Source organism: Anolis sagrei, chromosome 5, assembly GCF_037176765.1.
Source record: "Anolis sagrei isolate rAnoSag1 chromosome 5, rAnoSag1.mat, whole genome shotgun sequence".
Taxonomy (NCBI): Eukaryota; Metazoa; Chordata; class Lepidosauria; order Squamata; family Dactyloidae; genus Anolis; species Anolis sagrei.
In genome coordinates this window covers 20,920,310-21,064,488 of record NC_090025.1, presented here as the reverse complement: position 1 = coordinate 21,064,488, position 144,179 = coordinate 20,920,310, and the positions used below count along the sequence as shown (strand labels likewise).

The following is a 144,179-nucleotide window of genomic DNA, read 5'->3' as shown; positions in this document are numbered from 1 at the left end:
TGTCAGCCAGAGAGTTCTAGTCCCTCTTCAGACTACAGGTTCCAGGATTTCATATGATGCTACCATGTGAGTAGAAGTGGGATGGAAATGACCTCTCATTGAACATTGCTTTAATGATAAAGCACCATAACAATGAAGAGCAGCAGAGTCCTTGAAGTTACCCTTAACAATTGAACAGCAGACTGTTTATTATCACCACCACTATACTGAGAGGTAAAAACATTTTATTTAAAATGTAATTATTTCCAAAGGTGTTGACAAAGGCATCCAGAGAACTGGCAATATGGGGATAGTGAATCCACCGTTGATCTACCATCACTCCTCATGCATCTCATCTGAGTTAAATAGGAGCTCTCCCAGTACTGAAGCTTCTTCTAACATATGTTCAGCACTTGGAAAGATCCCTTTCAGAAAGAGCCACAGTGGGATGCATAGACTCACCATCTTCACAGCTATAGATTAATTGGCCATTCTTGTTAATATGTCCAGATTTTATGCAGGTTTATGTCCCCATGTCTTCTTTTGGCACTTATTTATCTTGCACATTCTATGGGCTGAGCCTTTTGCTTCCCTGGGATCTGGGATCTGTGTTGGGAGAACTACCCAAGAGGAAAAAAGACCTGCAATCACAGAAGCAATGCACTTGCATTTCCTTTGTAAGGAGAATTGGTTATCTCCTCCAGTTCCTTCTTCATTGTCAAATCCTGTTACCTGAACAACTCAAACATAATTGTAGTCTGATTTTTTAATCCAATACAATGGTACTTTCTTACAGGCTTTTAATACCTGTATTTCTGTGCATTTTTTGTTTTGCTTTTCTGAAAGCTGAAAAAAAACCATCCCTCAAGCTCGAATTCAGTACTTTTCCTCCTGACATGTAATGTATTTATTGATCTCTACAGGAATCCTGATGGGAAGCAAATGAAAAATGCAAATAGAGCCACCCAAAGCATAATAGTCAAAAGTATTTTCAGGGGAGGGAAGGACATGGGGTCATCAGTATTAGGTTTTACTTTTTGTGAGCTTGCTGTCACCTTGAAGCAGGGGGCTTTTGGCTATAATTGTCTCTTGAATTATCTTTTCCTTTAATAACTTTGCTTTTTAAGCAGCTTTTCTACAAATTCCTCATTCTGACCATGGGCAAGCAATTCCACCTTTTGGCATTGTTCTCTATTTTATTTATTTACAGAATATTCTGTCTATACCTAGCACGTCATTCACACACATAATTGAGGGAGCAATAGCATTTCAATTATGGCTTTCCATATATATGTTCATCATCTCAATTCAAGATGAGCAAAATAGGAGAATACAGATGCTGCAGCCCTCTTCCTATAGATATCCACGTGCATTGGTATCCAAATCTATAAGTATTGGAATATGGTGGCAATTTGAGTACAGCAAGCATCACAATCAAAATTGTTAATTTGGTTTGGGGCTCAAATCCCAGTGGATGAACAAGCTAATTTTGTACAAATTAATTTTACTTAAGGTGGCTGCAGAAAGCTACCCCCCACTAAGGAAAACTTGATATGTCGTTTCAGTCTAAGATTGTGAGTTATTACGGCGAAAGGAAGATATGAACCTGGGGAAAAACACCAATGGTGTCTTCCAGGCCATGTGCCCTAGCAAACTGCCTCAGACACTAAAGGTTATATTTAACCATCATTCATTTTATTTCAGCCCATTTTATTTCATTCTTATCTCATTTTTACACTAAGTGAAAATCAGATTGGATTAAAATGTTATCTGGTCAAGGTCCCATGGGGTTTCAAACCCTGATTTTTCCTCAAACTCAGTGCAAAAGAAACATTAACTGTTCCTATTATTTGTAGAGAATACCAAATGCTCAATCTCAGAACAAATTTTCTTAAAGAAAATGCTTCTTAGTTAAACAATAGCCAAGGTCTTTACCAAAATTGTATTTCCTCTAGAATTTATTTATTTGATTTTTATCCTGCTTTATTCCCAAAATAAGGGCCCCTTGGTGGCACAGCTGGTTAAACCGCTGAGCTGCTGAACTTGCTGGATGAAAGGTTGGTGGTTTGAAGCCAGGGAATGAGGTGAGCCCCCGCTGTTAGGCCCAGCTTCTGCCAACCTACCAGTTCGAAAACATGCAAGTGTGAGTAGTTCAATAAGTATTGCTTCTGTGGGAAGGTAACGATGCTCCAGGCATCATGCTGGCCACATGACCTTAGAGGCATCTACGGACAATGCTGGCTCTTTAGCTTAGAAATGGAGATGAGCACAAACCCCCAGAGTTAGACACAACTAGACTTAATGTCAAGAGAAACCTTTACCTTTACTTTACTTATTCCCAAAACAAATCTCAAAAGCAACAATGTAAACTAAAACAGAATAGTTATATTTAATAGCAATAAATAATCAATCTGAGAAAAGCAATAGTTTTTCATCATTACCATATAAATATCTCACTATATGATATGAAAGTCAATGTTTCTCCTTTCAAGATGCATAAAACTGAAAAGTACTAGCAGAAGTGCTATGGAGACTGTTCATTTATTGAAATTATAATATACATGAAGTTTACTTATACATGAGTATATACAGTAGGTTCTTCGGGTTCCTGCGATGGAACGGCTATTGATGCTGGCCTTTATGCTCCAGGAAGAAACCCATTTTATCCCTCTATTCCAGGGGTCTTCAAACTAAAGCCCGAGGGCCAAATACAGCCCTCCAAGGTCATTTACCCGGCCCTCGCTCAGGGTCAACCTAAGTCTGAAATGACTTGAAAGCACACAACAACAACAACAACAACAACAACAACAGCCAAAAGCAGACACACACTCCCCATTGAAATACTAATAAGTTTATATTTGTCAAAATCATTCTTCATTTTAATTATTGTATTGCTTTTAAGTGTTTTATTTTTTTGCACTACAAATAAGATACGTGCAGTGTTCATAGGAATTCATTCTTTTTCCCCCAAATTATAATCTAGCCATCCATCAGTTTGAAAGACTATGACTGGCCCTCTGTTTAAAAAGTTTGAGGACCCCTGCTCTATTCCATGTAAGAGAAGGATCAAGACTGTAAATTTTGTATTGCATTGTAACTAATCAACTTTCTTTGGTTTTCCACATAGCTTTAGTTTTTACATTGTCCCCTTCAACTACTTCTGTTGGTGTCTGAGCTTTTTGATCAGTTCAGTCGGATCAGCTTAAAGGCACCTGCCACATGTATCTCTCCAAAAGGTATTCTCCCCAATGTTTCCCATAGACAATAACACAAGCTGCAACTCCCTCCCCATTGGACGTTCCTTTCCTTTTCATCATCAAGGGCCCTCCGTGTGAGCTGTGTTTAGATGTCTGGAACGTCTGGTGCTTGAATGGCTTTCTGTTTTAATGAGGAAGCTTTGGATGGCTTTTTATCCAAATCCGAAACACTGCTGTAAATGGCCAATTAGCAGAGGTTGTGAGGGTCAACAGCTCCTCTCATGCCACAGCAGCCATCCAGAGGCTGTTGCCGAATACCAAAATCCAACAAATGCTTCAGAATAGCCCAGGCAGGATAAGTGTAATTTAGCGCTTGCTTGTTGAGGCTACATTTATGATCAAAGTGCATAGGAACGTTGCCCTTTTCGTTTTCCCTCTTTGAGGCACACACATATATTACAAAGGCAGATCTGACATACACAAGAACAATTTCCTGGTTGCATCAATAGTTTCATCTCCTGTGATGTGTGCTCCTATGCAGTAAAGGAGTAATTACTAATTGTCAAGTTCATCATTATAAGGTTAAGGCTTTTCCCATGCAAAGATATGTTACATTCAGATGGAGAGAAATGACTAGTTACCACTTGAAAGGAATTGCAGTGTATCTACACACTATAGAATTAATATAGTTTGACACCACTTTAGCTGCCATGGCTCAATGCTATGGACTTCTGGGATTTGTACTTTGCTAAGGCACCAGCCCCCTGTCAGAGAAACTTCAACTCTCATGATTTCATAGTATTGAGCCATGACAATTAAAGTGGTGTCGAACTGCACTGATTCTACAGTGTGGACATACGCTTAGAGTAGTCTACAAACAATACTAAAAGAAATTAAACTGTTTTAAACAATATACATAATGTAAATAAAACAGATTTAAAAGATGTATAAGCTTTTAAAAAAATGTGGGGTGAACAAATGAGGCCCAGAATCTTTGATGAACAACAGCCATATTTTTACTTGGCACCCAAATGAAATGAATGTAGGTGCCAGTGTGAGTTCCTAGGGAGATCATTTCACAGTTGGATGGTCCCACTGAGAAACCCCTATGTCTCAACCCAGTGCATTGGCCACAATAGTGGGACATGTATGAAACCCATCCAGCAGACTTCAATCATCAGTCAGGCATATGTGGAAAGAGGCCTCGACTACTGGTGCCCAGATATCATACCTTTAGACATCATATTCATTACATGACTGTTGTCTCATGAGATCAATGAGAGTTAATATTAATTATACCTGTCTTGTTCCATGCAGATCAGAAGGATTCTGTCAGGAGTAATGATGTTACCTGTTAAGTATCACTTTTCAGGTAATAAGAATGCCACCTCTTAGGGATTTAAATCCTCGATTATGTTTCTTCACATGCATGAACAAATAGTCACTATCACTTTCACCCAGGTGCAGGAGAAACCTAGGGTTTTCCCCCCATATTCAAGCACAGTTATCTCCCTCGGGGTTTTAAAGGAACGTTTCTGCACAGAAAGCATGTATTTTTGTGTGCAAAAACCACATTTCCAGCCATAGAGAGAAGGAAGAGATATATTGCTGATGCATTTAAACACATATGCCTGAATAGTGCAGCTGCTGAAGTTCATTTAGAATCATTCATTACAAATTATAGGACAGATATAACAAATCATGCATAATTTGCTAACCAAAAGATGAAGCATCCTCAATGTTTTTAAATCACTGCTATTGAAAAGTAAATGTATCCTCTGGCAGAAGCATAGGGTTCAAAATTTTCTATGGTTTTTGCTAACTGAAGGTAGTCTGGGAATATATTCCCCATGGATATCGAGGTTGTACTGTACACAAACCTGCATAAAAAGATTTTCATTAGACAAAATTAGTACATTGCAATACAATTAGCCATTACTTCGTACATCCAAATGATATGCCAGATGGAAACATTTTCTGTATTACAATGTTATTAGTGCATTATAATTCATATTATTTTGTGATATTATTTGTGTGGTTATATAGTTATTTTCTTATCCCATTTTTCCACCGGTAAGGTCAATGTAGCTTAGCTGGATGAGATCCTATATCATAGTGTCAGGACACAGACACCTTAAAGGGCCAGACTCAGAATTACTTCCAAAGTAAAGTTTATTAAGCAATAGAAAAGGGCTCAGAGATACTTAACTCAGTGTCTCTGGCCAAACTCAAAAGCAGAAACCAGTCTTGGCTCAAAAGAGTTAACTGAAGGAATAATCCGGATTATCCGGAGAAAAGAACTGGATTAAAATAAAGTGCTCCGCAAGTTCCCCAAAATAGCACAGTAAACACACAGTTAACAAACACAAGGGCCGCACGGAAGAAAACGTAGTCAAATGAAGTCCGAAGGTCGAAGCAAGCTGAATTCAAAGTAGCAAAGTCAGCATCGTAGTAAAACCAGTCTGATGTCAAGGAAGGGGGAAGTCAACACTCACGGGAATCCAAGCCGAGTCAAAAACACGAATGGAAGCAGTAACCTGTAGATCCAGGACCCAATACCCACATGAAATAGGCAGCGACAAAAACCCAATGCACCATCCAACACTTTGCCTTCTGCAAAGATTCCCCATTTCAGAGCCTACTTTTATCTTACACATCATAATCAGAAGATGAGCCGACCTCCACCCCATCGTTATCCCTTGCAGCTGTTCTTGATTACACACGTGAGCTCCTCTTTCCATCCCTCCAACTTCTCCATCTTCTGTCAAGACTTAGATCCCCCCAAGATTCAGCCATATTCCCCGATTGCCAATCCTCATTACCATAAAACTTGCACAATTACCAAAAATGCACAACTGCCTGTACTATGATGACTCTATCACATAATTTTCTTGCCAAGATTTGTTGGGGGGGGGGGGGGGGTTGCTTTTGCATTATTCCGAGACCAATGACTGAGTGGGAACCTAAACTCTGAGCTCGATGGGTGCACCTCTACACCACACTGATTCATCGTACATTGGCATTGGAATTGTGTTTTTCGTTTATCACTAACAGGATGCTAGCCATGACATTCTTCTCCATTCCATTGTCACAACAAAATTATGTAAAGTATGTCAAGCTAATTACTGATTTACTGATCTGAGTTCATCTTTCAAGTCTTAGTTCAGCACTCAAACTGCTATAATATACTGGTTCTATGCTTATTTATTCAAAATTCAGAACATACCTTATATTTAAAAAGATTGGGGGGATATAACCAACAGAACAACATGAAACCATGTGAAATAATTCAAGGAGATCAAACAATTAAACTATTTAAAAGAGTTTACACCCAATGGATGGCTATTAAGTATCTACTTTAAGACCTCTAAACAAAGATAGTCTATCGGCTTCCAAAACAGCCTAATACACTCTCAGACATTTTGTACTATGAGAAAAATCTTCCAAATAAGATGTATTGTTCTGGCACATAAAGTAGAAAACCCCATGAGTTCAAACCTTCAGCAGAAGGTTTGAACTCTGTTCTCCCAGTATCCTAATCCAACACTCTAACCAATACACCAATGGTTCTCAATCTGTTGATCCTCAGGTATTTTGGCCTACAACTCCCAGAAATCCCAGCCTCTTTACCAGCTGTTAAGATTTCTGAGTTGAAGGCCAAAACGTCTGGGGACACACAGGTTGAGTACCACTGCACTACATCATACCCACTCTCCTTCTACTTGTATCTGGTAATAAAAATACATAGCAACTATCTCAATAGCAAAGTACTGCCCTTTCACAACACCACAGAGCTGATGTCTCAGGTGGCTACTGCTGTCTCAAAATAGGGCTGAAAACACTATGTTGTGCGATAGAAATATTTGGTATGGTAGGCTTCAGTATGGATCACTGAAAAAAAGGCAAAAGTATTGCAAGTTATGCAGGAGTTATTGAGGATTTCCATTATAACAAAGTGATGAGTATAATCTGGTTTTCAGTCTGTTCATGATGGTGAACCTTGTTTACTGTTTATCTAGTGCTCTGGATAACTTTTGCAAAGTTTGGAATTGTTCAAAACCCAAAGTAGATCCACCATCCTACTCATGTTGGAAAACTCAGGCAACAATGATGAGTGAAGAGTCCTCAGTACATCTCTATGCCAGAGGAAAGAAAAGCAATTTTCCCCAAGGATATTCTCAGGGAAGCCTTCATAGTTCTATAGATTTATTGTTCATTTGCATTCAATTGGCCGTGCAATGGCTATCTAATTTGTTAAATGCAGGACAGAAAGACCACTTTCCAGCCAACTCAGCAAATTGCCAGCAATGCCGACATGGGCCATTCTCTATGAACACAGAAGCCCAGTGGGTTTTGGGCAGGATGGAAGCAATGCAAAATGACTGAGCTGAGAACTGACCGTTTCAAGAACCAGACATGCACATCCTAGCTTCTCTCATTGTTTTATGCAAAGTGCTATTTTTTCCTTCCTGTTGGATGAGATAGCAAGAGTTTTTGGATGCATTCCTGAACAAAGTATTTGTATTTGTATGTCCATCTTTTTTGCAAAAACTGTACAAACAGTCTTTATACAAGATACAATTGTTGCCATGTTGCATGAGCTTTTTAAAAAGCAGAATCACTGATGGGTTTTTCCCCAGATCAATAATCCTGGCCTTGTGTATTTACTGCATATGTGTGTGCTTTGCTTAACAAAAGGGAAAAAACACTGCTTTTGCACTGAGGATTTGAGACCCTGATAGGGTGGGAGGGGGAGAGCTCACCTTTACACACATATACAGGAGGGAAATAATCTTCAGTTGCTGCTGATTATTTGACAGAAATAAAGCACTCATCCTAATATACCAACTTATCCTGTTAAGGAAATAAGTGGGAACTCCATGTAGCCCCAGGGCACCATCATAACAAACTTAGTTATATGCACAAAATTATTACAAATATTTTGTACAAAATTACCTTCAGGGACTATTTACAAGATGTATACGAAGTATAAATGAATATTGTGTTTAGAGTTGGGTCCTATCTCTGAGATACCACATTATGCTTATCCCTTACACTGTACTAAGAGGTCAAGGGGTGATTTAAAGTGCTCGACGACTTGACAGCACTAGTATGGCCTCCAACAAAAGGAATACTATGAGAAGGATATAAAGCATCTTTATGCACCTGCCAGATGTCCCTGTAACATCAAAACCCTTTCACCCCACACATTCCATAAATCCTATTGATTGGCATTAAGGTCATGGTATGAAATAAGAAATATTTGAATCCATTTTTAGTAGTCTGTAGGTTTATCTCTCTGTTGATTCTTTGGGTGTAAAACTAATATGATCCTTCCTTATGCTTTTAAATTGGCGATTTCTCTCTTAATCTTTTACTGTTCATTGTATAGAATACTGTTCAGATGTTTTAGTAACTTCCTGGAGATAGTGCTATAGTGTGTGTAGTATGTATTCCACAGCATGCCTTTTGGAATGATATCCAATTGCCTGTCTGTTTCTGGACAAGTGCCTTAAGAGGGTGATGGATTTCTACTCCATTGGAAAGAATTTGCCATGTTTCAAGGGGATAGAATTGAAAGACATAGCCTATGCAAGAAAATCTTATAGTACCTTTGGGACTCAACAGTCTCTACTAAGATGATCTTGTTAAAAGCACAGTTGATTTTTGGTATAAGATTATTAAAGAAAAATAGATTTTGTCTTTCCCAATGATCCTCACAGAAAGCATGGCAGCTATATTTTCCTGGCTGTGGTGGAACTGCAATTTCAAAATGAAAAGCATTTCTCTGCCATAATTTCTGCAGAAGCTGTTTCAGTGGTTGTCCCACAGTGGTTGATTTTCTTGTTGCTTTAACTTCAATGTCTTTTTGAAGTCTTACAAGTGATTTTAATGTTCAGTTGCCTCTATGTCTGTCTATATATGCTGTATGTCTAAATGGCATTGAATGTTTGTCATGTACATGTGCACTGTAATCTGCCCTGAGTCCCCTGCGGGGTGAGAAAGGCAGAATGTAAATACTGTAAATAAATAAATAATAAATCATTTTAAGGCTCAGCTTGGAAAGTTACACTGTGGTTTAATATAAGGCATAATGATTAAATCTAGTTTCTGCTTTTTTAAAGTGTACTAAACATTTTTTGTAAAGTGGAAAGCTGGTAAAGCAAACAAGCACATAAAATATGTTAAAATATTATTTAAAATATTTGGTTAATCCTTAAGTATACCTTTATAAAATAGCATTATTTTCTTTCATTGTGGTATCCTCAACACGATGTTTTGTTTTGCATGCACCCAAATGCTTCATCAGTTTCTTGTGTCTAATATATAGTGTGACAGGCAAGGATGTAAGCGCCTCTTTGGTGTTCATTGACATGATGAATTGCATATAGACATTTCACACTGTGCACTTATTTAGTAACCTTGAAGTCATACTTTACATTCATCACTTGGGTGAATGGTAGCTAAACCTCTCAGCACTGGATTATCTTCAGAATTTGCCATTATTTCAATTGATACTTGTGTTTTCCTCTTTCAGACCAGTCCATTCATCTCACTCTGTCTTATCTTTTCCTTCTGATCTGTGAAGTATCTGTGCTAATGTAGTAGGTTAACTACCAAGCCTTCACATAAAGTGGGTTTTGAGAAAAATTCAGTTTAACCACCCTGCAGAATTATAATAATTAGACACCACTTACACTGCCATGGCTCCATGCTAAAGAATTCTGAGATTTATAGAGTCCTTCACCAGTGCTCTCCAACAGAGAAGGCTACATATCTCACAAAACTGGTTAATCCTCTCTGTGCTCTCATTTAATCAGGAAAAGTCTTCTTATTCAAACAGTCCTCAGCCTTTAACTGTCTTGGATAGAAGGGTGTGAAATAGGAATGTTTTTTTTAAAAAAAATGGTTAATAAGATTTAAATTGTTATAGATGAGAGATAGGTATACCCAACTAGGGCATGAGTGCAAGTGCTTTGTCCATCTTGGAAACACCAGCAACTCATACACAAGGGTATATTCCCAGAGTACAGGTATTATTTATTTATTTAAAGTATTTATACCCCACCCTTCTCACCCTGAAAGGAACTCAGAGTGGCTTACAAAACACACATAAGGCAAACATTCAATGCCGATTATATAATTAACAAGGACAGACCAAAAAAAAAAAAAAAAAACAGAGGGGAAGGCAGTTTTCCCATTTTTTTTTTTCTGGCATCTTGGAGGCTGTGCTCAACTCCGACCCATGGGGTCACTCCATCTTCCATACTCTACAGAAGTATAAGACACCAATTAGATTCTGGCTCTAGAAGTAATATAATACAAGCCCCCAGTGGTGCAGTGGGTTAAACCGCTGAGCTGCTAAACTTGTTGACCAAACGGTCACAGGTTCAAATCCCGGGAGCGGCTTGAGATTCTGCTGTCAGCCCCAGCTTCTGCCAGCTTTGAAAACATGCAAATGTGAGGAGTTCAATAGGTACCGCTCCGGAGGGAAGGTAACAGCACTCCATGCAGTCATGCTGGTCACATGACATTGGAGGTATCTATGGACAACACTGGCTCTTTGGCTTAGAAATGGAGATGAGCACCAACCCCCAAAGTCGGACACAACTGGACTTACAGGGGAAAACCTTTACCTTTACCTTTAGGTTAATTCAAATACACACATTGTTCTTTGGTAGTGATGTTGCCTCAAGTACTTTTTAAACTGCCTACTTTGCTCCAAAGCTGCATTCCTGATGCATACACCCTGATCAAAATAGATATACTTGAAGAACAGTTAATGCATTATGTTCTACACACATTCCCGTCATGTGTATAAATCTCCATGTTGGAGGAAGTAACGAAGTGAGTCGGCCCTTCATTTCCTATTACTGCCGATCTCCTAAGCCTCCCATCCCTTTCAAAGACATTGCTTTCTAATGAATACATTCTACATTCAAAATGATGAATGGTTTCAATTAAAAACAATCTTTGAGAAAATGCTGCTGTTGTATAGCAAACGAACATACAATGTTATTCATTTGTTCTCTCAAGCCATTGGAGCTAATGTGTCACTATTGAAAATTAAATGTTTGTGTGAATTGAGGGTGCTGGGGGCAGGGTGCAGGAGAGAGAGTAACACTTTAAGTCAGAGAGCCATAAACCCCAAGGAAAAGGTAGTGCAGTTCTCTTTCTGCTAACAATTAAATGGAACTCAGGAGCTGGGGGCAGCAAAGGAAAATCAAATGCCGCCTGGTTCCACGTGCCTGAGAGAAAATTGCATTGATATTTATAGAAAAAAAAGATCTACCCGAGCTCGAGGCTTTATAATTGTTGAAAGTGTCATTTCTAAAAGACAGTGAGGCCCAGGAATGTGTGAATGTCAAGAAAGCTACAGGATCTCGGCAACCGCAAAAGGAAAAACCCTACTGTCTCGTTCTCTCCTGCAAAGTTGTGAAGACTCGGAAAGGAGGGCAGCTGTGGCAGGCTGGAGCCATTTAATTGGAATTTTCATTCCTTTCTTCCTTGTCTCAGGTTATTTTCCTACTGGGAACCTGCTGCTGCTGAACCATGCATGCCTACCATCCACTTATAGAACAAGGAATTCCACATATAGGTCAAACATGTACATTTCCCATGACAATGGCATCTCTTTATAACCATGCCAGCTCTCTGTGCCAAGTTGCATGATCCTAATTCTCCCCCTTCCCCTTTTGAGCTCATCAGGTTGCTGTTTGGATTTTAAATCTTTACTCAAAGCAATTTAGGTGAAATAATAGTGAATTGAATTTACAGTCTAAGAGTTGGATGCGACCATAAGATTCTTCTAGTCCAACTCCTACAATGCAGAAATACACACCTAAAACACAACCAAAAGATGCTGATCCAAACTCCATTTAAAGGCCTCCAAAGATGAAGAAGTAAACAAACCTCTGAGGAAATCTCTTCTGCTGTCAACAGCTCTTTCATTTTTTTAAATATCTTTTTTTAACATTCAGGGTGGAATCTCTTTTCTTGTAATTTGAATCCATTGATTTGTGCTCCAAGCTCTGGAACAGAAAAAAAAATCAACTAGTCTTCATGGCATCCTTTAAAATATTTCAAGAGAGCTATCATGTCACACATCAGTCTTCTCCATACATATCCAGCTCCCCAAATCACTCCTCATAAGGCTTGGTTTCCAGTCCATTGATTACCTTAGTTGTTCTTATTGAACGTGATCTAGTTTTCCAATATCCTTTCGGAATAGTTGTATACTGAACTGGATACAATATTCCAGGCAAGATCTAACCAAATCAGAATAGAATGATACTACTACTTCCCTTGACCTGTGCAGTATGCTCCTGTGGATTCAACCTACAATTGTACACCTACTCCCTCAATCTTCCACACTTACCTTTTAGATCATTCAGCCTCTCCTATGTAGCTATCTATTGTCAGGGGATAGATAGTGGGAAAGCACTCCATTGTATTTTTTAGGCTGGACACAGGACATATTGGTTGACTTCAGCTACAGGACAGACCTGAATGCTTCTCTGCCATTCCTTCTCCTCACTTCCTACCTTCCAGTAAATAGCCATGCTACAGGGATAATAAATGGTGTATTTGGGAGAATGAAGAAAGAAATTAATCATAGTCCTGCCTGTAATAACTTTAAGGTACACTCTCCTGATCTAGAATCTGTAAACATTAAGGTGTACCAGGACCAATATACAATGAAACCAATGCACAACATGACCTGATGTACAATAGGACACTGGCTAGAGAGTGTGAATATATATCAGATGATCCTGATGCCCCTTGAGATTATTCTTATCGGTGTATAATTACACATTTTTACAATAGACTTACAGAGTCCTTAGTACCTCTACTACACATATGTGTACATTTATGAAATGTAGACTGCAATAGAGAATTCAAACAACATTTTAAAATGCAAATTGAATTATTTGTTTATTTGTATTTTGTCATGTCAAAATATATCTGAAAATGTCATTGTATAGACCTTTCTCATACAAGAAAGGTCAGATCATATTGTATTCATTGGTCTACCTGGAGAAATAAATATGAGAAAACACATGGGGGTTGTACTGTCTTCCCAATGTCATTGGATTGCAAGTCTCAGCAGCCCCAGCTAGAATAGCTGGTAATGAAGAATGCTGGGAGTACAATCTGACAACATCTGAAAGGTACATAGTTTCCACTTTTGCCTTAGAAGCAAAAGCTCCAAGGGGAAAATCCACATGCAGTGCAATTCTGTGAGTAATTACATAACCATAATCCCATTGAATTGCATTTTTCTCATATTGTGAGGTCCAAGACACATTAATTCAGCTTTTTTTCATTTCTCTTGTTGGCTCAGCTCATCATAAAGGGATCTAATCGTGTAAATGAACACCTGAAGTCTGTGTCTGTGACCAATTCCCATTCCCCATAAACTTTTCATGGAATTCCGATACAATGATGAAAGAAATATGCCCCCCTCCCCCACCCCACATCTGCCTTAGCCTGCTCTCAACATTGAAATTGTAGGCTTGTTTGCCAAACATTTGCAATTTCAATATTTGATATTTGACATTTGGCATCCAATATTTAACATAGCCCATCCATGACATTTGACAGCCTGCACTTGCTACTTTGGAGTTGACATTTGATATCTCGTGTTGACATTCAGCATATAATAATCTTGTAAAAGAATATTAGAAATGGGATCAATTCTAAGCAGTGCAAGACTGCTGGGAAGAGTCAAATGCCTAAAGATGACCACTTTTTCTAGGATGAGAAAATGCGTTTGTGTGAAAGCATCACTGGTTCAAAAAACTTTGACTTCACTGGAAAAAAAGCATGATATGAGACATGAGACTAACAGAAATAATTTTGGAACGTGAATGGGGATTGTAGAATCACTCATAGTTATTCTCCCATGTGACAAAAATATAGTCTATAAAGAAGGTTCATGCTGGTTTTAATACTTTGTTGCTGTAGATGATGTATGCTTTCAAGTCATTTCTATCTTACGGTGAGCCTAAAGTGAACCTATCATTGGGTTCTCTTAGCAAGATTTATGTAGAGGGAGTTTGCCCTTGCTCAGGGGGAAAACACTGAAGAGGCACATATCAGGACTGAACCCAGAAGTGCCCATATCAGCTAGAGCAAAAAAACTATAAAATACTAGAAATATTAGCACAGCCAGGTTCCATTTTCCTATTAATTCTGGTCATTGTTAAGCCCAAATATCTTAATGTGTCAGCATTAGAGTTAATATTAAGCCTGTGATAGAAAGGAGAGGAAATTGGAATGAAAACCAGTGAAGAAAGATGACAACTTCTAAGCTGCAAATAGAACCATTTGCATAAAGTGACTCTGGAGATTGATTGGACTTTAATTCATAGATAATAGGAAAGTCTTTAACTTGTAGCAATATAACCATGAATCATCTTACTAGCTGCTCCATACCGACTGCTGTGGCTCAGTATTGTTTAAGTGACAGCTAGTGCAACTGAGAACATATTTTAGAGCTGCATGAGACCCTCTGCCCAGGAAATATCATTTGTTGCATCAACATTCTTTTGGCATCTCCCAACTGCTTGCAAATATTCTGTTTGAATAAGCAGCTTCACCTGCTGACACCAGATAAATCTTTGTAACAAACAGTCTGCACATTTTTAGCAGGTGAAGGGGCAAACTCAGACATCTGGTTCCTACCGTCAATGTAACTTTCTGGCAGGAGTCCACAGCTTTTGGTGGCCTTGAGGGCCAGACCCAAATGTCTGGCAGTCTGGACCCTGCCTTTCTTAATCTTGTTAGCTCTGCCTTTGTTCACTAGTCTGCTCAACAGACATGTTCTGTCTCTACAACGACCATGCAGTCAGATGCAGTGAGAATGAAAAGGAAGCAGTGAAGCTTTCATATTATTCAGAACTGTTAATGGAGCTATCCTGCTCTACATTGTGGAATTAATACAGTCTGACACCATTTTATCTTCAACTGGAGGAGCCCCCGGTGGCGCAGTGGGTTAAACCCCTGTGCTGGAAGGACTGAAGACCGACAGGTCGCAGGTTCGAATCCGGGGAGAGGCGGATGAGCTCCCTCTATCAGCTCCAGCTCCTCATGCGGGGACATGAGAGAAGCCTCCCACAAGGATGATAAAACATCAAATCATCCAGGCGTCCCCTGGGCAACGTCCTTGCAGACGGCCAATTCTCTCACACCAGGAGTCACTCCTGACACGACCAAATCTTCCACAGGTCAATGCTATAGAATCCTGAGATTTGTAGTTTGGCAATGCACCAGCTCTCCTTGGCATAGATGGCTAAAGACCTTGTAAAACTATAGCTCCCATGATTCCATAGCATCGAGCTTATGGTGTCAAACTGCATTAATCCCCTTGTCTATTTTTGCCTCTAGCTATCTTGATGCTGATGATGAAAATAATGATAGAGGAAGATGAAGAGAAGACGATGATAATGTTGGACATGCATATTTTTCTTTGATTGTGTAAGGAAACTGTAAGGACTTTTAGAATGTGTATGTTATGACTATATACAGGGTTAGTCAAAATGCATAGGCCAATAAGCCATTCAATTGAATGGCTTATTGGCCTATGCATTTTGACTAACCCTGTACTTTAATAAAATGGAGATAAATTATAGCCTTTTAGTCTTGAACAAAGGCAATGGTAAACCTTTCCTGAATAAATCCTGCCAAGAAAACCCTATGTTATGGGCTTTGAAGCTGGTGTCAACTTGAAGACCCATAACAACAATGTTTTTTAATTAAATCTTACTTTTTTGAGTTAATGAATAAAATAAAGGAGTTATTCACAGTACAAACTTGTCTTCCTCTCCTTCTCTCAAACACTTGAACTCAGGGCAGCATACAAAAATAAGAAATAAAAATAAAAGCTCCCATTGATATCTATTTTAAACCCCTTTCCCTATAAAGAGTAAGTTCCAGAAAAGATTTCAAACCAAAGAGGGCTGTCAAAAGTCTTCATCTACCATCAGAAAGACACCATAGAATAGTGGTCCCCAACCTTTTTTTGACCAGGGATCACTCTACCGAGGGCCACTTTGAACAGGGACCACTTGAACAGGACCGCTTTGACCAGGGATCACTCTCCAATATTAGGACCAAAAGGATTATGAATCCGTTTTTGGTCAACTTTAGATTTGATTTGGTTATTTGGGTTACTGATTAAGAAAATTGCATTGAACAGACCACATCAGCTCTAGTTTCTGATACAGAACATTTATCATCTAGTAGTCTGCTTGCCCAAAGAAAACCACATTTAATCACCCTCAGCACCAAAAGAGGGCTTTGCAAGACCAGTTGTTCTTGTTGCAACGGTGTAGTAATGGTGAGGTCATGCGCCATATTTTAGTGCTTGCGGACCACTGGTGGACCATGGACCACACGTTGGGAACCATTGCCAGTCTTGGCTTTGTAAGGAGGGAGCACCACCATAATATTTCATACCCTTCTATCCAGCCCTTCTCCCCACAAGGAGGACTCGGGGTGGCCTTATTATTATTATTATTATTATTATTATTATAATTATTATTATTATTCCCTCAATCCAGAAACTATTCTTAGAGTTTGGACAGGTGATATGGAAAGAGGAGGGAACACAACTGATATACCACTTTTTTTGTTAGAGATCTGTCAAAATCATATGATTGTTTTGGCAAGATTTTTTTAAAAATAATTACTCTTTGACATTTAGCTGATATCGTTAAGTTTCAACTCCAGAATTCTCCAGGCAGCATGCTTTTAATATGGGGAATCCGAACATTACCATCTGGACTGAACTGAATGTTCTTGCTATTCAGCTGTTGAAGTTTTACCTTGAAATGGTACACACTGCATTTGCTTAGAATGCTTTTTTAAACACGGTCTGTCTGTCAATCTATTGGGGGCAGATCGATCATTCTTCTACATTTAGACTAATTACTTGAAGTATCCTATGAATTCTGCTGGAAGAATTCATTGTGTTCTAAATTACCTTCTGTTGAATCAAATCTCTACAGGTCATTGCTAGCCGCCAAGTCCACTCCCCCTAATCTTGGTTTTTGCTGCAAGGTTAAAAGAGGGGGCATGTATGCTGCCTTCCCATTATGACCCAGTGTGGTACCATTAAATGGTTTCCTTTTCTGTAAAGGCTTAATTGGCCAATACAGAACAACTCCTATTTACCCTTTGTATTAACAATTCTGTACACTGTATTTGCAATGCATAGAGTGTATTATAGCCAAGTAATTTTCATCTGCAGGCATTGTTCATCCCCTTGCCTTCTCCGCTCCTCCCAAATTATTATTCCGCGTGAATTTCCTCCGTAATTAAGTGGTTTGGTTGTGCTTTCTAAGCACTGTAGAAATGACAAAAGGTGGGGGAGGGACCCAAAATGGGGTTATACTCAGCATTGTTTGCCTAACCATTAGCTTAGGCCAGCAGATGTCAGCCTAAATTGAAAAATTGAGAGAAAAAGTGGAGAAGAGAGAAGGGAGGAGGAGGGAGAGACATATCCTAATATGAAGAGCTCATGTCCAGATGAGAGTTTTACACAGTACATTGGACAAGTTAGCCAATAGTGGTTAAAATTTCGTGTCAAACTCCATGGTGGCTACATACATGCATTCCATTTTTGTTTGTGTGTGTGTGTGGGGGGGGGGGGGGGATTACAGCACTTAATTGTATCATAGATCAATGATGCTTTAATTTATGAGGATTGATTTTGTTAATACAAGCAGTTCAAAAGGCAGTGTTAAAGCCGCAGCTTGTTAATTGGCATTGGTTTGTGCTTCTCTCAGCCTGCCAAAAGATAAATGACAGTATATGGCTAATACCATTTATTTTTCTTCTATTTTAATGTGTATCTCCAGCCATGGTTTCCATTTAGAGGAGCATTTCTAACAGTGGAAGCATGTGGCAGCCAGTCATGAGCATTGTATTTGTCTCCCATAGCTTTTCTGGGCATAATTTAAGGTACTGATTTTAAATGATTTCAGTCTGGCTTTCTATAGATGGCTTCTTTAGATCCACTTCTTCATTGTATCCTCATACTTATCCACCCGAAGAAGATTTGATATTTTGGAGAACTTGATGTCCACTTCATTGTACTCTTCATATTTTTTCCACCTGAGGAAGACTTAAGACAGTCGAAACCAGTCTGGAAATCCTCTACGTTGATATCCTCTTACAAGGGACTGGAAGCTCCACTCAGTAGTATCTTTACAGAAAGTAAGGGATCTTATGCCCTTAGGAGAAGTCTGCTTTACAGCAAGAAATACTCTACTTTTGTGACTGGTGTAAAAATCACTGTATAAATAACAGTTTTTTTGTTCCTTGTATATCACTCAATGCTATATCATATAAGTTGGATACACGTTTAATGTTGTAAAGGCACTCAAGACTTGGCTGTTTGGTTGTGCATTTAAATAATCAGATCTAATTTGCCAAATAGTCACTGTCGAATGTTTTTATGTTGAATGTTTTTATATTGTGTAAATGCTATTTTAGACTGTAAGTCGCTCAGAGCACCTTGGTGGAGAGCGACTAATTAAGAAATAAAGTGAAGTGAAGTATTATATAAGCTGCAAAAAAAAAAAATTACCTCTGTGATTTATGTACTAAGGCTTGTAGTGGATTTGTGTTTTTTGCGATTTTGGGAATCCATTGTCTTTTGTATTGTTAGCATTGACCAGCTGCATTTTATGGTTAGTTAGAGGCAGTACAGCTTATCGCAGTAACAAGGCACCTGGAGGAGAAAGGCATCAAGTTTTCACTTGGGAGAAGGAATGCCCTGGGACCCAAGGCCATTTTCATGTGAACTAAGAACATGGGAGGTTGTTGCAGTAAAGTTCTTCTGTCTTCAGTTTGGACTTATTTTGGAGACAGCCAAGGCCTATGGCTAATATCAGGTCTAAAGCTGAAACTAGGCATCCATTTTTCCTCTCTTGTCTTTTAGAAATCTGTGTTTTAAAACATAACATCATCTTACCATACATTTATCTGACTCAGCAGGTTAAAGAGCAAGGGAGTTGGAAAACAATTCTAGCATGTCCTCTGTTTTGCTTTGCTAAATATTACCAGGCAGCAATATGTGCCTCCTTGTTTTCAGACTTCGGAAAATATACTTTTTGGACAATAGCTCCCCAAATCCCCCAGCCAGCCTGGTTGAGGTGTTATTTAGGAATAACTTTCCCCTGCTCTCCTCTTTTTGGAGGTATGATGTGAAGGAAGCATGCATTTCTCATTACAGCCAAACACTATATGGCATTATTTGAATTTGATTGTGAATTTCATATTTAATAGGCTTTTTTGGATTACATTTTTTATTTGTTGGTTACCCAGTTTGGGCTTTCAGTCAGACTTATATATGCATGGTTTTATACAATTTATAAATCACCTTTTAGCACTGCACCTTCCTAAAATGATACATATTATATATTTCCATTTCTGAGGTTGCCTTCCCAAGGGACTCTTAAATCTTGTTTTGTATTATTCTGCTTTTCCATGATGATAATGCAGCTCTCATATAGTATGGAAGTGGATTCCAATATTTATGATGGTACAGATAAAAATCTCCTCCTCCCATTTTCTGGTCTATTGAATGCCAGACCTAAATAGAAAAACCAGTTTTGGTGTTTTTGTATGGCAAATGTGCCATCCACACATTGCATATAAATAGAAATGTAAGTCTGCATGATATGTTATTAGACATGATCTGTTATTTGCCTGTGGAATTTTTACTTTACATGGGGGAAGAGGTTGCCTTATGTTCCCCAAGCAGACATGCCCCTTACAATTTAATCCCAGTCAGACGTATTTATTTATTTATTTATTTATTTATTATTCGAACTTATATGCCGCCACTCCCCTGGGGCTCAGAGCGGCTTACAAGAACAGGCTAAAATCGAACACAATTTAAAAACAATTTAAAACAATTTAAAAACAATCAGAGATCAAAGGCCCGTCAAAATAGATATGTCTTACATGCCCTGCGGAAAGCTGATAAATCCCGCAAGGCACGGACTTCAGGTGGCAGAGTATTCCAAAGTGATGGTGCCACTGCTGTGAAGGCTCTGCTTCTGGTTGCTGTTAGACGCAAGGTCTTGTCACTGGGAATTTCCAATAGATCTTGGTCCTCAGAACGGAGGGATCTCTGTGGTTGGTAGGGGGTGAGGCGGTCCCTCAGGTACATCGGCCCCAGACCATGCAAGGCCTTAAAGGTGAGTACCATCACTTTGAAAGTACTCTTTCCAGCAGGATCATATACATACCTGCTAAGAAGACAGTTACATTGAGTTGAAAGGCATTTAATTTTGGAAGAAGATGGGGATAATGGTGGCTGGTGGCTTCTATGTCAGTTTGGCAAAAATGCACTTTATTTATTTATTTATTTATTTATTTATTTATTTATTTACAGTACTTATATTCCACCCTTCTCACCCTGAAGGGGACCCAGGGCAGATCACAGAATGCATATACAGCAAACATCCAATGCTGATTATACAATGATTAGATGGACAACAGATAGAGGTACATATAGGCCTTTTCTCATTCAGCATCTTTTGGAGGCTGTGCTTGGTTCCGGCCACAGGAAAGTGCTGTTGCTCCATCTCTTTGCCAAAGAGCTTTCTTTGTTCATAAACTTTCCTCTGAATGCCACGCCTAGAATACCTCCCCAATGTTGTTCCTATTCATCTACTCGCATTGCTGTTTTCGTTCTGCCAGGTGAGCGGATCACACGGATCTTCCATCAACTGCTGCCTGCTCTACCATAAATGGAATAATTTACAATCACATAACATGTATTCATTCCAAATCAGTCTGCAGCTCTTCTGTGACCAGTACTTTAAAAAAAAAGGGGGGGCATGGATGGCCAAGCATGCAATGCACAGATTGGGAGGAGACAAGTTTCAGCAGCGGATCAAGCTTAATGTGTTTGTTAATTTCCTAAGCATTTGTGGAACTGATTGCTATTATAAAAAAGAGTGGCTGGCACATTCTCGTGGAAACCTGAAATGGGTTTGCAATGCCATACTCATTTTTGGTCTAAAAATGGTCCCATGTTGTTGTTTTTGTCTGTCTTAAAATAAAAAAAACGTATAGCCAAATGTAACTAGTTCATTCCTTGAAGGACTGGAACTGTCCATTAGAAGAGAAACATTCAAAAATTAATGTGGAGTAGAAATGAGATAGTTTTGTCTCAGTTCTGCTGTTGCTGACACTTGGGCTTATCTAGACTGTAGAATTAATGCAGTCTGACATCACTTTATCTGCCATGGCTCAATGCTATGGAGTCCTGGGATTTATCACTTAATAAAGCACTCTTGGGCAGAGAAGGCTAAAGAACCTGTAAAACTACAACTCCATAGCATTGAACCATAGCAGTAGAAGGAGTGTCAAGCTGCATTAATTCTGCTATATGGATGCACTTCTAGTGATACTATTTATTTTTTATTTATTTATTTATTTTTTGCATTTATTGACCGCCCCTCTCAGCCCGAGGGCGACTCGGGGCGGTGAACAGCAACATAAAAGACCAGTGTACAATAAATTCCGACAATACAGACCAGACAATACAAACATAACATATACTTATACTAAAATCCGCTTCGTCAAGTCCTGGGGTCATAGCCAAAATTCATAGTCCTAGTCCATTCCAGTGTCGTTTCAGGATATACTCAGTTGAAGGCCTGCTCGAAGAGCCATGTTTTCAGGCCCCTACGAAAGGCCATCAAGGAGGGCGCCTGTCTAACTTCGACAGGGAGGGTGTTCCACAGCCGGGGGGCCACCACCGAGAAGGCCCGCTCTCTCGTCCCCGCCAGACGTGCCTGTGAGGCAGGCGGGACCGAGAGAAGGGCCTCCCCGGATGATCTCAAGGCCCTCGTGGGCTCATAGGCCGAGATGCGGTCTGCAAGGTATTTTGGGCCGGAACCGTTTAGGGCTTTGTAGGATAACACCAGCACCTTAAATTGGGCCCGGTAGCAAATCGGCAGCCAGTGGAGCTGGGACAGCAGGGGCGTTGTATGCTCTCTGCGTCCTGCTCCCGTTAACAACATGGCTGCCGCGCGTTGGACTAGCTGAAGCTTCCGGGCCGTCTTCAAGGGCAGCCCCACGTAGAGAGCGTTGCAGTAGTCGAGGCGGGATGTGACCAAAGCGTGTACCACCGTGGCCAAGTCAGACTTCCCAAGATACGGGCGCAGCTGGCGCACGAGCCTAAGCTGTGCAAATGCTCCCCTGGTCACCGCTGAAACCTGAGGCTCCAGGCTCAGCGATGAGTCCAGGGTCACACCCAAGCTGCGAACCTGTGCCTTCAAGGGGAGTGCGACCCCGTCCAGCACAGGCTGTAACCCTATACCCTGTTCGGCCTTGCGACTGACCAGGAGTACCTCTGTCTTGTCTGGATTTAGTTTCAGTTTGTTCGCCCTCATCCAGACCATTACAGCGGCCAGGCACCGGTTCAGGACTTCGACGGCCTCCTTAGTAGCAGGTGGGAAGGAGTGACAGAGTTGGACGTCATCTGCGTACAGGTGACACCGCACCCCAAAACTCCGGATGATCTCACCCAGCGGCTTCATGTAGATGTTAAACAGCAAGGGGGACAAGATGGAGCCCTGAGGAACGCCACAGATCAACGGCTGTGGCGCTGAACAGGAGTCCCCCAGCAACACCTTCTGAGTACGGCCCTCCAGAAATGACCGGAGCCACTGCAAAGCAGTGCCCCCAAGACCCATCTCTGCAAGGCGCCCCAGAAGAATACCGTGGTCGACGGTATCGAAGGCCGCTGAGAGGTCCAGGAGCACCAACAGGGACACACTCCCCCTGTCTAGCTCCCGGCGCAGATCATCGACTAAGGCGACCAAGACCGTCTCGGTACCATGTCCCGGTCTGAAACCAGACTGTGCCGGATCCAGATTATCCGTGTCTCTCAAGAATACCTGGAGTTGTGAGGCCACCACGCTTTCCATGACTTTGCCCAAGAAGGGAAGATTGGAAACAGGCCGAAAGTTGTCCAATTTAGTGGGGTCGAGTGATGGTTTCTTCAACAGCGGCTTTACAACAGCCTGTTTGAGGCTCGCTGGAATCTTGCCTTCCCGAAGGGAGGCATTAACCACCACCGTTACCCACTCGGCCAATCCCCCTCTGGCCTCCTTCAGAAGCCAGGATGGGCAGGGGTCTAGGATGGACGTGGTGGGTCTCATTCCTCCAAGTATCTTGTCCACATCCTCGGGTTTCACAAACTGAAAAGAATCCAACAAAATCTGACAAGCAGGTGCTTGTGTCACATCCACGGAGACTGCATCTAATGTGGCGTCCAGCCCGGACCGGATCAAAGCGACTTTGTCTGCAAAGAACCGAGCAAATGCTTCACAGCGCGTTGCCGAGTTGTCAGGGCTCCCGCCGGCGGGGGGAGTTAAAAGGCCTCTGACAACCCGGAACAACTCCGCCGGACGGTTCTTTGCAGACGCAATAGTGGCCGCAAAGAAAGTTTTCTTAGCGGCTTTTATTGCCACGGCATATGCCCTCAAAAAGGACACAAACCGTGCTCGGTTTGACTCGCTTGGGTCCGATCGCCACACGCTCTCTAGAACCCTCTTCCTTCGCTTCATCGCTGCCAGCTCCTCGGTGAACCAAGGGGCTGGTTTAGCTCGGTTACTCGAGAGGGGACGTTCCGGAGCGATCATGTCAATAGCCCTGGTCATCTCCCCATTCCAGAGAGCGACCAAGGCCTCGACATTGTCGCCTACCGCGGTGGCGGGAAACTCCCCAAGAGCCGTCAGGAATCTGTTCGGATCCATTAGCCTCCTGGGGCGGACCATCTTAATGGGTCCTCCACCCTTGCGGAGGTTAGGGGGCGCAGTGAGCCTAAATCTAATCAGGGAGTGGTCGGTCCACGGCAACGGAGAGATGGATAACTCCTCCACACCGCCACCCTGCTCCCATCCCTGGCAGAAAACCAAGTCCAATGTGTGTCCAGCACAGTGGGTGGGGCCAGTTATTTGTTGGGACAGCCCCATGGTTGCCATGGCGGACATGAAGTCCTGAGCCGCACCTGTGAGGGTTGCCTCGGCGTGGATGTTGAAGTCCCCCAGCACAAGAAGCCGTTGGGACTCCACCGCCAGGCTCGAGACCACCCCCGCTAGCTCAGGTAGGGAGACTGTAGTGCAGCGAGGTGGACGGTACACTAGCAGAATCCCTATTCTGTCCCGGTCTCCCACCCTCAGGTGGACGCATTCAAAATTTGTGGTCTGCGGGATGGGGCTCCTGGTTAGATGGATGGTATCTCTATAGACCACTGCGACCCCGCCTCCCCGTCCTCCGGCTCTTGGTTGGTGTTGCACGGAGAAACCTGGAGGACAAAGCTGGGAGAGATTTACGCCCCCCGCTTCATCCAACCAGGTCTCCGTGATGCACGCCAGATCTGCCCGCTCCTCCAGGATTAAGTCCTGAATCCAAGTTGTTTTCCCGTTGACAGACCTGGCGTTCAACAACACCACCTTCAAGCCAGAGGGCCCGCTCACCTGGTTACACCAAGTTACCTTAGGAGACCTATTGGGAATAGTTAATTTGGAAAAGCGGTCCGAATCAGGCCGAATTCGGGGTCTCCTTCTCCCGCATCTCCTCCTTCCCACCACGACCTCTATGGGGGCCCCTCGGCTAGTGGAACACCTCCCCCCCTCCATGCCGCTGTTCTGAGCCATAAGAGAGCTTTCTCCTATACTTGTTGTTGGGTTTATTGGTTCTTGCCAGCATCCCCTCTCTCCCTTCTCCCCCCTCCCCACCACCCATCCATTTACAGGTTCCAACCCACCTCCTCCACTGCCCCTTCCGCTACACAAGAGCAATAGAGACAAAACACAGAGAGGGGCGGGGGACCACATGGGTGGTAGCGGCCCAGGTGGTAGTTGATGTTCCGGTTGCTCCAATGAGCTAGTTCTTAAAGTGCAAAATATAGTTCTTAAAGTGCAAGGGTTTTAGGCGCACCCCCTCACAAAACGTATTCAATCAGCAGCAACACATTCATAAAGGCACATAGTAAAGTGCTAGATCTAAAGTGCTCTATTTAGCAGTATTAAAGTGCGGCACAGAGGGGCGGGGAAGGGGCGTAAGTGCTGGTGCAATCTAGCAGCAAGTGGAAGGCGCCTAGTGCTCTATTTCGATCTTATCATATTGGCGACAGATAACCACAGATGGCAGCCAGGAATGAACTAGTTGGTAGTATACGAACGCCCCCGTTATGGGGTGGGCCAAGATATAATTGGCTAGATATTGCTATGACCCCAGTAGGTCTCTGGACGGTTGATGTACCAGCGGATGGGCTTCCAGAGGTAGTAACTCGGGGGTGGGGCAGCACAGATGGTTAGTCACACTCTTGCTCAGTATATATCAATATGACCAGCCAACTTAAGATTTACACAAAAAGTCTACAGGAGAGGCCAGAATAAGATCTATATGCAGCGGTCTACACAAGGAAGTCAATTACCGCTCTTCATACCCATGGAGGTCAGTTATAGCTCTCCCCTCCTCCGCGGCCAGCAGCAGCAGCGGCGGGGGGTTGGCGACCGCGGTCCAAAGGCGGCCGGCAGTTCTTTCAATGGCCGCTGGTGTTAATGGTCTGGAGGCGGCGGCCAAATGGCGGCCCAGCGACCGCCGAGCAGCACTCAGCCGCTCCCTCGCCCCCGGCGGCCGGCCGCCGGCGCTAGTGGTGCAAAACTGCCGCGGCGATGGTCTGGCGGCTACCAGGCAGCGCCTGATCCCTCCTTCTGGCTGCCGGCGGCGTGCCTTTGCCATTTAACTGGATTTCTTTTTTCTTGTTTCCTTTCCTCTTTTCAATCCCTCTTTGCTTCCTTTCTCCACATAATACCTTTCTTTCCTTTTTCTCTTGTAGTATGGGAAAAGAAGGACGAAGAAAAAATGGGGAAGTTAGCCAATGCAAACCTGTTTGACACATTATTGGGGTAAATCTGACAACACCTTGATGATATATAATGATTTAAGCCTACAATTGTTCAAAATTAGGAGTGAACAACTGGAAATGTACTGGAAGCGTTTAACAGATGGTTGTGAGTTTCCTGTGGAGCACCTGGAGCCAGTGAAACAGGATACTTAACTAAAGCGCCATTGGGCTGACTCACTTACACGTACAATATAAACATCAAGTTTGATGCTGGTCATTTTAGAAGTTTTCAGAGGATATATCCTTGCTGTTTTAGCAGCCAGATTTATGTTTCCTGTTTTCTTCTTTCTTATTATTTTTTTCTGCCACATTCCATATTCTGTTTCTCATCTGGTTGAAGGAGACCTGTCAAACAATATATTCCCTTTGTCATTTCCTGTTTTTCTAGTGCAATTCTGTTGACTTTGCACAACTCCAGTGACTTTTACTCATTCAGTTGTTGGCTGTCTCCTCCAGCACCTGTTTCCCTTTATTAATTGTTCGGGGATCCATTTGTTGTGGCTAATGGATGGGATCCCAACATCTCTCATTTTTCTGGAAGGGAAACTATCTTATCATATGAAACGGGTTTCCTTGGAGACAGATTCCTAAAGTAAAAGTAGGTAATGACACAGTAGCCATATTCTGGTGTTTCCCTGGTTAAATATGGGGTTAAAACTGCAGTTAGAAATCTGAATACAACTGTGATCCCTACCTCTAAATATTGGTGAGCACCTTGAACTGCTGTACTTTTTGCTTCTTGAATCTCCTTCATATAAACCAAATATAGGCTTTAAGATGTGCGGGACTATTTCACCTGGTTTCTCCACTTAAGGTAGAAAATCTCCAGCAGTATACTGCACTGGTAAATTTCCTCTTTATCAGAGTAGTATAACATCATCCTTTTCTTCATAAGGCACCCCTTGAGCTGCTGCTCCTACTCTAAATCACAGCGATTGCAATAGCAATGTTGGCCACCTGGCTACCATTTTGAATTCTCCAGACTCATATAATCCTTAAAAAGTAGTTCCCAAAATTTGATCTTCCAAATATTTTAGACTTCAGGTCCCAGATTTCCTGACTGCTTGCAAAGCCAACTAGAACTTCTGGGAGTTGCAAAGTTTGGAAATCAATGGTCTGGAGGACCAAAGTTTGGAAATCAGTGGTTGAACAATAGTGACTGATGGCTTCCATGTTCAGAAGGGCAGTGAATCTGTGTTTGTTTTAACCCAAATTGTAAAGGAGTTACTCAGGTTTCTGAGACTGAGAACCTTCAAAGTTCAAAGTAAAACCCAGAACAGGTTAAATGTCATTGAAACCTCCATTCATTTCTGTTCTTAAAGTATTGTGGGCAGGAAATTATGGGTGCATAAACAGACACAAAATATGTGAGTATGTGTAGAACTTCTGAGAACTAGACCTGTTTTGTCCCTTTAATTTTTTTCCTTTTCAATGTAAGAGGCATTAAGTCAAGAAAGATTAAAATCTCTGAAATGTTCTCAGACCAAAAATGTCTGCTGAGAACATTCTCAGTAAAAGTAAAATCTAGCTGCTTATATACCATAAAACACTTCCAGCTGGATTGTGTCATAACAACTGGATGGAGATACCAGCAGAACATCTATTGTCAAAGGCACACAGAAGGCAGGAAATACATTTGTTAAAGTTTCACCAGAATTACTCAACACATTATTTCATCGAAAAATTGTTTTTAAAAAGCATATAAATTAAACTGGTATAAACCCTACTCCAGCTTCTTTCTCCTTCAGCACTCCTTTCACCTGCTGCCCTTCCCCTCTCCCAGCTGTAATTTTTCCGTTTACATTCTTTGACTTTGATGGTGCCGCACATCCACCTGCTATAAAGCAGAGTTCATGAATCTCTGGGGAAGCGTCTGTCAGATTCGTCTAGTCAGTGATCATTTACAATTGTTGGCAGGCAGTGTGTAACTGATCACAGTGCAAACAGAAAGCTGAGAGCCGGCATAGCATGGTTTGTGGCTAAGAGCAGGAGCTGGAAAACCCTTGGTTCCAATTTCATGTCTTCCACACACTCTTATAATGGACAGAAGGGAACCTATGTCTCTTGGTACATCAGAGAAAGCACAGCACAGTGGTTAAATTATCATAAACCTTGGCTAAGAGTTTATTTCAGGCTTTCATAGAGTAGACCTCAACATGTGGAGTTACATGATGTGCTACAATATCTTTGTTTTGAATGAAATATGGAAAATGCTGGTGAGCAATAGCGACAAACCTCAAGGCAGTCATCCTGTGCTCTTTGTTGGTGGCTGCTAGTTTGGCTTTCATGTCGGCAGGATAGTGAATCGAATTTGGCTCTTAAAATAAATGTTTGGGAGCTATCTAAGATGTTGAACACCATCCCCCACTAGAGTAGATTCATCACCTTGGGTAGCACCAGCTACCATTGATCCAAACAAAAAAAAGCCATTAAAATGATTCCTCTGTTCCATTCTTTAAATTTAAAGACCAGGGTTCTGCCTAAACAAAAAGGTCTTTACCTGTTGGCTGAATAAGAGTAGTCATTGAGAAAGCTGTCTTCCTCACCTTCACTGGTTGTGCCTATGATGGTGGTGAGGCAGTGAGACAGAGATAAAACCTCCTCCAGAAGACCTTAAAATTTGTGCATTCTCATAGAGAATACTCATAGAGATACTTATTTTCAGATAGCCTGGAATAAAACTACGTGGGGCTTTAAAGGTAATAACCTTTATGTTGTCTCAGTCACTATTTTGATCAGGTATTTTGATTTGGGATGGGAGGTTCTAGAGAAATGGTTCTCAACCAGTGGGTCCCCAGGTGTTTTGACCTACAATTCCCAGAAATCCCAGCCAGTTTACCAGCTGTTAGGATTTCTGGGAGTTGAAGGCCAAAACCTCTGGGGACCCACAGGTTGAGAACCACTATTCTACAGAGAAGGCATTTCCATTTATGTTCACATCACTGAAGGACTTCCAGAATGTCCGAGGAGAAATTGCCTGAACATTTCAAATTTAAATGAATTGGCAGGCAAGGGCCTTTGGAGTATTGGTTCCAGGTAGAGCAAACGTGGAATTCAGGGTCTATGTGTGGTTGCAGCCTGCTCTTTCTCCATGCTTGCTCTAGAATATATTTGGAAGAAGTTGGTGATCATGTGGCGATCAATCAGGATTCTCTATGCGTATTAAGTGTTTGCACAAGGCTAAACGAGACCAAGAGGAGTGGTGCAACCATATAATTTGGAGAATGTCTAAAGTTGACATAAGGAACTGGTAGACAAGAAGAGGGTTGTCATGAGAACTTCTATTGAAATGTGACTGGCTGCGTTATCACACCAGGGCTTTAAAGCAAGCAGACCTGCATTCCTGCAGCCTGCAGAATTCTGGGAAATGTAGTTTGGGAAGGCAAGAACCTCTCTAACTGAGAATTCAAAAGGCCCTGCCCTAACTTACATTTCCCAGAATTCTGCAAGCAGCTGAAATGCAGGGCTGCCTGCTTTAAAGCTCTGGTGTGATAACATGGTAGGTGTCAATGAAGTTGGCAGCATAAGCTTTCATATACTATGAAATGCTACTATCTCAGTTAGTGTCTAAGGTGCATGCAAATCCCTTTGTATACTGATATTCTACACTAACAGGACTATGTCTTTCATGTCTGACCCCATTGACTTGAGAAAGGCTTCTTCCCATATAAGCAGTTATAATATTGCAGGCTGAGTCTCCCCATTTTTCACTCTTCACTAATGAGAATATGATTGTTCAGGGTCATTGCTTATTGAACAGAAAAATACGACTTCAGCGAGACTAGTGTGGTAATCTATTGTGACAGTTGTATTTCTGATTGTAATTCTGTGCTGCAGTGGCATGTTTTGTAATGTGCTGTAGTTAGCAGGCAGTTCTTGGCAAGCAGGAGACATGATCTGGAGGCATTCTGAGGTGAATGGAACTTGTCAGGAGAGAAAATGGATGGGGTGCTAAACCTCGGAGGCCTGCTTAGAGCGAAAGAGGTAGAAGTCTGGAGTTAGCAATTATGGTTTCATATGACTAGGTAATAAATATTTGCTTCCCTGGGAGTGTGTGTGTGTGCACACACATGGATGCACATATACCAGATCTTGGAAATGCCCATTTACAAATAACTTCTTACTCACCATCATTTTTGACATTATTATTTTTCATTATTTAATTAGGGCATCACTCAATTACTGTGTAACTGTAACGTAAAGGTGAATGCCATCATTCCTTTTGCAGCATACTGCTAACACTTTTCAGTTACTTTTATAATTACAGGCTGTTGGCCTCATTATGTAGTATCATACGTGATTATAAATGTTTTCCTCTGATATTAAGTCTAGTTGTGTCTGACTCTGGGGATGGTGCTCATCTTAATTTCTAAGTCGAAGGGCTGGTGTTGTCTGTAGATGCCTCCAAGGTCATGTGGCCAGCATGACTGCATGCAGCACCATTAGCTTCCTGCCAGAACAGTACCTATTGGTCTACTCACATTTGCATATTTTTGAACTGCTAGGTTGGCAGAAGCTGGGGCTAACAGCGCAAGCTTATCCTGCTCCACAGATTAGAACCACCAACCTTTCGGTCAGCAAGTTCAGCAGTTTAATCCACTGTGCCACTGGGGGCTCCATCATAGGAAACCCATTTTAGTTGTTTTAGTTCAGAAAGTGGAGCCCTTAGCTACATATAGCTCTGAAGGGTGTGGGATTTGAGGTGTATGTATGGCTTTTCTCATTTTACTTGAAATGTCCTTATCCAGGAGAAGTCTTTATGTCATGAAAAAAGTAAAGCGGAAGTGAATTTTAACCAGAAAGTAAACTCGAAGTCATTATGTGGAAAAACAGTTCCCTAAACCCTCTGCCCAGGGTTGGGGGGGGGGGGGGAGAGAGATTTGAGTAATGAGTTTTTAAAAGATTTTTAAAGAAAAATTGCCTAGAAAGGTTATGTAACCCACTAAGGTCCTGCAGGTGACATGTTATTATTGTTTGGTGTTTTTTTTTTTTTTTTTTTTGGTTATGGTTGTGTGCCTTCAAGTAGTTTTCGACTTATGGCAATGCAAAGATAATCTTGGGGTGTTCTTGGCAAATTTTGTTCAGATGGCCATGGTGATTCTATCCTAGGATTTTCTTGGCAAGATGTACACAAAAAGGGTTTGCCATTGGCTTTCTGTAACACTGAGGATGTGCCCAAGATCACGTAGTAGGTTTCCATAGCTGGATTTCCCAAAGTCCCTGTCCAACATTCAATCCGCTATACCATGCAGGCTTCTGTTGACCTAATCTTCTAACACCTGGCCATTCTCCAATTTTCCTATAGTTGTATTTGAATAATTCAAAAAACAATCTGCAACCAATCCTTACAATTACTTATAGTCAGCCTTCCATGTCCACGGGTTCTTCATCCATGGATTCAACCAACCATAGCTTGAAAATATCCCCACTACCACCACTTTTGAAAAGATCAAACTTTTGTTTTGCTATTTATATAAGGAACAATATTTTAATCCATCATTGTATATAACTTAATTTTATCATCCATGGATTTTAGTATTCAGGAGGATTCTGGAACCAAACCCTAGGAAATAACAAGTGTCCACTGTATTACTTCTGTTAGTTTCAGAACTAAACCTATTGCTTTTTAAAAGTAACTTTCCAAGCTTTGATAAGCAATTAATTTTAAGTAAAATACCAGAATGGCCATGAAGGAAAAATGGAAGGGATCTTACAGGAAGTCTAACCTGAATTTTTAAACCGAATATTCACTCTGCAAATCCTCCCATGCTGCCATTGAAAATCTTGCCATCTGTGTATGGTTTAGGAAGTCTATATGATTCAATTCTGATTTGCCGGCACAAAAACAACTGTCAAATAAACAAGCAGACAAATAAATCCACCAGCTACTGAATGATTGTCACAACATTCTTGATCTCAACTGCACAAAGGGACTCCTAAATGTACATCTCTGTGCCTACATCTGCTGCACAAAATACAAGATTGTCTCCAGTACTTTTAGGCAATATCAAGGCATATGGGAGACACTATTCCTCCAATCAATACTGTCACCGTCAATAAACAGTCCCAACATAATGCTGAGGCTGGCTGCATGCTGTTATCAGCATACATGAGCTCATGATCGGAATGCAAGTCTGCAAAAGGGCAGCCATCACGCTGAGGGGAGATCAAAACCCAGACAGAAAATTTCTCATTACGGTTGTTAGTTGAGAAGCAGTTTTATATCTGGCCTGTCATTGTCAGCACTTTTTTTTCATCATCTTAACTAGGAGAGCAGCAAATTAGATATCCTTTTTTCTTTTTGCTGGGAAAAAATGCTTTGAATAATCAGCACACACACACACACACCGGTAGCTTTGTATTATGTGTGTACATGTATGTATATTTCAACACATTTTCTCATTCATGTTAGATAATATAATAAAGTTCACATCTTTCTAAATAGGTCAGCCAACATCCAAAAACCTTCAGAAAAAAAACTGGAATTAGTTAGGATAAATGGGGAAGCTATTTATACCTTGTTGTAGTGCTATTTGCATATTCATAATCTGTTGTTTTGTGCTGCATTGAGTCAGCGGTGTTGAAAAACAATGAAAACAAGAGAAGATAGTGAATTAAAGGAGGCCTGAGGGACTTGCAAAAAAGGGCTTGAGAAAGTCGCTTGTTTTTACTATTGCTTCCAGGCAGATATACTACCTTATAAATCTATACTAACACAGTTCCACCATGATTGCACTACACCATTCTTCAGATGTGTGCCAGCATTGTGCAACCTTCTGTATTCAATTCATATTTTACAAATCAAAATCTGAAATTATAATTTAATATTTGTACATTCCTGAATTTTCTGATGGAATACTCAAATGAAATAGAAGTATAATAACAATGTATTTATTGTTGTTATTTGCCATCGAATCATTTTCGATTTATGGTGACCTTCAGGTGATGCTACCACAGGGTTTTCCTGGCAAGATTTGTTCAGATGAGGTTTGCCTTTGTTTTCCTCTGAGGCAGAGAGAATGTGAATTGTCTATGGTTCCCATAGCAGAGCAGGAATTCGAACTCTGGTTTCCAGAGTCTTTCATTCAAGCCACTACAGCAAGCTGGCTATCTCCTTATATCCATAGATTAGTGAAAATTGTACATGTTGACTGGAATCCTGTTGGTGACATATGGGTTCATTGTCTGGTGTGTCAGGCAGCAATTGGGTCTTATTCATTTAGAAGGAGAAAGCTAGCATCACACTTCCAGATCTGCAGTGACAGAATGGAAGCTGAGTGTTGTCTGGGCATCCCCCACCTCCCACGCACACACACACCAAATTACAACAGTAAAATGCACCAGGCATTTGGAATCTGACTTCCAAGGTGAGGATGTGGGCAGAGTATTATTCTCCGCCCATTTGATATAGTGTGCCAGCCCTTATATTACTATATTCAATGTCAAAATATATGCAAAATGTCTTTGTAGCATATATTATAAAATGACTAATTTAAGACTTCAGACTTTATCACACAAAGATGCTATTTCACAGCAATTATACTCATAGATAGTGGATACATATCAAGATGAGCACTTTCAATATCTTTCTTCATCTTCACAATTGTACCCCTATGCCTGTCTATGGTCATACAACCATACTTCAACATACTCTTTAATATCACAGCTCTCTTAATTTGCACCAGTTTGTCAGTCTGTGATCCCGCAATCGTACTTCCGCATAACCTCATAGCTTTGACTTACCAAACTTTTGCTGATCCATAATTGTTTATTGTTTTAAAGAGTGATTTAACAGTTTCAAAAAAAGGGCAAAATAACTGTAAAATATTGAACAAACACAAAACAGACCATGGCCATACAGCCCAAAAAAACCTACAACAAACCAGTGATTCCGGCCATGAAAGCCTTCGACAATACACAAAACAGACAGCTTGGTAATGGTAAATGGGAAGAGAGAGAGTGGAAGCAGAGTAGAATCCCACACTTTTTTTTTTTGTCGTGTCAGGAACAACCTGAGAAACTGCAACTCGCTACTGGTGTGAGAGAATTGGCCGTCTGCAAGGATGTTGCTCAGGGGATGCTCGGATGATTTTTGATGTTTTATCATCCTTGTGGGAGGCTTCTCTCATGTCCCGGCATGAGAAGCTGGAGTTAATAGAGGGAGCTTATCCGCCTCTCCCCAGATTTGAACCTGCGACCTGTTGGTCTTCAGTCCTGCCGGTACAGGGGTTTAACCCACTGCACCACTGGGGGCTCCGATCCCACACCTGATATCACTTAACTGCTGGCATGCCAGCAAAGAAATAGAATGGATGTATCATGTAAAATAGGTGGCAGGAATGGTGCAGGATTGCAAGCTATTGATGAGTTTTTCCCATCAGTAGTAGGGGAAGGGGGATGGGGAGGAGGTAGACTGGCAGCATGGTGCACACAGTATTGTGTGATAGTGCAGTTTATCTGTCTTGTGCAATAAAGTCCCATACGTAATAGTATAGAATGCATACACTCTTATAAGGGATAAGAGCAGAAATATGCTTTAGTGGAATTTTTACTTTTATTTGCTTGGTCATGAAAATGGGACCAAATGTAGGTGGAAATTCAATACTGTAATTGACAAGGGTATTCTATCTGCACACTTATGCAATGAACAGAAATTCAATCGGTGATTTTTTTTTCTTAACAGTATATCTACCTGAAAGGAAATGTTGCACTGGCTAAATTTCCACTTTGTCAGGTTGCCCTGGGAGGAGAAAGGCTTGTACCCTTTTAATTTTAAGATAGGTAGGATATTAAAACACAAACACAGAAATAGATTTTGACAAACTAGTTAATTTCTGCACAATTATTTTTGTTCAGTAAGACCAAAGAAGCTTTCTTCTTTCCACAATGCAATGGGCTTTTCCTTCCACAAATATACAACTAAAACAGAAAACAATGTTTTCCCTTCTTGTATTAGGTCACTGGATGTCAAAAATGCTTGTTTCTTTTCTTTTCTTTACAAAAGAAGTTAACATTTCCCCCTTTCATATATTCAGTTTTTCTGTCTCCTCAGCCATCTTGTTGGGAGAAGGTAAAGATTCAGATTTTAAAAGAATTTTAAAAAGCAATAGGAAAAATAACAATTTTCTGCACTACTGTACCAAACATTGCAAATGGAAGTATTCAACATTTTTATTTATTGCTCAATAAAGGTTTTGTCCACTTGTTAATCTATTGTTTTCTTTCAGTTCTTCTTGGCATCTTCTGCTGACATTTTTGCTTTATTCATATTACTTTTATTTTCTTATGAAAGGTAATTAGGCATTGGATAATAAATAAAATGTTTTAAATTCCTATAATTTAATTGCACAAAAGTATTTTGCTAAAATGGGCACAATCAAGTGAAGTATCCCTATTTAAGTGTCTTGAATGGTTACGGGAATGTGTATTTAATTCTGTCATTTTCCAATTTCTTTGCAAAATGACCTTTAGATGTATATTATATAATAAGAAAATCAACGTATTTTATAGAATAAGGAAGACATAGAATCAAGGGATTCTGGAACAGACCACAAATCCATCACCCATTTGCCTTAATGCCCACCTTCTGGATAAGTGCATTTTTTCAGTGAAATATTTCACTCATGAAACAGTGGAGAGCACCAAAAGAAAAGAGAAGGTTGTAGGTATTTGTGGAATAGGCTGCTCCAGTAATTCAACCAAGAAATGTGAAGGCTGGTTCGCACATGAGTGCACATCACTTGATGTCTCATTATTTGACAACTGGCAGCTGACCATGTGAACTGTTTCAGTCCATAGGCATTTTGACAGAGTTGTTATTGGGTGTGATGAAAGTTCTATCTGTGCAGTTTGTGCTGTGATGACTCATTTGCAGAACTGTTTGGGGGACCAATCCTAGGTATCTAAGAAGCGATTTTATAATAGTTCTGATTGTAAACCCATGAAACCAAAATATTGGCTGCTTTGTCTTAGGATCTCATCATACACTGGCTTTCACTCATTTCTAAACATTTTAAAGTCAGAGTCCCATGGAACCCATCAAACAATGCAAGAGTACTTTTTGGATTTATGAAGCAATCGACTCCAGAACTTCTGATTTGTGTAGAAATTGGTAAAAGTGCTCATTTTAAGGTGAGATGGGAACTATCAGATTTCTCTGTTTTAGATCATTTTGGTGATGTGAAAGTGTGGGTATTCTTGTGGACAGTCTTTAAACATGTCTCGATGCTCCTTTTGTCACCATTAATCATCTTGCATGCAACTTTAACTATAATTTTGAAACATCTTCAGAAAATGCACAGTTTCAATACATCTGTGCATTTTCTGTACAACAAAGGTTCCCTTATATAAAAAAGAGAAAAAAGTGGCATGGGTAGAAACTAAAGTTGTGCATGGATCCGTTTTTCAAAATGTGCTCCAGTTGTTTTAGCCAGCCGTAATGGCACATGCTGCCAAATATGACTGCTTTTGGTTTCTTTTGGCTACACGTAAAGCGCGGAGAGGCAGCCGCACATGCATGGGAGTTCCCTGTAAGCCCTGCCTCTTGAGCTAATCAGAACAAAGGAAAGCCATGACATATCTTTTAGCCAAGTTGAGTTTCCATTTTTATGTTGCAAGGCCGCTTCTGAGAGAGATACATCAGTAATCTAAATTCTCACAGTTCTGCGTGGCTTGGCTTGATTTTTGACTCAAATAGCAATAAATAAACCATTTACTTTCTACACACTTAAGAAACTGCCAGTGACACAAACTTCAAAAGTGGGGTAGAGGTATTTTACCATTTATAAAGCCACCATAAAATGAGGAGATAATTTAATTTGTATCTAGTTTGTCAGGTGGCATGGCTCCAATTGAAATAAGTGTTTTAAAAGGGTGCCTTAACTCAGCTTCATTGAAAGGGTGTTGAGGGAAACGATCCCAGAAAAAAAGGGGGGGGTCTTAAGCCCGATGTCTTTAATCCAGGTCTTATTGAAGGATATAAGGAGAAATGATCCCAGAAATGGTGGTTTCTTAAGACGGATGCCCTAAAAATGATGGAAAGGAGAGCCTTGTAAGTTGCCCATTGCAGTCAATGGGCTGAATCTTCCCAGATCTTTAGGTTGCTGGATAAAAAAACGGTTTTCTTTCCTGACCGCCCTCAACAGCCCCCCCCCCAAAGATATGGGGGTCCACCAACACCTGTATAATGAAAACAGAACAGGGTTTAACTCAATTGCACACCTCTAGTAGAGACCACACTTCCCCATGTGATTGTTCAAATGAACAAAGTCCATCACATGTGAAGATGGTGAAAAATTATCAGAAGGCATGAAAAACTAGGTTCTTGGGTTTTTTTCCCATCTCTTAAAAACAGTTTTTGTTTGTCATCTACCAAATACTAATAGCATATTGGTGATTTCTGAATTTCAGGAAGGTATGCTGATTTCAATAGAGCTGGAAAATGGGAAACATACACCAAAACTCTACATTTTGCACAGGGTGCATAAATGTACTTCCCAAGCCTGCCTCACTCCTAACTATGAAAGGTAGCTTCCAAGCTGCCTTAGCCATTTACTGGTTGGAATGGAGTGTCAGATTTCCTGAGGCACAGCTGGGTGAAGAGCGATGGTGTCACCTGAAAGGTAGAAGACATTAAGGTTGCTTTGCTTGGGCAGCTTATTTTTATTGAGTTTTCTATGCCTTTGTTTCAGAGCCCATCCTTCAGAAAAATTAATGGGCTCACCCAAGGAACCAGTGACTTGGCTATGTCTTGGAATGCAGATCCATATTGATCTTGTCCATGACAGGTAGTTTTGGCAGAGTGTCAAGCTCTAGAATAGGAAAGTACTTATTTTCAAGGATGGGATGTTTTCAACTCCAGAAAAATTGCCATATTGAATAAGAATTTAGCCCTGCATTTTGAAATGCCTAAAATCTTAATGCCTGATCCTGTCTGATATTGGAAACTAAGCAAATTGACCCCTACTTAGATGGGAGACTGCCAATGAATACCAGGTGCAGTAGCAAATTCATGGGTTGGCCTTAAGTCGACAGATGACTTGAGGCACATACACACACATATCTGGACTCTTAACGGGTGTTAATCCCCTTGGGTAATATATAAAGCAGGCAAGAGGGCTACCCCTAACAATAATAACCATAAGCAATCTTCCTTGGTGCACAAATCCCTCTACTTGATAAATATTATAGTGATAAGAACTACAGTAATGGGTTGGTGAATTCTTTTTTCCTCTTGGAAGGCAATTTGCAGAGGTCAGATTGTTTAGATAAATCAGAGAATGATTCTCTCCCTCTCCCTCTGGCCGTCTATCAATTTTGTCGTGGGAGTTTTTAATTGCTCTCTCTTCTGGCTTTGCCTCCAGATAACAAGGTGGGAGGCAGCAGCTACCTGACAAAGATTTCTTCCCATCTCTGTTGTGGCTTTCTAGACAAATTGAACCTTCATTGTGGCAAACCTTTCTTGAAAGGAACTGCCCTATGTGTGACAGGCATCTGAGACTCCTGGACCCAGGTCATCATTATGCCCTCAAAACATATTGAGTAAGCCTCGTGTGTGTTTACATGGGTCGCCAGAACATTAACCCCAAGTCTTCTTCACATAAATAACTCCTGGACTTTAACAACTTCTGAATGTATATTAACTCATTTTTCACTGAGATACACAGAACCAGGCACTGGTGGGTTAATGTAGAACCAACCACAGACTCTCACAAGCATTTAGGTGGCTTTGAGATAGCTCCTCCAGTTGGGAGGAGAAGCAGCTGGAAGCTTCAGTAAATTGTAGGTGCAGGACTAGATAAGCATGGATCCTTTCACATTGTGCCATTTTTTTACTTCCACCACACAATGCAGAAACCTAGCTCACTTTGACCAGTTTTGCAATTCAGAATATTCTCTTTCTTGGCAGTGGAGGAAGCGTGCTAATACATATTGTTTGTTTATTCCTGCAGCAAGCAGGAGCAGCTTAAAAATCAGCAATTTCTGCCTATGATTGGTTTATTGTGATATCCAAAATTGGAGGGGCCAAAAAATAGCCCATGGTTATTTTTTGCCTTTTTTCTCCTTTGCCTAGAAGAGATATACAAGCCAGAGTGTCAAGTTTGGATGTTAATTATACCACAACCAAATTGGGCTGCCACATACAAAAAGATATTGGTTTCTTTAGCCACTCACATCAGAAGGAATGAGGGGAACGTTTTAAGGAATTCTGGCTTATTGTTGTTTGTAACTGCATGTTAAGTTCCAATAATGTGTCATTTCAACTACGAGAGCAATACTAATTAGCAATAGTTTGTCCTGAAGACACATTAGAAAAAGAAGACAAATTTTATACCATGATTCAAATCAAGCTATCACATCTGGAACAAATGTTTCTTCTCATGTTCTATGTCACTGTGGAGAAAGAATATTCAAAGAAAATTCTGCAAAAAAGTATTGTTTTCCAGGTGATGAAAAAAAATCTCAGAAATGTCCCCATAAGAACATCTTCTGATAAATTTTGTCTCAACTTTCCTTTAGACATTTCTGGAGGTATATTTTGATCTGTCCTCAAAGATTAATGTTGAAACCAAGCTGGTTAAACAATGAAACTTGCACACACAAAAAGAAATGGCATGTAAGTCTTAAACAAAGGCAAACTGGCTTTAAATTCTCCTGATTTTATCAGCATCAGAGGTGTTATATTCCAGCCTGCTTAATAGTCAAGAAGAGTTTCTAGTAACAACTGGCCGAAGACGAGGAAGCATGAATCCGACATGCGTACGATTAGATAAAAATCATTTGGGAATTCTTCCTCCCAAGTGCTGTACACCCTTAAAAAAGGGTTAATCAGGTCTCGGAAGTTGCTAGGTAACTGGGTGATACATTCATAGTATGATCAGTCGATGAGAGTTTGATTTTTACATTACAAGCTCATCAGGCCAGGAACTGCATCTTTATCTTAGTCTTGTAAAATGCAAAATACCCTGTCAGCACATAATTAACAATGCTAATATAATACTTGCTACCTTTTTTATTTCTCCCGTTAGGGCTTTGTTGTATATCAAAGAGACTCCAAGCTTGCAGAGATTCCAGCTTTCACAGGTGGAACCTAAATATTTCTTTTGAAATGTTTCCTTGATAGGAGAGGAACCAAATTTATAACAGTAGCCTGGAAATCAAAGGGGCCTGTCCACATGAACGAACATATCTTTGGGCCAGCCCTGCCGCTATTCTTCTTCAAACATTTCACAGTTGAAAACTGGGATAAATGTGGACAAGCAACATCATAGTTTTGGCCAGGCAAGTAGAGGATAAAAGTTAAAAGAGGACACCAAACAATCATTTTAAGTGGAGAAACTTTGGCATGTATGTACTGAATTTAGAAAAGCTTTTTTAAAAAACGGAAGAGGAACCAAATGAGTGTACTCTTCTTTTCCATGTTGAAGTACATTTACCCCAACTGAAGTAAGGAGAGGACAAAGCAGGAAAGTGGGAGGAGAAACTAGAAACCAGGACATTTTAAAAACTTTTGAGAAGCTGGTACAGCAGAAACTGGTACAGTGTGGGGCATGCGTGGAGCATGTGGCTTTCCCCCATGAATTCCAGTGGCAACATGGATACCCTCCCATGTTGCCTTGGTTGTGGCATGCACTAGCTCCACCCTCCTTCACCCACAGAGCCATGCTGGCATCGTTTGATGGGATCTAGTGGATTCTGTGGGTGATCTGGGCTAAACCTGTGTATTCCACTGATTTTAGCCCCATGTGAAGAAGTCATGGCCCAGCATTGCTATCAATGATGATGCCCATCTGTTTAGCCATTGAACATTATTTACCAGAAAAATCTGTAGGCCACTTAATCCTGGATTATTTGGCCATGGTTACTTACTGACTTGCATCTGCATTTCTTTCAAGTAGGCAGTGTCATGACTTATGAAATTCCCTACCATATTTTCCATCAGATAGTAGAGGAACTCAGGGAATCCCTTCTGTGAATTTCTCCCACAAAAAATCAGAAATTTCTCCTTCCCCCTCCCCTACCCACTCTAGGGTGTGGCAAACATATTAGCAATGGCACTAAGTATTTCTCTCTTCTGCCTCTCCCTCAGTTTGTTAGGTTTGTAGCAAAAAGCAGCAACTGAGTTGACAGCCTGCTGGCCATGTTGCATCCTTTACAGTAATATCATTTGGGAATATAGTTTCCATATCCATGGGTTGCACATTCACAGATCCAAAATATTCAAATCTAGTACAGAGCAAATGAATTCAATGTTGGAGATAGACCAGAAAACACAGAGATGTGTTTCTTGCCACTTCTCCATTGACTTTGCACTGCTTGCTGGAGCAATCAACACAGGATTCACTGATGTGTACTCTGCTTCATCAACCATTTTATATAAGGAGCATCCATGGACTTTTATATCTGGTGTGTGAGTGAGCGTGTAACCAATCTCTTGTAGCTATGGGGTATTACCTGCATATTTATAGAACAGGGTGATTGGTAGCCATAGTATGAGAATGATGAAGAATATGTAGAGTATGTTCTGTAAAGTGGCCTTAATTTTCAAAACAAAGAAACAGAAAAAGGATGTAACTACAAGACACCTCATAGCTATCATGAGCTAGTTTTCTATAGCTGGGTGCATAGCAACAGGCATCTGCATGGACTTCCATAAGTCCTTTAGGGGACTCTATAAATCAGTAATTCCCAACCTTGTATCTTTGGATTTCAGCTCCTGATCATTTTCCAAATTAGCTGTAGCTTCTGGGATTGAAGTCCAAACACCTAGAAGACCAGGATTTTGGACTTACTGCTATAGATGCACTGTCTGCATCCAACTATAAGAATATAATTGAGTGATAGTCTGTTGTTCTTCTCACTCTTTATCAACTAGGAAATGACCAAATTTGGAGAACTGCAGGTGAAAAACCTGGGTTTGGTGGAGATTTTCGCCATTGTACAGTCAGTAGTGAATTTTGACTTCTGCAAAGCCCTCAAGGTGTATGTCTGACTTAAGACATCATACTTCACCTGCCAAAATATCAGGAAGTTTCTGAGAATAATAATATGTACACAGAGAAATTATATTTATGTTGCTCAGTTTAGACCAAAAAAGAATGGCTTCCTTGGCTGGCCATTTTAAAAGATGAGCAAATTGGAGACAGAGAACATTAGTAAGGGATTTAAAGCTGATGCTAAAGATAGAAGCAAAGGGGAGAGAGTAACTGAGCATAGAACTACAACTCTGAGGACAAGGGTTTCCTCGCTTGCTTGTCTGTGGAAACCCAAAAGGTGACCTTAAGGTTGCAATACACTGGAAACCATTTGAAGCAAATAACAAAAGCAAGAAAAACAACATGCAAGGAGGAAACCAAATTCTGTTTAAGAATGAAGATGAAAAAAAGGAAGATCAAAATAGGTATGTAAATAGGTATAGCAATTATAAAACACAAAACAGAACTGGAAAACAAATTTACATCTGTCTTTACCCATGAGAAACATATTTATCCTCATCCCATATACTCTTTCCCATATACTCTCCTTAACAGGCAGTTTATGTGATGGCGGGGGAGGCATGCATTCTCTGTGTGCATGAGCATACATACCTGTGTGAAGAGTATTATGGGAAATCTTCCCATAGTGAATGTCCTAAATTAAGCACCTAAATGAAGGATGGGCTGATGAAGCTCAGTCCTCCCTTTTCATTTTCCCAAACAGGGACTTGCAAGGTTGGCATGCAACTGGGACTGTCTAGTGAAGGAGAAAGGGAAGCCTGCTTTTGCTGTTAAACCTGCAGCTTGCAAGAGAATTTGTTAAAAGGTGAAGTGCTGACCAAGGCATTCAAGGATGGCTCGCTTGGCATAAGTGAGGAAATAATAGTGTAAAGCGCCAGGAGAAATTGGATGGGCTTGTCAAAGCCAAAGCAGATAAAAATGTTGCCATGGTAATTGGGCTATCCAAATATACTGAGGAGGTTGCTTGCTCTGTGTTCAGTGGGGGACTTGGATACCTTTTTGAGCTTTGGGGAGAGATAAGCATTCACCCTTGGATTATCGGAGAAAACATAAAATGAATGTGCTGCAGGAGATGCTATTTGCACTTACTCTTATAGAAAGGAGTGATGGAGCATTAGGGAGGGAGGAGAAAAAGATCCATGGGAACCTGGAGTGATTGATTTCAGTCTCTTCTGCATAATGGTTGGCCCTACTGATTGTATTGATCTGCAGTTATATTCAATGGCAAATGCTTCCTTAGATTAAGCGGCCCGATAACCTCACAGACCCTTTTGAGATGCTCTATAATGCAAATGAGGTGTGGTCAGAGGAAGCCCTAGGTAATTTTCAATAGTAAGTAAACAGTATTTTGCCCCCCCCCCAACCAATCATTGATATATATTTTCTGTTCGTAATTGGAGCTGTGTGTGCCATATTTGGTTCAATTCCATCATTGAACCAGTGATGGAATTCAGAATGCTCTTTGACTGTAGGTGAACTATACATCCCAGTAACTACAACTCACATATGTCAAGGTCTATTTTCCCCCAAGAGCCCCTCAAGAACGCCCCTGGGCAAAATCAACTATACTGCAAATGCTTACTTTGCGTAATGGATTGAGCTGCCTCTGGGTGTGGTGGATTCTGGGTATACTTGGATTCGGCTTCTGGCATTTGGGAGAGAACTCATGGTTGGTTTGCTGACAAATCTAAAGGGATGGCACACATTCAAGGTGGCATTACCCTATGGTTAAATGTGGTTTAGAAGTAATAAGCAGGGCTGTAAGCATGTCCCAAATCCCCACCAATGGAAAAGAAACAGGAAGAAAAGCAGACTAAATACAATTTCTATATTTCTTCCCTCCAGCACAGAAAGAGCCTTGCCAGTATGTCCCTATGCACCTAATCTAGTGCAATATAAGTAGTATTAATGGGATTGCAATTGACAGGTGACACAGCAGGATGGATTCGCCTCTCTGTCAAGAATTTATGATGTCCAATTAGTTCCTTTAAGTGTTTAGATAAGGAAACACAAGTAGACAAAAGATGGGAAACCTTGCAATATCTCTGCTGTATGAACGGAGTTGCCAGCTGCATACCAGTACAGGATTCAGTTGGAGGCCAAACCAACAAAAATGCATATAAACTGCATAAAATAGTCATAATCTTGGATTAATTCTTTTATGTTTTATTAATGTGGCTTTCTACCATTGCTTCACTTTCACATAATAGGAAACATATCAAGTGATAGCAAAAGTTGGGTGTTAGTGCTTATAAGAAAATCACCAGGCTGGAAGAGAGTAATGTATGCCTGGCTAACTAAATATAGTCATATAGGAGAGTGAAAAAAACATCATCTCAATTTAATTAGGGTTTTGTGAACTATTTCTATGTTCAACATTCCTATGAATCTCATTCTGTACTTTTCCTGCATTTTGTACCTGATCTTATGTTGCACTGAGTTGTGTTACTTTGCTCCTCCTCTCAGTTCCTTTGTTTTCAGTTTATTTCAGTGGCTGTCAAGGTGCAAAAGTGGTTTATCTTATTACTCCTCATTACTAGGTTTTGCTTATTGACAGTGCTGCTTAGCCCCTTGCCAAAATTAAAGTGTTCCTTGTACATACCAAGGGTGGTGAAAGTGCAGCCCACAGACGTGATCACTATCTGGTGTTAATCATGTATTTCCAAGTTATCATCTATGAAACATTAAAGGCTATGCATTGAAATATGTATATAATTCCTAAACACATTTTCCTAATATGATCACATTCTTCCAGTAAGATAATGTATACTGTCATTTTTAAGTTGTATATGTTTTTCATCTTTTTATATTTTTCAATGTGTATATTATTCTGTGCATATTGTATCTGGCATCCTGTTAGTGGCAATTGCACTATGTGAAATTGCACTATGCACATGGAGTTATTTTTAATTGTATTTATGGTTTAACAATGTATAATGTTAAACAACAAGAAAGTCTATATCTCACTGAGGGTGACATAAGCAGAATTGCAAATTTGGGACCACTGTACACATGGTAACATGTGAAAGTATACAAAGTCGGGTGTGAATGGATATTGCCTCCCTACATGGCCTTTGTGCATTTTGCATTGCAATTACACAGTGGGTTGTCAGTCACATTTTATTGATCCACATATGTTGCTGTACATTGGTATTCAGTGTAGAGGTTTCATAATGTAACTCTGCTGTTACAACAATTACACTATGTTAAAGCAATTTAGTCTCTCTTGCTTCTCCACACCCAATAAGACTCATGAATGTATGGATTCTCAAAGAGACAGATGTTTCTTCTCACCAGCACTAGAATATGTGAAAAGTGTACTTTTATTCATGCTATTCAACCTGACAAAATGTTTTTCCATCCTTCATCTTGTGTCATGCTGGTTCCAGGCCTAATGTACTGAGAGAACCATCTGCAAAGGGAGAACATGAAGACATATATAGCTGTATGTCAAGAGCCTTTCAGATTCTTAGGTTAGCATGGTGAGTGATATCTAGAATAGGGTTATTCAAAATGCTGCCAAGCCCTCTGCCAAAATTCATGTGTTGCTTGTAAATTGCAGTGTAAATTGCAGCACACAGCCAATGAATTACCCCACATTTTTGAAAACGTTTTTTGTCAGTTCTTTTCTAGAGAAAATTATACATGTTCTTAATTGAAAGACCCCATGGATGCAAATTTAGTTTTTCAATCATATTTTTAACTATGTATATCTTAGATGAAACTCATGTCCAAATTTTGCTAAAAAATCTTCCTCCCAAAAACACACAATTTCCCCCCTCTAATGCCTCAAACTCATCACCATACTCTTAAAACCATGGAGCCTATCCACACCACATAGTTATATCCACTTGATTTTACTCTAAGGGCTTTATCATAAAGGGCAGGCAAAGCATCCCACTTCACCTGGTATCTGGGAGAAAAGAGAGGGGCAGCGGGACAAATCTGTCACCTCGAGTGCAGCTCCCTCTCCATGACATTTCCCCCATCACATGGGGAAAGTGTGCCCTCCCCCCATGAGGCCCTGTGCTGGCTCTTTTGGAGCTAGTAAGAATACTTGTAAAATATGCAAACACACACAATATGGTCTATACAATGGGAGAACTATAATGACCATATAGTATGTAAAAGGTAAAGGTAAAGGTAGTCCCCTGACATTAAGTCCAGTCATATCTGACTCTGGGGTGTGGTGCTCATCTCCATTTCTAAGCCGAAGAGCCAGCATTGTCCGTAGACATCTCCAAGGTCATGTGGCCGGCATGACTGCATGGAGCGCCGTTACCTTCCCGCCGGAGCGGAACCTATTGATCTACTCACATTTGCATGTTTTCGAACTGCTAGGTTGGCAGAAGCTAGGGCTGACAGCGGAAGCTCACGCCGCTCCCCGAATCGAACCTGCGACCTTTCGATCAACAAGCTCAGCAGCTCAGTGCTTTAACCCACTGCGCCACCGGGGTAGTAACACCATAATCCCCAATACAAAGCTCAATACAATGCAATGAAAAATAAAATGAAAATTACAATGAAAAAGGAGCAACTTCTCTCAAATAATTATTTTGCATTGTACTGAGTTTTGTATTGGGGATTATGGTGTTACTACATACTATATAATCATTATTGTTCTCCCAATGTATAGACTATTTTGTGTTTGTTTGTATCTTTTGGAGCTAGCACAACACAGAAAGCCATCCGTGTTGGGGAGAAAGCGTCCAGCAACACTTTCACCCTGGTTCAGGGCAGGGTTTCCACCAGAAGTCACACAATGTTGTGTGATGTCTGGCATGGGGCTCCATCCATTACATGAGGTAAAAGTGTCCTAGGACGTTAAATTCATTCCATCTGATGCCATATGTGCCATGGCTGCATCCTATTGAATACCAGGGTTAGTAGTTAAGGGATGCACTAGAGCTTTCTTGTAGATAATTCTCAATATCCTTCCCTAAACACCAAAACAATAGAAGCATGGCAGCTCAGATGGGAGCATAAGCCTATAATTGTGTACTATGAAAGTGCCCATAGTTTAACTCACAAAATATCAAGTCTAAACAAATCCATACAGGAGTGATTGTACTGAACCAAGAAGAAATGTGAGTCTGTAAATAGACAAGTCAGGTATAATTTTTAATTATTATTACTGGTACACCATTGGTATATACATCTTACTATAAATCCCCATCCCCACCCTAACAACACACATATATTTATGGTTGTTGATACTGTCTGGAGTGTGATCAGCAGAAATGAAATTTATTAGTAAAAAGGGGTAGTGGGGGGGAGAAACAACCAGACCCTATCAGAAATCTGAGTTTGGAAGAAAACAATTAGCATCTCGGTAGATAGAAGACCTGGCTTGAAGGATTTAGTAGTAAGGGCAGGAAGGGCAAAGAAAGTCGTATTTAAAGAGGGAGATGCAGTCTCTTGTGGGTCATTTGAATTTCATTTGCAGAGTAATTTCCACGCCATTTAGCCATATCCATAGCATGGATAAAGAGGACTAAACAGGTTATTAAACTGACAAAGTCATACAAGGGGTGGTGAGGGATTTAGCCATGTGGGCAAGATATTTGATAAAATTCAATGATACGCTAGGATAGGTTCGTGAAAGATCAGGATTTTAAGTAGTTACAGAAAGATATGCATTATTGGAGGAAAGGGAGTGAAAAAATATAGTTTTAGGCTTTGTGGTGTGTTTTATAAGCACAAGACAGGGTTTTTAAAAAGAAAAATCCAAAGTAGATTGAATTTTTCAGTAGAGGCTAGGAATGTTCACTAAAATACACTCTCTTTGTTTGAAATTTTAAACATTGTGGATTTCTTATAAGACAGCCATGAAGCTGGTCTTCAGGAAGTGAAATGGGTTAATAACTTAACTGATGCTATTAATTGTCTAATTTACTAAACCCAGATTAAATATATGGATTTTAATCAGATTTTCATCACAGATTTCCCTTGTGAATAGTATGACAGAAACAATATACCACATGTGAATTAGGCAATGGACGAACATTCTTTTAGGTTAGAGAATGGCCCTCTTTCAGACCACATGGACCATTTAGTCCCACCCCCTGCAATGCAAGAAAAACACAACCAAAGCACCCTCAAAAGATGGCCAAGGAAGGAGCTTCCACCACATTCCAAGGCAGAGAGTTTCACTGTTGAACAGCTCTTGTGGTCAGGAAGTTCTTAATGTTCAGGTGGAATCTCTTTTCCTGTAATTTGCACCCATTGCTCTGAATCCTATTCTCCAGGGTAGCAGAAAAAGAAGCCTACTCTCTCTTCCTTATGACAGCCTTTCAAATATTTAAACATGGTGATCATGTCTCCTATCAGTCTTCTCTTCTGCCGGCTAAACATCCCAAGCTCTTGAAGTTGCTCCTCACAGGGATTCATGGTTTCCAGACCTTTGATCATTCTAGTTGCCTTCCTCTGGATACCTTCCAGCTTGTCAATGTCTCTTTTAAATTGTGGTGTCCAGATTTGGACACAGTATTCCAAGTGAGGTCTGACCAAGGCAGAATAAAGAGGCACCATGACTTCCCTTGATCTAGACACTATACCACTTTTGATGCAGTCCAAAATCCCATTGGCTTTTTAGTTACTGTATCATGCTGTTGGCCCATGTTCAACTTGCTGTCCACTAAGACTCCAAGATCTTTTTCACATGTGCTGTTGTCGAGTCAGGTATTACCCATTCTGTAACATTTTATTTTTTCTGCCTAAGTGAAGTGTCTGACACTTCTCCTTGTTTTAGTTTGTTTTGGTAGATTGACAAAACTTGAAGCACCTTCACAGGAGTTTGTTTCCAAAATGAAGGCAATGGAGACATTGTGATCTGACTAGTTTGTAAAGCAGATGGGAACAAGCCAGAAGGTGGATCAGAAGCTAGTAACAGAATTTGGGATTTTCAGTGAATTGACACATGCTTTGGTGGTGAAAGGGACAAGGGAGGAGGAGGAAGAGGAGAAGAAGAAGAAACAAACAGAGATTTTCTTCACCTTCAGTTTTAAGCTGCTGAGGGACTATGACAAATCTAGGAGTGCATTTCTGTGCGACAACAGTAAGCTCAGTTGTGGGTCTTAAATGAAATACAAGTGAGTGGAGGTTATGATGTTGCTCCTTAATTCTTAGTTTTCTGAGCCAAGGGCCATTTTTTAGCTGAATATAGCAGAAAATAGCAGAGTACACAGCATATAGAAAATATTCCTATAACAAGTTACCTGGGAGAGCTATTTACAAACTGACTCAATACAAGGTAAAATGAGATAGCAAGCATGGAGGGGTTTCAGATAATGAGATTACAGTTGCCACTTATTTTTCACTGGAGATTCTGGAAAAGAAGTAGCAATGAAAAATAAAGCAATGGTTGATGAGTGGAAACGAAACCAATATATGCCATAATCCTTTAGATTAGACCCAACAAGAGTAGATCAATTGAAACCATCGCTGAATGAAGAGTCAATACATTAGTATATCCAATTGATCTATTTTAGTTGGGACTAATAATATGATTTAAGTCAACTTTTTTTCTTACACAGGAGAGATGGCAAAGATTTTTTACATCTAATTTCTTTCTGTTACACAAGTCAAAGATAGAAGAGACCTACAAAAGAAGGTGGTAACCTTAAATGTGATTCATTTCACTGCATGGAACAAGATTCAAGCAAAGAAGAACCAAAGTGTTTCCTTCGTAGAAGACAAGCTTTTGTATGCAACTGGTTTATGTACGGTACAATAAATAACCAGTAAATGTAGTTATGGGTGGATATTTAGCTGGGATAGAACCTGTTGCCAGCCTGAGCCAAACTTCTTGTCCATAGTTCAGTTCCAGCAAGGCATCACCAGTAATGACCCTCTCAACATACTTGTTATCATTTGCATTTTCAGAACGGAAAGCTAGCTTATCTATTCCATCAACCACCAAATATCCTGAGAGGAGTGGGCTGCTTGATTCAACGGTGTATTCAAAGACATAAACACCAAGATATGGCACACGGAACCTTCCATTTGCTGGGACATAGGAGGACCCATAGTTGACATCCAGATTGTTGAACCGAATAGGGCCTGGAGAATTCATTCCATAGGTATGTGAAGCAAAAAAGGCCACCATTGGTGCATATCGGTAAGAGCCTTTTGAAAAATCTGCAAGGGGCAAAATGGAAAGATATATATGTCCGTTACTGCACAAAATTAGATATCACAGTAGTCATGGTCTGTTATTGCAAATAGTAAAAATAGTAAAAAGATAAATATGCCTTTAAAATCAGTATAACTTTTCCTTTGCTGTTTTTAATTATCTTCAAGTTGACTTCAACTTATGGCAACTCTATGAATGAGAGACCTCCAAGGCTTCCGGCTCAGGTCTTGCAGACTCTGGGCCATGGCTTCCTTGATTGTGTCTGGAATATGTGCAATCAATATTTGGAATGGCCTTGGTCTATTGAGTTTGGATCATGTGATTTTAATGTTTATATTAGGTGGTTTTAATTTATATGTCCTCATGTCTAAATGTTGTTTTATCTTTTGTTTAATTGTCTTATTGATTTTAATGCATAGTTCTATGTTTTGTTTTGTTTTATAATTTGGTTTTATATGTATGTGAGGCATTGAATTTTGCCATTACTGTTGTAAACCACTTTGAGTCCCCCCTGGGGTGATAAAAGCAGTATATAAATACAATAAATAAATAAATAGTAGACACAGGTCTAAATCTTATATTATTTCCTGTAATTAAGCTCAGAAACAAAAAGGGAGAAGGAACCTTTTGTATTAAAGTTTTATGATTCCTGCTCAGAATTACTCCCAAATTATTATTTTTTTTAAAAAAAATCCCAAAGTTTTTGCTCTAAATATGCAGATTTGGGATAGTTCTTATACAAAATAAATCACACACAATTCTCAAGAACATGGGCAGGTTGAATAAGTGGAGCTCTTCCAAGAACGGATAGGATCACATTGGAGTCATTTTGTATGTAGTTCTTAAAGATCACACAACCCAGTGACAAAAAAATATTGGTAGCTTGTTTTTTAGGCCTGTTCCTTGGGTTAGTTAGGGTGATTGCATTGCATTGCATGTGGTCTATCAGTTCTAGTTTCTTAAATATGGTTATCATGATTTTCTATGGGTGAGCATATGGTGAATAGTATATTGCATATGTTCTGTTTCTCAAAAACTAGAGCTGATAGGAGAAAACTGGTCCCATTTTTGGAATCTGCAGGTCAAATATTCCTAGAAACAGACCTAATATTCACAACACCAAAATATGTGTTGGCTGATATGATGTACTCATTGGACAAAAGGGATGGGCATCCTAATTCAACAGCACAAACATAATGTCATACTCAAGTTCTCAAACCCTCTCTTTTAGGCATTAAACATTAGTAAAACTTCAAGGCAAATGTGGAGGGCCTGATCCAGATTGGGTAGGAGGCTTTGGCCTTCTGTAGTCATCCTAACCTTGCATCCCTCCATTCTCTCACTGGCAAATCAGTGGGGCAGCAGGGCAATCCCGGTGTCCTGTGCCCCACCTTTCCAACAGCAATGCTTCCTCATCATACATGGGGAAGCATCACTGGCTGGGATTTCTGGGAGTTGTAGGCCAAATACTTGGGGACCCACAGGTTGAGAACCACTGTGTTAGGGGAATTATTAATTTATTCATCCAAAAAAGTAATTTTTCAAGGTCTAGTTGCATCCAGCCGGCTCTCCAAGTAAATGGCATGGGAGATATATGTACACCATAATTATGGTGTTATCAATAAATCCCAGCCTGACTCCTCCATTCAGTATGTACCATGAAGCAGCCAATGTGATTGACAGGTGGTCTATTCCTTGATCACTCAGGAAGCAGCAGATTGCCATTTCCATCTTTCCTGTTAGTGATTTCCAGGGGTCAGGCAAAAGTAGGATCTCCATTGCAAATCCCCTTTGCCCAGACATTGCTTGCACAAGGACAGAAGTGGAAACATTAGCTAGCTGTTTCCTCAGTGACATGGGAAGAAATCCCCATCAATTGCAATGGCTGCTTTCTGGTAAGTGCAGACGGGGTAAATTTAAAATTCATCGTGTTTTAATAAGATAGTTTGATCACATTTTAAACAATATTTTATCACTGGATGTGTGTGTATTCTCTACTTGTTTTTTTTAATTATGCTGTGAGCTGCCTTGGGTTGCTTGGGACAAAGGAGGTAAATTAATCAATCAAATAAATAAATGTTTTGAGCCCGGTGGCCTCCCATCTTTCCATTTGCATGCTGTGATCTCACAGTGAGTTTGCTCACCCTCCACCAGCTGGTGGTGTGAAATGAAAGTGAGGAAATCAGTATAATGCTGTCATGTCACCAAGTGAATTTAACTGGAAGGGCGCATAAAGATCTGTACATGGTGCTGCTATTTTTGGCATTCACCCCATGTCTGCCATAACATCCAGATCTGCCTTTTGTTGTCTTCTCCTCATGCGGAATTGCCGATTTAAATGGGATCAAATCTGTATAGCAGACATGGGGTAGTTGTAAACTTTCCCCCAGGCCTCCTGTCAACTTCTCAAGAAGCAGAACAAGAAAAGCAGAATGAATTCTTAAGTACTGTATAGAAAGCAATTTTCTCCACAATTAATGTCAAATGCAGCAACAAAAAAAGGTTCCTTTTTATCAGAACCAGCATGGAAATTTCAGTCTTGACTGTGCCACATTATTAGCAAGAAAAGCTTTCATGATTTTCTCCCTCTGTGTCACACCTTTCTACAAATGTAACATGTTTGCATGTGATGCGCATCCTAAAATTTGCTCTCAAGCTCTCTACAAATATTGGAAAGATGCAGAATCCTTAATGACAACAATAATAACTGAGGAGCTTAAAACCATTCTTTGTTTCGCTTCCACAGCATTTGTTGTTGTTGTTTTTGTGTGCCTTCAAGCCTGTATTATCTCCACCACTGTAACATATTATTGATAAGTGACTAAATAGGTCAAAGAGGCATAATGCATACTTTTCATGTATTCTAAATGTGAATCCCAGATTTATTTCATTATTACTGCAAGTGTCTCAGAGAGTGCCACTGCCAGAAGGAAAATTCTCAGCTGAATAGTCAGTGCAGATTTTAGAATTACAATGCAACTTCCTCTCCAATGTTTACAAACATTGTAAGGTACAATTAAAAAAGAGCTTTCCATCCCTAAAAAGTATTTGTGTTCACCCAACGTTTTTGAAGTGCATGCCTCAAAATGTAAGGTGGAAGTGTGATATTTGTCAATCAGAGTGAGTGTCATTATTAATTTCTGATGGCTGTAGACATGTAGGTTCCATGCTCACATGTTGAATCTTTAGGAGGAATGTAAAGAACGATTTCAAGTTCTTCTAAGTTTCAGTGAGAATGGGATTTGAACACATCAAGATACACCAACAAGAAGATGGTCAACTGATGCACACCTTTCATATTTCAGGAAACAAATGGGGAGAACAACTCATTTGCATCAAACCCTCCTATTTTTTTTGGCTAAAAGGTTATCTTTTATTTTATGCAGAAAACATATTTTGAGAATAAATCTATGGCTGATATTCTGTTTGTATCTTTTGTTGTTGTGTGCCTTCAAGTCATTTCCAACTTATGGTAACCCTAAGACCTATCACAGGGATTTCTTGGCAAAATTTGTTCAGGAGTGATGTTTGTTTACTTCCTCTGAGGCTGAGAGAGTGACTTGTCCAAGGCCACCAAGAATGTTTCTATGGCTGAATGGGATTTGAACCTTGGTCTTCAGAGTCATAGTCCAAAGCTCAAATCACTACATCACACTGACTCTCTTATACATGAGTAAATTCACTTTTACTTCTACATGAGTAAAATTCAAGGTTGGAGAATAGACTTGCTTATGCTGCGCTGATTTTTTTTTTGGGGGGGGGGGGAGAAGGGGACAAAGATGTTACCCATCTGGGAAAACACTTGTGAGACTTTTTGTTCTTTCATGCAAAGCATGACATTCATGAAAGTTTATGTCCATAATCTTTGGGCTGCACATATGGACGAAGAAATGACCACAGAAAAATTACTTTTGGAGATTATAATGGCCATGCCAGCTGGGAGACAATAGTGGGTGTAGTCCATAAAAGGCACTTTTCCAAACTCTAGAAGATAATGAGGGATTGTGTACGTTGGTTTGTCTGCTGACCTTTGGGTTTCCATACTAAAGTTTGAATAGCTACTACACTGGATCTGTGCATATGATCACAAATGTGTCTTTTTGGACATTTGTGTTCTTATGATGGAGCCCCCATGCATCTCACTTGAAAATGTGTTGGAATGGTTCATATCTTTGACCTAATACATGGAAATTCAGAGAAGACAATAGGTGCAATCCTGAATCCCCCTATCACTCAAGAAGTGAATCCATGAAAAGGGATTATACCATGTGCATCACTCTTCAATCTATTTTTTTAAAGTATGTGTGTGTGTCAGGAGCAACTTGAGAAACTGCATGTCACTTCTGGTATGAGAGAATTGGTCATCTCCAAGGACGTTGCCCAGGGGATGCCCAGATGTTTTATGTTTTACCATCCTTATGGGAGGCTTCTTTCATGTCCCTGCATGGGGAGTTGGAGCTGACAGAAGGAGCTCAGCCTGCTCTCCCTGAATTCGAACCACTGACTTGTTGGTCAGCAGTCCTGCCAGCACAAGTATTTAACACATTGCATTATTAGAATATATATTCTGTGACAGAAAACTAATTGATTATTTTATGATGTGAGATACGTGAAAACAGAGAGTTGTGGGAATAAAGACCCCACTCTGAGAAACCCTTGTGTAAGGAAACCAGTGATGATGCCATGTCTTTCCCCTTAATCTCTGACTTGCACCAAAAAAGAGAGATGAAAAGTTGGTTAGTTCCATTATACTTACCTATGGCTGGAACATTTTCCTCCGTCATCTTTGTGCTGCAATTGACTCCACCAAAGGGATAGCGACAAGCGCAGACAAAACCCCGTCTTTCATTGACACAGGTCCCCCCATTACTGCACGGAGAGCTACTGCAATAGTCACCTAGAATGAAAAAGGAAGACTGCCATGAATGACCAAGCCAGGTGTGTGTTGGTAACTCGTTGAAATGGTCAGCTCAAGATGCAGACCACATTTTTAGCCTTCTGCTTCTAAACCCCTCCCCAAAACTGCATATTAATCTAAAATTATTTCCTAAAATTATTTATCTTTATAAAGTTCAGGGGGAGAAGGGTGGGGTAGAAATGCATGAAATAAACCAACAAATAAATAATGGCAATTGGGCTGCACACTGCACTGATTGTATCCATTTCCAACTAGCTAATTATATTTTATTTTTGCCGATCCAATTGAAGGTATAAAGAAGAGGGCAGCTATTAAAGGATCTCCACCACGAGCTGTGGATTCCTATATGCCAACATACAGTATATCAGATTTTTATTTCTGTTTCTCCTCCAAAAAGATGGGTATTCCAGTCCATAAAAAAATCTGGTAAATTCAGATACACCCATGTTACAGCTTTTCTGGGCTATGCCACTGCAGACTTAAGGCAAAGACTGAAAAGCCCAGATCAAGAAAAATTAAAACCCTTTATGGACAGACAGAACATTTCATGATACAACTGAAAATTTATCTTCAGTACAGTTTTTTATGGCTATGAAGCTTTGCATGGAGGAACATTATAATCTACCAGTTGTAATACATTCCACCTTGTTGTTGCTGAAGTGAAGCAACACATCCTACCCTAATGTTTGTCCATAATGGCCACTTGACCCTTCCTGCTCTGAAACTGCCAGCTCATATTTGCCTACTTCCATGATGGGGAAAATTGGGGCACCCGAGTTTATTTATTTCTCTCTGTCCTCTCCACACCTTCTTCATTTTGTGCTGGGTTTTACATTAAAAATCTGGTCTTATTAAAATCTATCTCATTAAAATATCATTTTATACAAAACCTAGAAAGGTTTGAGCAAACTCTGGACTACTGTATCCCATAGCAATTCTGTCCACTACAATTCTGGATGCTTTTAATCTCCCTTTCTCTCTCTCTTTTCTTTCCCTCCTGTTCCAACCCTTATAGAATTGCCAGATCTCATGATTTGTCCCTGACACTCAGTTTTTGTGAGTCATCTTGAGGTGGAAGATGAGGGTGCAAATTTTCCAGTTTCACTGGGTTCCCTTTTGTTCAAGAAAAAAAGGGGTGCTTGCAAATTTCCAGCAGTAGAGGACCAGTTTGATAGACATTGGAAACTTTAGTTGATTTGTTGCTGTAACTTGCAAAGTCATAGACCACTCAAGAGGTCTATGAATTTATAGCACCAGGGCTTCACCTCTACTCTGCATCCACCTTTTGACTAGGTAAAAGATAAAGGTTTTCCCCTGACATTCTGTCCAATCGTGTCTGGCTCTGGGGTGTGGTGCTCATCTCCATTTCTAAGCCAAAGAGCCGGCATTGTCCATAGACACCTCCAAGGTCATGTGGCCAACATGACTGCATGTTACCCTCCCGCCAGAGTGGTACCTATTAGGCCTGTGCGGTTTCGTTCGTTAATTTCGTCATTCGTAAAACATTCGTTAATTTTTGCATTTACGGTACGATAACAAAACATATTTTCAAACCCGGAAGGGTTTTTAAATATCGAAACGGCAACTCCCACAGTATTTACGAGCTTTCGCCCGTTTTGTAAATGGGGCGGGCGGGGCGAAGGGGCGGCGCGAGTGCACACCCAGTGAGCCAAGCACCGCCCCTGCCTGTTGGGCGCCCGGCCCGCGCGCGCTCACCCTTACAACCGGCCTCCGCGCGCCATCCAATCGGCTCCGGCTCCTGCGCCCTCCTCCTCCTCCTCCTCCTCCTGGCACTTCCTGCAACACAGCTGGGAGGAGGAGGAGGAGGAGGGCGCAGGAGCCGGAGCCGATTGGATGGCGCGCGCGCGCTCACCCTTACAACCGGCCTCCGCGCGCCATCCAATCGGCTCCGGCTCCTGCGCCCTCCTCCTCCTCCTCCTCCTCCTGGCACTTCCTGCAACACAGCTGGGAGGAGGAGGAGGAGGAGGAGGAGGGCGCAGGAGCCGGAGCCGATTGGATGGCGCGCGCGCGCGCTCACCCTTACAACCGGCCTCCGCGCGCCATCCAATCGGCTCCGACTCCTGCGCCCTCCTCCTCCTCCTCCTGGCACTTCCTGCAACACAGCTGGGAGGAGGAGGAGGAGGAGGAGGGCGCAGGAGCCGGAGCCGGAGCACAGGAGCCGGGGAGGGGATTCCTGCAGCGCCGGCTCTGCCTCCGTGGCCTGCCTGAGATGAGACCAATACCATCTGATTGCCACAAATTGAAGGCTGCATCCATCCAGGCTCTTTTGCTGTGAGTTTTCAGGGCTGTATGAGTGTATGACCATGTTCCAGAAGCATTCTCTCCTGACATTTTGCCCACATCTATGGCAGGCATCCTCAGAGGTCTGTTGGAAACTAGGCAAATGGAGTTTATCTATGGAATGTCCAGGGTGGGAGAAATGAAAGCCATTCAATGCTAATCAAGGTGACCATTACTGCAACATTCACACTTACAAAATGTTTTGTAAATATTTACGAAATTTCGTAAATAACAAAACATTTTTTTTGGAAAGTTTTGTAAATATTTTAAATATCGAAACAAAGAAACACCCCAATTACAAATCGATTTTAGAAACAAATTTTTTCTTGATCAAACAGGCCTAGTACCTATGGATCTACTCACATTTGCATGTTTTCGAACTGCTATGTTGGCAGAAGCTGGAGCTGACAGTGGAAGCTCATGCTGCTTCCCGGATTAAAACCTGCGACCTTTTGGTCAACAAGCCCACTGCACCACCGGGGGCTCTTGACTAGGCTAAATAAAATGTTCCTTATTCTGTCTCTGAGAAGTAATGTTGGGTTTCATTCCTGGACTACACAAGTCTCTCGCGTCATCAAATCTTCAGAACTCAATGAGTAGCTAGACTAGAGATAGGATTAGAGTGAGGGACCCCCCCCCCCCCACATTCCTATGCATACTTTTCCAGAAAGGGCTTTGGCTTTCCTCTTTTCCCCTTTGCCACTATCTCCTCCCCCTTCCCCTTTGGAGATGTAGCAATGGAATCTCTTTAAGGTAACTTGCTTTTAAAGGTATTTTATTGCCCTGGGCTTGGCCACAAAGCAATCGTCCATTGTCCTTTCTTTCTGCCTTTTACTTCCTTCCAGTGAAGACACATTTTGCCTCTCTCTCTAGGCAAAATGTAGTTGCATGGATATTTTGACTTTTTATCCTTTTACATTTCTTAGAAGATGATATTTAGTAAGCTAGTTAGCTCCAAGCTCTTTCCTATCTAGAATGTATTTCTTTTCTTTAATCAATATTTTGAACCTAAAGTCCTGTCTCTGCAATCCTGTGCCATCCTGTTGAATGGAAGCTACTCTGCTATATTTATGGTAGAATCATAATTTTTTGAGCCTAACAGTTCAGATTCCCCTCTTTTCATCGTGATCTAGGAATAGATGCTTTAGTTGAAATTTACATCTTAATTTCCAAACAAAAAAAGTTTTTTCTTGTGATGTATATATGTTTCAATGACGAGCTGTGAGCAAATGTACTTAGTCCTTAATGCATAACGCTTAATGACATTACCAGGTGCCATCTCTTGGTCCCCTGTTTTATCCCAGAAACCTCATCTGATAGTCCTGAGCTGGCAAGCCTATATTAGAAAGAGAAGGGGATGGACAAGTGGACGGACAGACATGCGCATATGTGTATGCAAATAACCTGTAACCACTTTTATTCTGAAGTAGAAAAGAAAGGGACAGTGTTATCACTTGATTCCTCTGCATGCATAAACTGGGCCTAAGAATCAGAGGCATCAGTGCCTCCCACCCTTCTCCCCCTACTCCTTGAACTGTCCTCTGCAAATCACTGTTCTCTATCATCTAAGGATTAGACAAATTGAATTACTAGGGACTATTCAACACGCTCCACTCTTCAGACTTCCAAGCAAGTAGCAATAGGAGTGTGTGTGTTCATGCGACAAGATTGCCAAGCAGGCCAGCCTCTCGGAGTCTTTGAAATAATAGTCCAAGAGTGCTCAAGGGGTAGGTAGGTATGGGTGATGAAAAGGGTGTTTCAGAATAAGTGCTGATTGCCGGCAGATGTGTGGAATTGCCTCTTTTCACACGCACTTCATCGACACTCTGAGCTATCTTTAATTTCCAGTCCAGCCATTTCAGATGCCATTGCCTTCCATCACAGCATTTCGAGGGTGATGAATTTGAGTTTGCCAGGCTGAATGCAAAGCTTTGTGTGCTTTGTACAAAGTGTTTCCCCTCTCTTCTCTGAGGTTAGACAGATGAAGCTTATGGACTCCATAAGACTTAAGTTTCTGTCTGACTCAAGTAATTATTTTCTTCCCCTATCCCTGATACACTTGGTGCCATCTATCACAACAATAAAGCCTGGAACAAAGCAGGGTATGAGTGCAGTTCAAAAGTCATTAAAGGGGGGGGGGGGCAATGCTGCCATTCTTAAGTATTTTGAATTACAGCTTCTACCAGTCCCTAAACCATAATGGTTTTCCAAAATATTCCATGGACACCATGAGGGCAAGCTTGACTAAAATCCTAGGCTAGCCAGACATTGAGGCTTGGCTAGATAAAAGGGTAATTTTCCTTGGTACAACTGTTGGCATCTCTTAGTTACAAAAGTTTTGGACCTGTGTAAGGAAAATCCACAGGGCTACATTCCATTGCTCAGATGCAACTAACAAACTATCTTTAGGATGTATTGTCGAAAGTTTTCATGACTGGAATCACTGGGTTGTTGTAGGGGTTTTTTCAGGCTATATGGCCATGTTCTAGAGGCATCCTCTCCTGATGTTTCGCCTGCATCTATGGCAAGCATCCTCAAAAGTATCTCTGAGGATGCTTGCCATAGATGCAGGCAAAACGTCAGGAGAGAATGCCTCTAGAACATGGCCATATAGCCTGAAAAAACCTACAACAACCTATCTTTAGGATTTTGGGTCTAAGTGTACACTCTGCTAAGAATAGCATATCCTAAGTGTATGTGAGATGGGTGAAGTAGTGGGTTCTCTCTCTCTTCAGAGTTTCTATTGCTTAAGGGTCCCAAATCCAAGGTATCGGTATCTATGTTTTAACACAATCTGTCCTACTCAGAGTTTGGGAAATTAAAAGCAGTGTTGGTTTTTAACCTTTAAAGCCTTATATGGGTCCAGGTTACCTACAGTATCACCTTCTTTTGCACTTAGATTATCTGGTGGCATCTACTCCAACCAGCCAGAACCCGCCTGACGACTGTCACTCAAAGGACCTTTTCATCAACTACCCCAAGAAGAGATCCAACAGCTAAACAAGGTGTCAGAATTTAAAATGCAATTGAAAACCCATTTCTTCTGGTAGGCCTAGTCAGTCAACTTTCAATCATGAGTTTTGATTTGCATTCTATTACCCCTATATGCTAATTCTGTAGCTGTGTTTGGTGTGTGTTTATCAATGAAATTTAGTAATCTATTGTATTTATTTATTTATTTTTATATTTATTTATTTTTCAATTTTTTGTACCCCACCTTGAGCTATCAGGAGAGGGTCTTTAGGCACTGCACCCAGTGTGCCAAGCACCACTGGTGGGATCAACTTTACTGGCTTATGCCAGAGTCTTTGCAGTTCTATCTTTAAATCATATTATTATTATTATTTGAAACACAACAAGATGAGTCCACAGCAAACAAGATCATTCTGCTGGCTGTTGTATTGGATCACACGTCGGATACTACCCAAGTGTCTAGGACTGTGTGATGTATCGGCGAATAATGCATGCAGATCCCAGTAAGGTGGCCTTTTGCAGCTGGCAGATGGTAATTTTGTCAGCGCCGATTGTGTTTCACATTAGTTAAAACATTAAGTTATAAAATATCAATTTAAAACATTATTAACAACAATACAGCCCCATCCAAGTCCAATTCGGCATCCAGACACCCAGTCCAAAGCCTGCCCACTATTATCCTGTCCAAAGGATTGATTACAACTAACTGATAGACTTTTAACCATGAGTGATAAGAGATTCTATTTATTTCTTTAAAGTAAAGAATTTTTTACTTTATGTATATATGTGTGTGTTCATGCAAATGCTTCAGAAAAGAAAGCAGTATCGCAATTCTGAAACCCCTATAGTCTGATCCTTAGCATCAAATAGATTTCCACAAAACTGGATAATTCTTGCTTTTTTAAATAAGCAGGAGATAAACAATTCCTTTTACACCATTAAGGACAGCAAGAGCTGTTTTACGTGCATGATTTACTTGAATAATAAAATTAGTGGATGCAAAAACCTGATTATATACAATCTATATAAAAAATGTAATGGTAGTTTGTAGGATTAACATAACTCAAAAACCACTGGACGAATTGACACCAAATTTGGACACAGTACACCTATCAGGTCAATGAGTGACCATCACTTATAAAAACACTGAAAAACACAGCAAAATGCCTCAGTTGAGACCACTCTGGCTTGGTTGAACCTGCTGGTAGTTTACACTACTATCAGCACAGCTCTCAATGTCATAGAAGCAGTTAAGCCCCCTGCCAATGTCAAGGTTTGTTGTTGTTGTTCATTCGTTCAGTCGTCTCCGACTCTTCGTGACCTCATGGACCAGCCCACGCCAGAGCTCCCTGTCAAGGTGGGACCCTATCAATGTCAAGGTGGGACCCTATTATTATTATTATTATTATTATTATTATTATTATTATTATTATGGAGCCCCCGGTGGCACAATGGGTTAAAGCCCTGTGCCAGCAGGACTGAAGACCGACAGGTCGCAGGTTCGAATCTGGGGAGAGGCGGATGAGCTCCCTCTATCAGCTCCAGCTCCTCATGCGGGGACATGAGGGAAGCCTCCCACAAGGATGATGAAAACATCAAATCATCCAGGCGTCCCCTGGGCAACGTCCTAGCAGAAGGCCAATTATCTCACACCAGGAGTCACTCCTGACACGACAAAAAAAATATTATTATTATTATTATTATTATTATTATTAACATTCCTATCTTTCTTCCATCATGGAATTTCCAGACAGACTCCCACCAAGGTACTGAGCTGACCCAGCTCTCATAACCTCATCCAAATGGTAACCAAATCATGTGTCTGCCCATGGCTTGATGTTCCGTAGCCCAGCTCAGTGTTTTATAAACAAAGGATACTCACTGCCTCTGTCTCAATGGCCTGATTCAAAGCCAAAATAATAATGGTGAAAGATATTTTAGTCTGCCTGTGCTTCAAGGATGGCTGAACTGAGTATTTTTGTCCATAAAAGGACCTGAAGACTAAATGAGCTGAAGGGCATGTACTGTTCTCTCTCCCACTAACAAAAGCTCTGTTTTCGAGTCTATTTAGTACAGTGGGCAATAAGGAACTACTATAGCTGCTTCCTTTCCTCCTAGACAGAGAATATTGTATTCGTCTCTGGTGCTTTCTGCTATTCTAAATTACAAACAACAACAAAAACCCCTTTCATCTGTCTTCTGCCCTATTGCACTGAATATGCAAAGTTGAAGCATGGAGAGTCAAACTGAATTAGGATAATAATCAATCTTTAGCAATTAAAACCCAAAGTGCAACCAACGTTCACCGAGGTGCTTTTGGCACTGAACAACAAAGCAACACTGAAAGGCTTGGTGCCTCAGATGCCACGTGTCAGAAATTATGTTTCGAGCAGCATAGGATTCCATGGTCTTCACATCCCCCAGCAGCAGCTCTCTCAAAGCTCAGGCTGCAACTATGGAGAAGAGGGACCTGAATTATCTTCTTTCCCTTGTGCTTTCAAACATATTTATTACAGACTTGCCTTTCTGACAGACAGATTGATATTGAAACTGGAAACACATCTGGGAAAATGGACTAATTTAGATGTGAGAGTAGATAATAATTAGCAGAGGTGATAATTCTTAAGGCAGTTCTTTTTTGATAAGAAATTACTAAAACTAATATATTTTTATATATATTTCAGACAAGAAAACACTTGAGGAAACATTTTATGTAAATATGGGAGGAAACAGATTTAGCAGATTGTCCCATCCCTATTTAGGAGGAGATAAAAGGAAAGTACCATGAGGAAAACAGTATCCTTACCTTAAGAAAATACCTTGGAGAACCATGCATGCTCTTTACTACTGAGTTCATGGCTCAGTAGTAAAGAGCATGCATTGCATATAAAGAATTATGGGTCTAATCCATACTATCTTCAACTAGAACTTTAGAAAAGAACATTTAAGCTGCACCACTCTATGTAGACCAGGAATAGTCAGACTTAAAGTTTAGAGGGTCTACTTTAGAAGATCCACATATTATGAAAGAAAAACCTTATAAAGGATAGAATCCCATGCCCATGTTTAGAGTTCCAGACCTAAGCAATGACCATATTCTTTTCAAATAATAATCCACACAGTCAGCTTCCCTCGGAGGTAGGTGAAACAAAACTGGGGGCCCACATTATCTGAGTGTGGACTCTGATAACCCAGTTCAAAGCAGATATTGTGGGATTTCCTGCCTTACTATTCTGGGATACAGGGCTGTGTGGAAGGGCCCTAGATTGGTCAGACTTTATATAAGGCAGCTTCCCATGTCTTCTAAAGCAGTGCTACCCTCCGGGGTGAGAAGGGCGGGGTATAAGAACCAGTAATAAATAAATAATAAATAATGATAGTCCATGGACCAGTGCCAGTCTAAAAAAAACAACAGGTGCCAGTTACTGGAGAGCTTCCATGAAAGAAATAAAACAACTGTAGACAATAGGGAGAAATACACTGCTGCTCCCTGGCTTGGGGAATGAGGGTGTCCTATGCCAGATCTTCAGCCCTACTCTTATCTGGCGGATCCTCAAAATCATTTAACATTTCCACAAGGAGCTCTTCCACACAGCCCCATAACTTAGAATATCAAGGCAGAAAATCCCACATTATCTGAGCGTGGACTCAGATAACTCAGATATTGTGGGATTTTTTGCCTTGATATTCTTGGAAAATAGGGCTGTGTGGAAGGGCCCAAAGCATCAATGTAAGGTCACAGACCTGGCAACAGACCTGGCAACTATAGTCCATGGGCAAGCAAAGTGTGGCTGTATGTCTGTTTTTTGTTTGTTGGTTTGGTCGTCCATGAGACCCCTGAGCAATCTGAGAGGAAGTAAATTGGTCTCTGGACCTGCTGCAGTTTCCCACTCTTGTCCTGGTCAGAGGACTATTCAAAACAGTTTTGCCCTCTTTTGAGGAGAGTATACTGGAAGTGGGTAGCAGTATGACAACTGAGCAAAAACTCTAACAGCAGGGCTTTGCAGTGTGAGTCAAGGTCTCTAACATCAAAGTATGAGGTTTGGGTTATCTACTTCCCATTTCCACTGTCTCCATCCAAGAGTTCCAACTACAGAGAAGAAAATTCTCAAATGTTTTCTATAGATCCCAAATTAGACAATCTAACTATGCTGACTTGTTTAAAAGTCTCTGCCTGAACATCTTAATATGACCAGATGCCAGTAAGCTAAGTATGGTCAGCTCCAGTCACTACTTAAGGATATTAGGTGCTGTAGGCTACATTTCAGAGAAAGATACTGCCAAAGCCATCTATGAGTCTTCTTTGCCTAAGGAATATTCAGAGGCAGTGGCAACAGGTGGCTGGTGTGCTCCCACCACATATTCAATTGAACAGTATTTTGCACATTTGAATCCACAGTGTGTTGAGCCCATGGATTTTGAGCCTATAAATAAGATGCACTTACTCTTTGCCTGGACCAGGGATGAAAGAGGTAGAAGGAGAGTAAGGGCAAGACAACTGGATGCTCCTTGTTACTCTAGCACAGTGGTTGTCAAACTGTGGGTCCCCAGATAGTCTGGCCTTCAATTCCCAGAAATTCGAACAATTAGTAAACTGGCTGGGATTTCTGGGAGTTGTAGACTAAAACACCTGGGGATTCACAGGTTGGGAACCACTGCTCTAGCAGCTGTGGCTCCACCCCACGGATCCAACATGACAGGGTTAACAGCTTGTTGAGGCAATGTCTTTGTCATTTGTTTTTAGCAGTTACTCACAGATAAGTCAACCACGGTTTTTAGACTATTCATCAAGTATATGCAGTAAATGTTGCTTGCAAAGCCACCCAATAAAGAGGACCCTTTACTGAACTATAGTCAGTTTCACATGGAGAATGGAATCTAGTCTGTCAAAAGGCCAAGGCACTTTATCCAATAGAGCTGCTGACTTCTGCAGTTTTGCTGCTGCGCAAAAGATGCTTTCAGGGTTTAAGGGAGAACGAGTAAGCAGCCATTTATGAAATAAAGTGGAAATATTATTGAACCCTGAATCCACTTTAAACTTCTTGCGTGCTTGATTATCAGATGAACTGCAAGCACTTGACTTTAGGCATGCCTCAAGCGTGTGCACTGAGCTGGAAGAAATGGAAATAAAGGGAAAAAAGACGACAGGGGACATAAAAGAATGAAAATGCCTTTGCTGTTCACCAATTTACCTTATTGTGCACCAAACAATGTTGTTTCGTCAAAGCCATTTCATTTAAAAACATCATTTTAAATAGGATCTCAGTCTGCCAATTCAGTTTAACGGCTAGTGTCAGTTTGGTCTGGATTGACCAGGGTCCCACGTTTTCCCAGTTCTTGTCATAAATACGGGTCATGAGTGCCAATCTCATGATTATTCAGTATAACAATCTGATTTAACAATCTCACAGCCCAGTGAAATAGTGAACAAAGGGTGAATTAACTCAATCTATCTCCAAATTCCTCAGACTCTCCCTTCATCTGCATGCTGTAGGCTTGCATTTTCCCTGCTGCAGATTCATATTAACTGCATAAAGCCCTGATAATACCAGTCGGGTTACTACTTTCCCTAGTCACGATTCAACAGACTACACAGGAAAGATGCTCACTATCTTGGGCTAGTTTTGCTAGGTATTTGAAACTGGCCTTTTTTGCAAATGAAGTATATGGTCTATCATTGATGGCATCATTCCCAAAAGTACTTGCTCTACCCCATAGTTTCTATATATTTTGCTGATTGCACCATATGTATTGTCTGGGATTCTTGTTGTTATTTCTTTTTCTTAGCGAAGGAAATGCCCTCAAGAATACAGACTTCAAGGACCACAAGCTAATTGCAGCCATGCTCTCCAAGAAAATAAACTTGTGCAACTTCAGAACCTGTCCGATCAGATTTGGACAAGTTTTCTGATCCAAGCAGCAAAATAATAGCATATAGTAGTGCATTTCTTGAAGACTTTGCTAGGTATGTTCCTACTTTACATTTTTTACTACCCCTTTGGTTTAAGTCAGACCAAGGTGATTAAAAACCCTCTCTCAACAAGACACTAAGGCAAGATAATTTGGTATCCAATTCCCAGTGGTGTCAAAGACCTGGATAAAAATAGGTATGAACTTTTTGACTTGCTTTCAGCATCTCTCTTTCTTTCCTAAACAAAAGAAAAACATGTAAAGAAAGGGGCATTTAGATTTATTACATGATACAGACATTATAAACCAGACACCTTAGAACCATGTTAGTGATACATTTTAGGCACTATCACTAGCAATAGAAATAGAAATATTAAAATGCATTACCTGTATCTAGGGTATTATCTGTGTTTCTCTGATTCCGTCCAGCTTGGTTCGCAGTAGTGTTCACTGGCATCTTTTTTACTGGTGGTGGTTTCTTAGAAACTGCAGGAACTGCCTTCAGACGTTTGGTAATTCTGTCTGCTGCATCAGCTAGGGATCTGTCTACATACCAAGTTAGATTGGACAGGATCATGCCAGCTTTGACCTCCAGCATAGATTCAGTAAGTTCTTCTATGCCTTTCTGAAACAACAAAGTATCTGGATGAGGAAGTTTCATCATTCTGGGAATGCTGGCATTCATGGCTTGAATGCTTCCAGAGACATCCTTACACAAGCCCCAAGCTTCATAGGCAGTCTTATTTATCAGAGGCATGCTCAGAGACAACCGTATGGATTTGGCTTCAAGTGCCCTGATTCTTGAACTCAATGCCTGAAGCTGTCCTGAGACTACCTTCTCATTTTCTGTTGCAGCAGCTTTGACATTTCTTACTGAGACACAATTGTTTGCCAAAAACTTGTTTATTTTTGCTTCCACAACCTGCAGGCGAACTTCGTAATCCTTGTGTTCCTGCATGGGATGCACCTGTTTCTCATCAAGGTGCCCTATTTCTTGTTGATGCCCTTGCAAAGTTAATGATATTTTGCTTTGATCATGGCGAACTGGGCTGGCATGAGGAATGATGTTTTCATCAGGTGAAGCCTCTGAAGCATTTCTAATTATTTTTGAAGTAAAGTCAAGTTTGTGGTTTCCATTTATTAGTATCTGAAGGGATTCATTCATCTGTTGGAATTGAGGGACCAATGCTGATACACTTTCCACTGTCTCAACCCAACTGCAGCAGGCTTCTGTCTCATTTTTGAAAGTACTCAGCGTTTCTTTTAGGACATAGTTATCTCGGATTGAATCAACGGCCTCATTCAAAACTGTCAATGTCTTATTTATGCCATCCTCAACTAAAACGAAACATTCATTAATACGTCTTTCCGACATTTCATCATGAGCCTGAGCATCAGTTTTCAACTGTTTCTGATTTTTAGTGAGCTCTTGAATGGTAGAATTTAGTATTGTCACAACACTAGTTAAGTTTTCCAACTTTCTGTTTATAGCTTCTGTTTCAATCTGCTGCTCATACTCTGAGTTAGAGCTGAAAGGAACACCCTGCTCAATCAAAGGTTGGAGAATCTCCATATCATAGCAGAGGTCATTAATTTGCTCATTCATTTTGTCCATCTTCTCATCCAAGGGAAACACAAGATTCTCCAGTGTTTTATTTAAAGAACGCATATTCTCCTCCATGCCTTTCAGTTGCATTTCAAAATCACTCCTGCATTTGGACAACATGCCATTGCATTCTTCTTCCAAGGTATCTTTCTGAATCTCTAATGTTACTGTGAGGTTGCTAATTTTGCTGTCTTGGACTCTGAGGTCATCATGCAATTGCAGAACCATCAGACTCTGTTTTTTCACTTTCTCATGTAAACTGATCATGTAATCGGTAAGGTTATCACTCACGGATTTACCTGCTGTGGGGACGTTTTGGTCTGACCTCTGTTCAGCTGATAAGAGCTGTTCATGTACCTCTTTCATTTGACTTAGACTTTTGTTCAGAGATTCATAATAAAGATTGCTCTTTGAACTTTGATGCTCCAAGGCGACTTCCATAGACCTCTGCTTTTCCTGCAAGACTTTGATTGGCTTGTCACATGTAAAGCTGATGTCTTGTTCAATATGTAGAATCTCATTTCTTATCTCTTGGATTTCTACCTTCGTAGGTCTATGTGTTATCTCTGTGACAATTTTTTGCTGAGAAACATTCAAACTCTTGATCAGCTCTTTAGTGTTTTCAATATCATCAGACAGACCAGAAACAATCTTGAAAATCTGGGCCACTGTTTCTTGCATGTCACTTTGGAGGAATTTGAACTGTTCTTTTACAATTTCTTGGACTAGTTCAGTAATGCTTTTGGACTTGAGACCTAGAGGGGGAAAGACAGAGATGCCCCATAAATAAAAACAGAATGGAAAAAGACTAATTAACCCCAACCCAATTCTACCAACATCTTAATATATAAAAATAGAGACAGATAGAGATATTTGTTTTTTCTATCTAGATCCATTCTTTAGGTCTTATTTAGAGGAAGGAAGCTTATATTGCAATCACACTCCTTATATCTCCTGGATTGTACATCATTGCCTTTGCTAAACCTCAAGAGAATTATATGTTTGAATAGCACTTTTGCTAGTTGCTCTCATCCTTTTAATCAGTTTTACTGTCCTTAGGGATGACTCATAATGTGCTGCTTCTTGCAATTATAGACAACTATGACAAGGTGAAATGTAACCACGGTTTCTAGCATAACAGGCCAAAGGTTTAAAGGACCTCTCACTCTATCAGATATATAGTTGAATTACTTTGAAAATGATGGACTGCCAAAAGGCAGTGCGGGTACTGAAAATATTTTAATTATCATCCATTTAATTAGTATGAGAAGGACACCATATTTTTTACATAGTGAAGAAGCAAAACTAAACTTCATTGCCTAGTGTGAGAGAACTTAAAAAAAACTGGAGAGTAGAAATCAATGAATTCCCACAGTGAAGTTTTGGGCCAGTTTTTCACCCCATGATCCACCACGGGATGTGCTAAACCCCAAAATTCAAGGAAGGGTTCCAAACCAGAAGTGGCTAGAACAGTCACTTTAAGAAGGAACATCTCTTTGTATTAATGGACAATTACATCTTTTTGAGAGGAGGCAAGGACATTGGGGAGATCTGGGGAAAGGTCCTTGGTTAGAGACAAATGATCATGGGAACTGCATACAATCCATAGCCGCACTTTCCCTTCCCTTATTAAGATCTTCTATATCAGATATGTGCACATACACTCAGATATTGTGGGGACAAGGGAGAGGGCCTTCTCGGTGGTGGCCCCCTGTCTCTGGAACTCTCTTCCTAGGGAGATTAGACTGGCACCTACCCTGTCCATCTTCCGCAAGAACCTAAAAACATGGATGTTCCACTGTGCCTTTGACTAGACAGTTCCAAAAAATTGGCCCAATATTACTTAAGTTCCAGCACTTTAGCATGGCCCTCCACTCTACAATCCTAACATTTTAATGCCCTTGAACATTATCCTCCCAGCCCTGTCTTCTGAATTTTGCACTTTCCCTTAGCTCTATCTAGGAATTTGCACAAACCCAGAGCCCTCTGAGCGCTTATCATTCTGTAGGTTGCTGTTTTTATGATATGTTTTACTGTGATATGTTTTTATTTGGTTTTGTTTTGATGCTATCTTACTGTGTTATGTTTTTAACTTTGTGCTCCCTGGGCTTGTCCCTTTGTAAGCTGCCCTGAGCTCCTTAGGGGAGATGGAGGTGAGGTATAATATTATTATTATTATTATTATTATTATTATTATTATTATTATTATTATTATTATTATTATGCAGAATAGAGTTTTGTTCACTATGTATTTACCAAATTAATGTTTCCAAAACCTGATTGTTCATCTAGATGTCAGTATTTGTGCTTTTCCTAACTTTTCTTATAGGTAAAAACAAATGGATTTGGAGCTGGTCAGAGGTATGCATTTTTAGGGAGATACAGACAAGAACATATTTAGTGGAAAAACATCACCTACCAAAAGTACTAGAATATTTTGGGCCATATAACAGGAGTGGGGAATGCATAGCTGTCCAAATATTGATGGACTGCAAACCTTTTCACTGCTCACCCACATCACCAGTGTCAGAAAGGGTCATGGGAGCTGCTGTTCAACATTACCTGGAAGGCCAGCTATGTTCTCCATCCTTAAAATATCCACTAGCTTTCCATGGGGGGAAAAAAGCAATGAACCAGCAGAAGAAAGAACTAATTCCAACCTTTTATCAACCAACACCATCCATTCTGAAGAGATATAAAAATCTAATTAAAAAGCATTAGTGATGGGCTATATTTCAACATAGAACTTGTTGAAAATATCGTAGCATTTTCTTATTAGATTTTCTGAACCAAAATAGGCAACTTAACTAAATCTATCTCAAGTACTTTAGAATATGAATGTTAGTTGAACTGCAGGTAAAGGCAAAAATAAGCACTGTAAGCTCTTTCCTTTCTTTCAACTTTTATTCACATCATATGTGAAACCTCCCTCCATTGTAACAGCACAATAGGGAATTGGTGTGCACAATATGGAGGTATAATTTGGATGAATTGGCTTTAATTAAAGAAGGCACCTGAGTTCAATCTATTCAGCTGCATCTTTAATATTGATCATTATGGATTAACGTGACTATATACAGGAATGACAGTTTTATATTGACCTGTCATGTGAAAGAGAAAATATGAAACAATATAGCCTCCATATAGACATTAATAATTATGAACATCCACACTCACTTCAAGAGAGCATATTAGACAGAAATTGAAATTTTAATTAGAATGAGAATAATGCAACAAAACTTCCATCTAACCTTAAAGAAAAAGAAGGATGGAGAAGGAAGGAAATGTTGAAACAGAAATTGCATGTGAACAAAGCCTTGCCTTATGGGGGTCAATTAAAGAATTCCCTCATCTCTTACCAAATCCTAAACCAAGGCTAATTGGCTAAAGAAACTTAGACAATCACTAATTGTTTACTGCAGTAAAGGCCACCCTGAAGGAAAATGAAATAATCGCCTTCATAGATTAGGTGCCTGAGGGGCTCCAGAAAGCCCATGGAAACCTAAAGATGAGAAGAATGGCATTAAAATCCATAATGTGATACTTGTTTACTTATCCTGCTATTCTTTAAAAAATATGCAATGTTCAGGCACACATCATAACACCTTTGGCCTAAATCCCCTCATTCCAAAAAGATTAACCCAGATACAAGTGCAGCAAATATTTCAGTTGGCAAGCAGAACAAAGCAGACAAAAGAAAACATAAACTAGGGAAGTGTCTGGCACAGAAGCTTTGCAACCCTTGAAGTTCTTTTAAGCACTTCTGATTCTCATAGCTACCTCTAAGGTGGGCTGATGTTATGCCCCACTTGTTACAAAAAAGAGGTTGTGGAGAAAAGCAACTTGCCGAGAGCCACTTAAAGTAGAGTTTGTCACTGAGATGAAATTTGAAATTACAGCTTTGCAAGCCAGGCTTGAGCTAAAACAGGCAAAAGGAAAGATAGTGAATCATCCTCATTCCATGTACAGAAATTGGCTAGTTTGACTTATAGTCTCCACCATACTAAAGACAACAGGTAGTTTAAGAGTTCTAGGACAGGCTAATAAATGCAGCCCAGCCTTCCCTTAAACAACATATTGGAGGGAACAGTAGAAAGAGCTCAGTGACTTTTGCCAATGCCCTCCCCTCAATATCTTCTACCTAAGACAGTTGCCTCACTTTGCCTCGTGATGAGCCAACCTCCTTCCACATCATAGTTTTCGTCACATCTAATCACTTCTGATTCAGGGCAGATAAATCTGGAAATGCACTTAAACTATTTCCAAATATATCAGAAAGTATCTTCACATATTTCTGATCAAATGTGAATTTTGACTGAGCTTCCTACATTTCTTATTTTCTTTCCCATCTTTGACCCCACAACTTAACAGGGCAAACACACTGACAGCAACCTACAGTAAATGGATGAGCGGGCAGATCTGGCGTGCATCACAGAGACCTGGCTGGACGAAGCTGGAGGTGTAAATCTGACCCAGCTTTGTCCACCCGGGTTCTCTGTGCAGCATCAACCGAGATCCGGAGGGCGGGGAGGCGGGGTTGCAGTAGTCTATAGAGATTCCGTTTCTCTGACCAGGACCCCCATCCCGCAGTCAACAAATTTTGAATGCGTCCACCTGAGGGTGGGTGACCGGGACAGATTAGGGATTCTGTTAGTGTACCGTCCACCTCGCTGCACTACAGTCTCCCTACCTGAGCTAGCGGGGGTAGTCTCGGACCTGGCATTGGAGTCCCAGCGGCTGCTTGTGCTGGGGGACTTCAATGTCCACGCTGAGGCTGCCCTAACGGGAGCGGCTCAGGACTTCATGTCTACCATGGCGACCATGGGTCTGTCCCAACAAGTATCTGGCCCCACCCACAGTGCTGGACATACATTGGACTTGGTTTTCTGTCAGGGATGGGAGGAAGGTGGCGGTGTTGAGGAGTTATCCATCTCTCCGTTGCCATGGACCGACCATTTCCTGGTCAGCTTTAGACTTACTGCGCCCCCTAACCTCCGCAGAGGTGGAGGACCTATTAAATTGGTCCGCCCCAGGAGGCTTATGGATCCGGAAGGATTCCTGATGGCTCTTGGGGATTTTCCCGCCACCACGGTTGGTGATCCTGTTGATGCCCTGGTCGCTCTCTGGAATGGGGAGATTTCCAGGGCAATAGACACGATCGCTCCAGAACGTCCCCTCTCAAGTAGCCGATCTAAACCGGCCCCTTGGTTTACTGAGGAGCTGGCGGTGTTGAAGCGAAAGAAGAGGGAACTAGAGAGCGTGTGGCGTTCGGATCCGAGCGAGCCAAACCGAACACGGTTTGTGGCCTTTTTAAGGTCATATGCCGCGGCAATAAGAGCCGCTAAGAAAACTTTCTTCGCGGCCACTATTTCGTCTGCAAAGAACCGTCCGGCTGAACTGTTCCGAGTTGTCAGAGGCCTTTTAAAACCCACCACTCAGGATGGGTGCCCTGATGACTCGGCTGCTCGCTGTGAAGCTTTTGCTCGGTTCTTTGCAGACAAAGTCGCTTTGATCCGCTCTGGACTGGACGCCGCATTAACGGCAGTCTCTGAGGATGTAACACGAGCATCTGCTTGTCCGATTTTGATGGATTCATTTCAATTGGTTCAAACTGAGGATGTGGACAAGGTACTTGGAGGAATGAGAGCTACCACATGCATCCTAGACCCCTGCCCATCCTGGCTTCTAAAGGAGGCCAGAGGGGGATTGGCCGAGTGGGTTAAGGTGGTGGTTAATGCCTCCCTTCGGGAAGGCATTTTTCCAGCCAGCTTAAAGCAAGCTGTGATAAAACCGCTGTTGAAGAAGCCATCACTGGACCCCACTCAATTGGTAAACTATCGGCCTGTTTCCAATCTTCCCTTTTTGGGCAAAGTCATGGAACGTGTGGTGGCCTCACAACTCCAGGCATTCTTGGTAGACACGGATTATCTAGATCCGGCACAGTCTGGCTTTAGGCCGGGACATGGTACCGAGACAGCCTTGGTCGCCTTAGTGGATGATCTCCGTCGGGAGCTCGACAGGGGGAGTGTGTCCCTGTTGGTGCTACTCGACCTCTCAGCGGCCTTCGATACCGTCGACCACGGTATCCTTCTGGGACGCCTCGCGGGAATGGGTCTCGGAGGTACTGCTCTGCAGTGGCTCCGGTCATTCCTCGAGGGTCGGTCTCAGAAGGTGTCACTGGGGGACTCCTGCTCTACCCCACAACCTTTGTCTTGTGGGGTTCCTCAGGGTTCAATACTGTCCCCCATGTTGTTTAACATCTACATGAAGCCGCTGGGTGAGATCATCCGGAGTTTCGGGGTGCGGTGTCATCTGTACGCAGATGATGTCCAACTCTGTCACTCCTTCCCACCCGCTACTAAGGAGGCTGTCGAAGTCCTGAACCGGTGCTTGGCCGCTGTGACGGTCTGGATGGGGGCGAACAAATTGAAATTGAATCCAGACAAGACAGAGGTGCTCCTGGTCAGTCGCAACGCCGAACAGGGTATAGGGTTACAGCCTGTGTTAGACGGGGTCGCACTCCCCCTGAAGACACAGGTTCGCAGTTTGGGTGTGATCCTGGACTCATCGCTGAGCCTGGAGCCCCAGGTTTCGGCGGTGACCAGGGGAGCATTCGCACAGTTAAGACTCGTGCGCCAACTGCGACCGTACCTTGGGAAGTCTGACTTGGCCACGGTAGTCCACGCTCTGGTTACATCCCGTCTTGATTACTGCAACGCTCTCTACGTGGGGTTGCCTTTGAAGACGGCCCGGAAGCTCCAACTAGTCCAACGGGCGGCAGCCATGGTATTAACAGGGGCTGGGCGCAGGGAGCACACAACTCCTCTGCTGTACCAGCTCCACTGGCTACCGATTAGCTACCGAGCCCAATTCAAAGTGCTGGTTTTGACCTTTAAAGCCCTAAACGGTTCTGGCCCTACATACCTATCCGAACGTATCTCGGCCTATCAGCCCACCAGGACCCTAAGATCTTCAGGAGAAGCCCTTCTCTCTATCCCACCTGCTTCACAGGTGCGGCTTGTGGGAACGAGAGATAGGGCCTTTTCTGTGGTGGCCCCCCAGCTTTGGAATGCCCTCCCTACTGAATTAAGATCAACCACTTCGCTAATGGCATTTAGGAAAAAACTAAAAACCTGGATGTTCGAGCAAGTCTTCAATTGATCTTCGACGTGATGTTTGTCTGACCATGGACTAGCAATCAAGGATAACGAATTGGATTACGATTTTAACTATGAGATGTCCCGATCTGTATTGGTGGCCCAATACTATGTATGTTTTTGTATGTATTCCTAATTTTAATCTTATATGCTTAAAGTGAATTGTATATTTTAACATGTTGTAAACCGCAATGAGTCGCCGCACAGGCTGAGATATTAGCGGTATACAAGCATACCAAATAAATAAATAAATAAATAAATGGGGACAGGGAAGAATGTAATGCTTTCTTTTGTACATGGCATGCTACCTGGGTAGCTCCAGAAAATCAAAATTTACCCAAGAGAAATTGTTCTGCTATTCTGCTAGGCCATTCAGCTGTTGATGTGCTCAGAGGAGAAAGGAAGATCCAAAGCTGCACAATGCATATTATAAGAATATTTGCAAGTCTAACAGTTCATTCATTGCAAATATATTCTTCAAGCAGCCAAATAGCTAACTGTAATGTCACCTGATGCCCAATTTAAAAATTAAAATCAGAAACAAAATAGAGTGTGATGCCATTCTCTCTGCGAAAACAAGACCAGGAGTGGCACAGACTTCTAATATCAAAAGATAGCATAAAGCTAAAGAATTTTTTGGGCAAAATGGGCATGATCAAAAACAAAAATGGCAAGGACCTTACAGAAGCTAAAGAGATCAAGAGAAGATAGTGAGACTATACAGATTTGTATAGGAAAGATAATATAGGCAGCAGGAGATGATGGGATCCCAGTTGAACTGTTTAAAATCTCGAAATATGATACTGTCAAGGTGATGCATGCCATATGCCAGCAAATATGAAAAACACAAGAATGGCCATCAGATTGGGGGGAAAACCCACTTATATTTCCGTACCAAAAAAAGGAAATGCCAAAGAATGCTCAAACTTTTGTTCAGTGGTGCTTATTTCACATGCCAGTAAGGTAATGCTCAAGACTCCACAATACATGGAGCAAGAGTTGCCAGAAGTACAAGCTGGGTTTAGAAAAGGCAGAGGAAAAAGAGACCAAATTGCAGGCATTTTCAGAAAAACACATATTTCTGATTTATTGACTATTCTAAAACCTTTGACTGTGTGGATCATAATAAACTGTGGCAAGTTCTTGGTGGTGTGGGGATACCAAGTCACTTTGTCTGTCTCCTGAGGAATATGTATAACAACCAAGAAGCAAAAGTAAGAACAGACCATGGAAAAACATACTGGTTCAAGATTGGAAAAGGAGTACAGCAAGATTGTATACCCTCACCCAACCTATTCAATTTGTATGCAGAACACATCATGTAATGTGTGGGACTTGATTAATTTTGTATTTCTGTGAGTATGCTGCATTTATTTTGTATTTCTGGGCATGAAGATTTCTGCAGACAAAGACTGCAGCCAGGAAATCAGAAGACATTTACTTCTTGGAAGGAGAGCAATGACCAATCTCAATAAAATAGTGAAGAGTAGAGATATCACACTGCCTACAAAGGTCTGCATAGTTAAAGCAATGGTATTCCTCATAGTAACCTATGGATGTGAAAGAAAGACCATCAGGAAGACTGAGTGAAGGAAGGCTGAGTGAAGGAAGATAGATGTTTTTGAACTGTGGTGTTGGAGGAAAATTCTGAGAGTGCCTTGGACCGCAAGAAGATCAAACCAGTCCATACTCTATGAAATAATGTCCGATTGTTCACTGAAGGGAAGGATATTATAGCAAAAGATGAAGTAGTTTGGCCACATAATGAGAAGACAGGAAAGCTTGGAGAAGAGAGTGATGCTGGAGAAAATGGAAGGAAAAGGGGAAGAGGGACTGACCAAGGGCAAGATGAATGGATGGTATTCTTGAAATGCTGGCTTGACCTTGAACGAGCTAGGAGTGCCAATGGATGACAGGGAGCTCGGACATGGACTGGTCCATGAGGTCAGAAAGAACCAGAAGTGGCTGAATGAATAAACAACAAAAATGGACACTAAAGCAACCATCATGCCAAAGTACAATCCAAAAACAATCCATGTAGAATTTAAAGAAAATGTAAAAATAGATTTTCACTATTAAGTCTAACTGACCAGAAGCCAGAAATACTCTGCACTAAAGCAAGGGTCGCGGTCATGGAGGAATGCAGAAAAATATTGTCTGTCGCGAAAAGGAGTGAGAAGTTCAATAGATTATAGATGAAACTCTTCAGGCAGTTAAGGCCACACAAGAAGCAAAAGATGACATGAATAGTGTCAAAACCCATATGTTTAATGACTTGTGCAAAAAGAACTATAATTACAGAGAAACAAGATGACAAGAAAAAAGGGAAAAAATAGACCTCTTCTATAAGATCTGAGAAATCAAAGGGAAATTTAAACTAAGACTGGACATGCTCTACCAAGCAGAAAACATGTTACATTTTTGTGTGTCAGGAGTGACTTGAGAAACTGGAAGTCGCTTCTGGTGTGAGAGAATTGGCCATCTGCAAGGATGCCTGAATGTTTTGATGTTTTACCATCCTTGTGGGAGGCTTCTCTCATGTCCTCGCATGGGGAGCTGTAGCTGACAGAGGGAGCTCAACCTGCTCTCCCCTGATTTGAACCTCCAATCTGTTAGTCTTCAGTCCTGCTGGAACAAGGATTTTACCCATTGTGCCAACAGGGGCTCCAATATATGTAATCCTTGTATTGTTTCCATGGTATTTTTTATTTCAACATGTTACATGACCATGTAGAAATAAAAAATACAATGGAAACAATACAAGGATATATTATATAAAAGAGGTGAGAAGATGACAGATTCATTCAATGAAGAATCATTTGAAGACGAACCTCCAATTTTAGAAACTAAAGGAGGAGATACAGTCAAAGCTCTTTGAGGAAATAAATCACAGGAACGGATGGCTTACTAAATACAGTAGCTTCGAGCTACAGAGACAGAATCTACTCTGGGTTGAACTACAATCTGTCAACAAATATGGAAAACAAAAGAATGGCCCACAGACGGGAAACATTCAAAATACATTCCAATCTCCAAGAAAGGGGGCACCAGGGATTGCAGTACCCCCAGGATCATTACATAAATTTCCCATGCATGTAAAGTAATGCTCAATATTCTACAGCAAAGACTTTTACCACACATAGAGCAAGAAATAACAGATGTCCAAGTTAATTTTAAGGAGGGGAGGGGGAGGCACTAACAATCATATTGCAAACATATGAAAGAATTTCAGAAGAAACTAAATTTTCCACACTTGCCTTTTGGTATAAAAAAGCAACTAGTCAAAATGAGACTTTTTTAGGAAATCAAAAAGAAAAAGACTCCCATCTGCTAAGAAATGTTCCCACATCTAGTAAACAAATTCAGTATACTTCATCTGTTGGTCAAATGAGCAGAGCTTTGGTGGTTCAACCAGAAAGCTTTCACACTGAACAATAGGAGAAGAAATAAATGTAGAAGGAGAATGTGCAAAGATGCTTTTTTTTCAAACAAAAATCACTTGGTGGTGTACTTACTCATTTAAAACAGCATTTCTAAACCTCGGGGTCTAGACCGGGGGGGGGGGTGTCATAAGGGGGTGTCAGAGGCATTGCCAAAGACCATCAGAAAACACAGTATTTTCTGTTGGTCATGGGGGTTCTGTGTGGGAAATTTGGCCCAATTCTGTCATTGGTGGGGTTCAGAATGCTCTTTGATTGTAGGTGAACTATAAATCCCAATGTGAAGGAATTGTCTCTTTTAAAAAAAAAAAACCACACACTCACGATCAGCGCAAACCCAAAAATCTTCAGGCAGGGAGAATCCTTTATTTGGTAATCCAACCACTGCCACCAGAATCTAACGCTTTTTCTTTTTAAACACGAGACAGAGGAAACAATTCCTTAGAGCAGGGGTCCACAAACTTTTTGAACAGAGGGCCAGGTCACAGTCCCTCAAACTGTTGGAGGGCTGGATTATAATTTGAAAAAAAACACGAATGAATTCCTATGCACACTGCACATATCTTATTTGTAGTGCAAAAACGCTTTAAAGCAATACAATAATTAAAATGAAGAACAATTTTATAAAATATAAGCTATTAGTATTCAATGGCAAGTGTGGGCCTGCTTTTGGCTGATGAGATAGGATAGTTGTTGTTGTGCTTTCAAGTAGTTTCAGACTTAGGTTGACCCTGAGCAAGGGCCAGGTAAACAACCTTGGAGGGCCGTATCCAGCCCTCGGGCCTTAGTTTGAGGACCTCTGCCTTAGAGGAACTGAGGATTGATTAGGCTACCATCAAAATTAGAAAGGATCATTTGAGGTTTAACTGATTTATGTTGAAGTAAACTGAAGTAGGATAAATTCGAACTCAGGGAACAGAGGGTATAAACACCAAAGTCTTTCAAGTAGTGCTGCCACCAATATTAAAACACTCTTCCCCAGTGTATGGGGATATGTTGTAAGAGAGGCACACAGAGGTATTGGTTTATTAATAACAAAGAAAGAAAGATGTTTATTCGTTTACTGAGAACAGGCATTGAATCTTAATGGTTGCAGAGTGGTATAGAGCTTCATGATTACTTCAAATAGTTCAATACTTCAAAACTTCAGGTTCCAATTAACCTTTCAAAGTTCACAGGGAACTATTTGTCTTCCACTAACTAGTTCCTAATCTTCAAACAGCCCAATCCCAAGGTCTGGTCTAAAAACCCACTATCAAACTATTTCTCCTTAACTGCTCACTGACTTTCTCTACCTGACTCCTGGCTTCAAAAATTCCAACCACTTTCTTTAACTGTCTCCCACCACCTCACTTTTCCCCCACTGTCAGATTTCAAAAAAGCCCCTCTGGCTCCTCTATTTTTCTTCACTTGACCAAGCTCTGCCCACTTATCCTTTAGGACTCCCAGCCAATCAAATGGCTATCCACATTTCCTCCAGGCTGCCTTCTGGCTCCGCCCCCTCTTGGAAATATCTTTACCTAAGATGGCTGCCTCCTAGCTCCCTTGCAAAATGGATGCTAAGCTATGGGGCATATACAGAGCTAACTCTGGTCTTGCAAGATAGGACAGTTCGTTACAGCCAGCAACTACAACTCCCAAATGTCAATGTATATTTTCTCCAAACTCCACATTTGTTCACATTTGGGCATATTGAGTATTCATGCCAAGTTTGGTCCAGATCCATCATTGTTTGAATCCACAGAGCTCTCTGGATATAGGTGAACTACAACTCCTAAAGTCAAGATAAATGCCCACAAAACCCTTGCAGTATTTTCTGTTGGTTATGGGAGTTCTGTGTGGCAAGTTTGGTTCAATTCCATCATTGGTGGAGTTCAGAATGCTCTTTGATTGTAGGTGAACTATCAATCCCAGCAACTACAACTCCCAAATGGCAAAATCAACCCCCCCCCCCCCCAACCCCACCAGTATTCAAATTTGGGCATATTGGTTATTTGTGCCAAATTTGGTCTAGTGAATGAAAATACATCCTGCATGTCATATATTTACATTATGATTCATTACAGTAGCAAAATTACAGTTATGAAGTAGCAACAAAAATAATTTTATGGTTGGCAGTCACAACAACATGGGGAACTGTATTAAGGGGTCGCAGTATTAGGAAGGTTGAGAAACACTGACTTAAAAGATACTATGGATCATAGATGTTTTTATTTTCTTGTTTTTTTCTATTTTAAACATTAAAGCAAAATTATCTACCTTTCCATAAATAAATGGAAATAAATGTGGTATCCTATATACACTGATCTAGGATTTACTTCAGAGTAAATAAAATATCATTCTCCCCTCCTCCCCATAAAAACTAATGAAAGATTAAGGCCAATCTTACACATGTCTTTTATTCAGTGGTGATCCACCAATCATGTAGCTCAGCTATGCATCTTCATTGAGTTCAGTGGAGTCATATCATGGCTAGACATTCATCCTTTAAACCCCCCTCCCACAACAATGTTTGCAGAACATTGACTTTTAATACAGGATGGGGAGAAAAGAGGGATGAGGCGAGTTCAGAGGTCCTGTTAGGCTATGCAAAGGTCATCTGAAAAGAGGGTGGAAGGTTGCTTATGCAATACAAATGCAGCAAGCATGACAGATCCGGTGGGAGGATGGACGACATAAATCTAATATAGACAAAAAGCAGGAAGCAGAGGGGCAGTACAAGCAATCATCAGCCAAGTAAGACATCAAGACCTGGTTGTACTTGGCTTAGGCTGGCTCTCCAAGCCGTTGCATATACAAAATCTCTAGGTTTTATTTAAGCCACATGATTTGAAACAGGAAGGAGTCTTCCTAGGAAATTAATCTGGAAATAATAGACGAGGAATAAGAGAGTCAAAGAGGGAAAATGTAGGCAAAACAAGATAGATGCCCACAGTTGAGGAATTATGTCTTGGGTTATAGTATTTGTTATGTCTAGCCATAAATTGTTTTTCTTAAACAGGTTCCTGGCTTCCATACCATCAAATGAGCTCAACCAGAGCGAGAGTACATGCAAACCAACTGCTTAAACTAACAAATCATAACCAACCAGGATCTTTAGACCCACTTCTTAAAGTATATAAAACTAAGGCTACCCCCATGCTCTTATATGGAGCTGAAGTTTGGGGCCTAAACCAGGTACCATTATTAGAATAATCACAATCACAGCACCTGCGAAGTTTTCTGGGAGTGGACAAAAATGACCCCAGCTGCTGCAGTAAGACCTGAATTGGGAGTATACACAATTGATGGCTTATGCAAGATTGTGGCATATAACTACTGGGTAAAATTGAACACCAAGGCAAAACACAGACTACCAACACTGTGTCTGTTAGAGCAGACAAAAAAAATCAGCATCAGACGTCTTGGCTAGTTCAATTGACAAAACACATTAGGAGTTTTGGACTTCCGATTCTGTATCCAAATCTCCTAGAAGAACTAGATCCAAAAATGGTTGCACAACGAATGCTGGATATAGAAGCTCAGAAAGACATTGCCACCCTCAGTAAAGCTGGCTCATTGAAATTGCTAAGTCGTTTTAAGCATACTTTTCAAACAGCCCAATATCTAAAGACAGAAATGCCTAAACACCTCAGGAGGGTATTTATCAGAACTAAATTTGAAAAGCTGGGTACAATGGTCAAACATGGAAGGTTTAACCAAGTTCCATATAATGAATAATTTGGTATCCTTGGAGTGTCAGAAGTAGAAGATATTGCACATGTACTGTTTAGTTGTAACTTGTATAAGAAAGAGAGAAACCAATTCCTCGAGCCATACATTATTTTAAAAACACATTGGGATCTGTATATTAAAACTACATTTTTATTGGCTGGCCAGACATACAGAATGGCCCTTTTAAAGCAACACAGCTAAGAACTGAATATTTAGAGTTGATTGGAGTAAACTGTAAGGGTGATGCAGATATTTGACCTGGATTGGAACCTTTCTAACAGCTTGTTTATTTGAACTTATGTTGTAATGTATATGTATGTGTAGGTGTTTGTCAAATGTTTTTGATACAGCCAATAGACTAATCAATAAAATGTGCTACTTCTAGCCATAAATCATGCTGGTTGTGAACGATGGGCTCTGAAACCAAAATATCTAGATTGTCTGCCCCTGTGCACATTTTTAGAATTTGATAAGCATTTTGTGCTAGTAATTAATACTAAAAAAATCATCCTTCTGTGCTTCAGTCTCACCCTACAGCCTGTCTTAAAAGTTGAAGTTCTTATTTCTCCATCTACTTCCTTTCATAAGATTTTATTCTGCAGCAATATTACAGTTACTTCCTAGGGCCCCCAGAGAAAAATATATAAAAAATGCTGGACTAAAGTGGGGGGAGGAAATAGAAGAAGGATACATGAAAGCAGAAATAATCTTCCTTCAGGGGAATAAGAAGTTGGACAGAAATGGATGTTGAGTTGAGAATCATTCTTGTTTTGATGGACGAGTTCTTTGCCCTGCTGTCAGAACAATGCAGAAGAAATTGTATCCAGACAGACACCCCAGAGAATGAAATGTTCTCTCCAAATCCTTATGAGAAAACTCAGATACAAGGCAGAAAGAGTGGATCAAGTCGTCAGGATAAGACTTCTTCAGTGGCCCGTATCACCTCACAGGCTGGAATCATACAACACACTCTTATGAAAGGGTCAAGTCCTGTTCAGTCTGCAGACTTGTGATGAAAAGCTCACGAAAGAAGCAAAGAGTAGCACTTTCATATGACAATATGGTCAGAGGGATAATCCAATTTGTAAACAACTAACATAAATTAAAGAGAAATCTGACAGAGAGTGAGTGGATTTGAGCTTTGTCTAAGACACAGCTGCTGCTGTATGGGAGGAAAATTCAATTTAAAGAATCTAAAACTAAACTGTCTTCAAGAGGTTAATCTTATAAAAGCATCCTACTCACAGAAAAAAGAGAGAGAATACTTTACTCCCCTCCACCTGCTCAATCTTGCTTTGTCTTTCTCCTGCTATCCAACCTTGTGCTCATTCAATATTTTTCTCATTTGAAAGAGTCTGGGGGCCCTTCAGTAGGACCAGAACATGGAGCTGCCTAATAGCCCTCTGGAGAAATAAATATCCTTGCCTGCCTACAGCTTTGTCTCTGATGGTTACAAAAAATTAAGGAAGGTAATTAAGGAAAGCTACCACCTAATGAAGCTGCTTAAATACCCTCAAGGCACTAGATCCCATACTATCATGCAAGCACAGCAAAGTAAGCCCTGGTTAGTACTTGGATGGGTGGCCATCACTGAATCCCAGGTGCTGCAGGCTATATTTCAGTGGGAAAACCACCTCTGAGTATACCTTGCATAAGAAAACTCCATTAAATTCAAAGGTTGCCACAAGTCGACAGGTGACTTGAAGGCACATACGGAGACCATCTAATGACTGAACACATTCCTGCAGGGGACAGGCATTTTAATTAACTAAAATTAATTAATCTGTTTTAAAAGCAAAACAGCCTTTTAGTATCTTTTTAGATGTCTGTATTTCACAGATTTGGAACTATGGCAGAGACAAACATCTAGACATAAATCCACATACATAAATGGCTCTGTGTGTGCATGTATGAAATTAATTCCTTAGTGATTGACAATTTTTTTCCCATTTTACTTACTCCTGTATTTTAATTATGCAGAGGTTGCAGAGGAGAAAAAAAAGCAGGAGATAGATTATTCATCAATTAAATCAGTCTACTGCTTTAAAATTTCCAAATTTCAGTAAGGACTGTGTATAGCCCTAGTTATGCCAGCCATGATCGTAAAGCCTGACAAATGCAGATGATTGAACGACAACTCCCAGAATATCTGAGGAGTAGTTCAAAAATGATTTTACCAAAGCCTAACTATAGTCTAAAGCTGTATTGTTCCCAATAAATTTCCATGGAACCCCAGCTGGAGAGAAAAAAGCAAAAAGATCAGAAGTATCTTCATCAGCTTCCTGTCTGCCAGAAACTTCTGAGATTCTATATATTGGGCACAACTATCTACATTTTTCTTATCATAGGGACAGGAAGTTAAGTGAAATCTTCTGAACATCATCATAGGCTATCACTTGCAGGTGTAGGGTCTTGGGGTGGGAACATATGTGATTGTAGAGACCTATTCTTGATCTGCATCTTCTTTCATAGTGAGGACATTAATTTCCAGGTGGAAGGTGGTTCTGACAAGGGTTGACTTGACACGTCTTCCTCTTGACATGTTTCTCCCTTTCGCCTTCCATTCATGCCTCTTCAAATTTCACAGCACTGTTGGTAACAGCTGACCTCCAGTTAGAATGCTTGAGGGCTAGGGCTTCCCAGTTCTCTGAGTCTATGCCACAGTTTTTAAGGTTAGCTTTCAGCCCATCTTTAAATCTCTTTGAGAGATGGTGATCAGGCATTCGGAAAATGTGACCAGTCCAGTGAAATTGATGATGGAGGGTCATCATTTTAATCATTTAGTCTTTGCTTCATCCAGAATGCTGACATTTGTCTGCCTGTCTTCCCAAGAGTTTTGCAGGATTTTACAGAGGCAATGCTGATGGAATTGTTCCAGAAGTGGAGTGTGACATCTTAGATAGTTCACCTTTCCCAGGCATACAACAGGGTTGAGAGGACAATAGCTTTATAAACAAGCATCTTGGTATCCATACAAATGTCCCAATCCCCAAATACTTTCTGCTTCATTCGGAAAAAATGCTGCACTTGCAGAGTTCAGATGGTGTTGTATCTCAGTGTTGATGTTGACTTTTATGGTGTGAGAGGCCAAGCTTTTTGTATGCTTCTGCAAAGATGTTTTGAGTGGCTTGTATATATGCCTGGAGATACACTTTAAAAAGTGCATGTTCTGAATTACAAACAAATTCAACTTAAGGTCAAACCTGCAGAACCTATTTTGTTCATAACTTGGACACTGCCTTTAAAGAGACTTTCAGTCTTGAACTATTCACAAAAGTTTCTATAATGGAGTGTGCTGTACTTTACCTTATGTTTCATATGCATTTTAAACTGTTGTAAATATTTTTTTAAGTTTGAAAACATTTATTTTAATTTTCAAACTATTTTTATAAACACAGAGAAAAGATAGATCAAATTTCACATGATTGTGGCCATTTTCTTTTGTGACTGGCATCTGATCCTTGAGTTAATCCAAACTAGAAGCACAGAAATAGGTGATAAGATTGTCCAACACTGGTTCTATCAAAGCACATCCTAGATAAATGAGCAAGGAAGAGATTAACCTGGAGCAAATACAGAAATGGATGGAAAGGTAACAGACAGGAAATGGAGAATGTTCAAAGCTCTATTGAATGTACGCCTGAAGGTAAAGAGTGCCTCATAGAAATAAAATGTATTGGTTGGTGGAGGGAGGGATGGACAGAATGGATGGGAAAGAAAGTGTAAATATGACTGCTGTCAAAACAATGTTCTTACTGCCTCTTAACATGGGCTACTGAAATCGGCACTGCAAGAGTTGATCAACAGTGGAATGGATTCCATCAGAAGCTTGTGGACTCTCCTTCTTTGGAGGTCTTTAAACAGTTATTGGTTGGCCACATCTCAAGAGTGCTTTAGATGTGTATTCCTGCATGGCAGGGAGTTGGAGAAGATGCCCCTAGCTTTATGACCTAGAACTGAATGCTGACAATCTACATGGGACCAAAACGTGCAACCCACAGAAGTGCAACTTAAATATGCAAAAGATATCAACAGGATTTTGGACTCTATTATTAGTTTTCTTTTTCTAACCCCCCCCCCCCCCCCCAAATGCCAAGTATAGATCTTTTACAGAATGTGCAATAATAGAACAGGACAGTCTAAATCCTTTTCTAATGCATTCTCTGGTTTTCTATTCTCTCGTGTGGTGTTTTTTGCTTTTTTTCCCCCCATGGCACTTTTAACTGGGTGAGTGATTGCATTAATTTCTTTCTTTTACCTTTCAGAAAAGCCTGGAAGTCTCTGCCCTTATCTTCATTGATTTTGCCTTCCAGAGAGGAGAGTGTCTTGCTCACATCGCTCATGACGACCGAAATGTTGTCAACCTTCTTCTGTAGTAAAGTCAGTTTCATCTCCTGGCTGCTAATCTGTTCATTCATTTTTTGTGCAACTGCTAAGAGAAAAAGAAGGGCACAAAAGAAGAAAAAGATTGAATTAAATCACAATGGAAAAAAGCAGAATGTGCCAAAACAACACCTATGAGAAACTGCTAGAAGTGGAGTGAAAACTTTCTGCATTAATAAGAAAGGGCAATTTTGATTTTTGTCATGTATCTTGAGTTATGAGTGACATTCATACAAGAACAGCAGCAAATAATTGCTGACTAATCCATATTCATTACAGAGTAGTTATAATTCCAGGATAGTATAGTTAACAGAAATTTAATGAGCATGAGCAGAGTCTTCTCCTATCTTGCTGGTTTCATGTGCAGGATTCAGTTTTACTGTTTAAATACATTAATTATACTCCCACATATTGAATTTAACAATTGGTTTAGCTGCTATTTTGCAAACAGGTGTAGGTCATGCAAAAGTGAAATTATATCTCAATGCTGTTAAACAGAAAAAGAGATCAATTGCTTTTCTTTAGAGATATGTAGCCCACCTAACTGAACTGTATCTAATTTTGCTCAGAATTCTTCGTGTGGTTTTTTTTTTACAAGCAAAAACTTCAGAGGCTGCCCCAAATTCTGCTTCAGAAGAAATTCAGCAGCATCAACTCTCTGCACCCACTGCAAGGAGGATTTCTTGCCTAGCTCTAAATTCACAATAGGATGTTCAATTTAATAAAGCCGCCAAACTTCACAATTACCTAGTTCAGATTGGGAATTTGCCTAGAGTCTAGTTTCCTGCTGATAAACAAGTGAGGAGATGTTAAAATGACAAGATCCAATTAACACAGGGGTGTGTCACCTGATTTTTTTTGGATGGCATCTCCCCAGGTAGCTGAGTTATAGCCCAAAACATCTGGAAGGCACCAGATTGTGAATCCTAACACGATTAGAACACTCTAAGAAAAAAGAGAACGTCATTCTTTTGCATGAGCATTTTTGAATAATGCTCATAACTAGTGACCTAATTTTTGAAATTTGCTTGGGGAAGTTCATCTGTTGCAAACCAGGAGCACTTCACCCAGGGCATTACTTCAGTAATACCCTATTCTAGCTTCCTCCAACCCCCTTCTGTTCTCCAGATGTTTTAAATTACTATTTCTCCTCCTCCCATCATCATTTATAACTGCCAATGCTGGCTTATAGTTTATGAGATTTGTAATTCAAAACATCAATGAATCACCAGATTTGTTTACATTATGCTGGTGTTTTCTGAGGACCTAAAGCAGGACCAGAGTGATGGTTTGAGCATTGGACTAGGACCTCATCACATTGATAATAGTGGGGACAATGAGGAAAACCATGGGGTAGTTCAGATTGGGAATTTGCCTAGAGTCTAGTTTCCTGCTTTGTACCCTTACTAGTAGTAGTTATGGGATCCCCTCCCAAGGTGTTTCCCTGCTGTCCCCAGCTTCCTCCTGCTTCCTCCCTGGCTTCTTCTCTGTGCTGCCGGCATGCTGTCAGCACGGGGCCCATCATAGTGCTACCGGAAGTAGCCCTGGGTCATTTGATGGACTCCAGGGGAGTCCATGCTGACAACATGACTGCAGCACAGAGAAGCACAGAAAAGACTCAATTTGATGAGTTGATAGGACTTTAGAGAAAAGGTTCCAATCCTTACTCTACCATAGAAACCCACGGGGAGATCTTGGGCAAATCATTCTCAGTCACACAAAGCAAATCTGGGTAAATATTAGGGGTGTGCAAAATTTCAGATGATGTTTTGTATTTCAGAAGATTCGGGCAATTTGGAGTAATGAATCACCAAAATACAAATGGGCAAAACAGTCTCCAAATCTTTTCAAAACAAAACAGCCCTTCTGAAAGTTCAGGAAAAAATTGAAAGATTCATTGATTTGGAGTGGGATTTTTTTACAATGTAACAAAATTGCCTGGGGTGGGAGGGAAGGAGGGGACTGAACGCGGCAACTGCAAAGCTAGTTTCCATTCCTAAGCAAAAGATATGTGATTGAGAGATCTATTATGTTTGTTAAAATTTCAACTTAGAAAGTGGTATTTCCCTAGCCATTGAATTGGGGATCTTAGAAAGTGATTTAAAAATACACCCAGCACTTTTTAATCTGTACCCATTACATTTGGCCCGGCCCTAGTTTTATTGTGTTATGGTGTATTGTTTTTTTGTTTCTGTTATTGCTTTAATGTTTTGATTTGCTTTAAGTTGTGTATTTGTTATGCTATTGTTTTATTGAGGCCTTGGCCTTTGTAAGCCGCATCGAGTCCTTTGGGAAATGCTAGCGGGGTACAAATAAAGTTAATAATAATAATAATAATAATAATAATACATTCCTATTTCATTAGCCCTAGCACAACGATTGAATTACCATATAACTATTATTCCTTAATTATTAATTCATTATTTATTATTAGATTCATGCAGTTGGAAGGAACCCCCTCCCTGAAAAAGGCCATCTAGTTCCAACCCATTCTGCCAAGCAGGAAGATGGAATTACTATTATTATTACTATCACCATTATCATTACTCTATTTATTATTATTAGACTCATACAGTTGGAAGGGACCCCAAGGACAATCCAGTCTCACCCCATTCTGCCAAGCAGGAAGATGAAATTATTATATTATTATCCTTTATTATCCATTATTATTATTATTATTATTATTATTATTATTATTATTAGACTCACAGTGTTGGAAGAGAACTCAAGGACTATCCATTCTGACACCCTTCTGCCAAAAAGGAAGACCCCATTAAATCCTGACAGATGGCTATCCATACTCTGCTTACAGAAACATAGAATGCTGGGAGTTTAAAGGGAGCCCCAAAGGCCATCCAATCCAACTACTCAACAGGCAGGGGGACACCATCCTAGCCTTCCTACAGGTGGCCATCCACCTGGCTTAACAACCAGTCTAAGGCAAATAAAAAAATTCCTAAAGATCTGTAAATGAATGAATCTTCTGAAACCTTGTAGGTTTCTGCAACCTTCTGAAATCTTCTTATGTTGTCTCATCGTGCAGAAATTCAAGGGGATACCTCTTTTGGATTTTTTTAATTAGTTGAAATACCTTTTTAATTTACTAAAGGTCAGTGGATGACTGAAATGTTCTGAAACTTTGCAGGCTTACAGTCAGACACGTTGCATATAAGTGTGGCAAGTTTCATCCTGGTGGCTGTAAAAATGACAGAGAAACGAGCCTCAAAATTTTCCCCATTGCTGCTAATGAAACATATCTTAGCAAAGCAATAATGCAACTTCAGTATTTGGATTATGAATTGAAATGCACCCCCCTCCATCCCAAATCTTTCTGAATCTAAATCTCGAAATGGAATCTGAAATTGATTTCTGCCATTTTGCACACCTCTAGCAAATATACTCTCTCAGCCTCTCAACAAATTTTGTTGAACTTCCATGACAGAGTTGTATTTGTGTTGCTAGAAGTCCAAAGTGTAGCCCCTTTCCTGAGAAATGTTATTAACCTGTGCAAAACCATGTGTTACTTCCCCTAAAAATTCATTGGATGATACACATGGACAAGAACTGTCTAATTCATCCCCAAACATTCTTTAGGGTGAGATTTCTCAGCTGGTATTTCAATTCAATGTTGCCTGCCTTTTGAAATCCTTTTGTACAAGAAGCATGTGTTGCTCAAGGATCAATGAGCATAATCTCCAACATTTCACAGATGAAGATAAGGACACTCCTGTGAATCTGTAAGACAAGTGGCTGAGTGACATGATAGTGAGATCGGAAGAGTGTACTCAAGCACAAAAGTTATTAATAACGAAGAACACAAAAGGGTACTATTTTGTGCAGAGAAGTTGCTAGATATATGTATCAGCTTAAGGGGGGGGGGGATTAAAAATCCCTAAATTAGTAAATATAATATTAGTGATATAGTAAAATTATAAATATTATACCATACATTAATGCAAAAAAATCCAATTACTTTCTATCAGGCTGTACAAGCTCTGTGTTCCCACCCCATCTGCTGAACACATCTTACATATCAGATTCATATTGCAGCTTCCTCATAAAGCTCATGGGGTCACCTTGACATAATCACAGCTTCTCAGTCTAACCTACTTCACAGGATTGTTAGGATAAAAATGGAAGTGGGTGAAAATGATGTACAACACATTCAGTTAGGAGCAGACACAGTTAAGATATATATTTGGGGGGCGGGTTGGGAGTATGGTTATCATGAATAATTTAATTCATTTCCAGTTGTTTATGAGGAACTTATACAGTTTATAATCTTGGAGACATTTATTTGGGAAAGAGAGTCAATTGGTGTTGCATTACGAGTTCTGGAGAGCAGGTTGTGAATCCCTGCTCAGCCATGGGAACCCATCTGGTGACTCAGGGCAAGTCACACCTTCTCAGCTTCAGAGGGAGGCAATGAAAAACCTCTTCTGAACTAATCTTGCCAAGAAACTCCCATGGTAGGTACATCTTAGGGTAGCGTTTCTCAACCTGGGGATCAGAACCCCTTAAGGGGGGTAGCAAGGGGTTGCCAAAAGACCACCAGAAAACCCAGTATTTTATGTTTGTCATGTGAGTTCTGTGTGGGAAGTTTGTCACAATTCTATAGTTGGTAGGGTTCAGAATGCTCTTTGATTTTAGGTGAACTATAAATAAGTGATCTATAAATCCCAACTACAACTCCCACATGTCAAGGTCTATTTTTCCCAAACTCCACCAGTGTTCACATTTGGGCATATTGAGTATCTATGCCAAGTTTGGTCCAGATCCATCATTGCTTGAGTCCAGAGAGCTCTCTGGTTGTAGGTGAACTACAATTTCAAAACTCGAGGTTAATGCCCACCAAACCTTTCCAGTATTTTCCGCTGTGTCATGGGAGTTCTGTGTGCCAAGTTTGGTTCAATTCTATTGTTGGTAGAGTTCAGAAAGGTTCTTTGATTGTAGGTTAACTATAAATCCCAGCAACTGCAACTCCCATATTACAAAATCAGCCCTCACCCCCTCCCAACCCTCGCAGTATTCAAATTTGGGTGCCAAATTTGGTCCAGTGAATGAAATAACATGAGGAACTGTATTAAGGGGTCATGGCATTAGGAAGGTTGAGAACCACTGCCTTAGGGTCATCATAAGGCACACAACAACAAACCATACTGAACTCAGTGGGGCATGCAAATGAACTATTTGCTCTGTAGAAGCCTGGCTTTAATACCCTCTCTCACACACACTCCCCACACATATTCTCCTCACAAAGACAACTTCCTCTCCTCTTCAATACAAATACACCCAAGCACACATTTTCTTTTTCAGTTCAAGGGCACATTTTCTTGTTCAGTTTTCATAGTCACGCACATGGATAAACAAACACTCTCCCCCTCTGAGTTTTCTTAAAATACACAGGAGCTGAAAGAAAATCTTTGAACTGCTGCTGCCATTCTTTCTGTGCCTGTCCTTTCATTATTCCACCAAGAAGGAGGTAGGAAATAGAAGGACGGTAACCTGGGATGCTGCCACAGTTTGCAGAACTATTAAGCGCTATGAGTCAATAGTTAAAATGTTCATTATTTCTAGTCTTCATGCCCTCCAACTGTCCCAATTTGGCATGGACAGTCCTGATTACTACTCTGTTGTCCCACTTTTTCAGCTGCTTTTGAAATGTTCTGATTTTCTCCTTTGTGCTCAGCTCACTTCAGTTGTTGCAAACAACAACAACAACAACAACAACAACAATTTTATTTCTTACTCACCTCTCCTTGTGGCTCAAGGAGGGTCATAGAATAATTGAAACACATAAACATTGCAAAATACCACAAATACACATATTAAAATGCATTTCTATAAAATACATATTAAAATATACAAAATAGAGATTAAACAAATGACATGAATTTAAAATTCATGATTAAAAACTGGGTAATTAAAAAGTCTGGGTAGGCTTGCCAGAAAAGATAGGTCTTTAGATGGTTTTTAAATTCCAACAGTTCATTTAGATGTCAGAGCTCTTCAGACAGGTCATTCCACAGTCTTGGGGGCAGCCAATGAAAAGGTCCTCTGGGTGACAATCGCCAGTTGGATTCTGGCTGGTTAGAGTAACTGCCCTCCCCCCCCCCCCAGAGGACCTTAGTGTTTGGGGTGGATTGTATGGGAGAAAGTGATCCTTTAGGTAACCTGGACCCAAACCATGTAGGGTTTCAAACGTCAAAATCAACACCTTGTACTCAGAAACTAATTGGCAGCCAGTGGAGTGACTTTAGAATAGGTGTAACATGTTCACTCATAGATATTCCTGTAAACAATCTGGCTGCCCTATTTTGAACCAGCTGGAGTTTCTGAACTTGGTACAAAGGTAACCCAATGTAGAGTATGTTGGAGAAGTCCAGGCTTGAGGTTACCAGTGTTTGCACTACCATCTTCAGGTCCTCCAAATCTAGGAAGGGGCACAGCTGGCATATCAGCCAAAGCTGATAGTAAGCACTTCTGACTGTTGCATCTATCTGAGCTGACATTTGGAGAGACAGATCCAGGAGCCCTCCCCAGCTCTGAACACAGTCTTTCAGGGAAGTGTAACTCCACCCAGAACTGGCAGACACACCTCCATTCCCAGATTAGGATCCTTGATGGAGAGCACCTCTGTTTTGTCTGGATTCACTTTCAAGTTGTTTTTCCTCATCCAGCCCATTACCTCCTCCAGGCATTCATTAAGAGAAGACTCACTATCTTTAGCTGAGGCTGTTTTTGAAGGCATTGAGAAATATATTTGGGTGTCATCAGCACACAGATAACACCCTATTCCCATGCCTATGAAAGGTTTAATGTAAATATTAAACCCAGAGGTTTAATGTCAATATTAAAAAGCATTGGGGTTAGAATGACACTTTGTGGAATGCCACTTAACATCTTCTTTTTTGAGGACCAGCTATTCCCAAGCACCACTATCTGGAACCTGGCTGAGAGGTACAACCAGAACCACTGCAGCACGGTGCCTCCAGTTCCCAGCCCCCAGGCATTCTAGAAGGACACCAAGATCTAGAAGCACCAACATTCCCCCTGTCAGTGTTGAGATGGAAATCATCCACTAAGGTGACGATAGTAGTCTCAGCTATGTATTCTGCTCTGAAGCCAGTTAGAAATGGGTCAAGGGGGTGTGTGTCATCCAAGTTGGAGAGCAATTGTCTTCTCAATCACCTTGCCCAAAAAAGGAAAATTAGACACTGGTCTGTAATTATTAAACTATGTTCAAAGTGCAAACATAATTTGCTCTCAGTTAACTCAACAGAGGGAGTGGAAGGGAACAATACTGATTTTTGCCCTTCCTTGTAGGTAGGATCAAGCAGAAGCAATGTGTTGTCACCTCTCCAATCCTGTATGTTCTTCTTTTTAAATAACTTGTCCCATCTTGACCCCAGTCTGATTTTGCCCTATTCCTCCACAGTTGCTTAGCCTACCTCTGCATTAAGAGTACAGGACCCCTGTCTTTTATTTCACGTACAACCCTAAATAAGGAAGCGTGGTCTAAACACTAAATGACTATTTTTGGCATCTCCTGTCTTTCTTTTCTCCTGTCACAATGGGAGATTGATAAATCATTGGTGTAACTGGGGTTTGGCTTGTTTGGTTGTCATGCCACTTACCCTAGCAGAGGCATGCTTGCCAATCTGCTATTACCCCCGCAGAATAATAACTGAAAAGAATCCGCTGGGAGTAATATCAGGCAGGAATAATAGTTTAAAACACACCAGGGGTCATCCATGTCTCCTGAACTTTTTTTAAAGAAATACTCATATTAAGTCAATTTCAGATTCAAAATAAGAAGAAGTCTTGTCTCATCTTTGTTGTTATACTGTGTCTTCGTTATTTTGGACTTATGGCAACCCTAAAGTTCATGGAGTTTCCTTGGCATGATTTCTTCAGAGACCATTTTTGCCTTCATCCTAGGTGAAAGTGTGTGACTTAACCCAGGTCATTCAGTGGGTTTCCATTGCTGAATGGGGATGTCAGATCTTGGTCTCCAGAGCAGTAGTACAACACACAGATGACTACACTCAGGTTATCTTAATGACTCAATGTATTTCAAAATACATTTTCATGCACTACTACCTACATCTGAACTAGGGAGCTATAATCCATGAAAGCTCATGTTAAAATAAATTGACTGGTCTTAAAGACTGCATTAGCTCTGTATATTCCTCTCCTGAGCTTTGTTGTTCCTTAGAAGGCAACTGGTGCTGATACGTTTCTTTCCGCCTTCCCTCCCCTTGAATTCCTCTATCCAACACTGTGCTGCTCTTGTAAGCCTGCTCTCTACCAATATCCTGCTTTGCCCCTTAACCTTTCTGAGCAGACCCCACAAAGGAAACAAGATTGCAAGAGACTCCCATGCTTCATCACATCACGTTGGGTGGCCGGGGGGAATTTATTTTGTTCTGGTTTTAATAAATAGTGTTGACAATGATTGTGTAAGGGACTGTAGTAATTACAACTGCTGACCTGGGTCGCTGGGATCCTGCTGTTCCCGTTGCTGCTGTGGGTTTCCTGGTGCCCCTCCATTGACAGCTGCGTTGCTCTCCACCTGGTTACTGTGCATAGACAATTGATCCTGTTGAGCTAAATAGGGAAGAAGAATAAGGGTGAGCAAAACATTCAAGACAACCTATTCATCCAATGCATAGCAATCCCACTGCCCTTGCCCTTCAGAGCCCTCTGCACGTCTTGTTCTGCTAAATCCAAATCATCATGGAGATTCCTGAGATAGCTGCTCTGCCCATCTGGACCCCATGCTATGCCACCATATTGGCAGGGGATAGCAAATGACTTTAATTCTTAACCAGAGAGGATTATAAGTGTCTCCTTCAGGTTGCAATTGACGGTGATTTGCAGAAGCTTGTGCTAATGCAAGTTTCACCCTCCCTTATCATTAAGAACACTTGGAGAGCTACAAGATTAATGCTGGAGTGGAGGCTTAAAGAAGGGCATCAGGCAAGCCCAGCATAATAATGATATCATGCCCATTGCTCAACTCCAGTGATCATAGTAAATAGTAATCCAGGTAATGGGCTAGTATTAGGGATGCTGGAGAAGTCTGCAAGGTTTTGATCTAGATTGCAACTTTGCCCTTTTGTAAAGCTCAAAGGATTTTTCAGAGCAACTTATTGAAAATCTGCAGCACATTTGGAAAACTTTGCTGAGATTTCTTTGTGGGAATGAGGAGTGAGAGGGTAATAGGTTTGCATATAATACAGGTCCATGCTTTCTCTTGGAGCCCCTTCACATCACAAAATTACAGCACTTTAACTGAGTCCCTTTGGGGAGAGAGGGCGGTCTCAAAATAAATTATTATTATTATTATTATTATTATTATTATTATTATTATTTTACTGACACAAAAACACAGTATGTCACAACAAATGAGATCTATATGCTGGATTTCATATCACAAGTCGAACACTTCCCAAGCATCTAGAACTGTGTGATTATTATTCTCATTATTCTTATTCTTATTCTTATTATTTGAAACACAACAAGGTGAGTAAACAGCAAACAAGATCACTATTCTAGCTGTTGTATTGGATCACACGTCAGACACTTCCCTAGTGTCTAGGACTTCATGATGTATCAGCAAATAAAGCGTGCAGATCTGAGTAGGGTGGCCTTTTGCAGCTGACAGATGGTAATTTTGTCAGCACTGATTGTTTTTAAGTGCAACCGAGGTCTTTAGGCACTGCAACCAGTCTGCCAAGCACCACTGGGACCACTTTTACTGACTTGTGCCAGAGTCTTTGTAGTTTATTCTTTAAATCCTCATATCATGTCAGCTTTTCCAGTTGTTTCTTTTCAATCTTGCTGTAGGCTAGGATTGCAACATTGACAATCCATACTTGGTTTTTTAACACGATTGTGAGGTCAAGAATATTGTGCTCCAAAACTCTGTCAGTCTGAATTGGGAATTCCTAGAGTAGTTTGACATGTTCATTTTCTGTAACTTTTTCAGGATTGTGATGATGATGATGATGATGATGATGATGATGATGATGATTTGAAACACAACAAGATGAGTCCACAGCACACACTCTGCTAGCTGTTGTATTGGATTACACGTCAAACACTTCCCAAGTGTCTAGGACTGTGTGATGTATCGGCGAATAATGCATTCAGATCCCAGTTAGATGGCCTTCTGCAGCTGGCAGATTATTATTATTATTATTATTATTATTATTATTATTATTATTACTTCATTCCAAGGAATCCTGGGCTTTGTAGTTTGGCAAGGCATTTGAACTCTATTGCTGAAGATTGTAAATATCTCATGAAACTACAAATACCAGGATTCCACAGGGCAGAGCTGTGGTAGTTAAAGTGCAAGAATTGTCTAATGTGAAAAGATCATTGAATAGATCTTTTAGATCTTTTAGATGATTAACATTTCTCTATACAGTCAGCCCTCTATGTTTACTGGGGTTATTTTTTTCATCTGAGAGAACACCTCTCTAGTAATCTCAAGGTCCTCCAGTGTGAATCTATCACTGTCAAAAGTATTTCCTCCTGAAATTTCTTGGCCCTCTGGTAGAAGTTAATTACAGAATTGCACTGGAAGACCTAGGAATTCCTAGAGACCATATTGATCAAATCTGCAAATAATCAAATCCGCAAAAGCTAAATGCACAAGTGTAAAGGGCTAACTATATATCACTAAGAACAATTCCATAATATGCATGGCCTATCTCTGATTCTAATGACAACTCCCTCTCCATTGTGAATGGAGAGATCTAAATAGAGAATGTTTGTAAGAATTCAGTCCATTGTACAGTATTTCCAAGCTCGTATGTTCCTGTTGAGTGGCTGCTTTGTAATATACTAAAAGGAGTTGAAAACATCCAGTTTACATCTCACTGCTGACCTTAGGTGAAGATCAGTTACAATGCAACTCTCGCAGTGAAAATCTTCCTCTGTACTGAAAAAAGTAGGAAGCCAATGCCACCAGGATGGGCTGAATTCAGAATAAAATCAAATTAAAGTGATTGATATGTCAGATAATTTGCCCAACAATCTTGAAAATATATAATTTAAGTCGAGCCCCTTCTGAATCAGGCCAGGGGAGGGGGGACGGTTGCCTATCACTAATAATATCACACTGTACTATGGATAAGAATGAGGAATAATTAAATCTATATTGAGAGGTTACCCAAGGGACATACAAGAGAACCATATCATTTTTAATAACGAAGGAACAAAATTGCACTCCAGATACTTGAGAATACTCTGAACAGATAAGAGAAGCACTTTCCAGTAAGTGTGAGCAGCAGGAATTCGACAGTGAATTACCATTTGGAGTGCGTTTTCTGTTTCATAGAAATGGCTTCCCAGACATTTCCACTGTACTTGTGTACACTATTGAATCTCACTACAAAGGGTGTGGGGATGCCACAATAGATCATATTTAGTTAATATTTCTATGTTGTATGCTGAATATTTTAAAGCACTTCTTGTTCTTATATATAGTGTTGGGAACTGTGTATGGAAAAAAATGATGGTTTGGTGAGCCACTCTTTCTTTTCCAGAAAAGGCTAAAGAGCTTGTCAGACTATAACTCCCAGAACTCCATAGCATTGAGCCATGGCAGTTTAAGTGGTGTCATACTGCATTAATTCCACAGTGTAGATTTATTTTCTGAAAGACATGATTATATCTGCTTCTCTCCCCTTGATGAGTTAACTGAATGCAAACTGTATTTACATTCTGAACTCAAATTGCAGCAAATGAAGTATGCTGAGGACAAAGGCTGGAAGTGGAAGGAGAGAGAGATACAGAGACTATATCTGAAATCTTGGTGGTGCAATGGGTTAAACCTTTGTGCCAGCAGGACTGAAGACAGACAGGTTGGAGGTTAGAATCCGGGGAGAGCATGGATGAGTTCCTTCTGTCAGCTCCAGCTCCTCTTGCAGAAGCTTCCCACAACGATGGAAAAAAATCAAAACATCTGGGTGTCCCCTGGGAAATGTCCTTGGGGATGGCTAATTCTCTCACACCAGAAGCAACTTGTAGTTTCTCAAGTCACTCCTGACATGAAAAAAAATGAAAAAAATGGAATGCGGGAGGATGAATTGGGGCAATTCCTAAATAATTCTCAGCTGGAGAATCTGAGGACTCCATCACCTATAAAAACCTCACCCCACTACAGTACAAAAACATCCTAAGGTGGTTTCCAAAGACCAAACTATTTTTAATAGCCAGAAACAGCATTTTAATTATACATAAGGTAGATGCAAGATAATTAGACCAGTCATTTACCACAGATAGAAAGCAATCTCTCTGAGTTCAAGTGAAGCCATGGTGTAATGAGATTAGTTCTAAGATTTCTGTAGAACATTCACTGAAGAAGCACGTGCTCAGTTGTTTCTACGTGTCCAGACTCACAGGGATGTAATCTTTCTTTTAAAGGGTTTTCCAATACCTCCCCTCCAATACAGCTGATGGGAGGGCATGGCATCTTGCCAGGATAAAAGCCTTTCGGCACCTCCAGGTCTGTTACATTAACCATACCTGTTACATTAACCTGGGTTTTTAAAACTGTGATTTTAAACTGTTCTCTAATATGTTTTTTTTTTAAAAAAAAAAAATTATAACTGTGTCACTGGGGAGCTGCATTTCCCCTTCCCCGGGTGCTTGTGCCTTGCTTTGTGCTGTACAGTGACCATAAAAAAGTTGTGTATTCTATTGTATTCAAGGGAAGAAGAAAAAAGCCAGGTACTATGAGTAGAATCATGCTATGGTCAGGCCTTAAAAGATAACCAAAGCAGAAGTTCTATCAGCAAACATCAGAGGAACTACCATCAGGAGTTCTACTAGTCTCACTCATTCATAGAAATATTGTTGTTTATTACTTTATATGTCTAAAATTTTTAGTTAAAACATTTATCCAAAAACACCTGGGTCAACTGATCCATGAATTATTATAAATACTATGCATTAACTCCTATAAAAAAGGAATCATCCCCTTTCCTAATAAAAGTGTGATTTTTTTTTGTCATATCAGGAGCGACTTGAGAAACTGCAAGTCGCTTCAGATGTGAGAGAATTGGCCGTCTGCAAGGACGTTGCCCAGGGGATGCCCGGATGATTTGATGTTTTTACCATCCTTGTGGGAGGCTTCTCTCATGTCCCCACATGAGGAGGTGGAACTGATAGAGGGAGCTCATCCGCCTCTCCCCGGATTCAAACCTGTGACTTGTTGGTCTTCAGTCTTGCCGGCACAGGGGTTTAACCCACTGCGTCACCGGGGGCTCCTAAAAGTGTGATGAAAGGCAAGAGTTTGCCTGTCTTGGAAGTTCCTAAACGAAGCACCATCCCTTCTCTATTCCACAGCCCCACATCTGGTCTTACTGAATTCCTGGGCAGGAAAATGTCATACACCTCTTTGGAGCTTCCTTTCAAAAGAGTACTGAGAGAGTTGAGAGACTTGGTGCCTCTTTTAGATCTCCTGGGATGGGATAAGCTTTTGCCTTTTGATGCTCTACTCAGAGAAGGGGGTGGGTCTTCTTTTGATAAGAATTAATACTGTATCTTAACTTTTAATTTAAAAGAAACCATCACTTTGTCTGCATAGAGAGAGATGGAATGAAAAAATGGCAATGATGGTGACCATGGGTGGCTGGCCAGAGGTGGCACAGAATGACCCTTGACTTAGCTATAAATCATGTCAAAATCCATAAATTTGGCCCCAAAACAGGCCCTCAACTTATGCATGGGGTTGACTTATGTGCAAGTATATATGGTAGACACTTTGCATAACTTGTGACTGCCAAGACAAACATTGCCCATCACATGTGCTAGGTAATCTCTCCTCACTATTTTTGTAGTCTCGGGGCAACAGCTGAAACAAAAAAGCCTCTAGGTAACCACCATTTAAATGGAAGACCTCATCAAACTACAGAATGATTCCACTTTAAATCTAGTTTCTGTGTCTTGCAGAATTCTGGGGTTTGTAGATTAGTAAGGCTGTTAAAGGCTCCTCCCTAAACTACAAACCCCAGAATTCTGCAGAAGGCAGAAATCGGATTTAAAGTGATTCATTCTCTAGTGTGATGACATCCTGAGAGAGCTGCATTCAGGTTGGCAAGTCATACAGGAAGGTGTGAAGGCTTGGTTTACATAGCAACACATTTCAATATGACTAAATATGAAAGTCAAGTGAAGCTGTTTATTGGAGCCTGGAGAGAGAATCGGAAAAAAATAGTGTGGATCTCAGCTATGACCTTAAACTGAATTTAAATGAAAAACCTTTCTTTAGGTACAAAAGGATTAAGAAAAAACAGTTTGACTCTCTATTTCCTTTCTGCTTATCTGAGTTTCTGCAGATCCACTGGGCTTGCTGCTATTTGCAGATAAATGCGTCCGGGGTCAGATGGGTTGCCAAGAAGAAAGAAAAGCAGGAGCTGAGGTTTGTTGCTTGGTTGACACGATTTTTAACTCCTAAAGTAATTTTGTATACAGAAGACAGTCTAATATCTGAGCACAGTTCTAAAATCTAGTCTCTATCCAGAGGGATCAAGCAGTATTGAATATGATATGCAAACCTTTCACTCAATAGTCGGGCTTTGTATACTTAGCGTAAATGTGGACTTAGCATTTGATTGTCCTCAGCTCAACCTAGATTTGCTTTCTCTGGTCACAATCCTTTTGGATTCTAGCAGAATGTAAAGTTTCACCAGTGTACAGTATAATCCCCTTATTCACAGATTCAAAATCCATGGTTTCACTTACCCATGCTCCCCAAACTATTGCCCCCTTTGAAGTGTTTGTGGGCCTCTATAGGTCCTCCAGTGAAATCTTTGGTGTGCTTCTGATCCAAGTATAGTCAAAATATAGGTTTTACTATTATTCATGGTTTCAGATATCCACATGTAGTGTGTTTGTGTGTCTTAGAAAGTATCTTCTATGGATACAGGAGTTGTACTGTATTATATCACTTCCTGGGAAGTGAAAACCAGAAAACAAAAAAAGTGAAGAAAGATGGTGAAGGCAGCCAGCTCAATGAAGTGTGTAGGCCTCATGGGGAGGAGGTGGGCAGGAGTTAGAAGAGACGCGCCATCCAGCAACCCTTGCACAGCTTGGCATTCGAATTCAGATTACTTCCACCTCTTCTCAAACTATTACTTCAAATAAATCAAGCTATTTTTTACCATTTGATCCATCTAGCTGAGTAGCATGAGGCAGAGATCTCTCCCAGCAGAGGCTATATTTAGGTGACTGCTATTCTGTTTTTGGAACTTCTACAAGACCCCCAAAGTGTTCCAAAAACAGGACCCCCCCCCCCCCCCCCCATGCACTTTGCACTTTCAGGCCCAAAGGATCAAGCGGCCCCCTGCCTATATCCCAAGATATAGGCAGGCCCACATCTTCCCCTGCTCAGCAAATAAAAAAATGAAAGTTACATGAGTGGTATATTGGAGAAGATCTGGAGGGTGATTTATAATTGTAGATGGATATCTATGAAAGCTAATGCTACCAAACTCTTTGGACCTCTTCATGCAGGAGTTTTTGGACTGCTTTTCCTATCTTTGGATGGGGTCTGCCCAAGTATCATGAGATGAAGCTGCCAGGTATCATGAGATGACACCTACATTCCTCCTTCACAACATGCTTCCTCTGCCATGACAGAGAGGAATGTGTTTTTTTGGGTAGTTCCAACAGAGCCACCCACATTTTCCTCTCTTTTCCCCCATATGTTGGGGGAAAGGGCAACAGGGCAACATGCATTGCCACCTTTTCACCCATCAGATGGCGCCTTGTCCCAACACCACCATATGATGAAGGAGGGAGGGCACGTAGGTCACCACGAGGCACCCCACATGCTTGCCATTTTGCTCACAATTGGTGGCAAAACAGAACAGCGTGTAAAGAGGTTCTTCCTCTCAGTTAGTATCCAAGTTGCTACAAGACCCTTATGCATAATGCTAGTGAGCAATGCATCACAAGGAGAGTCTGCATAATGTTGTGGTTGGAGCATTGGACTAGGACTCTGAAAATGGTTGTTTGAATCCTTGATCAGCCATGAAACTCCCTGGGCAGGCATGTAGCCGGGGGGGGGGGGGGGGGCTTGAGGGGCTTCAGCCCCCCCCCCCCGAAATTCTCATGGTGGTTCGCAGAAAGGCCTTACTGGTGCATTATTTCAACTGTTATGTTTATTCATATGATCTGATCACCATACTCAATATATCACATATGCATAGGGTATTGGGGTAACGATACAAAAGGTTTGCTAGGCTAGACCCTCTTTCACTCAGACTCAGCCCCCCCCCCGAAACTCAGCCCCCCAACCCCCCCCCCCCCCCCGAAACGAAATCCTGGCTACGGGCCTGTCCCTGGGTGACCTTGAGCAAGTCATACATTTTCAGCCTCAGAGGAAGGCAATAGCAAATTGGTTTGAATAAATCTTGCCCAGAAAATCCTGTGATAGGGTTGCCTTTCCTTTTCCCCATATGATGGGGGGAAAGGCAACTGGGCAACACACGTTGTCACCCTTTTGCCCATCAGATGTCCCGGAAACAACTTGAAAGCATACAACAACAGGAAATGCATGGCATGAAAACCTTCATCCCCTCTTAAGATTGTCTTCATCCTCTTAGCTTAACAAAAGGCTGCCTGGGTGTTGGAACTAGGGTGTTGGAAGGATTTCTGCAATATGAGGGGATATATCAATTAGGAGGTAAGTGTGGGAAGGTGAGTGCTGAATATTTTCTCAAGCCATTTATTTATTTATTTATTTATTTATTTACGTTATATATATCACGCCTTTGTGTACCCCAAGGGGGACTCAAGGCGGTTTACAATTGCACCTCCAAGGTGCCTTAAAACATACAATCATCTCATTTGGAGGTGGGCAGATGTGGTAGGATCAGCAGAGAGTTGTCATGGACTGCCAAAAAATTATGAAAGCAGACAAAAATTGGTTTTTTAAAGTGTGGGATCTTTGTTAATAATAACAGTGCAGGAGGCCAGAGGTGGGGGTTGACAGCTTTTAAAAAGGTGAATGCCCCTATTTCTGGGAGAGGTACTGTAATTCATTTTTGTATTGTTCAAGAACAGAATGATTTGGGAGGAGTTGAGGGCTACAAAAGCAGCTGGGCGAGGCAACAATTTGCCTACACTTCTTCTAGTTCATACATCCCTCTGACAGATGGGATGGCACTATCCAAACCACATCATGATGAACAAGAGGTTGTGCTGAAAGATGGCACAAATAAATTGTACATGCTGTAATTATGGAAAGCAACAATTAAGTGCTCTGCATGGGGCTGTGAGGTCTAGCTGTCCTTGCAGCTTATCCTCGCAGCAGCCAAGGCTGCGATATAAGCTGAAATCTCTGTTCACATTCTCAATGGCTGCTGTTATCTTCATATGGCTGTAGCTGTCAACGGGAGTTAAATACCTGCATTCATCCCAATTAATTACATAGGATTTATCAGGTGGAAGTGTGACGATATAATCTCTGATGAGGAGGGGAGGGATCAGTTCCTTTCCTGTGATAAGGGGCAACCTGATGGATGTCCTTTTATCCTTTCACTTACTATTCTTTTGTTCCCAAATATATGTGCTGCAGATGTGATGGCATTTTCCTCTCCAAACAGTCAATCACATGCAACACCCTCCTTTTATTATATCAACTAGCTGCTCTTCTTTGAAGTATGCTACAGATTGTATAACCCTCCAATCTTCCTTTCAACTCTTATGTAACAGCATATATATATTTGCAGGAATTATGTTCAGTAGTTAAATGTGTACTATGTTATCCAAAATTCAGACCTAGGTTCACCACTGGTCAAGGCTTGTGGCCCTTGAGAAACATGTGTCATAAACTCATGTTTGTTGCTTTCATGCCTCATGTTTCTTATGTGATGAAGTCCATGTTTTGCATACAGAAGATCATAGGACTATGTCCTTCCACCACTGTAATTCCTTCACTGAATTTTGGAAGCAACTACAATGATTCTATGGTGAAGGATGTTGTCAATTGCATCAAGTCAGTTTTGATTTAGAGTATTCCTATAAATAAGAGGCCTTCAAAAATTGTGTTATTAACAGTCCAACAAGACTTAGAAACTCAAGGCTTTGGCTTCCTAAATTGAGTCAATCTATCAATATTATAGTCTTCCTTTTTTCTACTTTACCAGCATTATAATCCTTATAATCCAATTAGTCATATCTTCTCATGATATGTCCAAGGTATGATAGCCTCAATTTAGTCCTTTTGCTTCCTGATGAGAATTCAGACTTCATTAGCTTTCAAATTCATTTATCTGTCTTTTTGACAATCCATGGTATTTATATTACTATCCTCCAGAACTGCATTTTAAATTAGTCATTCTTCTTCCTATCGGCCTTGTTCACTGTCCAGCTTTCCTAGCCATATATAAAAATAGGATGCAGATAGAGAGCCAGTGTAATGCAGTGGTTTGAATACTGGATTACAATGCTGAAGACTACGGGCTGAATCACAGTTTAGCCATAAAAGTCATTGGGTAACATTGGGCTAGTCATAATCCCTCAGGCTGAGAGAACAGCAATGGTAAATTTCTTCTGAACAAATCTTGCCAAGAAAACACTGCAACAGCTTCATAAATTGGAAATTACTACAAAGCACACAACAACAACGAGACAGTGTAACTCTAGGACCACATGTATTGCCAAGTGCTAATATTTCCAAATGGCCCAGAATAACCATCAAAGGTTAACTTTCCTGGAACCTTGTAGGAAGTGGCAATTCATTGTTCCACTCAAGGTACTATACTGTTCAATAATTCCCATTTTCAAAGGTAGAAGTAGAGTCCCAGCTATTTCAGTTTTCAATAGTTTGTTTGTTTCTGGGGTTTGTCATTTTTGGAAGCCAGTGTAGCCCAAAAAGGATCCCAGGGGCAGAAAGTTGGCTCCAAGACCAAATGTGGTTGCCTAACTCGCCTGTAAGTCGTTGCCATTGTCCTTCTGAACCATAGAGCCCTTCACAACAGAAAAAGCATCTTACAAGGCTGAACTGCTCAAGATAATGACGGAAAGTTAGAAACATTGGTGGGAAATTTCTGCTTAAAGTCAGTCTGCAAGAGTTAGCTGTTGCTGTTGATTCTGGCTTCTTAACTGTAATTACATATTGAGGTTTTGGTACTCTTATAAATGCCCTTGCGTAGGTGGCATGTCCTGAAAAGTGGGTTAAAAATATTCTATGCATATCAAGCAATAAACATACATTTGTCTTATGACCAGCATCAACAAATAATACAAAACAATGTGAAGAAAACCAACTGACAACATGCTAACAGAATAATGCAGTGCCAGATTGAGCGCATCTTGGGAAGCAAGATTTATGGACATCACTGAAATAAACTTCATCCTTACATCAAATCTTTCTCTCCTGGGAGACAGATTCTTACATAGCTCTAGAGCCTCCTGCTGCCCAGCACGGCTTAGCACAGTAGAGCTTTCTCCTCTGCCAAATCTTCCATCTTTTTTTTAAAAAAAAAAAACCCTTTCCATTTTCTTTTTGAGCACTTGAGGGTTTCCTAGAAAACACACCTATTCAATCTTTTTTTTTCATGGCTGCACGTTGCATGAAAATATTAGCAATTATTTCATTTAATACCTTCATACTCTGCTCTTCAACATGAATTCCAAAATAGTTTGTGTTAGTGTTGAGGAATCTGAGTTGTTAAGTTCAAAATAATCATCAGTTGGGGTGATTCCACCAAAAGGTATACCAGAAATAAACTTCATAATTAGCAAGAAAGAAGGCAGGCAGAAGAGAACAATGGTGGAGACCACATGGCTAACCCAGGGCAATAAAACCTAAAGAACTTCCCTCTCAGAATTCCATTCCTGTATCATCAAATGGATGTGGCAGGAGGAGCAAAGACAAAGCCCTTTTGGGAAATATGCATGGTAAAGTGGGGAAAATAATCCCTCCGCTTAATCTTATCTCTAGCTACTCATTGAGGATAGAAACTTGGTGACACAAGAGACTTGTGCAGTCCAGGGTGAAACCCAACAGTTAGAAAATGAAAAGCAGTAAAAACAGTTGAATTGTAAAAACTGAAGACATTTAGCTGCCTGAGACAAAGAACAAGATGGCACTTTTTCTGTTATTCTATGACACTAAGCAAAATCTCACCTCGTCTCTATCAATGGGAGAACATTATTCACCATTCCTGTGGATGAGGCTACTTTATAGGGAGAAAGACAATCTGTGTAATGGATACAGCACTTTTCTCCAAGAAAATACACTATTAACAACTGGAGACTGAGCAGAAGGACTTCTGTAGCCACTTCCCCGAGCATCTGCCTACTGAAGCCAAGCTTGGTCACAATCCAAATTTAAGCATATCTGAGTCCTATTAATTTCAGGATATGTATGATTCTCCATTTGAAACCCATGAGTTTTTAAAGCATGCCATCTGAATTGTACATCAAAATGATGTTACAGAAAACAATTCAGTAATTGATAATGGAGAATGGACACCAAGATAGAAAATTTTATTCAATGGAGTCAGCACATTGATTCCTAACAGTGGTGTAATACATCTCCACTGAAATGAATACATGTGCTTAGTTTAACTCCTTTGTCTGCTGCTCTGTATGGTAGTTGTTATCCCTTTATTGTGAACACTACACACCATCTACTGGGAAAAGTCTATAACTGTAGAGTCTTTTTTATCACTACTTCATATCAACAGCATGCCATATAGGCACTAAGCAGGGTCAGCCTGCTTAGTGCCTATATGGTATGGAATCCTAGCAATGAATACTGTGTGCAAAAGGTTTCAGAAGGAACTGGCATAATTACCTCTCAGCATTTTCCCCTAAGAAAACTCTGTGAAAATCATGATGTTGCCATAGACCAACAGGTGACAAAGGCACATAACTAAAACCACACACACACACCCCATATCAACAACAGCTAAGACTGTGGGCTAAATCTCAATTACAGCAGATCCACTGAAGACAATTTTATCTCTGATTGGAACTGGTATTTGATTTCTCCCTGATAATATTTTGACCCCTTCTACACTGCCATATAAAATCCAGCTTATCTGCTTTGAACTGGTTTATATGGCAGTGCGGACTCCTATAATCCAATTCAAATCAGGTAGTGTGGATTATCTGCTTTGAAAATCTGTATTATATGGCAGGATAGAAGGGGCCTTTTGTCATCCAGGCACAAAAACCGAACACATTGTAGGATCACTTGACTGTGTACCTAGAATTCATAAAGCAAATCCTCCTTGTCCCAGTTTGTGTTATAGGTGCTACAGTACTCCTTTTTATTTTCTTCACTTTTATACAGTTTGATAAACTCCTATTCCTTCCTTAAGTAAGCTTCTGGAAATTGCATGTGAAGAGGGGATGGCACTAGTTCTGTGATCCTCTTATAATTAGTTGCATCACCCTCTTTACGTGGACACTCAGCAATGATTTGACTAGAAAACTCCTCACAATTGAGGATTTTGATTTTGAAAAGCTCCTGATCCTATGGAGAACAACCACAATTCTTCTTCAAACTCATCACTCTCCGAATTAAGAGAGGGATGTAAGTGAACAGGCAGGATTAGTACTCTCTCTTCCTCATAGGCATAGTTGATGGTATCAAAAGCTGCTGAGAGTCTGGAAAAACCAGTAGGGACACATTCCACCATCTAGCTCTCTTCACAGATCATCCACCAAGGTGACCAATGCAGTTTCAGTTCTGTAGCCAGGCCTGAAACCAGATTGAGATGGTTCCAGATAATGAGTTTCATCCAAAAAGCTCCTCCTTCTCTAGAACCTTGCCCAGAAAGGGGAAATTTGGCATTAGCCTGTAGTTGTTCAGTTGAGTGCTGGTTTCTTCAATAGAGGTCTTCATCTGCCTCCTTGAATCTATTATGCCTTGGGTCAAGGAGGCATTCACCAGTACCTTCACTCACTCGACCAGTCCCCCCCCCTCCCCGGCTGATTCTATAAGCCAGGATGGGCACTAATGAATAGTTACACACTATCCAAAGACACACAACTGTATGGTTGGAATCCTGTTGTCTAGTCCTGACTGGAATAGACAATTTACGTTGAATCAATTGTTGAATGCTAAATCAACATGTAGATAAATCTGAATGATTTAATGGTTCTACTATAGCCAGGAACAAACAATGAGATTTAGACCCATGTGCAATGGATAGCCTTGTGGAACTCTGCTTATTCCACCATGAATTAAATACAATCATTGCACAACATCCAAGAAAGCACATCAACATTTGTAAAGAAACTTATGCATGCATGCGATACTGACACAACTCTGGCTATAGTGTTTGAGGGTTTTATAATATGCTGTCAAACAATTAAACAGCTATAATGTACCTTTCATCTCTCATTTACTTCAGTTCCGTTTCTTCTACCAGAATAACTTTTGCCAGCACAGTTGAAAAGTTCCATGATTGTGAATGAGAAGGGTGTATGAAATTTTCATTAATTCAGTATCTCTTGTTTTGTTTGGCTTATGTCATTAAGCGAATTCACTCAAAATGTGACCATTCACCCTGCTGGGAAATGTTACTAGCATTGTCTGAAATCTGTTTCCTGCTCATGAAATTCACTGCAAGTTTCTCTTTACAGGAACTTGAAAATTTGGCCCTCTATGTCAGGGGCCTCCAAACTAAGACCCATGGGCCGGATGTGACACTCCATAGTCATTTACCCCCCCCCCCACACACACACACACACATCCTAAACTTTAGACTTAAGGTCACTGTAGGCATGAAACTACTTGAAGGCAACAACAACAACAGTCCTAGTTAACCTGATTCTCTCATCAGCCAAAAGCAGTCCTACACTTTCCATTGAAATAAGTTTATGTTGGTCAAAATTGTTCATCATTTTAAATATTGTATTTAAAATATTGTATTTCCAAATAGTGTATAGTTCTTTCATTTTGTTTGCACTGCAAATAAGATATGTATGGTGTGCATAGGAATTTGTTTCTGGTTTTTTCAAACTATAGTCTCTCCCCAATCCCCCCCCCCTCCCCGCCAAACCATCTGAGGGGCTATGAACTGGCCCTCTGCTGACCCTGATATGACTAGATTTTTTAAACTTCGCTTTCTTTTTGAAATGTTTTTTTTTTACAATTTTAAATTACTATTTCTTTATTTCTTCAATTCTAAGACACACTTTTTCCTATATAAAATGTATATCTAAAAAGGGGGTACATCTTTGAACTGTATGTGTATCTTATGTGTTTTTGTTGGTGGTAGTACTGATATTTGGGTGGTCTTGGTCCCATCTCCTTCACAGGCATGACTGGTGTTAACAAGAGACACTGCCTTCTTAGTGGTGGCCCCTCAGCTGTGGAACGCCCTCCCCAGCGATGTTTGATCAGCCCCCTCCCTCCTGACCTTTAGAAAAAGAGTCAAAACATGGCACTGGGATCAAGCCTTCAACGAAGAACCATAGTGAAATTAGATTAACTGAAATTATGTGCAATTACTACCAGAATTATGAGTGCAGATTGCATGGTTTTATAGTGATAGTAATGTTTTATCATGTTTTAAAGTGTTTATTTTTTAAATTTAATGTAAATATTTCTAATTTTATATTGTTGTTAAAGCATTTAATTATTGCCTATCTGTATGGTGCCTTGAGTCCTCTCCAGAGTGGAGAAAGGTGGGATATAAATATAGTAAATAAATAAATTTTACCATCAATAGCATCTTATAATTGGGAAAAACTACAGTACAGTATATTTAATGTCATAAAAGACAAAAAAAATCCCATTACATTATTGCCTTGAGTTGAGGTTACAGTTTTGTTTCTTTGGCCTTCATGGCCCCTCAAAACTCAGAACCTCCCCCCATGGTCCAAATAGATAGAAGCTGAAGCGGGAAGTGTTATACTATCACATGTGCTTTAGGACTTGAAAAGGAACACTCACCAATTTTACTTTTGCAGTAAAAGAGCAACAATAATAAACATTAAAGACTTTTCAGATCTCTAGTGGTCGGGGATGTAGATGTAAAAACTCAGTGAATGAACAGAGCGAATTCTGGTTCATCCGAAAAAAATCTCCTTCCTGTCAGTAGTGCTATAAGAAAGACTCTTGTATCCATGGGGATTCCAGCCCTGCCAGTATTAAGACTTTACGCACTTGGATGCGAACAGCAGCGACTTCTCAACATTTCTTCACATGAATTTTTAATCACAGCCTCTTCCCTACCGCTGGTGATTGAGTTCCCTACCGCAGCTAATGGCATTTCTTGTAATATTCATCCATTTAAAATATGTATGCGGGTGCCATATCTTATTTTTCAAGGGGAGCTTGTGTGAGGCCAAGAACAAGTGATAGCAGTCATACAGCCTGTTAAACTACAATGCCTTTGCCATGCGTTTGATCACTCGGGCAATCGTCAAAAGACAGGACTCCTTGTCTCAAAGAAGCGATGTTTTACACAAAGTCGGTACAATCGCTGGGTGGCATTTTGCCATCTGCCTCAATCTTAATCCAAATGAAGCCCAAGATATAAATTTCCTTTGACTTCAATGGGAATAGGATTGAGTGTCTAAATGGATGCCCTCTGGCTGGAATATATTCAGAGACAGCGTACTTCAGGAAGTCAGCCAGGTCAAGCTGCTATAGGTGAATTAATTTTTAAACAAGAGGCATTCAGGAGGCCATGATTTAATATCTCATAGTAATTACTTTATGAAATGATGCCTTGAACCGGACAGTTTTCTCTGTCAGGGTTGAATTAACCACTATGCTGACTATGCTGAAGTTGAGGACCCCACCAGATTTATTCTCTTGCTGTGGCTGAATTATCGGAGGGTATTTTTCAGGAAGAGTCAGAATTCAAGCCAAAGGCTTCATGATTTGTACAAAAGTGTCACAAATGTAAGCTGCTTAGAGCTGTAGACTGGAAGACAAATGGGGAAATGCTTCAGGCCTAGTTCTCTGCTCTCTGTTATCTCTTTTTTTGAAACAAACCCATATTTATTATATGATGAAAATTTTCATTCTGAAACAATATCGTTTTTTGGGCTGTATGGCCATGTTCCAGAAGCATTCTCTCCTGATGTTTCACCTGCATCTATGGCAGGCATCCTCAGAGGTTGTGAGGTCTGTTGGAAACTAGGAAAATGGGTTTATATATCTGTGGAAAGTCCAGAGTGGGAGAAAGAACTCTTGCCTGTTGTAGATAGTGTGGATGTTGCAATTGGCCACCTTGATTAGCATTTAATGGCCTAGCAGTTTCAAGGTCTGGCTTCTTACTGCCTGGGGGAATCTTTTGCTGAGAAGTGGTTAGCTGTTCCAGATTGTTTCTTGTCTGGAGTTCCCCTGATTTTAAGTGTTGTTCTTTATTTACAGTTATGATTTTGGTGTTTTTTAGTACTGGTAGCCAAATTTTGTTCATTTTCAATTTTTCTTCCTTTCTGTTGAAATTGTCCACCTGCTTGTGGATTTCAATAGCTTCTTTGTGTAGCCTAAGATGGTAGTTGTTTGGGTGGTCCAACATTTCTGTGTTCTCAAATAATATGCTGTGTCCAGGTTGGTTCATCAGGTGCTCTGCTATGGCTGACTTCTCTGGTTGAAGTAGTCTGCAGTGCCTTTCATGTTCCTTGATGTGTGTTTGAGCAAAGCTGCTGCGTTTGGTGGTCCCTATGTAGACTGGTCCACAGCTGCATGGTATACGGTAGACTCCTGCAGAGGTGAGAGGATCCCTCTTGTTCTTTGCTGAGCGTAGCATTTGTTGGATTTTCTTAGTGGGTCTGTAGATAGTTTGTAGTTTGTATCAATCCAGTTCCCAATAAAGTCCCCATGGGTCCTCCAACCAATAATTATAAATTACTCCTTTGGATCTCTTTACTCATCACCACTCTGCCCAATATGAAAACTGAAGCTTATGTGGCCAAGCAGCAGCAGCATATGGTCATGATGACAGAAGTTACTGATGAGGAAGAAAACACAAGCTAGGAGAGGCTGCGGTGGTTTGCTTTTTCCTGAGCTTACTGGGAAAGGCAAGGTTCTGCCCTCCTTTCTCATTGCATTAAGTTAATTGAGTGTAAACTGCTTCTGAACTCAATTTGCAGCAATTGAATTAACCCGAGGGCAATGGAGGAGGAGGAGGGAGATACTGAAGCATTTTATAAATAGCAGAAAAGTGGGATAGCAGAGGATTAATTTGGATTACAGTAGATAATGTCCACATCTGTGAGGTAGCAAATCCACTTCAGTTTTAGTTTGAGCTATTCAGTGAGTTATTCAAAGTGCTGAACACAGGTAAAGCACCATAAAAATTCATACCAAAACCCTATGTTATCTCACCGACATAGAAGCACTGGTTGCCGTTATCTGGTACTAAATTGTTGAAAATCTTATGAAATACTGCAATTACTTCAACTTCAGTCCCCAAAACATAGGTAGAGCATGGGTTATAAGGACTTCTGTCTTTACTGCTTCACCGAAGCTTTGCAATTCACCAAGGGCTCCAAAGAAGAGGTCAGTTGGAGTTCGAGAGGAGAGACCACAGATACCATAGAACTGCAGCTCAATCCTTCAATAACCACTGTCTTGGAAACTAGCATATCCAGCAACCAGGGCAATAGCTGCTCCAGAAACATTTTATTTCTCTGCTTATATTTAGCTCCTATACTACCTAACATTGTCAGCTGCTTTCACTCTCTACTCCCTGCAGCTCCTTGACAACAGGGAATTTGGAATGGAGGAGAGACAGTTTTTGAGACAATTTTCTGCTCCTGTGTGGGCTGCACTGTCAAGTTTTCAGCTGATAATCAAATCAAAACCAACCCTCTATGTTCATTTCCCTGTGTTGTGTCCTAGTTTGAGGGACAATGGTGGTGGGTGGTATTTCTAGACTATGTATGTTTGAACCAGGGGTTGAGATAGTAATTTGGACTCATTTTAGGTTGGATTCTTTGCCCTGATTTTTTAAATTGAGATCTGAACTGCTGAGTTTCCCATGCCTCCCTCTGTGAACTATTAGTAAATGTTATCTCTGGTGCGATTGCCATTGTCTCTTAGGCCCTTTCTACACTGCCATATAATCCAGTTGCTAATGCATTATAAAAGTCTGTGTAGACTCATATGATGCAAATCAAATCACATTGAACTGGATTATATGAGTATACATTGCCATATAATTCAGTTCAATGTAGTTCATCTGCATTCCAAAACTGAATTATATGGCCGTGTAGATGGGGCCTGAGAAATCTTCTACCCATGTCAAAACACTTATAGTATACTACTGTTGTTGCCCAGTTACTGGTTGCATATTTACCACTAGAGAAAAGGTCCACTTAAAATCTGGTTTCTGCCTCCTGCAGAATTCTGGGGTTTGTAGTTTAGTAAGGTTGTTAAAGGCTCCTCAGTAAAAGCACATCTGATGCAGTAGACTCTTTGATAGACTCTTGCCTGAAAATAGAATGCAATCTATTACCATGGAAAAGAGAACATGGTAGCATGTGCTAAGAATTTCCTTGTTCTTCCATTCTCTATTTGTCTTCCTTAGATGTATATGTTTGGATGACTCTGATTGGTGGACCTTAGGAGCCCTAGTTAGAGCAAGGTATATTTATAAGCCTGATGTCTCTCTAACCCTCATTTGAAAAGACTTTTTTGTCTCCCTGCCGCAGATGGTTTCCCCCATTCTGACACAGACACACACCATTTTCTGCTTGCAGGAGTTTGAGCCAGATTAGATTATTCATCAGAAGGGGTTAATCTCTCCATCGTTTTCCATACCTTTGGGCTGGCACGTTCCACCACTATATCCAGGGCAGCACTTCCATTCCAGTGATGTCACTATCATATGTTTGATCCGGTAAGCTTGGTGAGTCCTTGACTGGGAGCTGCAAGGTGATTTGGAAAGCAAATGTTAGCAGGGGTCTGTCTCAGATGAATGGACATGATACAGGATGATACATCAGTAATAGGCCACAGAGGGATTATTTTTTGAAGTCTATTGATTGCATCCTGTGCAAGACCACAAGTGAATGCTTTTTACAGAATAGCCTCATGTCAAAGCTAGTGAAAATAAAGACTTCAGGAGCACAGCAGAAATTAAATGGTGGCCGAGAGGGCATTCGTGTTATATATTTGTTTAAAATACTAATTGGTTTCTCTCCAGCAAAAGTTTATGCACTTAGATTATTTATTGGACTTTATAACTTAGAGCAGGTGACAATACAAAACAATGAAGTAAACTAAAATATGAGTGGAAAACTTCAAATGTCATTTGCATATCAAAGGACCTGGTCAAATAAAATTGATTTCAACTGGTTCTTGGAATAATATGGTTCTCTACAGAGAGGATTCTAGAGATAGGATGCCGCAACAGAAATGCACCTCACTTGAGAGAACAGAATGACTCAAAACGAGACTGATCTTAACTCCTAAGATCAGGAGTTACACAGGAAAGGACAAAAACTATAGAAACAAAATTGAAATCCAGAATTTGTAATTATTAGAAGCCAATGTTTTATAAAGTACTAGCCGTCCCCTGCCACGCATTGCTGTGGCCCACATGGGGGTTCTGTGTGGGAGGTTTGGCCCAATTCTATCCTTGGTGGGGTTCAGAATGCTCTGTGACTGTAGGTGAACTATAAACCCCAGCAACTACAACTCCCAAATGTCAAGAATCTATTTTCCCCAAACTCTACCAGTGTTCACATTTGGGCATATTGAGTATTCGTGTAGATTTTTGATCCAGATCCATCATTGTTTGAGTCCACAGGGATCTCTGGAGGTAGGTGAACTACAACTCCCAAACTCAATGTCAGTGCCCACCAAATCCTTCCAGTATTTTCCGTTGGTCATGGGAGTTCTGTGTGCCAAGTTTGGTTCAATTCCATCGTTGGTGGGGTTCAGAATGCTCTTTGATTGTAGGTGAACTATAAATCCCAGCAACTACAACTCCCAAATGACAAAATCATTTTTTTTATTGAAGGACATACATTGGGTTGTTAGGTGTCTTGTGTCCAAATTTGGTGTCAATTCATCCAGTCGTTTTTGAGTTCTGTTAATCCCACAAACAAACATTACATTTTTATTTATATAGATTGTTGTCACATGCCTTCAAGTCCCTTCTGACTTATGGTAACTCTAAGGTGGGGTTTTCTGAGGCTGCTTTGCCCCAGGTGGTAAAAGGGATTATATCCCCCTCCTTTCCAAAAAAATAAAAAAGAACAGTCAGCTGGTTCCAAGAGAAACAAGAACACTTTGAGAAGTGTCATAGGAAAAGGTTGATGCTCATTTCCTTTTGAAGAAAAATCTCATCAAAAAATCACAAAGGGAAATAATACTTAAATTTGAAAAACAAATCTTATAAAACATCTTATTAATTGGAGACTTTGCAGTTGAGGTTTCTATTTGAATTTTTAGATAGCAGCAGTAGAGTATATGACAGTTTATTGCTCTGGGTAAATATTTATTTTTAAGTAGCTTGAATCATCCTTCTAGATTGAGCATGACTATGAATAACTGTAAATATGTGTCATGAAGAGCTTGAAACTTGATTTCAGAATATTCACATCCACTCAAAGCTTTTACACAAACCTTTCTAGAAACTTTCTTCAGTTGGCAGAGTGAAAGACGTTCAGTTGTCAACATAGATTTCAACAGCTTGTGACTTTCTAGTCTTATTTCTTATTAATGATGTCTGCGCAAGATGGCTCTGGATGTCACAGGTTGCATCTACACTGTAGAATTATGCAGATTGATACCATTTTAACTAACATGGCTCAAGGCTATGGAATCCCAGGAGTTGAAGTTTTGCAAGGTTGTTAGACTTCTCTGCCTTGAGCCATGTCAGTGAAAGTGGTATCAAACTGCACTAATTCTACAGTGCAGATGCAGCCACAGTGAAGCAATAACAGTGAATGCATATTTTGTACAAAAGTTACACGTTTGACAGAGGTGTTTAAAATGGTTTGTACAATCAGGTCCTAGTTAATATGTACAATGCATATATTGGCTTTCCGAGTACTGATTCTGGAGTGTAATTGGACCAGAGCTGCCTATAGGGTGAGGTTAAGAGGAAGGGAGTCTTGAAATGTTACCCTTTAAGCAACAGTTCCCCAAATCATTCAGTCTATCTGTTTATTGCCTATCCAGTGAGGAAGTATCTGGGAGTTGCAGTAGAAAAGAAAAGAAAAACAATGTTTCCACATGGGTTGTTGTAGGTTTTTTCGGGCTATATGGCCATGGTCTAGAGGCATTCTCTCCTGACGTTTCGCCCGCATCTATGGCAAGCATCCTCAGAGATAGTGAGGATGCTTGCCATAGATGCAGGCGAAACGTCAGGAGAGAATGCCTCTAGACCATGGCCATATAGCCCGAAAAAACCTACAACAACCCAGTGATTCCAGCCATGAAACACTTTGGTCATGAGACTGAATTCTGGCCAGTGTCCCAAACCTTGTCAGAAGCTTACATCTGTGGGAATTAAAATTAAACAGTTCAATTATGTTGGTATCTGGTAAAAGGTTTCTTTGACATTACTACATAGGGGACAAAGCAAAGTAACCGATGCACATTTGGACCAATACACGACAGGACCAATTATATATCAAAACACCAAGTAGGGAGCTCCAATGTGCACTGGGATATTTTGCCAATATTCCATTATGTATCTTCACAGTTCTCTAACCAAGTTTCTTAATTCCTCTGCTATGTAGCTAACTGTAAGTAAATACATAATCAAGGATTTGACCCGATATTTTAAAGAATTCAAAATATTCACATCAAAGTAATGTGAAATCATGATGCAAAATATACAGTAGGTCCTCAACTTTCATAATAGTTGGAAAACAAAAAACACCTGTTCTCTCTAGGAATCTCTAGGTCCTTTAGTGTGACTTTCAGAGGTTGAACATAGTCACAGTGGAAGATTAGAGAGATACCTGGAGAGAACATATTAATCAAATCCACAAATAATCAAATAGGAAAAAGCTAAAGCTGCAAATATCAAGTGCCAACTGTATAAGAATATGATGTGGATTATATTTTTTCCTATTTTGAGATACTTCTGGAGCACAAAATAACTCAATGAATTCAATGTTTACCTTGATGTCACTATCCTTGTTATGAAACAAAATTGTTACAGTATACTATTGAATGAGCAAAAATAGCATGCTACCTTTGAGGTCGTTCACCAGAAAAATATTTCAGGCCTTTGGGTTGTTCTGAGTTTTCCAGGCTGTATGGTCATGTTCCAGAAGCATTCTCTCCTGATGTTTCGCCTGCATCTGTAGCAGGCATCCTCAGAGGTTCTGATCTCACAACCTCTGAGGATGCCTACCATAGATGCAAGTGAAATGTCAGGAGAGAATGCTTCTGGAATATGGCCATACAGCACAAAAAACTCACAACAACCCAGTGATTCTGGCTGTAAAAGCTTTCGACAATAAATTTCCGGGTTTTTTTTTGTCACTGCTTAAAAACCTTTGACAGATATTCAGTTTTGTAACAATACATTGCACAAAATGCTGCAGCGTTTGGTGATCTATTGTACTCAAAGCTCTCTTTTAATTAAAATTGTAGCTAACCTTAACACTGCAACCTGGACTGACTTATAGAGGAAGAAGTTCCAGGAAACAAATCTTCGCACATTTCAAATACCAATTGGCTCTGGAATCAAATTTCCTCCTTTAATCTCACCCAGAGCAAAAGAGAAAGGCATTGAAAAGGTTTTGAGTTTTACAAGAGGAGAAGGACTATGTCTTATAGGTATGCAAACATGCCACCTAGTGGAAAATAGTAAACAGAATGAACAGGTCTGGATGTCTGAAAAATCTGACCATGCTACTATGGAATTTAAAACAAAGATAACAGTTTTTATCCCTCAAAATTTGGACATGTATTAAATGATTCAAAGCTTCTGTGCTTCAGATAATCATGAAACAAGGTTAAATAATCTCTACCCTTTGAAATCATAAACCTCCTGCACACCAACACATTAGTAAAGATGGACAAATACTTTTATTCCCATGACGTGCCATTCTCACACGTATGAAAATTCCCATCTAAGTAAGGAACAAAAAAGTAGTTTTAAATGCATATCTTTCTCAAAATGTGTGTGTGTGTGTGTGGAAATATGGACAGAGAGAGAGAGAGAAGGAGAAAGAGGTGGATATACAATGGGCCTTGGTGTTCACTGGAGTTCGGTTTCAGGGCACTTACAACAGAGCCCCTAGTGATGCAGTGGGTTAAACCACTGAGCTGCTTAACTTGCTGACTAAAATATTGGCAGTTCAAATCCAAGGAGCAGGGTGAGCTCCCGCTGTTGGCCCCAGCTTCTGCCAACCTAGCAGTTTGAAAACATGCAAATGTGAGTAGATTAATAGATACCGCTTCACCAGGAAGGTAACGGTGCTCCATGCAGTCATGACCATGGAGGTGTCTATGGACAATGCCGGCTCTTCAGCTTAGAAATTGAGATGAGCACCAACCCTCAGAGTCGGACACGACTAGACTTAATGTCAGGGGAAAATCTTTACCTTTATCTTTACACACAGAGATGCTAAAGATGCATTATATACAAGGCCCTAGTAAAATTGTGTCCTTTATATGAAATAACAATAAGCAGGCTTGCCTTTAAAAATATTTTTAAACAGAGAATGATTGACTTTAGGATACAGAGTCCATGGACACAGAAGGCCAACTGGTATCCATTAGAGGTCCCGGAACCAAACTCTCATGGAGACCAAGGGCCCACTGTAGTATTCATTCAGTGACTTGTTTCAATCGTGTGTTTTTTTTAAAAAAAATCACCCTCAGAATTGATAAAAAATAGTGTTAAACTTGAAAACCATTTCTCAAAATTCATTTATAAATTATAAATGTTAAAATTTCATTTAAAGGTAACTTTTAAAGTGTCTCTGTTGCTCATTATGCCATTTAAAAAGCTGTGTGCCAACTTGTTGCATTTTTTTAAAAAGAAATGTACCGTTGTTATATCCTTGTCACAAAAAAGAAAGCAACCATTGCTTCAATCCCTAAACCAGAATTACATTTCTAAGCCAAGTAAGAATTTCTCAAGGAAGTGGTACCTGATTCACATTGCATCGGAGTTTAACTGGCTGCATATGTCGTTGGCATCACTAGTCGTGCATAGTAGTCAGAGGATTTCTTTGTTTGGCTATGACCACAAGTATGTCAATATATTTCTTTTTCCCTTTTTTAGGTACCCTTCTATGCAAGAATAGTGGTGTGGGGAAGTTGACAGCTGCTCACACAGAATCATAGAGCTGGAAGAGACCTTGCGGACCATCCAGTCCAACCCCCTGCCAAGAAGGAGGGAAATCACATTCAAAGCAGCCCCGACAGATGACTATCCAGTCTCTGCTAAAAAGCCTCTAAAGGAGGAGCCTCCACCACAGTTCTGGCAGAGAGTTCCAATGCTGAACAGCTCTCACGGTTAGAAAGTTCTCTCTAATGTTCAGGTGGAATCTCCTTTCCTGTGGTTTGAAATCATTGTTCCTTATCCTAGTCTCCAGGGCAGCGGAAAACAAGTCTGCTCCCTCCTCCCTATGACTTCCCCTCACATATTTTTACATGCTCTCTTCTCAGCCTTCTCTTCTTCAGGCAAAACATGCCCAGCTCTTTAAGCCACTCTTCATAGGGCTTGTTCTCCAGACCCTTAATAATTTTAGTTGCCCTCCTCTGGATACATTCCAGCTGGTCAACATCTCCCTTCAATTGTGGTGCCCAGAATTGACACAGTATTCCAGGTGTGATCTGACCAAGGCAGAATAGAGGGGTAGCATCACATCCCTGGGTCTAGATACTAGACTCCTATTTATGCAGGCCAAAGATCATTCCAAGATCATTTTCACGTGCTGCTATCGAGCCAGGCATCCCCCATTCTGTGTCTTTGCATTTCATTTTTTTCCTCCTAAGTGAGTATCTTGCATTTGTCCCTGTTGAACTTCATTTTGTTAGTTTTGGCCCATCTCTCTAATCTGTTGCAATCATTTTGAATTCTACTCCTGTCTTCTGAAGTGTTGGCTGTCCCTCCCAATTTGGTGTCATCTGCAAAATTGATGATTGTGCCTTCTAACCCTTCATTAAGCTATTAATAAAGTTGTTGAACAGAACCAGGCCCAGAACAGAACCCTGTTTATGGCACTCCACTTGTCACTTCTTTCCAGGATGAAGAGGAAGCATTGGATTCGTTTGCTTAACCTATTATAGATTCACCTAACCGTAGTTTTATCTAGCCCACATTTGCCTAGTTTGTTTGCCAGAAGTTCATCGGGGGACCTTGTTGAGGGCCTTACTGACCACATTTGTTTGTAAGTGTTTGCAGACCACTTCCTTAATGATTTTGGTATGACAATGGTATCTGCATACTTCCTCTGTCCCACTTCATGGTATCTATACAGTTCCTCTCCCCCAATAAATTAAGGAGTGACATTGCAATTTATAAAACAATGAAAGGATATTGGAGGAGGATTTAGACTTTTCGGGACATTATAGAGCTTTCTACACCCTCTTTTTCATTCATTTAAGTGCCCATCATTAACATTACAGCTATGCAATTTAAAGCACATTACATACCTTGATCCACAGGGTCCTGTTATCCAGTTGCATGGATTGGATCTGCCTGATGCATAGCTTTGTACATTGTCAACGACGATGGTGGGCTGGAGTCTTGTGTGAACATAGGCACACCAGTTCCTGTGTGAATAGAAGAAAGAAGTATCTTGATTGGTTTTCTGCCCAAAAAAATGTTTGCTGAAAATATCCATTGTGATGTACACTACACAACTTGACACTTAAATATGTAGCAGAAGCATGTAGAAACCCTGCTAGTGTATGGTAAAGATGTATAAAAAGAAAAAGTATCCCAATGCCCATTAGCACTCTCTAGCTGGTGTTCTGATGTACAATGGGACTGATGCACATTGACCTTGTTCTGTATTGGTCCCATGCGCATTGGTCTCAATGTCATTTCTCTGGCTATTCCACATAATAATGCAACCACATCCTATATTGGATACAGAGTCATAGGCCTACATTTTGTTTCCAATGCTACTTCTCTTGAGAGTTAAGCTAATCTGGAGTGATTTTTCTTCTCCTGTGCTTTGTAGTTTAGGAAGGTGGATTCAGAATGATCTGCAAGTGTCCTAGTGTCTCACCACATTACCAGTTTCAAGAATCCATAGAACAAAATCACGATTGAAGTGGAATAATAATTCTGTAATTATGTAGTTTGAGTAGACCCCTGGAAACAAACAATTGTTACTGTTCTTTCAATCCCTTTATAAAAATCATAAACTTTCACAGAAATGCGGGGATAGCAAAGATCTAGTTTGCAGCTCCCAAGTATGCTTTACATGACTTTTGGTGTCATGGGCAAGTGATTAACATTCATTGATTTGCTGTTTCTGATCCACAAAACTACAAAAAGAAAAAAATGCCTGACCAAGGAAGACAGGTCCATTCATATTTCAGAAACTTCATCCTAGTGAAGTCATTTTCCTTTGTATTCTCCTGCAATAATGAGAAGAAGACTGTCTAGTCAAGAAAATACTGGATCATCATGTGATGGCTCTGATATTGGCAGGTACTGTGTGTGATAGGTACTGGATGTGTGCTAGTAGGCTGCAGAGTATTTAATTCAATTTATCATTTCCATTTGCCTCTGGAAGAGAAAGATTCCTCTGTAAGGCTTTTACTTTCTGAATATCTTGCTGCTTATCAATTGAAGAATGAATTTGAAATGCAAGATATTTCTAGCTGAATTTTTTCACTGTCCTTTCTTCCTTCTGCCACCCTTTTTCTGAGGGTAATGCCCAAAAAGAACCAGATCATATCTGATATTGAAAGCTAAGTAGGGTCATTCCTAGTTAGAACTTGGATGGGAGACCACCAGGTGCTGTAGGTTACGTTTCAGAGGAAAGAACTGGCAAAATCACCTCCAAGTATCCCTTGTCCATGAAAATCCTATGAAATTCCTAGAGTCACCAAGGAACTTGAAGGCATGTGTATACACACTGTGAGTGTGATAGAGAGGATAGTACACACACACACACATGCCCAAGGGAATTTACAGAAGGAAAATCATTCTTTTTAATATAGTGACATTTCAGATGAAACTTTGTTTAAGATTCTTTACCTACAATAAAGCTGCAAACCTGATTAGATATTAGTCTTTGTTGCAGCATTGAGATATTAAAAAGAAGCAATTCAAGCTCCCTTTTGAACTGAAAATGAGATGATAATGATGTTTAATGATGGCTCCAGTGGGTTTGTGTTTCAGAGAAACTTCCTTTATTGAAGCAGATAAATTCTTCTCCTACACAGTAGCTTATTTGCTTTATATAAAATACATATTCTCTCCTTTGGAAGTTTTAGGAGAAAAGAAACAAAAAGAGCACATAGCCAAATAAATTTTAAAAAAAAGGTTTTGCTAGACTACTCTAGGTAAAGATCTACTGTCTACTAAATCTGGTATTAGTCACAATGGTAAATAAATGGGGCTATTAGTCACAATTTAGAAGTCTCATTGTTTTCAATAGACCTCCTGTAGTTGAGATATAACTGTCTTTTTCCATTCCACTTCAGTTTTACTCACATTTTGCCATATGGCTACTTTACCCTGTTTCAGTGTCCTATTCTGCACTGTATAACATGTCCCTCCAAAAAGGACATCTCCAAAATCTAGTATTGCAATTGACCTATCATCACCATTGTGTCTTCAAAATAATCCTATGAGGTAGTGATTGATCAAAGATTACTCCAGAAGTTAAGTGGCTGAATTTGAATTGCAACCCATGTTTTTCACCCCAGTGTGATACTCTATCCTGGAAGTAGGAGGAAAGCATCACATGTCCCTCAAGAAGGACATCTCCAAAGTCTAGTATTGCAATGGACCCATCACCATTGTGTCTTCAAAATAATTATATGTGTTAGTGATTGGTCGAAGATTACTCCAGGAGTTAAGTGGCTGAGTTTGGATTGCAAGTGCAACCCATGTTTGTCACCCCAGCCTGATACTGTATCCTGGAAGTAGGAGGAAAGCATCACATGTCCCTCAAGAAGGACATCTCCAAAGTTTAGTATTGCAATTGACCCATCACCATTGTGTCTTCAAAATAATTATATGAGTTAGTGATTGGTTGAAGATTACTCCAGGAGTTAAGTGGCTGAGTTTGGATTGCAGCTTATGATACTCTATCCTGGAAGTAGGAGGGCAGGCTGCTTACGTTGTCTGTCTTTCAGTTCTGTGATATACAAAAAATGGTAGCTCTGATGCAATGACAGGTTCTTCAAGTTGGCTAGACTTCTAAACATATGTCAAAGTTGGCAACACCAACCCTCATCAGTTATACAATGACACTGATGTTTTTTGGAGCAGCAGTCTTGTGATCTTGGCAAATGCCTTGATTTCATTATCCTCCAGAGCCTGTCCTGATGGTTAGTAATGATAATGTAGAGAAGCAAGCAAGGCATGGAAGAATTACAGCCCATAAAAAGCCAGTAGCATCCTTGCAGAAGGAGACAAATGAAATACATCGAACATTCATTAACAAGAGAGTATTAGGTGCCTTGGCAACGGTAATGGAATCCAAAAGGAGTGTCATCTATTGGCTTAAGAGGTTGGCTAGACTTCTGTATCTTCTGTGCATATGGTGCAATTGGCAGCCCAAGCACTAATTGGTTATACACTGATGTGTTTTGGAGCAGCCATTCTCAGCATGGCATTCTTTGGACCACCCTGGCTGAACCTGGCAAGGTGCCTCCCTTCTGTTCATTTTCCCCATCGCTGTGCCAGTCATGTGAAGATTTATGCATACGAAATGAGAACACCGTTTGCCAGTTTTTCTTTGGCCAAGAGCAAATGCTCTGGATTGGGCTAAGTTCCCTTCTGTATCTGTGAGGCAAGGTGGAAAGAAGGACTATCTTCAACACGCAGCTTTCTTTTTGTTTGTGTGGTGGAATAAAACACTACAACCCAGCTTTTGCAACAAAACGTATCTGAATGGAGATGCTATGTTCAGAAAATACAGCAAGTAAAAGAATTTGAATGGTGAAACAAATGAATCCTTAAAACCTAGGGTAAAATTTCATTCAAAGGCAGATACATACAATCAGATGCATGTGTGTATGTAAGTGAGAGGTGCTCTTAATATAACATATCTATTTTTCTTTAGTTTGTTGGTTTTTCTTTGTCTCCATATTGTTGCTTTTGTGTGCCTTCAAGTTGACTACAATATACACAATTATAAGTTTTCTTGTGAATGTTTATTCAATGGATGGTTATCATTGCCTTCCTCTTAAGCTGAGAGTAAGTGTCTTTTTCAAGGCCTCCCAGTAGATTTCCAAGACCAAGAAGAGATTCAAAATCAAAGTCCTTATCCAATACACTGGCTTGCTGTCTCTCCCTCCATCCCTCTCTCCTATATATGATACTACTTTCCTCATACAAATATATAGAGTACACATACAGTGATGGGAAGTCTTTAGGGTTTAAGGTTATGGGGTTTTTTTTTTTAAAAAAAAGAGCTTCAACAAATGCAAAATCCAAAAAATTCAAATTCAAAACGATTATACTAATATTTGAGTCCCAAGTGGCGCAATGGATTAAACCCTTGTGCTGGCTGAACTGCCAACTGAAAAGTCAGCAGTTTGAATCCGGGGAGTGGGGTGAGCTCCCATCTGTCAGCTCCAGCTTCCCATGCCGAGACATGAGAGAAGGCTCCCACAAGATGGTAAAACTTCTGGGTGTTCCCTGAGCAATGTCCTTACAGCCGGTCAATTTTCTCACACCAGAAGCTATTTGCAGTTTCTCAAGTCACTCCTGACATTCTCTCTCACACACACACACAAACTACCAGAAATGACCAGCACCCACAGTCTTTCCAAACAATCATTCCATTATAGTTATCTCAAAATTTCTTTGTCTGGGCACTTAAGGAAGGTATGTCATTTTCTTACTATCCTGCCTAACACCAATTGTCATTTCATTACCTTGTTCTAATGTCACGTGTGTCTTTTCTGGTTTCCTGTATTTTGATTTCAAAATAACGTTTCTAAGCAGGGGTTTTCCTCCATGGGAATTCCAGCCACACATTGCATAACATACTTTGGAAAGGAAGAGCACATATTTTCTGAAATGTGCATCTTGGTTCAAATGAACATGCTTTCTGCGAAACAGAAGCATCCAGTGAGGAGATAATTACCATAATTATTTGACCTCCTGTGTGAAGATAAAATAATCAAGATATGCACCTCTAGATTAAAACAAAGTACATCTATGGTGCAATGAAGTATTAGGCTATGAATTGTTGAAGACTTTCACGGGCTGAAACACTGGGATGTTGTGTGCTTTCCATGCTGTTCTAGCAGCGTTTTCTCCTAATGTTTTGCCTGCATCTGTGGCTTCAGATCCTCGGGAGAAAATGCTGCTAGAACACAGCTATATAGCCCGGAAACCACACAACACTTCTATTGGACTATGATTTTGTGGGGCAGGGTTTTTAGACCCTCATGTGACCATGGAAATCCACTGGGTGGCTTTGGGCAAGTTACACTCTCTCAGCCTCAGAGAAGGGCAAAAGCAAAACCCTTCTGAACAATCTTGCCAATTGTGTCTGTGTTTGTGTGTGTGTGTGTGTGGAGTGACTTGAAAAACTGCAAGTCGCTTCTGGTGTGAGAGAACTGCCCAGGAGACACCCAGATGTTTTGATGTTTTACTGTCCTTGTAGTAAAACATCAAAAGCCCCCAGTGGCACAGTGGGTTAAACCCCTGTGCCGGCAGGACTGAAGACCAACAGGTCTCAGGTTCGAATCCAGGGAGAGGCGGATGAGCTTCCTCTATCAGCTCCAGCTCCTCATGTGGGGACGTGAGAGAAGCCTCCCACAAGGATGATAAAAACATCAAACCATCCAGGCATCCCCTGGGCAATGTCCTTGCAGACGGCCAATTCTCTCACACCAGAAGTGACTTGCAGTTTCTCAAGTCGTTCCTGACATGACAAAAAAAACCTATCATTGTGGGAGGCTTCTTGTAGGGACCACATGGTGAGATGGAGCTGATAGACAGAGCTTATACCCACTCTCCCCAGATGTGAACCTGTCAGTCTTCAATCCTGCCAAGACAAGGGTTTAACTCATTGTGCCACTGGGGCTCCTGGTCTTGCCAATGAAATCCCATGACAAATTAATTTTAGGATTGTCATAAGTCAAAAATGACTTCAAGACACATAAATACACAATGGCTACAGTATATCAGTAGCTTTAAAACTGCCAGAAAACTCTTGCAACTGATACATTCTCTGAATGTAATTGGAAGAAAAAAATCTCTAATTTAATTCCCATGTGTTGGACTACTATTAAAGGCATAAGAGAAAAGCATACAAATAACAATAGTAAGATGGCATACTGTCTGGGCTCTGTGCTGGAAAGGTTCATGATTCTAGTATGAACCAGCAGATGGCAACCTTGCCCAACACACAAGTGTTTCAAAGTTTATATTCTCTTGAAAAGAGTTTGATCACTTCAATATATTCACTTCAATATATAATTTCTCAATTCATACCTATTCCACATAATGCAGACATCTTGTGTATTAAACCGCTCCTAATGGGAAATGTCATTTCTCCTAATGTCATTTCAACTGGTACTTTATAATAATTTTTCCAAAATTTACAAATGTCTTGAAGTTTAAGATGAAAAGAATTTAACTCTCAAATTTTTTAACCCCAATTACAATTTACATTTCCAGCAGTTTGATTCCACTTTAATTGACATGGCTTCATGTTATGGAATCCAGGGATTCATAGTTTCAAGAGGCACTACAGTTCACTGTCAGGGAATTCTAAATATCTCTATCTAAACTATAAATCCCAGGAATCTATAGGCTGGAACCATGCAAGTCCAAGTGCAACCATAGTGCTATATTTGTGTAATAGGAAATGGACCTTGGTATGAACCCCTCTGTATTCAACCATATTTGTGTTGCATTAAAGTTGCCACGTGTTTTCTTTCCCCATAGACGGTCCTCATCTATGACATCTATATGGTAGTACAACATGTATATCCCCCCCCTCCCTCCATTCAGGAAAAAAACTATATATGGTTCTGCAGGTGGGGGGGAAATTAATTTCAGGTCGTTTTGGAGGCGTGCGCTAAAATCTTTGAGACTGAAAGAACTTGCTATTAGGAATTGTGTGAGATGAAGTCCAAAACACCTGGAGGAATGAAGTTTGCCCATGCCTGATCTATAGTGATTACATCTGAAGCAATGGGTCAACTGAGGAAGGAAACGGGGAGAGAAAATTGTGATTCCTCCTCTCTCCTATCCCCACTCCTTTCTCTGATCAGCTGACATCACTGCAGGTCATGGAGAATGGAAATAGTTTTCTAAGATCTACAGAGACACTCGCTGGAACATCTCAGCAAACGAGAGTCCAAAAGTGGCAGGCTCAAACCCAGCACCTTAATCAATGGCTGATACCAAATGAGAGACTCCCCCCTGGGCACACAGAAAACTAGGCAACTTGGAAAGCACTGAACAGACTGCGCTCTGGCACCACGAGATGCAGAGCCAACCTCAAGAAATGGGGCTACAAAGTGGAATCCACAACATGTGAGTGTGGAGAAGAGCAATCCACAGACCACCTGCTGCAATGCAACCTGAGCCCCGCCACATGCACAATGGAGGACCTCCTTGCAGCAACACCAGAGGCACTCCAAGTGGCCAGCTACTGGTCAAAGGACATTTAATCAACTACCAAGCTTGCAAACTCTGTTTGTCTGTTTGTTAAAAATTTGTTTAAAATGTAATACAATTGTCTGGTTGATACTGACACTATAAATAAATAAATATGGAGAATGGAAAGAGATGGTAAAAGTGGCCACTTCCGAACCAGGTTCAGCACTGCTAGGCAATCAGGTCTCCTGCCCACCTCCACAGCAGCTATGGGAACCATGACAGAGCTGATCCAGGGCATGTCATGTCAGATTGGCTCCAGAATAGCAGGTCAGTGTAGATTCACCCCAAGGTGCCTAGGGAAATAAACTCTGGTCCATACCAGAAGACTATAATCAGCTACCTGTTCAGCCTTATGCCGGTTCATCAGATTTCATCCCCACATTCTCATCTTCTATTTATGGCATTGAAAGTTATTATGTAATTCTTAAGCATAATTTTATCACATCTTTTAAAAGGTTTTAGCATGCTGTGGTGCCCAGTTCTCCTACCAGGCATGTCTTAGGGTAGGCATCCTCAAACTGTGCTACTCTAGTTGTTTTGGACATCAACTCCTACAATTTCTAACAACTGGTAAACTGTCTGGGATATCTATATGCTTAAGTCCAAAACACCTGGAGAAGCACAGTTTAAGAAAAACTGGTTTAGGGGGTCCTCTTAAGGAACCTTTGTGATTAAGGATAATGAAGCCCCCGGTGTGGCAATAGGTTGGTGGTTTGAATCCAGGGAGTGGTGTGAGCTCCCATCTGTCAGCTCCAGCTTCTCATGCAGGGACATAAAAGAAGCCTTCTACAGGATGGTAAAACATCTAGGCATCTCCTGGAAAACGTCCTTGCAGATGGGCAATTCTTTCATACCAGAGGCAACTTGCAGTTTCTTAAGTCGCTCCTGACACAAAAAAAGGGTAAGTATGCTGACATGGAAGGAGGAAGTCTTGACTCACTCCTATGTGACAGGGGAATCACACAGTCGGTTATGGCCATACTATCAATCCTGAAGGGCTCATCAGTTGATCTGGGTGAGTTTTCATTAGTTGACAGTTGGATTGTCTTATGCCATGCCTCTGTTCCAAAATATGTGTTAGTGTGTTTGTTAAGAGAGCCCTCTCACCACTGGTCCCACAATGAACTTTGTTTTAAATAATTTGTCCCAGAAAAGAAAAAAAATACACACATCTGGAAAATACTTTTGAAAAACAGCCTGAAAATTTAGTTCTGACTAAGGATTTCAGGTAGCACTTCTGATGAATGCGTGCCAAGAACATAGACACATCTTCTCCAAAACAGGTTGTACTACATGACTAATAGGGGAAAATGATACTTGTTTTAACTAGGATTTGAGGCCCTGACACTTTGTACTGCAACAGCTGCAAACGTATGTCTCTCTGTCATTGTCCATTTCCTTTATCCCAGATCTGGGATAGCTTGGGTTGAAGCCAACCGATCTCACCGCACAACAGTTAATCATCAAATGCCTGTTTAAACAAAAAGGGGTTTACCTTCCAGTGAAGTAAAGAGAGATAGGGAGAACTTAGCCTCCAATGGAAAGGAATTGCATATCTTCAAGAGTAACCAAGAAGATCCTCTCTTGATCCATGTTTGATAAAGGCCATTAGCACCTAATATAGTAAATGTCCAGCAGCAAATGGCTTCAGATGGCACATTGTATTCATAGTATAGTGGAGAAAGACTTCATAGGGCCAAACTATTTGAGGCAACATTTTGATTAACAGGGACTGTGATATCATTCTCCCTACCACCCTGTTCCCTGTGGATAATTCTCACAATGTTTAGCATTAGAAGACATGTGTTTCTCATGTGTCTCCCAATTATACCCAGTGAAGAAAATATCTGGACATATCTCCACTCCCCCCCAACCCAAACAACAACACATAAGTAGTGGTGTTAGATAGGGTGCACTACTTACAAAGTGAGTTTGTGTTTTTTAGGGATAAATGTGGGCCCAGCAAATATCTTTAAGACTATCTTCATATGCTAAAAGAATTACCAGTATGTAAAAAAATTAAGGTTATCCTTGATATTAAGTCTAGTCATGTCCAACTCTGGGGGATGGTGCTCATCCCCATTTCTAAGCCGAAGAGTCAGGGTTGTCTGCAGACACTTCCTAGGTAATATGGCCAGCATGACTTCATGGAGCGCCATTACCTTCCCACAGAAGTGGTACCTATTGATCTACTCACATTTGCATGTTTTCAAACTGCTATGTTGGCGGAAGCCTGGCCTAACAGCAGGAGCTCACCCTGCTCTCCGGATTTGAACCGCCGACCTTTTGGTCAGCAAGCTTAGCAGCTCAGGCCTGCTAAAACAATTAAAAGACACAGTAATGTTAAAGTGAAATTTCCTATTCCTTTATCGCCATAATTCTCTTATCAAGCAATAAAATGGGTTGAGAGTGTAGAAGCGATGCAATCAGAAGTGGACAAACTTACTGTCATTTTTTGGGGGGTCTTACCTGATATTACGGTTACTAGAGTGAAAATTAGTGAGGGCTTTTGTCCCTTTCATGGTTGTATAAAAGAGAAGATTCCAGCAGGTGTTGCTAGTTATTAAATGGCAAGCAACACCTGCTAAACTTCTATATAATTATGAAAGGTACTGAAGCTCTCTCCATTTTATTGAAAGCTAGCAACACTACCTGGTACCATTATCTCCCTTCCTGTTGCAAGGTTCCCTCTGGGCCCCCCTCACCACAATTCATGATTAGCAACAGAAAACACTGCTCCATTCTGGCTTGACTTCAGGTGCCATCATCACAAGACACAGCTTCAAAATATTGCTTGAGGAGGTTCCAGTTCAAGCATCCCCAGCAGGTCACCATCCATCATCTTTTAACAGATGTTCAGAGAAGAACATCCATCACTTCTCTAGGCAATGCTTCCATTGCTGAACCACTCATTATCAAGAAGTTTCTTCTAATGTTCAATTGAAATCTCCCCTCCTATGGCTTAAAACAGTGAACATACTTGCCCTTTCTTCCAGGTGATAGCTCTTGGGGTATTTAAAGGGTTCAGTCATGTCATCCTTTATCTTCTCTTCACCAAACTGAACAAGCCCAGATCCTTCAACCCCTTCTTGAATGTTTTGTTCTCCATAGCTTCCATCATTCTTGTTGCCCTTCTCTGAACCTGTCCCAGCTTGTCAGTGTTGTCAGTGAATCAATGTTTCTTGCCTTATACATTTAAAAAAATGCATTGTGTATTTGGGGGAAAAACTATTTCCAAGCAGCAAATATAACTTAACATGACAACAGAGGAAGTAGGCATCCCATGCAAAAAAAATTGCTCCCTCTCCCCACCATCCCCTTCTAAGCCAGTAATTCTCTTCAATGAAACATTCATCTCCACTCTCTAACCTGCCACTCTTGATGAAGTGAGCTATTACAACCTGTCGATTGGACTGAAAATGACAATCTTCAATGTCCTCAACTCTCCAAAAGTACAAACTAAGTAACTACTTTAGAAAATGCAAAGATGCAACTTGCAGGATGTTCTGTTTTACTGACTACCTTTGTCCTAGATTTTTTCCCCAGTAGCCCCCAGTGGTACAACTGATTAAACCACTGAGCTGCTGAACTTGCTGACTGAAAGGTTGGTGGTTCAAATTTGGGGAGCGGGGGGAGCTCTCACTGTTAGCCCCAGCTTTTGCCAACCTAGCAGTTTGAAAATGTGCCAATGTGAGTAGATCAATAGGTACCTCTTCGGTGGAAAGTAATGGCGCTCCAAGTAGTCATGCTGTTCACATGACCTTGGAAACGTTAACAGACAATGTGAACTCTTTGGTCTTGGAGATGAGCACCACTCTCCAAAGTCAGACATGACTAGACTTAATATCAAGGGGAAACCTTTATCTTTACCTTTTTCCAATAATTTCATAGAGTATTAATCAGAATTTTATTTGGGAGGGTGGAGGGGCTAAGAGGGCTGGATAGTCCACTTTTTATTAAGTCAAGTTAATTGGCGCAAATGAATATGTATAACATTGCAAATAGAAACAGTCAGAAGGCTCATATGCTTCACTGTTAAGTGAGACAAACTAGAAGAATTCAGAAAATTGTCAATAATAATAAAATAATTGATGCATACTTGTGACCTATACCTCAGACAGGAGCGTTTTACATTATCATATAGAATAGACACTTGGGGCATGATGGAAATATAATCAGGCTTTCTACCAGTGGCTCAAATAAGGGCAGCACAGTTCCTTCACCCTCAATGATTATAATCTCATAACAGCTTCACCTGAGCAATCAAAGGAGACCTGAGAGAGAAATTAGATTTTTGGGTGCCATTTCCCACACTGTTGAACAAGCACATAGTCCTCGGATGAAACCCAATAATCTTCCTTGCACGAGGGGTTGGGAAACCTGTACTTAGATTTGATTGTCACGAGAGGAGTGTTGAAAGCTACTGTGTATGTTTTCAGTAATTAACATCTTTATTTAAAGCTCAGACTTAACAGCTGCAGGTTATATAACTGTGCTTTCTTTCTGTTCACTCAGTGGCATAGGGTGGTAACTAGAGTGTAGGTTGAATGTTATTCAGTCAGCCCTCTGTATCCACAGGTTCTGCATCCATGACTTGAAAAAATTCCCCCCAAAAAACCCATAATAACCCCCCCCCCAAAAAAAAACCCAAGCCTTGATTTTGCCATTTTACTATGTCATTGTACTTGAGCATCCATGGACTCCTGACGTAATCTGTTCTGTTTCTTTCTGATCCAGGAGATACCAAGAGTCTACAATATTACCTAGACTAATTCTCACTGAATTGCTTTAAGAGTTCCTATGGCACTCTTTGAATGCTTAATTTCTGTTACTGATATTTTATGATGGAAGGGAGACATATTTTGAACTATACTCAAATACTCAACTGTAAAAAGGATTAAGGGTTTGGGTCAGCTCCCCTATGCACACATTTGCAGCTGCTCAGTTTTGCAAAAAGTACATAAGGAGAGACATTATTAGAATGTATAAAACTGACCATAGTATGGAAGAACTACTCATGGTCATCTGTGGAAGCAGAATGTTGGGAGATTGAGCAGATATAAGAAGAAGGATGTCATCACACTGATCAAAGTTTAATTGTGGGATTTGCTACAGGAAAGATAATGGTCACCACTTTGGGCAACTTTAAACTAATATTGGTGGTAGATGGAACTATTGGTGCCTTTTAGGCAAGATGGATATAAACCCTCGTACTTAAAGAAATCTCCCTCTGTATTTCAGTCTAGGGAACACAAGACAGAAGGTTCACTTGTGCAAAGTTTCCTGCTGGTAACTTCTCAATAAGCAACTTCTTGACTAGGTGTCAACGTAATACTAGACTGCGCAATAGGGGTAATGCATCATGCCTATTCTAATGCACTTCTGCCATGCTTGCTGCTATGGGATCTATGATGAAGGCCTTCAAGCAGAAGCTGGGCAGACACCTGTTTGGACTGCACTGGTCCAATGGCATTACTAGGACTGGACCAGAGGGTGCATCCTGAAGGCCCATGTTTGTGAGGCCCTTAGATGTAGAACAACCTTCAGAAGAGGAGGTGAATGCCATAAGTAGTGATGCTACCAGGCACGATTATGATGGATCAGGAAGAGACAGAACAGTGATTACGTCAGGAGGACAGGCTAGGAGAGTAGAGCCCCCAAAAGGTACATTGACTGTGGTATCCTCTAGGCTGGCAGTGCCCACTCTGGTTGTGTATTGGGGTTGACCTTAGTGGACTAGAAAGTTGCCTCCATGCTAATGATGGCTCAAGATTCCCCATTGGTTGGGGTGGGAGAGGTAGATGAACTGACTTCATCAATGAACCTTACAAGATTAATTTTTCTTGTACAGAGAAGATCTGCTACTGGCCCCACCCCACTTGCCACTTTTTTTCTTACTCGTCTCCAGCTAGCTCCAGATTTCTTTTTCTGAAGGATCCTTCCTCAGACCCAGCTATGGAGAGGCAAGTGTGCTGAAAAATTAATTGCATTGTGGTGGCATAGGTGATCTTCCAACTACTCTACCCACAATGACTTGTTCCAAAGCCATCTCATGACAAGGGGCTTGGGGAGTCTGGGCAGCTCTGAAGAGCAATGTTGCCATTTCCCAACAATGGAATTCTGTCTTTTGAACATTTTATGTTTCTGCATTTCAACAATTCTATCTCAGCCATGATTTTTCCCAGATGGAAACTAAAGAAGATGCGAGATGTCTGCCAATATGATGGTAGTCTACACTTCCCTCTTAATAGCCTGGCTTTTCAAAGGACTGCATCACTTTCCCCATTTTATACTCTACATTTACAAAATAGACAATGCCATGAGTAACTATATTCCAAATATAGTTTGTTTATGCTGCTTCTTAGAACATTTTAATACCTCATTTTATTGCTGGATTTATCTCTAGCCCCTATTGTAAAAGTTCTCTAAAGCTCATTCTGGTCCACAGTGTTAAATTTATCTCTGCAATATAACATTAGCCAATTGCTATTTCAGCATGAAAAAGCACAAGGGAGGAAAAGAATTTTGGTAATTTGTACAATTTGTTCCTTGCAAACACCATATGAACAAAGAACCTAATTCTGTCATAGTCCTTATTTATATTATTCATGGAAATAAATCCATTTTTAAAAAAATCTGGGTTATTTGAATGGTTTGTGTGCATCTTTGGGAGGTGGGATATATGCTATGCAGCACAAACCTAGGAATGTTTACCCTGAAGTTTCACTGTTTCCAATCAGGCTTACTTCCTGGTAAATTGCAAATAAGAGTGGAGCCCTGGCAAGAGAAAAGTTAAATAATTCAGGTTTGCACTACTGCCAGCCAATGTGGTAAAGTTGTTAGTATGGTAGAATCATTGAATCATAGAGTTGGAAGAGATGTCATGGGCCATCCAATCCAACCCCCTGCCAAGAAGCAGGAAAATCACAATCAAAGCACCCCCGACAGATGGCCATCCAGCCTCTGTTTAAAAGCCTCCAAAGAAGGAGCCTCCACCACATGGCGGGACAGAGAGTTCCACTGCTGAACAGCTCTCACAACCAGGAAGTTCTTCCTAATGTTTAGATAGAATCTCCTTTCTTGTAGTTTGAAGCCATTGTTCCGTGTCCTAGTCTCCAGGGCAGCAGGAAATGAGCTTCCTCCCTCCTTTCTATGACATCCCCTCACATATTTATACATGGCCATCTTGTCTCCTCTAAGCCTTCTCTTCTGAAGGATAAACATGCCCAGCTCTTTAAACCACTCCTCATAGGGCTTGTTCTCCAGACCCTTGATCATTTTAGTCACCCTCCTCTGGACAAATTCTACCTTTTAATATCTCCCATCAATTGCAGTGCCCGGAATTGGACATAGTATTCCAGATGTGGTTTGACCAAAGCAGAACAGAGGGGTAGCATGACTTTCCTGGATCTAGACACCATGCTCCTATTAATGCAGGTAAAATGTAGTCGACTGCATTTTCCAATATGAAAATGCACTGCTGGCTGAGAGATTCTGGAAGTCATATTCAGATACTAAAAGACAAGGGAGTTACGGATGGATGGGAATTTCTCAAGAGTGAAATACTCAAGGCGCAATTGCAAACCGTGCCAACAAAGAAAAAAATAGGACAAGTGCAAAGAAGCCAGAATGGATGTCCAAAGAACTTCTAATTGTGCTAAGACACAAAAGAGACATGCACAAGAAGTGGAAAAAGGGAGAAATCACCAAAGAAGAATTCAAACAAATAGCCAACACCTGTAGGGAAAAGGTCCGCAAGGCTAAAGCACAAAACGAGCTCAGGCTTGCCAGGGACATTAAAAACAATAAAAAGGGCTTCTATTCTTATGTCAATAGAAAAAGGAAAAACAAGGAGGCGATAGGACCTCTTCGAGGAGAAGATGGGGCAATGCTGACAGGGGATAGGGAAAAGGCAGAACGACTTAATGCCTTCTTTGCCTCGGTCTTCTCACAAAAAGAGAGTCTTCAACCTCAGCAAGATGGAGTGGATGAGGGATTGGAGGACATCCAACCCCAAATTGGGAAAGAAGTCGTCCAGGAATACCTGGCCGCTCTTAATGAGTTCAAGTCCCCAGGGCCAGATCAACTACACCCAAGAGTATTGAACTAGCGGAAGTCATTTTGGAACCATTGGCAACCATCTTTGAGAGTTCTTGGAGAACGGGAGAAGTTCCAGCAGATTGGAGGAGGGCCAATGTGGTCCCAATCTTCAAGAAGGGAAAAAAGGATGACCCAAACAACTACCATCCGGTCAGCCTCACGTCGATACCGGGCAAGATTCTGGAAAAGATTGTTAAGGAAGCGGTCTGCAAACACTTAGAAACAAATGCAGTCATCGCTAATAGTCAACATGGATTTATCAAAGACAAGTCATGCCAAACTAATCTGATCTCTTTCTTCGATAGAGCTACAAGCTGGGTAGATGCGGGGAATGCCGTGGATGTAGCGTACCTGGATTTCAGTAAGGCCTTCGACAAGGTCCCCCATGACCTTCTGGCAAGGAAACTAGTCCAATGTGGGCTAGGCAAAACTACGGTGAGGTGGATCTGTAATTGGTTAAGAGGACGAACACAGAGGGTGCTCACCAATGCTTCCTCTTCATCTTGGAAAGAAGTGACAAGTGGAGTGCCACAGGGTTCCGTCCTGGGCCCGGTCCTGTTCAACATCTTTATTAATGACTTAGATGAAGGGCTAGAAGGCATGATCATCAAGTTTGCAGATGACACCAAATTGGGAGGGAGAGCCAATAGTCCAGAGGACAGGAGCAGAATTCAAAACGATCTTGACAGATTAGAGAGATGGGCCAAAACTAACAAAATGAAGTTCAACAGTGACAAATGCAAGATACTCCACTTTGGCAGAAAAAATGAAATGCAAAGATACAGAATGGGTGACGCCTGGCTCGAGAGCAGTACGTGTGAAACAGATCTTGGAGTCCTCGTGGACAACAAGTTAAACATGAGCCAACAATGTGATGTGGCGGCAAAAAAAGCCAATGGGATTTTGGCCTGCATCAATAGGAGCATAGTGTCTAGATCTAGGGAAGTAATGCTACCCCTCTATTCTGCTTTGGTTAGACCACATCTGGAATACTGTGTCCAATTCTGGGCACCACAGTTCAAGAGAGATATTGACAAGCTGGAATGTGTCCAGAGGAGGGCGACTAAAATGTTCAAGGGTCTGGAGAACAAGCCCTATGAGGAGCGGCTTAGGGAACTGTGCATGTTTAGCCTGAAGAAGATAAGGCTGAGAGGAGATATGATAGCCATGTATAAATATGTGAGAGGAAGCCACAGGGAGGAGGGAGCAAGCTTGTTTTCTGCTTCCTTGGAGACTAGGACGTGGAACAATGGCTTCAAACTACAAGAGAGGAGATTCCATCTGAACATTAGGAAGAACTTCCTGACTGTGAGAGCCATTCAGCATTGGAACTCTCTGCCCCGGAGTGTGATGGAGGCTCCTTCTTTGGAAGCTTTTAAACAGAGGCTGGATGGCCATCTGTCAGGGGTGATTTGAATGCAATATTCCTGCTTCTTGGCAGGGGGTTGGACTGGATGGCCCATGAGGTCTCTTCCAACTCTTTGATTCTATGATTCTATTATTCTAAAAAAGTAAATTTTAAAGCTCTAAATATAACCCTTCCTCAAAAACTGCCAGTGATCAAGATGACAGGAAAAGATGGAAACAATGCAAATAATTCTTATAAGTAAATTACATCAGGAAAAATGATGAAACCTTCACCTGCATTACTACCATCCAATCCTCCCCCACAACTATCTCTATACACTGAAAATATGGCCATTTCACATTGGGAGCAGGAGCAGTTTATGGCTCCTTTGTCAATGGAATGGTGTAGGTCTTTATATGAACTAGAAAGGGGCTCTCCAAAGTACTGAAATTAGAGCGCTTCTTTAAAATTTAGCCAGGAGAAAATTCACAACAGTGAGTACCAACAGTTGCAATTGATTGGGAAGTCTGATTGTGTTTCTCCTTCACCATTTTGACCATTGCTTGGTTGCTGAAGGGAAGACAAACAGAAGCACTGGTTGGATATGATGCAAACTTGCCACTTACAACCCAGATAAGAAGCACAGTCCTTCAGATTTCAGGATACTACAACAAAAAGCAAAGCAGCAAGTCTAGTTACCAATTTCTTTCCAGGTTCTGTCCAACAGTCTCCTCTACCCCACAAGTGACACACCTGAAATGTTGTTGACCAACAGAAGAGAAAAGGCAGTCCAGAAGACAAATACAGAAGAGGGAAGAAGGACCAGGGATATCTTGACTCTGATCTCAAATCTAACCTGAAATATTCTTAGGCTATCATGAAATTTTAAAAATACTTAGGAACTCTAGATCTAGGAAACAATTATTACTATTCTTATGTTTCCTTTGTGAGTGTTTGGTCTCCCCCATTTATTATATGGTGGCAATGATCTTTGAATATATGGTAGCAATCCATGGTTGAAAATGGAAATGTCCTGGCCAGTTAAGCTTCACTGGTTGCAGGCTAGGATTTCAAAGGATGGCTTTGTTTTAAGAACACTGAATTGCTGTGTTCTCTTTATTTATTGCCAGTGAGACAAAAAACAACACCTTGTCAACAATGATAATGATGTCAACAGAGATGTTTTGCACATACCGTTCAATTGCTGTATACATCTTCTCTTGTTCTAAATTTCTGTTGAAAAGAAAAATGGAGCACTTTGCACTGTAGAATCTGTTTAAAGCCTTAAGAGATTTCTGCAGTCTAGCTTTTTGCAGCATTATAGCTGTTGTTCCCACCATCATATCCCAGCCATTTAGTGCACCTACCCTTCTACAGCAGTGAACATATGGGACATTCCTCATTAAATTACTATTTACCTCATGAATCCTGCCTTTAAAAAAATCAAAAGGATTTTTTCAATAAATATTATCATGATCATTCTTGGTTTTAATTGCCAATAAATCCACTGTTCTATGAACTGTAGAACAGTAGCCATGCCAAGTTGCACAGCTTGACATTTTTACTACAACTCCTGTAACCCAAGTATTAGTCTAAGATCTAAATCCAATCACCAGTTTCAACAAAAGGAGAACCACTGAATAAATGAGGTTACACAAGTGTTGGTTTACCACGCAACAAGCGATTCAGTGGTTCATCTCTAGGTGGGACTAGCAATTAGATGGCAAGTCCCCAACAGTTAGCTTTTCCATGCTTTGTCTAACAATACTGAGCAGATAAAAGGAAAACAATATATATTTTGCTTACTTCCCCCTGGTGGTTTCAAAGCTAGGTTTTTTCAAGTCCACATTTGGCTTGCTGCTGATGCTGTTGTAACCTGATTGTCTAGACGATCTGCTCACCGTTGCTCCTTTCAAAGCTTCCCTTTCAAGAGGACCTTTTCGAGGAATGATTTGTGCTTGAGTTTTTGTGCTGTTCGATAAAACAGATGGTTTTCCATTTGAAAAATCACTGTTAATGTTGCCACCACTAGGATTTGTACGATTTAAAGATGTCTTCTTCAGTGTTATTGCTGGCATTTGCAATCCTTGAATTTCTTCCACAAGTGAAGGAGAACCATGTTTTGCATCCACCACCTGAGTTGTGTTTTCTAAAACAGTCGACTTCTCTGTGGTAGGAGGCAAAGGTGTTGTCAATACGAATCCCTTTATTCTGATCAAAGTCAAGTCAGGCTGACTTGTTTCCATTTCACTTTCCACAGATGTGGTAAGGGCCATGCCAGTTGAATTGGCCCCTGTGCTGCTCCATTTTAGGCACAATAAAACCAAAATCAAGAGTACCTCCTTCATTCTCTTGGCTTGTTTGAATTAACAAGTCCCTTAGTAAGTTTTTGTAGCTGGCTTCTCCTGCCTCTTCCCCTTCAAACTGTTGCTTTCACAATGAACCTGCAGAGAATGGCCCATCTGGGGATTTTTGTTTGTGGTGCAGAAAGGAAACAGGTTTTTAACATTCGAAAGTGGAGCGGGGAAGCTCCATTTCCTGTTTCTTTGGATTCCTCTGTAACCTGTGACCTCTTGGAGCTATGGAACAAGCAATCCTTAGGAAAAGGCTACAAAGATGTCTTTGTGGGAGCTGCAGGATGGGAAATAAAGGCACAATGTGAACATGGAAACAAGTTGTCAGTAAAAAAAAATGAAAGGGGATGGGTGGAGCAGAAGAATTGCTGAGTAACTTCCTTTTCCCATCAATGAGCAACAGAACGTGAGAGACCTCAACTGTACCATTTGAAATTGTATCATGTCATAAAGTTTAAACACCTCGTGTGTCTGAAGACTATATAAAATTCATGTGTAATATTTTTGTTATGTGTCTTTTATCACTACCACTCAATGGTCCAGCTACATCCCTGCTTAGTGCTTACATATCATTACATTTTTTTCTCATGCTATTTTCATGCCATAGGATTTCTACTTTCTGTTCTGCTACTAGGGAGCACTGCATGTACTTCTGTCTTCTTTTAATTTGGTCCTATTCATGTTGATGGAATGTTTTCTGTGGTGTATGAAACAACGATTCTATCCCATTGTGTTATCAGTCTGTGACAGTGTGGGACACGTTACACATCATGAGAAGCCATGGTGTGCTGAACCTTGAAAGTTATGATCCTATCCAACTCTACTAACAAGCTATGGGTGGTTAACTAGTTACAAACCAGATACTCAATTGTTGGCTAATAGATTTTAGTTTAGACTATGGGTTATAGTGATGTGTGATCCTCAATATCAGTTTTTCACTGGCCTTTCCCTCTCAACTGGTCATTTTGAAGACACTGACCAGAAGCAACAAGGCAACTATGATTTTTTGGTCATTTGCCCTGCAATTTGTAGTTTAAACAAAAAAATATGATTTATCGTGATGCGTGAACATTCCTTATAGATTAAATTAAAGCAGGACTACAATGGGTGAAGTTTCAAGAGTATCCCTTTCAGACTTTTGTGAGTATTCCAAATAATTATGCCCAAAGGATCACATGCTCTAAACAAGCAAGAACTGCAGAAGAAACATCACCATTGCACCCCACCTCCCACACCCGGGTTTATACTGTCTCTTGGATCTCTGAATTTACTAGAGACATGAGAAAAGTGAGACAATGGCAACAGAAATGGTTCCAGTTCCTCTCATCTTGTTTCCAAACTGATACAAATCAGAACATGCCTAGGAGGATTAAGACACACATTGAATCAACCAAAGTGAGTTTTCTTGTTGTTGGAAACAAATATGAACCAGTTCCAAAGAGAAATACACTCATTATAGCTATACTTAGTTTAATTGTGAATAATGTCACAATAAAACCAACAGAAGTTTGTTGCATGCTCCAACCGTTGGTTTGAGATCAGGTCCTCAACCCATTTGCTAGTCCCAGCTAGAGTAGATCCTTTGAATCAATGGATGGTGTATAAATGTTGAATTTCCAATTAGTCATTGGTCTGAATCACATTGCTTCCAACCAGAACAGAAAAACTGAATCAGTTGTTGAATGGTGAGTCAATATGAAAGTAAAATCAATTGGTTCAATTTTGGTAATTGATGTAATTGGTCTGATCTAGTTTAAATTAAATAATTTTATTTTATGTATGTTATGTCTTTCTTTCAACAGGGCACTCAAAGTGACTGACAGCAAGGCAAAAACAAGATAAAGCTAAAAGTCTGGTGATAAAAAGTTGAACTAAATATTAGGGCTGGGCGGTTTCATTTCGTTAATTCGTAATTCGTTAAAAATTCGTTATTTTTTTTATAACGAAGCAATAACAAACCATTCTGGAGCAACTTAAAAACGAAACGAATTTTTAAATTCGTTTCGTAAATGCTTCGGATTCGTTATGTATTCATTTCATTATCGGTTTGAGGTCATTTCGTTATTATTTCTGCATGTCTGGGGCAAGTATTATAGTTGTTTTTTGTTTAATTAGTGAAAAAAAATTATAATATCACACCAACAGTCAACAACAGAGGGAGAGGGAAGCTTCAGAAGTTCCCCCTGTCCCATTTGGAGGTTTTTTAGCGTATTGCGCGGTCGCATCCGCCATTAACGAATCGATTCGTTATTGTTTTGTAATTGTTTCGTATTTTTTTACATTTACAAAATTTTGTAAATATCGAACTTATTAAAAGAAAAATTTCGGAATTCTTTTAAATATTGAAACGCAAAAACCCCCAAAAAACGAATCGATTTTAGAAACAAATTTTTCCGTTGTTACCCAGGCCTACTAAATATCATATTAAAACACAATTCTACACTAACGGACATAAGAATAAAGATTATCTCCTAATAGTCTTATGATCCTAACTTAGAAGCAGCAATTGAATTTAGAACCAAGTGCGTCAACATCATGGAGATTGACACTACTTAGATTTTCCTTCTTGGTCACCATACTCCCTGAAGCTGGGTATGATTGGAGATGGAAAAAACCTGAAGCTAGCATAGATGTTTATGTAAGCAAAGTAGAGTTACATACTTGCAAGCAACCTGCCAAACACTGGAGCAATTGACTCAATGTAACTAAAAGGCAAGTATATCCTCTGAGCCAGTTTGGGCAGCTGCTAAAGTGGCTTCCTGATTTATCTGCTGTGAGTAGAAAGATTCCTTGCAGCCTATGCAGCTGACATTGCATTAGCAACACTCCTTGGGACCAGGAAAAGTACTGTATAAGATATAAACAACTGAGATCAGCCAGCCAGAGCTGCTGTGCTAAAATACATCTGTAACACCAGGTCCCTCCTGTTTACATTGCTACCTGTGCTTTCAAAAGCCAAGCACTCTGGTTTCTCAAGGCTGAACAACCCTTCCACAAAAGGGTAATTGCTATGTAGGTAATATAAAAAGCAGGTCACTCCCTCCCTGTTTCCCAGCACTTTAATAGAATTGTTGAGTCAAAACCTAAGGCAGATATGCTGATGTTTTAGGATGGTAAATCAATGGTCCTGGTCAGAATAAATTACCTTTCCTTTCCCAGCACATTTCAACAAGATTAGAAAACAACCATGGCCTGAATTTAATTAAAGATGGCAGGGTGGAAGATGCTACCCAGGAAAACAGAGGAGATATCATAGGCTTAGTCTTCCTTCTCTTTAGAGACCAAGAATTTAGGTGCAAATCTGGGGCACGAGAGAGAAGTGAAGTCATAATTGGGGCCACACAGGCAGCAGTGTTATAGAAGGGATACTTAGGAAATGCGATGCTGTGCAATCCCCCCCCCCCCCGAGTGATGCTGACCTTTCTAAGCCCCTGCACAAAAGTACGGTTTATCTTGATCATACTTGGGGGCGGCAGTGGCACATTCATTCATCCTATGCACATAATAAAATGAATGCTCATATCCTACAGAGACCCAGCGAGATATTGTGTTTGAGTGTAGTATTAGTACTCTAGGAGACCAAGGCTTGAATCCCCACTTGGCTATGGAAACCCACTGGGTGGGTGATCTTGGACAAGTCAGTTTCTTTTCCTCAGAGGAATATAATGGTACTCCGTCCCCTAAAAATTCTTACTATGGAAAATTTTGTGATGAATTCATCTTAGAGTCATCGTAAGTTGGAAATTATTTGAAGGTGCACACATAATCCATAACAACATAATAATGCCACTGTAAAAAAAACAATGTTTGAGGGCAAAGCTACAGTGGCCACTTAACATGGATTAAAGTCATCTCAAAAACACTGTGTTCAAATGGCACACAGTGCAAGTGTGCACAGGGATACACTATAGAGGCAAAGTCACCACCATTTTTTCAACCAGACATTCAAAAAGGCCTGAAGGAGTGCTGTGGTGG

At 40.6% G+C, this 144,179-nt stretch overlaps 1 protein-coding gene across 2 annotated transcripts; it reads right to left on the bottom strand.

Moving 5' to 3' along the window:
• Positions 1-47,202: 47,202 nt before the first annotated feature.
• On the bottom strand, positions 47,203-140,481 carry MMRN1 (multimerin 1). 2 transcript variants are annotated; one of them, XM_060779240.2, is made up of 8 exons: positions 139,657-140,481; positions 121,241-121,360; positions 114,425-114,531; positions 95,149-95,265; positions 86,531-86,704; positions 66,743-68,716; positions 55,010-55,150; positions 47,203-50,258 (listed from the first exon to the last, which is right to left on the bottom strand). In XM_060779240.2, the coding sequence occupies exons 1-8, from the start codon at positions 140,196-140,198 to the stop codon at positions 49,837-49,839; spliced, it is 3,597 nt and encodes a 1,198-aa protein (XP_060635223.2). In that variant the 5' UTR covers positions 140,199-140,481; the 3' UTR covers positions 47,203-49,836. The 2 variants fall into 2 exon arrangements, with proteins under 2 accessions (XP_060635223.2, XP_060635225.2); XM_060779242.2 differs by having other exon boundaries at positions 86,531-86,701.
• Positions 140,482-144,179: the final 3,698 nt, after the last annotated feature.

What these genes read in the sequence shown, in the direction of transcription:
- MMRN1 (XM_060779240.2), bottom strand. Translation starts at nt 140,198, where the DNA reads ATGAAGGAGGTACTCTTGATTTTGGTTTTATTGTGCCTAAAATGGAGC. An exon ending in TGGAACGTGCCAGCCCAAAG is followed by an intron (nt 95,266 to 114,424) that starts GTATGGAAAACG and finishes TTCCCTATTTAG; the next exon opens with CTCAACAGGATCAATTGTCT. An exon ending in CTTCCAGGCTTTTCTGAAAG is followed by an intron (nt 68,717 to 86,530) that starts GTAAAAGAAAGA and finishes TTCCCCCTCTAG; the next exon opens with GTCTCAAGTCCAAAAGCATT.